Source organism: Triticum urartu, chromosome 1A, assembly GCF_056163025.1.
Source record: "Triticum urartu cultivar PI428250 chromosome 1A, HENAU_Tu73, whole genome shotgun sequence".
Classification (NCBI taxonomy): domain Eukaryota; kingdom Viridiplantae; phylum Streptophyta; class Magnoliopsida; order Poales; family Poaceae; genus Triticum; species Triticum urartu.
In genome coordinates, this window is record NC_141873.1 from 489,823,726 (window position 1) to 489,967,904 (window position 144,179).

Sequence of the window (144,179 nt, forward strand, 5' to 3'; positions counted from 1 at the left end):
TCATGATCACTTTACGAAGTTCACCTTTGGGCACAACAATACGATCCTTGAAGAAGAGAGTATCCTTGTCATCAAGGCGGTAGCACTTGTACTTGGGTTGACTCTTGGCAATCCCAGTCTTCACCTTTTTCACCATCGCATCAAGAAGCTGAGCTTGGTGAATCTGGTCTTCCAAGGTAGGAGAGACTAGAAGGTTTGCGAGGAAACCTTGAGGAACAACTTGCAGATTAAGTTTGCGGAAAGCTTCACAAAGCTCGGGTTGATAAGGCTTAAGAATCAGGCTGTTGCAATAAGCCTTCCTTCTCAATGCGTCAGCAATCACATTGGCCTTGCCTGGAGTATACTCGATACTCGGATTATACTCTTGAATCATTTCGACCCATCGAGTCTGCCTGAGGTTGAGATTAGGCTGAGTGAAGATGTACTTGAGACTCTTGTGATCAGTGAAAATGTCCACTTTTCTTCCCAATAGAAGATGTCTCCAAGTCAAAAGAGCATGCACAACTGCCGCCAACTCAAGATCATGAGTGGGGTAGTTCTTGTCATTGGGTTTCAATTGGCGAGAGGTATAAGCAACAACTTTCTTCTCTTGCATCAACACTGCGCCAAGACCTTGGAGAGAGGCATCACAAAAGACCTCGTACGGTTTGGATTCATCAGGCAGAGTCAGAACTGGAGCAGTGATCAATTTCTCTTTCAAAGTGTTGAAAGCAATATCACACTCCGGAGACCAAACGTACTTGACGTGCTTCTGGAGAAGATTAGAGAGAGGCTTCGCGATCTTAGAAAATTTTTCAACGAATCTTCGGCAATAGCTTGCGAGACCGAGGAAGCTACGGAGTTGCTTCACGTTCTGAGGAGGTTCCCAATTCACAATTGCAGACACCTTCTCAGGATTCACGGCAATGCCCTTGGTAGAGATGATATGACCAAGATAAAGAACCTCATCGAGCCAAAATTCGCACTTGGAGAACTTGGCGTAGAACTGATGTTCCCTGAGCTTATCGAGTACCAAACGCAAGTGCTTGGCATGATCTTCCTTGTTCTTCCAGAAAACCAGAATGTCGTCGAGATAGACCAAAATGAAGTCATTGGTGTAGGCGTTGAAGATGAAGTTCATCATGCGAGAGAAAGTCGGAGGAGCGTTGACGAGGCCAAAAGACATGACAGTGTATTCATATGAACCATAGCTTGTCCTGAAAGCCGTCTTGGGAATATCTTGCTCACGGATTCGAATCTGATGATAACCCATACGGAGATCAAGCTTGGAGAATACTTGGGCACCTTTGAGTTGTTCGAACAGCTCATTGATGTTGGGAAGTAGGTATTTGTTCTTGATGGTCTTTTTGTTCAATGGACGGTAATCAACACAAAGTCGGTCCGTTCCATCCTTCTTCTTCACAAAAAGAACACCACAACCCCACGGAGAAGAACTAGGCCGGATGAGACCCATTTTCTCTTGAATATCGAGTTGCTTCTTCAGCTCCTTCAACTCTTCAGGTCCGAGCTTGTAAGGACGCTTGCACACTGGTTCCGTACCGGGCTCAAGATCAATTACGAATTCAACTGGCCGGTGCGGAGGCATTCCTGGAAGCTCTTCTGGAAAGACGTCTTGATATTCGCAAACGACTGGAATTTGCGAGATAGCATCCAGCTCACCCTTCTTGTTGAGAGAAAACAGACGGATAGTGTTATCCCGAGCGTCAAAGACAATTACATCCTCAGATGAATGAGTCAATTGAATCTGCCTGGCTGCACAATCAAGCTGAGCCTTGTTCTTAGAAAGCCAATCCATCCCGAGAATAAGATCAATATCCGTGTTACCAAGAACCATTGGAGAAGCCAGAAACTTGAAATCACCCATCATGATAGAAATATCCGGAATCATCATACTAGAACTCATACGCTTAGCCGGAGAGACGACTTGCATAGCTGTAGGTAAAGCCTTAGTACTAAAATTGTTCTCCGATGCAAATGGAATGACATGAAGGAATGCGATGCACCAGAGTCAAAAAGTACTTTTGCAGGAATATCATTAACAGGAAGGTTACCCATGATGACATCTGATGAGTCCTCTGCCTGAGCTGCATTCATCAAGTTGACCTTGGCGTGCTTGGGGTTATGCTTGACCATAGCTGTACTTGCCGATCTCACAGGAGGAGGAGGAGGAAGACGCCTCTGGTTGAGACACTTGTTGGCATAGTGACCCTTCTGTTGGCACTTGTTGCACGTGACCTCTGAAAGCGGACGGTGGTACGGAGCACTTGATCTTGGAGGTTGAGACGGAGTATTGTTCTGAAAGCCAGGGTTGGGTGGGTGGGAAGAACCACTGCCACCTTTGCTCTTCTGCTGATACGGCTGACGAAACGGAGGAGGAGGAAGCCAATACTTCTGCTGCTTGGCCACTTGAGTAGAGGAAGAAGGAGTAACATCTCTGACTCGCTTCTTGGAGGCATCACACCTCAACTGAGCGGCCTCTTGCTTCAGTGCCATGTTGTAGAACTCATCGTACCTCAAGGGCTCAAAGAGGACAAGAGCGAGCTGGATTTCTTCTCTGAGACCACCCCTGAACTGGTATATCATGCTCTTCTCATCAGGGACGTCCTGCTTGGCAAAGCGGGCGAGCTTCTGGAACAACTTGTTGTAGTCATAGACAGACAAAGAGCCTTGCTTCAGGTTACGGAATTCCTCACGCTTACTTTCAACCATGCTCTGAGGGATATGATGAGCTCGGAAATCTTGATGGAATTCATCCCAAGTGATAACACGTCCACCTCTGGAATCCTTGTACTGCTGGAACCATTCTGCAGCTTGATCTTTGAGTTGGAAGGAAGCGAACTTGACGAAATCTTCAGGCCTGACGTTACTGCACTCGAAATGCTTGCATAGATCCACGAGCCAATCGTCAGCATCGGTTGCCTCAACACAATTGCTGAAAGTCTTTGGCCCGTTAGCAAGGAACTGGTTGAGTGTAGCAAAGTGATTCTGATTGTTGCCTTGGTTACCTTGGTTGCCTTGATTGCGCTCTTGGAGAATTTGCATGATCAACTGTGTGTTTGCATTGGTTGCGGCCATCACAGCTTGCCATGCCTCCGGAGGAGGTGGAGGTGGTGGCGGATCAGGATTCGGAGTCGTGCGCGTTGGAGGAGCCATCCTGAAGAGGTTGACATCCATTAGCACATTGATAGACAAATATTGAAGCTGAATCCAACGGAATGAAAATTGCAACATATAGTCTTCACATCCGAACAAAATGAACGAATGCATTCCTCTTGAAATGGTCACATATCCATAAATTGAGAAGCCACTTAGAATTAAAGTAGAGAAATAAATCAACAAGGTACGGATCAAGAACGAATAATCGGTAAGAAATCCCAATCTCAAACCAATATCCGTGGAAGAAGAAGCTAGAGCTACAAGAATTCCCACCTATGAAACTCCCGAACCTTTTCGGTTATGCAATCAGGTGTTGGGGATACAGGGGAAGCATAATATCTCACCCAAATCTAGCAAATCCTACATCCAGCTGTATCCATCCTTCAACACATAACCGAGAAAAACTTCGGAAACCATCTACCTCAACCTTCGAAAAGCATCCGTTATACAAGTTATGGCGATACTCCCGAACTCCCGCCCCAGTACTGGGTGGCGTCGAGGTTATCTCACCAACGAACTGCATAAAAGAGATTTTCGATGTCGTCGTACTAAACTCAGGTATTCCAGAATTGCAACGATAAAATTATGACGACAACACCTCAGAGCTCAACTCCCCGGGACACTTCCACTAAACCCCTGACAGGAGGCACCAAGACAATGTTCTCATCATAAAACCATCGAAACGATTCCAAGATACCCGCGTGATCCTAAAAAAAATTAGTGAAATTTGAGAAGAGAAGAGTCAAAACTCTACGTCAAGATGCCTTACCAGAGCGATGAGGAGACTGGGAAGTAAAAAGAATTCCTAAACTCTCCGATATATAATTCCTAAATGACTCAAAACATTTCTCTAGACACAACTCGGCTGCTAAAAACAATCAAGCAATGGGGCTCCTAAGGTCGGGGAAGGCTCTGATTACCAACTTGTAAAACCCTCGATGCGACTATATCTCCCACGTGTTGAGGCACGACTTAGAGGCATAATCGCATTGAAGGCATATGTTGCAAGTCAGGCAATCATCACAAACATCCCATGTAATATAGATAATAAAAGGGATAACATAGTTGGCTTACACTCGCCACGTCAATCAAGTACATAAATAACATTACATCATCCAAACACTCATGGCCCGACTACGGCGCCAAAATAAAAGACAACCCAACATGCGACACGGTCCCGATCACCCCCAACAAGGCACCACTACTGATCATCAGGAAAGGAAACATAGTAACATTGAGAGTCCTCATCGAACTCCCACTTGAGCTCGAGCGCGTCACCTGGAGCGGAATCATTAGGCCCTGCATCTGGTGTAATAGTAATCTGTGAGCCACAGGGACTCAGCAATCTCGCACCCTCGCAATCAAGACTATTTAAGCTTAATAGGAAAGGCAAGGTAAATATATATGTGGAGCTGCAGCAAGCGACTAGCATATATGGTGGCTAACTTATTCGCAAAAGAGAGCGAGAAGAGGAGGCAAAGCGCGAGCGAGAAACTAGAGGACAACCTGCGCAAACATTACTCCAACACCGTGTCCACTTCCCGGACTTCGCCGAGAAGAGGCCATCACGGCAACACACTCGGTTGATTCATTTTAATTAAGTTAAGGTTCAAGTTATCTACAACCGGACATTAACAAATTCCCATCTGCCCATAACCGCGGGCACGGATTTCGAAAGTTCAATCCCTGCAGGGGAGTCCCAACTTAGCCCATGACAAGCTCTCACGGTCAACGAAGGAATAGACCTCCTCCCGAGACGTTCCGATCAGACTCGGTATCTCGGTTCTTCAAGACACTTCGACAGGTTAAAACAAGACCGGCAACACCGCCCGAATGTGCCGACAAATCCCGATAGGAGCTGCACATATCTCGTTCTCAGGGCACACTCAGATGAGACTAGCTACGAGTAAAACCAACCCTCAAGTTGCCCCGAGGTGGCCCCGCAGGCAGCTTAGTTCGGACCAACACTCAGAGGAGCACTGGCCCGGGGGGGTTTAAAAAAGATGACCCTCGGGCTCCGGAAACCCAAGGGAAAAGAGGCTAGGTGACAAATGGTAAAACCAAGGTTGGGCATTGCTGGAAAAGCTTTAATCAAGGCGAACTATCAAGGGGTTCCCATTATAACCCAACCGCGTAAGGAACGCAAAAATCCGGGAACATAACACCGATATGACGGAAACTAGGGCGACAAGAGTGGAACAAAACACTAGGCGAGAGGCCGAGCCTTCCACCCTTTACCAAGTATATAGATGCATTAAGATAACATGGCAATATAATGATATCCCAACAAGTAAATAAATGTTCCAACAAGGAACGGCCTCCAATCTTCACCTGCAACTAGCAACGCTATAAGAGGGGCTGAGCAAAGCGGTAACATAGCCAATCAACGGTTTGCTAGGACATGGTGGGTTAGAGGTTTGACATGGCAATTTGGGAGGCTTGAAATCAAATGGTAGGCATCGTAGCATTGGCATAGCAAAAGAGCGAGCAAACTAGCATAGCAAAGATAGTAGTGATTTCGAGGGTATGATCATCTTGCCTGCAAAGCTGTCAGAGTTGACTGGATCCTCGAAAGCAAACTCAACGGGCTCCTCGTTAGCGAACTCGTCTCCCGGCTCTACCCAAACAAGACAAACAAGCAACAAGGACACAATGAACCATGTGCAAGGAACGAACAATATGGTGCAACGATGGTATGCTATGCGGGATGCGATGCGGGATGCATATGCAAGATTTGACAAGGGATGCATGAACCTGGCCTCAACTTTGGAATCCAAGTGTGCCACTGGAAAGATGAGATGAAATCGCTTGAAAACGATATAAAGAACGCCGGAATCGGAGTTACGGTTTGAAAATGGCAAGCGATTCAAATATGACCCTGATCTGCGATTTACAGCAAGTAGCCATCTAAATGCAATGAGATGAACATGCTACAGCACCCAAACATGGCATCAAAATACATGGCAGGGATGCATTCAAGATGCTTAACAAAATTCTAGCACTGAGCTACGGCCAATTCATCCATTAACAGGTTCAAACAAGCATGGCAAAAATGCATATGGAAAACAGATCTCAGACTTAGTGAAATTAACACTTGTCTGGAATTTCAGATCAGGTAGCACTCTTTGGAGCAACAAAACTACATGCTACAGGATCTGAACAAGGCAAAGTAAAACATGGCATGGAGCTACTCAAAAAGCTTAACAAAAGTCCCTTAGTGACCTTGAGCCAAAAGGGATCAGAAAACACATTTGCAAGCATGTGAACATAGCAAAAGCATCATCAGTTTTCAGACTTTGTGAAAACTGGCACATGCTGAAACATAACTCAAGTAGGCATGTTTACGAGCTCGATGCACTCACTACGGATAAAGTCATGAAAAGCTAAGCATACATCTATCAAGAACACACAAAACGCAAGCTAGACATGGCAAGAACAATAGCATAGCATGCACGGATCAACTACAACATCATCGGCAAAATTGCAAACAAGTTGACAATCTGCCCAGATTCACAAAGTAGCAAAAGTAGAGCTCGATTGACTCGAGCTAGGGTGCTCCATAATTGCAAACAAAAACATGGATGGATAGAGCACGACAAGATTAATAAAACATCCTTACTGATCATCCTCAAAAGAGGCACGGATCACTCGGAAACAACATGAACATATGGCAACATGAGATAAACAGCTCAAGGACTTAGTGGAAATGCTAAGTCCCTGAAAACAGAATTACCAAGTGCCTCACTTGGCAAGCTTGTGCTAGTCACCACACACATCACAAAAATACATGGGTTGCACCTCTGGAAAGATGACAAAACCCTTAACAAAACATATGTAGAGCATCAGGGCATATCATGCACACAATAATCATGGCAAAAATGACAAATGTCTAAATGGAGTAGCAGATCTGACAATTATCTCAAGTAGCCCTCTTCTAACAGCATTTCGGGCTTCAAAATGAACTCAAATGAAAATGATGCAATGGAACGAAATGATGTACTCTCTGAGACGAACAATTTGATATGCTATATGCCCAAATCGGAGCTACGGATGAGGAGATACGATGCTATGAACATGAGCACATGGATCTGCGATTCCGAGGACTTAGAAGAAAAAAACCACCTAGGGTTTACTGTTCATCCGCGACGGATCCAGATCGGTGCACGGATCGAGGTTGGCCGGGGCACTGTAGACGCCGGAGTCGAAGGTGGCCGGAGCTGCTCCGGGGACTTGCCGCGGAGGAGGGGATGAGGCCGGCCGGAGGAGGTCGCCGGACGGAGGCGGGGCGGCGAGCACCGGGCGGCGGGGCGGCGCGAGCTCGGCGAGCGGCCGGAGACGAAGCCGGCCGGCGAGGTGCCATGTCAATGTCCGAACTGATGGCAAACCCTGCCCATTCCACAATCGTAGGCATTTGATATTTTGGAATGGGACAACCTTGTCAAATTTTGCTCATTGATTTTAGCAAGACATGCGTTTGATATTTTCGAATGGGACGCCCTTGCTGTCAGCAGCGTCGATCAATTTTTTCTTTATTCTTTAGTTGTGAAGTAAATATTGCCTCTGACATGTGAGTCGCTGAGATGCATAATCATCGATTGTTTTGAATGTTCTCTATGAATTGCCAGGCCTGTGTGTTTGATTGCAATGTACAGAAACGCTAAAAACCTGCTCAAACTCTTTGTACTCCTTCTGTTCCTTTTTACTTCGCACATTGTGAAAGTGCATAATTTTTTGTATAAGATTGGTCAAAGTAGAGATACTTTGACTGCAGACAAAACTTGTATGTAGACTAGAAAGGACCAGAGGGAGTACATGTGAAACTGCTGCAAACAAGGTGATCACCCTGGGAATAATGCTAGTACATATTGTTTTGCATGTTCATCCAATGCTAGTGATACAGGAATTCGAACTAATCGAAATAAATTCATTCATACACGGTCGGATTTCATATAAACATGCCAGATTTCATTACATTTCATACATTCTTCAACTAAAAAGGGGTGCGTTGGAGGTATAATTAATTAACCAAAGCTACCCACCTGTGTCCCGCTGAGCCGAACAGAAGATTCAGTGACTTAACTACAGGTGCAGTTGCATAACTCACATGTGGCCTGTTGGGCCCACGTGTCAGTCAGCCAACTGCACCAGCAATTAAGTAGAAGCAGCGTTATTCTCCAGCAGAACTCCCCGACTCCACGTCGCCGCCAAGAAGCTAACCGGTCGTCAATGGTCAACCCGCCTAGCTTGGCTTTAACAGGAGGGTAGCATCGGTGGCCTTACTTGGACCCGAGCGGCGGCGACCTACCGTGTTCTACTCTTCCTCGTTTTTCGTGTGGCACGGCCTCGTTGGCAGTGGGGCGGGGCCTCGGCGGAGCCGGCGATGTCCTCTGTCTCGTTGCCGGCGGGCGGTGCCTTAGCGGAGCGGTGGAAATCCTCCCCCGCGTTGCCGGTAGGCTGGGGCCTCGGCTGAGCCGGCGATGTCCTCTGCCTCGTTGTTGGCGGGGCGGGGCCTCGGCGGAGCCGACGGTGTCCTCTGCCTCATTGTTGGCGCCGCGGGGCCTCGGCGGAGCAGGGCCTCGTCGACGCCAGCGGAGCAGGGACTCGTCAGAGCCAGCATTGTCCTCTGCCTCATCCTCGGTCTCGCCAAACAGCGCCTCGCCCACTTCATCGCCCTCTTTGCTAGCCTCTTTGTAGGCGGCCGCAGCCTCCGCCACCCGCATGCGGTCCCGCCAGCGCTCGAGGCGGCCCTTGCGGGCAGAGCGGTACGAGTCGAGCAGCGCCTCTTGCTCCGCCCACTCTGCGGCGATCTGCTCCTCCGCCTGCAGGTGCTCCTGGAGGAGATGGTGGTTGTAGGCGGCGTCGGCCTGCGCCTCCCGGAACTGCTCCTAACGCATCTGCCTCATACTGTCCATATATTGGGCACGGGCCTCGCCGATGGTCATGGTGTAATGCACCGGCGAGGATGGCGCGGAGGCGAGGGTTGGCGCCGGATCATCGACTACCATGTTCTCCATTGGGACGTCGTCGTCCTCCGGCTGCCTGCCGGCCAGCCGGTCGGCAGCAATGGTTGCCATCTCCTTGTGGTCCATCGCCCGCCCGTCCCAAAGAGCGCTGGAGCACGAGGAAGCCATGGTGGGCAGTAGTGGTGTGGATAGGATAAAGGAAACGGATGCGGATGACTGCGGCTATGGCCGGCGCAGCAGTTTATATAGCAATGGTGGGCGGGCGGAGGGACGGACGTGTGGCGCCGGAGTAGCCGTCTCGGCAACCGCGTATCATTAATGTGGGCGGCAGATGGACGGACGGACGGCACTTGTGTCGTTTGAAGGCGGGGCAACCGCCTGCACCGGGAAGCAGGGCGGGCAGCGCTGACTGTTTCGGGCGGAAAGCGCGTGCGGGCGAGGAGATGACTTTACTTGGAGAGGATGACAATGGGGACCCACCAGGTCCATAGCCTCACGTACGCAAGTGCCTCCTTATATATATATATATATATATATATATATATACTCCCTCCGTCTAGGTCAATAAGTCGTATTAGAAGGTGCATCACGACCTAGGTGCAAGCAGATTGGTGGAAAAGAAGAATATTTCTCTCTTCTAAACACAACATTTAATCACAGCAGTTAAGAGGATGCCTTATTAGCTACCCATGCAGGCCATCGTAATTCATAGCATGCAAAGCGCTTTTATTTCTTGCCTAATAACCGCATGGACGTGCTGCATGCATTGGTCCTTGCCCGAGCAAAAAAAGGGAGGAAAGGGGTTTCCACGGGAGACAATGAGGCAGAGGTGGAAGCGCTCGCTGGAGTTATTTATTTTGCTTCCCCCTAGTTTCCTGACATCACGGTCCCACACCATTGTCAACCTATGTAGTACTAGTCAATAAATGAGAGAATTGCACAAGAAGCGGCCGACAGCTGGGACCAAGCAGCTCGAGCAGTATTTGTGTGTTTGAGGTGTGAGCACTGCAGAGTTTTTCGATGTTTAGCCCAGATATTATTTTTTCTCCTCTAAACAACAACGAAAACATCACTGCAGGTATTAACTGGGCGGGCTGTGGCCCGTCTAGCCCAGGCCAGATATCCAGCCCAGATATTAATTTTTTTCAAGCTGAAAATGGCTAGCCCAGCTATACTTGTTTTTTAGGAATACCCAGGCAAGGTCAAGTTGTTATTCTCCGCCCCGCTGGGCTGCAAATCTTTCCTAGGAGGGATGCATTAGTCTTAACAAGAAAATGGGCTTTAAGAAATAATAAATGGGATGTAATTATAAAAACTGGGCAGTAACTATAAAAAAATGCACCAAACACGTGATTACTTTATAAAATATTATTTTTGGATATTGAAAATTTTAATTTCTTAATTGTTGTGAGCGCAATGTTTCGTCGGATTTTTACGTAATATAAATTTATATTGAAATTGTATTTAATCTGACTAGAAATTTCGAGATAAAAATATTTCGGATCCCATCAAAATGTGGGAAATTTTATTGAATTCTGTTTTGAACGGTTGGTTGAAATGGGCTGTACTTTTAACAAACTGTAAATGGTTTGTAGTAAATTCCATTAGAATTCAAAAATGGGCTACACATTCTTACAAATCTCAAATGGGCTATAAGTTCTCTGCCACACACTTCTGGCCTTACTAAGTTGACGCGTCCCCTAAAAAAACAGAGTTGACGCGTATGCAAGGCTTTGTCAACTTATAGTCAACACACGGTTCTAGCAGCAGTGGCCGTTTGATGTCCATCCAACGGATGTTGTGCTTCTTCTTCAATCTCGGATATTCTAGCTTCACCCGCCCAAAAAATGATTCCTCCCCCTGACATCTGGGGCGGACTGTTTCGGAAGCTGACCTGTGGGCCTACTAAGTTGACGTACCAAGGGCTTTGTCAACTTAGTCAATATAAATGATTCTAGCTGCAGTGACCGTACGATGTCCATCCAACGGCCGTAGTGCTTCTTCAACCTCTAGTCTTCTTGCTCTAGCCGCCCAAAGCAGTGCCGGTCGTGCCGCCTGCTCCTGCCTCCCGTGGCCGGCTGTGCTGCCGTGGAGGCCTCACCGCCCCCTACTATTCCCACCGCTGGCCAGGCCCTGCGGCGATGGCAGCCTCACACCGCAGCCGAACGAGTGAACCCTCATACTCCTCTCCGCGTGGGCATCCACTGCCGCGTCTTCATCGGCTCCGCGTCGTCCCCTTCCTAGGCCTCGCTGTCGTCCACCGCCCTGGTGTTCTTGGCGCAGCGTGGTCAACGTGGAAGGAACGACTTCCATCGGACGTGGACTGTACGTGGAGAGGCTGACAGCTGGGTCCACGGCGGCAGCAAGGAAGTGCCTCCTTATTATGCGGAAAATAATAATTCCTCCACCTGACAGCAGGGACCCACCGGACGGGCCACCAGTATTTTGCGAAAAAAAACGTTTCCCCCTGACTGCTGGGACCCACCGGACGGGCCACCGTATTTCGCAAAAAAACGTTCCCCCCGCTGTCACCTCGGACCCACCGGAAGTGCCTCCTTATTACGCACAAAAAATGAATACTCCCCCGGCTAGCTGGGACCCACCTTACTGGGAGGCTGACTTGTGGGCCTACTAAGTTGACGGGGACGAAGGGCTTTGTCAACTTAGTCAATATGAACGATTCTAGCTCCAGTGACCGTACGATGTCCATCCAACGGCCGTAGTGCTTCTTCAACCTCTGGTCTTCTTGCTCCAGCCACCCAAAGCAGCGCCGGTCGTGCCGCATGCTCCTGCCTCCTGTGGTCGGCTGTGCTGCCGGAGAGGCCTCACCGCCCCCTACTATTCCCACCGCTGGCCAAGCCCTGCGGCGACGGCAGCCTCACACCGCAGCCGAACCAGTGAACCATCGTAGTCCTCTCCGCGCGGGCTTCCACTGCCGCGTCGTCCCCTTCCTAGGCCTCATCGTCGTCCACCGCCGTGGTGCTCTCCGCGCGGCGTGGTCAACGTGGTCAAGGAACGACTTCCATCGGAAGAGTACTGTACGTGGAGAGGCTGACAGCTAGGTCCACGGCCACAGCCCAGTTTTTTTGTGATTTGCCAAGTAAGTCGCTTTGTCAGGCCTATTGGGCTGCAAATCTTTCAAGACGAGGAGAGCTTTCATTCGGCTGGCCGAGAAAATGACCCATCAGTAATGAGAAATGGGTTGTACATTTTTAAAACACATCAAACCGACAATTAGTTTCAAATATATTTTTTTTATTTCAAGATTTTAAATTACATTAATTTTTATGCGTGGAGAATTTGTTGGATTTTATATTGATATACATTTATTTTTAAAATCAGTTTGAATGTGAGTCGAAATTTCGGGATTAAAAATAGTTCGGACCGCACCGAAATATGCAAAATTTCGTATATTTTTTTAACTGTGGCCACAATATGGGCTGTAATGCTAACAAAAAGAATATGGGCTCAAAAAAACCTTAAGAATTAGTAAATGGGCTGTAAATTATTAGAAATAATGGCAGATGGGTTGTATGATGTTCTCCAGAGATTTGAGGCTTTCCTAAAAAAAGGTTGATGCACAAGCACTGACTGTTGGATGTCCATCCAACGGCCATCGTGCTTATTCAATCTCTGCTCTTCCTGCTCCAGCCGCTCAAACAAGCGCCGGCGGGACTGCCTGCTCCCTCCTCCTCGCGGCCGGCTGTGCTGCCACGCAGGCCTCACCGCCCGACCATACTCCCATCGTTGGCCTAGCCATCCCTCTACTCACCCACACCTGTTGTTATTCTCCGGCGATAACAGACGAACCAGTAAACCCTCGTACAGTCATACTCCCCTCCGCGTGGGAAACAACTGCCGAGTCTTCCCTGCCTCCTTGTCGTCCCCTTCCTAGGCCTCGCCGTCGTCCACCGCCCTAGTGCTCTCAGCGCGGCGTGGTCAACGTGGTCAAGGAACAACTTCCATTGGACGTGGACTGTATCTGAAGAGGCTGACAGCTGGGTCCACGGTCGCAGCAAGGAAGTGCCTCCTTATTACGCGGAAAATAATGATTCCTCCACCTGACAGCTGGGACCCACCGGACGGGCCACTGTATTTCACGAAAAAAAACGTTTCCCCCTGACTGCTGGGACCCACCAGCTACATCTTCGCACGCAAGGAAGTGCGTCCGGGCAAAAAAGATTCGCCCCCTGACTGCTAGGACCCACCAGCTACATCTTCGTGGGCGAGGAAGTGCCTGACAGTCGGGACCCACCTGGTCGATGCGTACGTACCGTTGTCATTCTGGTCGCGAACGTGTACGTACATACTGGTCGATGTAGAGGCGCGCATGTAGCATGTACACGTACGTACAGCGGCCAGGGTGCAAGAAAGAAAATACGGCCACGTATGTGTACATACGGGTGGGGTCTCGAACGCCTACTCGCGCATACGTACGGCCAGGGCTCGTGTACATGGCTGGGTCGGAACGGAGAAACATCATCGTTGTCGTGTTCATGGGAGGCAACGGAATGCGTCGTGTTCATGGGGAGGCAACGGAATGCGTCGTGTTCATGGGGAGGCAACGGAACGCATGGGAGCCAACCAGCTGGGTCGGAACAGAATGCGTGGTCGTGTTCATTGGGAGGGCTTGGACGGAACAGGCGATGGAAACGAGGCCTGGCGTATCGCACAACGGAGGAAACGGACCTCCTACGTTCGGAACGGGGTCCTGTTGATCGGGAGGGGTCTGGCGTACCGCAAAATGGAGGAAACGGACCTCCTACGGTCAAAACAGGGGTCCTGTTCATCGGGAGGGGTGTGGCATACCGCAAAATGGACATAACGGACTTGTGTTGGAGCGCTACGGTCGAAACGGGGGTCCTGTTCATCAAGAGGGGTGTAGCGTACCGCAAAACGGGACTCCACGGGATACTGTTCATCTCCACCGTCGACCCCCTCCAGCCTCCACGAGCTACTGTTCATCCACCGTTGACCTCCTCCAGCCTCCACCTGCGACTGTTCATCCACGGGCTCCTGTTCATCCAGCCTCCACCGCGCGCTACTCCACCGGCTACTGTTCAACCAGCCCTCTCCACGGGCTCCTGTTCAACCACCCCTCCACAGGCTACTGTTCATCCTGCCCTCCACCTTCTACTATTCATCCCGCCCTCCACGGGGTGGTCCTGTTCATCCAGCCCTCCACGGGGTCCTGTTCATCCAGCCCCAACTGGCTCGATCGATCAGGGTCCTGTTCATCCAGAGGCAACACCACGGGGTCCTGTTCATCCACCCCCATCGGGAACTGTTCATCAACCCCCCCCCCCCCCCCGCAATGCTCACTGTTCATCCAGAGGCAGCATCGATCGGCTTCAGTTAGCAGCAGTAGCAAAGGAATCGCCCGATCAGGTTCAGTTAACAGCCATCGATCGATCGCTCGGGTTCAGTAACGCGTAGCCTGCAGTGCAATCGCTCGGCTTCAGTTAGAGCCCAACGCCTCACTCGGGTTCAGTTAGAGCCAACGCCTCGCACACATGCGCGTATGTGTACGAGAGAAACGCGCATCGCTCGGCCCCCGACCTCCCACCGTAACCGGGAACTCCCCGAAATTTTCCTCGCCCTCGCTTCTACCACGGTTTTTTCCGTCATGGACGGCCCAAAGAATGTCATGCAGCTGCGTCTCCGGCCCGCCCAGGACGAAAAACCCATTTTCTGTCATGATTTTTTTGTCATAGAAGTAGGAGCCCACCACATCTATGATGATACCGGGTTTTGTCACAATTATCATCATAGAAGTGTCATATGTATGACAGAAAAAAAATTGTTCGGCCCAAAATCTCACGGATGTGTCTTTTTTTTTGTAGTGAGGTGTCAAGCCGGTGAAAATGGAGGTCATGATGGTGCTTTGGAGATGGAGATCAAAGGCACAAGATGATGATGGCCATATCATGTCACATATTTTGATTGCATGTGATGTTTATCTTTTATGCATCTTATTTTCCTTAGTATGACGGTAGCATTATAAAATGATCCCTCACTAAAATTTCAAGGTATAAGTGTTCTCCCTGAGTATGCACCGTTGCGACAGTTCGTCGTGCCGAGACACCAGGTGATGATCGGGTGTGATAAGCTCTACATTCACATACAACGGGTGCAAGACAATTTTGCATGTGCGGAATACTCGGGTTAAACTTGACGAGCCTAGAATGTACTAACATGGCCTCAGAACCCTGGATACCGAAAGGTCGAACGTGAATCATATAGTAGATATGATCAACTTAGAGATGTTCACCATTGAAAATTACTCCATCTCATGTGATGATCGGACATGGTTTAGTTGATATGGATCACGTGATCATTTAGATGACTCGAGGGATGTCTATTTAAGTGGGAGTTCTTAAGAAATATGATTAATTGAACTTAATTTATCATGAACTTAGTCCTGATAGTATTTGCATATCTATGTTGTAGATCAATAGCTCGCGTTGTAGCTCCCCTATGTTTTTGATATGTTCCTAGAGAAAACTAAGTTGAAAGATGATAGTAGCAATGATGTGGACTGGGTCCATTATCTGAGGATTAACCTCGTTGCTGCACAGAAGAATTGTGTCCTTGATGCACCGCTACGTGATAGACCTATTGCAGGAGCAGATGCGGACGTTATGAACGTTTGACAAGCTTGGTATGATGACTACTTGATAGTTTAGTGGACCATGCTTTACGACTTAGAACCGGGACTTCAAAAACGTTTTTAACACCATGCTTAGAACCGGGACTTCAAAAACGTTTTGAACACCATGCTACGTGACAGACCTATTGCAGGAGCAGATGCGGATGTTATGAACGTTTGACAAGCTCGGTATGATGACTACTTGATAGTTTAGTGCACCATGCTTTATGGCTTAGAATCGGGACTTCAAAAACGTTTGGAACACCAGGGAACATATAAGATGTTCCAAGAGTTGAAATTGGTATTTCAGACTCATTCCCATGTCGAGAGGTATGAGACCTCTGACAAGTACTTTGCCTACAAGATGGAGAAGAATTGCACAACCAGTGAGCATGTGCTCAGAATGTCTGAGTACTACAATTGCTTGAATCAAGTGGGAGTTAACCTTATAGATAAGATAGTGATTGACAGAGTTCTCTAGTCACTATCACCAAGTTACTGAAACTTCATGATGAACTATAATATGCAAGGGATGACGAAAATGATTCCCGAGCTCTTCGTGGTGCTAAAATCGGCGAAGGTAGAAATCAAGAAAGAGCATCAAGTGTTGATGGTTAACAAGACCACTAGTTTCAAGAAAAAGGGCAAGGGAAAGAAAGGGAACTTCAAGAAGAATGGCAAGCAAGTTGCCACTCCCGTGAAGAAGCCCAAAGCTAGACCTAAGCCTGAAACTGAGTGTTTCTACTTCAAAGGAAATGGTCACTGGAAGCGGAACTACCCCAAATACTTGGCGGATAAGAAGGATGGCTAAGTGAACAAAGTTATATTTGATATACATGTTATTGATGTGTACTTTACTAGTATTCATAGCAACCCCGGGGTATTTGATACCGGTTCAGTTGCTAAGATTAGTAACTCGAAACAAGAGTTGCAAAATGAACAAAGACTAGTTAAGGGCAATGTGACGATGTGTGTTGGAAGTGATTCCAAGGTTGATAAGATCACCATTGCACACTCCCTCTACCTTAGGGATTAGTGTTGAACCTAAATAAATGTTATTTGGTGTTTGCGTTGAGAATGAATATGATTGTATTATGTTTATTGCAATACAATTATTCATTTAAGTCAGAGAATAATTGTTGTTCTGTTTACATGAATAAAACCTTCTATGGTCATACACCCAATGTAAATGGTTTATTGAATCTCGGTCATAGTGATACACATATTCATAATGCAAAATTGATAATGATAGTGCAACATACTTGTGGCACTACTGTTTAGGTCATATTGGTGTAAAGCGCATGAAGAAACTCCATGCAGATGGACTTTTGGAGTCACCTGATTATGAATCATTTGATACTTGCGAACCATGCCTCATGGGCAAGATGACTAGAACTCCGTTCTCCGGAACAATGGAGCGAGCCAATGACTTATTGGAAATAATACATACCGATGTATGCGGTTTGATGAGTGTTGAGGCACGCGGCAGGTATCATTATTTTCTAACCTTCATAGATGATTTGAGCAGATATGGGTATATCTACTTAATGAAACACAAGTCTGAAACATTTGAAAAATTTAAAGAATTTCAGAGTGAAGTGGAGAATCATCGTAACAACAAAATAAAGTTTCTACGATCTGATCACGGAGGCGAATATTTGAGTTACAAATTTGGCCTTCATTTAAAACAATGTGGAATAGTTTCACAACTCACGCCACTTGGAACACCACAACGTAATGGTGTGTCCGAACATCGTAATCGTACTTTATTAGATATGGTGCGATCTATGATGTCTCTTACCGATTTACCACTATCATTTCGGGGTTATGCATTAGAGACAGCTACATTCACATTAAATAGGGCACCGTCTAAATCCATTGAGATGACACCATATGAACTGTGGTTTGGCAAGAAACCTAAGCTGTCATTTCTTAAAGTTTGGGGTTGCGATGCTTATGTGAAAAAGCTTCAACCTGATAAGCTCGAACCCAAATCGGAGAAGTGCGTCTTCATAGATAGCCAAAAGAAACTTTTGGGTACACCTTCTATCACAGTTCCGAAGGCAAGATTTTTGTTGCTAAGAATGGATCCTTTCTAGAGAAGGAGTTTCTCTCAAAAGAAGTGAGTGGGAGGAAAGTAGAACTTGATGAGGTAATTGTACCTTCTCTCGAATTGGAAAGTAGCCCATCAGTGAAATCCGTTCCCGTGATGCCTACACCAACTAGAGAGGAAGCTAATGATGATGATCTTGAAACTTCTGATCAAGTTACCACTGGACCCCGTAGGTCAAACAGAACACGTTCCGCACTAGAGTGGTACGGTAATCCTATTCTGGAAGTCATGTTACTAGACCATGACGAACCTACAAACTACGAGGAAGCGATGATGAGCCCAGATTCCAACGGATGGCTTGAGGCCATGAAATCTGAGATAGGATCCATGTATGAGAAACAAAGTATGGACTTTGGTGGTCCTGCCAATGATTGATAAGCCATTGAGAGTAAATGGATCTTCAAGAGAAATACGGACACTGATAGTACTGTTACTATCTACAAAGCTCGACTTGTCGCGAAAGGTTTTCGACAAGTTCAAAGAGTTGACTACGATGAGACTTTCTCACTCCTATCGATGCTTAAGTCTATCCGAATCATGTTAGCAATTGCCGCATTTTATGAAATCTGGCAAATGGATGTCAAAACTTCATTCCTTAATGGATTTTTTTAAAGAGTTGTATATGATGCAATCGAAAGGTTTTGTCAATCCTAAAGGTGCTAACAAATTGTGCAAGCTCCAGTGATCCATTTATGGACTGGTGCAAGCATCTCGGAGTTGGAATATATGCTTTGATGAGGTGATCAAAGCATATGGTTTTATACAGACTTTTGGAGAAGCCTGTATTTACAAGAAAGTGAGTGGGAGCTCTGTAGCATTTCTGATAGTATATGCGAATGACATGTTATTGATCGGAAATGATATAGAATTTCTACATAGCATAAAAGGATACTTGAATAAGAATTTTTCAATGAAATACCTCAGTGAAGCTACTTAAATATTAGGCATCAAGATCTATAGGGATAGATCGAGATGCTTAAAAGACTTTCACAAAGCGCATACCTTGATGAAAGTTTTGAAGAAGTTGAAAATGGATCAGTTAAAGAAAGGGTTCTTGCCTATATTACAAGGTGTGAAGTTGAGTTAGACTCAAGACCCGACCACGACAGAATATATAGAGAGAATGAAAGTTATTCCCTATGATTCGATCATAGGTTCTATAAAGTATGCCATGCTATTATCAAACTTATTGTGTGCCTTGCCATGGTTTTGGCAAGGGGTACAATAGTGATCCAGGAGTAGATCATTGGACAGCGGTCAAAATTATCCGTAGGTACCTAAAGAGGACTAAGGAAATGTTTCTAGGCTATGGAGGTGATAAAGAGTTCGTCGTAAAGAGTTAAGTCGATGCAAGCTTTGACACCGATCTGGATGACTCTGAGTCTTGATCTGGATACATATTGAAAGTGGGACCTATTAGCTAGAGTAGCTCCATGTATAGCATTGTAGACATAGAAATTTGCAAAATACATACAAATCTGAATGTGTCAGACCCGTTGACTAAACCTCTCTCGCAAGCAAGACATGATCACACCTTAGTACTCTTTGCATGTTAATCACATGGCGATGTGAACTAGATTACTGACTCTGGTAAACCCTTTGGGTATTGGTCACATGGCGATGTGAACTATGGGTGTTAATCACATGGTGATGTGAACTATTCGTGTTAATCACATGGCGATGTGAACTAGATTATTGACTCTAGTGCAAGTGGGAGACTGAAGGAAATACGCCCTAGAGGCAATAATAAAAGTTTTTATTTTATATTTCCTTATATCATGATAAATGTTTATTATTCATGCTAGAATTGTATTAACCGAAAACTTGGTACATGTGTGAATACATAAAAAACAAAGTGTCCCTAATATGCCTCTACTTGACTAGCTCGTTAATCAAAGATGGTCAAGTTTCCTGACCACAGACATGTGTTGTCATTTGATGAACGAGATCATATCATTAGGAGAATGATGTGATGGACAAGACCCATCCGTTAGCTTAGCATAATGATCGTTAAGTTTTATTGCTATTGCTTTCTTCATGACTTATACATATTCCTTTGACTATGAGATTATGCAACTCCCGAATACCAGAGGAACACCTTGTGTGCTATCAAACGTCACAACATAACTGGGTGATTATAAACATGCTCTACAGGTGTCTGCGAAGGTGTTTGTTGGGTTGGCATAGATCGAGATTAGGATTTGTCACTCCGAGTATCGAAGAGGTATCTCTGGGCCCTCTCGGTAATGCACATCACTATAAGCCTTGCAAGCAATGTGACTAATGAGTTAGTTACGGGATGATGCATTACATAATGAGTAAAGGGACTTGCCGGTAACAAGATTGAACTAGGTATGATGATACCGACGATCAACTCTCGGGCAAGTAACGTACCGATGACAAAGGGAATAACATATGTTGTCATTACGGTTTGACCGATAAAGATCTGCATATAATTTGTAGGAACCAATATGAGCATCCAGGTTCTGCTATTGGTTATTGACCGGAGATGTGTCGCGGTCATGTTTACATAGTTCTCGAACCCGTAGGGTCCGCACGCTTAACGTTGGATGACGATTTGTATTATGAGTTATGTGTTTTGGTGACCGAAGATTGTTCGGAGTCCCGGATTAGATCACGGGCATGAAGAGGAATCTCAAAATTATCGAGAGGTAAAGATTGATATATTGGAAGATGGTATTCAGACAACGGAATGATTTCAAGTGGTTCAGGTATTTTTCTAGAGTACCGAGGGGTTACCGGAGACCCCTCCAGGGGAAGTCATGGGCCTCGTGGGCCATGGGAGAGAGAGGGGACATCCCACAAGGGGTGGCCGCCCTGCCATGGGAGTCCGAATTGGACTAGGGGAAGGGGCAGCGCCCCCTTTCCCTCTCCTACTCCCTCTCCCTTTTCCCCCTTTCCCACTCCGAAGAAGGAAAGGGGGATCCTACTAGGACTAGGAGTCCTAGTAGGACTCCCCCCATGGTGCGCCCCTCTAGGCCGGCCGCCTCCCCCCTCCTCCTTTATATACGGGGGTAGGGGGCACCCCAAAACAATAACAGTTGTTCTCTTAGCCGTGTGCGGTGCCCTCCTCCATAGTTTACTCTTCCAGGCATAGCGTCGTAGTGCTTAGGCGAAGGCCTACGGGGATCACATCACCATCACCGTCACCATGTGTCATGCTGACGAAGCTCTCCCTCGACCCTATGCTGGATCAAGAGTTCGAGGGACGTCATCGAGCTGAACGTGTGCTGAACTCGGAGGTGTCGTACATTCGGTACTTGATCGGTTGGATCGCGAAGACGTGTGACTACATCAACTGCGTTAACCTAACGCTTCCGCTTTCGGTCTACGAGGGTACGTGGACACACTCTCCCCCTCTCGTTGCTATGCATCTCCTAGATAGATCTTTCATGATTGTAGGAAAATTTTGAAATTGCATGCTACGTTCCCCAACAGTCTTCACATAGTTACATAATTATTCAACTACTCGTTGATCTTCACTTATATCTTTTGGAGTAGTTTGTCATTTGCTCTAGTGCTTCACTTATATCTTTTTATAGCATGACGATGGTTTTATTTTGAAGAAATTGATGAACTCTCATGCTTCACTTATATTATTTTGAGAGTCTTTAAACAACATGGTAATTTGCTTTGGTTTTGAATTTTGTCCTAATATGTTGGGCATCCAAGAGGGATCTAATAAAAAACTTTCATATAAAGTGTTGGGGAACGTAGTAATTTCAAAATTTTCCTACGCACACGCAAGATCATGGTGATGCATAGCAACGAGAGGGGAGAGTGTTGTCTACGTACCAACGCAGACCGACTGTGGAAGCGACCACACAACGTAGAGGAAGTAGTCGTACGTCTTCTTCCCGATCCGACCGATCCAAGCACCGTTACTCCGGCACCTCCGAGTTCTTAGCACACGTACAGCTCGATGACGATCCCCGGGCTCCGATCTAGCAAAGCTTTGGGGAGGAGTTCCGTCAGCACGACGGCGTGGTGACGATCTTGATGTTCTACCGACGCAGGGCTTCGCCTAAGCACTACAACGATATGATCGAGGTAGAATATGGTGGCAGGGGGCACCGCACACGGCTAAGGAACGATCTCAAGGATCAACTTGTGTGTCTATGGGGTGCCCCCTGCCCCTGTATATAAAGGATGGAGGAGGAGGAGGCCGGCCAAGGCTAGGCGCGGCCAGGATGTGGAGTCCTACTAGGACTCCAAGTCCTAGTAGGAGTCCACCAAGAGGGGAGGAAGGGAGAAGGAAGTGGAGGAGTAGGAAAGGTGGTCGGCCCCCTTTTCCCTAGTCCAATTCGGACTAGAGGAGAGGGGGGGCGCAGCAGGCCTTTTCTCCTCTTCCCACTAAAGCCCATCAAGGCCCAATACTTCTCCCAGCGAATTCCCGTAACTCTCCGGTACTCTGAAAAATACCCGAATCACTCGGAACCTTTCCGAAGTCCGAATATAGTCGTCCAATATATCGATCTTTACGTCTCGACCATTTCGAGACTCCTCGTCATGTCCCCGATCTCATCTGGGACTCCGAACTCCTTCGGTACATCAAAACTCATAAACTCATAATATAACTGTCATCGAAACCTTAAGCGTGCGGACCCTACAGTTCGAGAACAATGTAGACATGACCGAGACACGTCTCCGGTCAATAACCAATAGCGGGACCTGGATGCCCATATTGGCTCCTACATATTCTATGAAGATCTTTATCGGTCAGACCGCATAACAACATACGTTGTTCCCTTTGTCATCGGTATGTTACTTGCCCGAGATTCGATCGTCGGTATCCAATACCTAGTTCAATCTCGTTACTGGCAAGTCTCTTTACTCGTTCCGTAATACATCATCCCGCAACTAACTCATTAGTTGCAATGCTTGCAAGGCTTATGTGATGTGCATTACCGAGAGGGCCCAGAGATACCTCTCCGACAATCGGAGTGACAAATCCTAATCTCGAAATACGCCAACCCAACATCTACCTTTGGAGACACCTGTAATGCTCCTTTATAATCACCCAGTTACGTTGTGACGTTTGGTAGCACCCAAAGTGTTCCTCCGGCAAACAGGAGTTGCATAATCTCATAGTCATAGGAACATGTATAAGTCATGAAGAAAGCAATAGCAACATACTAAACGATCGGGTGCTAAGCTAATGGAATGGGTCATGTCAATCAGATCATTCAACTAATGATGTGACCTCGTTAATCAAATAACAACACTTTGTTCATGGTTAGGAAACATAACCATCTTTGATTAACGAGCTAGTCAAGTAGAGGCATACTAGTGACACTCTGTTTGTCTATGTATTCACACATGTATTATGTTTCCAATTAATACAATTCTAGCATGAATAATAAACATTTATCATGAAATAAGGAAATAAATAATAACTTCATTATTGCCTCTAGGGCATATTTCCTTCATAAAGTGCATTGAATACTATGAGAAGTTTGATTAATTATGAATGTTTTGAGATATAAAGACGGTGATAGTAGAGTCATGCTAGTGAGTAATTGTGAATTTGAGAAATACTTGTGTTAAAGTTTGTGATTCCCGTAGCATGCACGTATGGTGAACCGTTATGTGACGAAGTCGGAGCATGATTTATTTTTTGATTGTCTTCCTTATGAGTGGCGGTCGGGGACGAGCGATGGTCTTTTCCTATCAATATATCCCCCTAGGAGCATGCGCGTAGTACTTTGTTTCGATGACTAATAGATTTTTGCAGTGAGTATGTGATTTCTTTATGAATAATGTCGAGTCCATGGATTATACGCACTCTCACCCTTCCACCATTACTAGCCTCTCTTATGTCGCGCAACTTTCGCCGGTATCATAAACCTACCATATACCTTCCTCAAAACAGCCACCATACCTACCTATTATGGAATTTCCATAGCCATTCCGAGATATATTGCCATGCAACTTCCACCGTTTCGTTATTATGACGCACATCGTCATTGTCATATTGCTTTGCATGATCATGTAGTTGACATCGTATTTGTGGCAAAGCCACCATTCATAAGTCTTTCATACATGTCACTCTTGATTCATTGCACATCCCGGTACACCGTCGGAGGCATTCATATAGAGTCATATTTTGTTCTAAGTATCGAGTTGTAATTCTTGAGTTGTAAGTAAATAGATGTGTGATGATCTTCATTATTAGAGCATTGTCCCATGTGAGGAAAAAAAGAGAAGGCCCAAAAAAACAACCAAAAAAACAAAAAAAGAGAAAAAGAGAGAAGGGGCAATGCTACTATCCTTTTACCACACTTGTGCTTCAAAGTAGCACCATGATCTTCATGATAGAGAGTCTCCTAGGTTGTCACTTTCATATACTAGTGGGAATTTTTCATTATAGAACTTGGCTTGTATATTCCAACGATGGGCTTCCTCAAAATGCCCTATGTCTTCATGAGCAAGCAAGTTGGATGCACACCCACTTAATTTTCTTTTTGAGGTTTCATACACTTATAGCTCTAGTGCATCCATTGCATGGAAATCCATACTCACTCACATTGATATCTATTGATGGGCATCTCCGTAACCCGTTGATACGCCTAGTTGATGTAAGACTATCTCCCTCTTTTTGTCTTCTCCACAACCACCTTCTATTCCACCTATAGTGCTATGTCTATGGCTCACGCTCATGTATTGCATAAAAGTTGAAAAGGTTTGAGAACGTCAAAAGTATGAAACAATTGCTTGGCTTGTCATTGGGGTTGTGCATGATTTGAGTATTTTGTGTGATGAAGATGGAGCATAGCCAGACTATATGATTTTATAGGGATAAGCTTTCTTTGGCCATGTTATTTTGAGAAGACATAATTGCCTTGTTAGTATACTTGAAATATTATTGTTTTTATGTCAATATTAAACTTTTGTTTCGAATCTTATGGATCTGAATATTCTTGCCATAATAAAGAAGATTACATTGATAAATATGTTATGTAGCATTCCACATAAAAAATTCTGTTTTTATCATTTACCCACTCAAGGACGAGCAGGAATTAAGCTTGGGGATGCTTGATACGTCTCCAACGTATCTATAATTTTTTATTGTTCCATGCTATTATATTATCAATCTTGGATGTTTTATATGCATTTATATGCTATTTTATATGATTTTTGGGACTAACCTATTAACCTGGAGCCCAGTGCCAGTTTCTGTTTTTTCCTTGTTTTTGAGTTTCACAGAAAAGGAATATCAAACGGAGTCCAAACTAGCTAAAAATTTACGATGATTTTTTATGGACCAGAAGAAGCCCCTGAAGCAAAAGAGTTGGGCCAAAAGAGCCACGAGGCCTCCACAAGGGTGGAGGGCACGCCCTCCGTCCTTATGGTTGACTCGTGTACCCCCCTGACTTGTTCTCGACACCAAAAATTCTTATAAATATAGAAACCCCCAGAAATAAACCTAGATCGGGAGTTTCACCGCAACAAGCCTCTGTAGCCACCAAAAACCAATCGGGACCCTGTTCTGGCACCTTACCGGAGGGGGAAATCATCACCGAGGCCATCTTCATCCTCCCGACGCTCTCCATGACGAGGAGGGAGTAGTTCACCCTCGGGGCTGAGGGTATGTACCAGTACCTATGTGTTTGATCTCTCTCTCTCTCTCTCTCTCGTGTTATTGATTTGGCACGATCTTGATGTACCGCGAGCTTTGCTATTATAGTTGGATCTTATGATCTTTCTCCCCCTCTACCTTCTTGTAATGGATTGGGTTTTCCCTTTGAAGTTATCTTATCGGATTGAGTCTTTAAGGATTTGAGAACACCTGATGTATGTCTTGCATGTGCTTATCTGTGGTGACAATGGGATATTCACGTGATCTACTTGATGTATGTTTTGATGATCAACTTGCGGGTTCTGTGACCATGTGAACTTATGTATAGGGGTTGGCACACGTTTTTGTCTTGACTCTCCGGTAGAAACTTTAGGGCGCTCTTTGAAGTTCTTTGTGTTGGTTTGAATAAATGAATCTGAGATTGTGTGATGCATATCGTATAATCAAACCCGCAGATACTTGTGGTGACATTGGAGTATCTAGGTGACATTAGGGATTTGGTTGATGTGTGTCTTAAGGTGTTATTCTAGTATGAACTCTAGGGATGTTTGTGACACTTATAGGAATACCCAATAGATCGATCAAAAAGAATAACTTTTAGGTGGTTTCGTACCCTACAATAATCTCTTCGTTTGTTCTCCACTATTAGTGACTTTTGAGTGACTCTTTGTTGCACGTTAAGGGATTGTTATATAATCTAATTATGTTATCATTATTGAAAGAACTTGCACTGGTGAAAGTATGAACCCTAGGCCTTGTTTCGAATCATTGCAATATCGTTTTTGCTCACTTTTGTTACCATTACCTTGCTGTTTTTATATTTTCAGATTACAAAAACCTATATCTACTATCCATATTGCACTTGTATCACCATCTCTTCACCGAACTAGTGCACCTATAAAATTTACCATTGTATTGGGTGTGTTGCGGATACAAGAGACTCTTTGTTATTTGGTTGCAGGGTTGTTTGAGAGAGATCATCTTCATCCTACGCCTCCCACGGATTGATAAACCTTAGTGAAGGAAATATGCCCTAGAGGCAATAATAAAGTTATTATTTATTTCCTTATTTCATGATAAATGTTTATTATTCATGCTAGAATTGTATTAACCGGAAACATAATACATGTGTGAATACATAGACAAACAGAGTGTCACTAGTATGCCTCTACTTGACTAGCTCGCTGATCAAAGATGGTTATGTTTCCTAGCCATAGACATGAGTTGTCATTTGATTAACGGGATCACATCATTAGGAGAATGATGTGATTGACTTGACCCATTCCGTTAGCATAGCACTTGATCATTTAGTTTGTTGCTATTGCTTTCTTCATGACTTATACATGTTCCTATGACTATGAGATTATGCAACTCCCGTTTACCGGAGGAACACTTTGTGTTCTACCAAACGTCACAATGTAACTGGGTGATTATAAAGGTGCTCTACAGGTGTCTTCGAAGGTACTTGTTGGGTTGGCGTATTTCGAGATTAGGATTTGTCACTCCGATTGTCGGAGAAGTATCTCTGGGCCCTCTCGGTAATGCACATCACTTAAGCCTTGCAAGCATTGCAACTAATGAGTGAGTTGCGAGATGATGTATTACAGAACGAGTAAAGAGACTTGCCGGTAACGAGATTGAACTAGGTATTGAGATACCGACGATCGAATCTCAGGCAAGTAACATACCGATGACAAAGGGAACACCGTATGTTGTTATGCGGTCTGACTGATAAAGATCTTCGTAGAATATGTGGGAGCCAATATGAGCATCCAGGTTCCGCTATTGGTTATTGACCGGAGACGTGTCTCGGTCATGTCTACATTGTTATCGAACCCGTAGGGTCCGCACGCTTAAGGTTTCGATGACAGTTATATTATGAGTTTTGATGTACCAAAGGAGTTCGGAGTCCCGGATGAGATCGGGGACATGACGAGGAGTCTCGAAATGGTCAAGACGTCAAGATCGATATATTGGACGACTATATTCGGACATCGAAAAGGTTCCGAGTGATTCGGGTATTTTCGGAGGTACCGGAGAGTTACGGGAATACGAGGAAGAAGCAATGGGCCTTAATGGGCCTTCGTGGGAAGGAGAGGCAGCAGCTAGGAGGTGGCACGCGCCCCTCCCAAGCCCAGTCCGAATTGGACAAGGGGTTTGGGGCGCGGCCCCTCTCCCCCTTCCTTCCCCTCTTCCCCCCTTTCCCCCCTTCTCCTAGTTGGATTAGGAAAGGAGGAAACCTACTCCAACTAGGAGTAGGAATCCTACCTCCTTGGTGCGCCCCAAGGGCCGGCCGGCCTATCCCCTTTGCTCCTTTATATATAGGGGCAGGGGGCACCTCTAGACACAAGAATTGATCCTTGAGATCTCTTAGCCGTGTGCGGTGCCCCCCTCCACCATAATCCTCGATAATATTGTAGCAGTGCTTAGGCGAAGCCCTGCGACGGTGGAACATCAAGATCGTCACCACGCCGTCATGCTGACGGAACTCATCCCCGACACTTTGCTGCATCGGAGTCCGGGGATCGTCATCGAGCTGAACGTGTGCAAGAACTCGGAGGTGCCGTAGTTTCGGTGCTTGATCGGTCGGGCCGTGAAGACGTACGACTACATCAACCGCGTTGTTATAATGCTTTCTCTTTCAGTCTACGAGGGTACGTGGACAACACTCTCCCCTCTCGTTGCTATGCATCACCATGATCTTGCATGTGCGTAGGAAATTTTGAAATTACTATGTTCCCCAACACTTAGGTCATCCACTTGAGGGAAATTTGCTACTATCCTACAAAACTCTGCACTTGGAGGCCCAACAACATCTGCCATGATAAAGTTGCGTAGTAGACATCAATGCGTTATATACTTGCACCTTCAAGCCCAACCTAGAGAGCCGAAGGACGAGCGGGCCGTTGGGAACGATCTTGTGATGCCGGCGAAGTAGTCCCAACCCCTCCCGAGCGCATAGGGAGAAAGAGGAAACTAGCTCTTTCCCCCTCACGACATGTGTTTTGATGTGATTTTCAGTGCCCGGACGTCTGAAACCTGATGCACACCTTTTTTCTAAATATTTATTTTTTTACTAAAAAATCGGTACACCTTAAAGACCAGGCAAGGCACATTCCTGGTTTTTTCAGTCAGACCACCGATCCGGTCCATTTTTAAAAACTATGGCTGAGAGAAGGGAAAATTGGTCATTTGCCTCGCGATCCCTATGTTTTGATGTGATTTTCAGTGCCAATACCTCCGACACTTGATGCGGCGCCGCGAGAGACTTGGGATAGCAGGGCGCATCCCTAGCGCCGGATGTCCCACTAGCAGCTTGGGCGTCCGACACCTAATATGTTTGTGCAAAAAAGTTTGACTAGAAACTTTGGTCATAGCTCTAGCGGGCGGACGTCTGGCTTGCTACCCAGACGTCCGGCGCCTAAAATAGTTTGCTAGAATTTTGGCCCTTTCCCTCCTTATGACCAACACTGGAGCATCCCATATTTGCTTGCCGGAGTTGATGTTCCCTTTCTTATCATCACTGAGTGTGTAAGAGTTGAGTTGTTTGTTGCAAGCCCCCGTTGGAGTGAGATAATTGGTTTTGACGGGGTTGGATCCTAAGGATGCATGGACGTCGCCAGCTCCGCGTCGGCCGTGCCGCCACCGCCACCGCGGTTCACGCCCCAACGACATGATCATGAGGCCCTCACATCCACGTCCAGGAAGGCCACTACTACCCCCCCCCCCCCCCTCCGACAGCTTCATTTTTCGGGACTCGCGGCCGTCTGGTGAGCTCGTCGGACATGGGGAAGACATGTCCTCGGAAAATAGGTGCTGCCGCAGCCGACGATCATTTAGACTAGGTTAAAAACTCTAGTCCGCTATAGTTAAGTTGTGTTGAAAATGTAACAATTTTGGCCTTTAGATGAAAATCATCCAGTTTACATGAAATTCGTTCGGTTTGTTTCGAATCCGGTTGGATGGCCGGCTCCCGGATCACTGTCCGACGTGTCCACGAACAAATACCGTTTCTGTTTTAGGGTTTTGCATCGGAGTTGCCCTTAGACTTACCAAACAAAATTGGTGGGTACTACGCGTCCCATCCGCTCCACCTCACAAATTTCATCATTTTTTCTCTCGATCTAAAGATTCACATGAAATAATTTTTTCAATGCCAATTTTTGCTTTTCATTTTCTTCAAATTTTCTTTCGTCCCTAGAACTAGGTTGCCTAGTCACGAAAACTTTATGGAATTACCTTGCTCAGAAAAACAATGTTTTTAATTTCAAAAAAAGAAACAATGTTTTCTCCACCAAAAGAGAAACAATAGTTCGCGCCATTGCGTACACCAGTGCGAAAACATCGCGCCCCGCCCACAGCCCAAAACTTTGGCGCCGGCGGCCACTCCTCTGATCCAGCCCGCCACTCCAGCAACCGGCGCCTCCCGCCAGGTCAGCGATCCGCGGCGTCTCTCCCCCGGATCGCAATCTCAACCGTGCATTCCATCTGCATCGAACGGCAGCCACACGCCTCCTCCCACCTCTCGCCCACCATAAAAATCCCCTCCCCACCTCCGGCAAATCACAACACAATTCACAACCGCTCCTCGACCTCCTCCATCCGCCCGCAGCTCGAGCCAAGAAGAGATCGTCAGCCATGTCCGGCCGCGGCAAGGGAGGCAAGGGGCTCGGCAAGGGCGGCGCTAAGCGCCACAGGAAGGTGCTGCGCGACAACATCCAGGGCATCACCAAGCCCGCCATCCGCCGCCTGGCTCGGAGGGGCGGCGTGAAGCGCATCTCGGGGCTCATCTACGAGGAGACCCGTGGCGTGCTCAAGATCTTCCTTGAGAACGTCATCCGCGACGCCGTCACCTACACCGAGCACGCCCGCCGCAAGACCGTCACCGCCATGGACGTCGTCTACGCGCTCAAGCGCCAGGGCCGCACCCTCTACGGCTTCGGCGGCTAGGCTCTTCCTCGCCCCCCCTGCAGATCCCAAAAGTTGGATGACACCGCGACTTGTGTAGTTCTCTGTTTGCTCTGTAGTTCGAACTGTATCGTGGAACAAAGTGGTTCGCATGTGTTGCTGGAAATCAAACTTGTCCCAGTGAAATACCGTGTCTCTGATTTTGTCCTGCTGCATCTCTGTTTATGTGAAACTGTTATTTCTTCTGTGATGCGAAATTGTGTGTGCTTGCAAGTTGGATTGTTTTGCCATTCTTTTTCCAGGAGACCATGCCAGATCGTTCTTGCTTGCTGAAAAATTTGTGTATGGCTGAATCAGGAACATCATTTGCTCGCACTGAGATCCAGTCTAACGGACAGCAGTGACCCGAAGCAAAAGAGGCCTGGGCATCCATCCAACACAGCTAAACAAAGAAAATGCTTCAGCCTTGGTCGTTCAGTCACTAGATAATACAATCAACAGTTTTCATTCAGCTAACAATATGAATGTAACATTACTAACAGCTTATACATGTACTGAATAAAAGAATATGGCAGAAATAAGATAACAGTTTTTTTTTCAGAGATAAGCTACAGTTCCTTTTTGCAGAGAATGAATCAGAAAGTTGGTAGAGATAAGCTACAGTTTTTGTAGAAATAAACTACAGTTTTTTTCAAAGAATGAATCTACTTAGAAGAGAGAATATGTTAATACAGAAATAAGAAGAGATAAGCTACAGCTTTCACCTTGTGTACTTCTCACTCCCACACAGTACAGAAATTAGCAAAGATAACCTACAGTTTTTCTTTCACCTAGTGTACTTCTCACTCCCACATAGTACAGAAATTAACGAAGCTTAGCAGAGATAAACAATATGTGACTACTGTCCAGAAATTAGCATAGATAAGCTACATTTTTTGCAGAAAATTGAAGAGCAATAGTAAGCAATATTGCCATCCTTCCATACAACACACCTTTCTTCAAATGTCTTAACAGACAACAAGCCACTTGTCATTGAAATTCATAAGATCTTGTACAATTTCGGAACCAAGTGGTACCACTGAAACAATGATCCAAGGGTAGAAATTGGCCATTTCACTTGTACAATTAGGCCACAAAATACTATGGTTAGCCCTAAAATAATATAGTTAACCATGTCCAAAATAGGATCTAACAAACTTGCATGCTAGAACATATCAGCATCATCACAAGGTGTAGCCGACAAGACCTGCTGGGTGAAACTGATGATGCCATTCCATTCTTGAAGCTCCAAATCTGTTCCTTTGTTGTTTTCATACCTCTTCACTTGTACTTGAGGCTGCACACCATCCTTTTTATTTGGAGCTTCTCCTTCCTTTTTCTTTTGTTGGACACCATCCTTTTTCTTTTGTTGCTGCCAATGAAAAGTATACTAATTAGTTTACAAATGAACAACACAACATAGCATGTACCGTTGGCAACATACCTTTGCTCCTTTTGTTGTTGGTGCAGTAGCTTTACTTGATTTGCGCTTCCTCTTGAGTAACTTATCGAGCCAAGTTTGTTTTCTCCTTAAGTTTGATGATTGAACCTCTTTTTTCTTCAGCCGTGCAGAACTAAGTATTTCCTGCACTTTTGGGTCAACATTTTCTTTGTCTTTATATGGTTCACTCATAGCACTAGTGGCTGCATTGAGTAAATACTCTATGTGTGGAGCAACACCATCAAGTGCACTTTCCAGTAGCACACAACATTCCGGAGAGTTGGCTGATTTATGTGCCATATTGTGAAACTTATAAGACAGGTCCTTGTATCGAAGTTGAGCTTCCAATTTTGGATTTTCTATCACGTTCCTTCCTTGCCTATCTTGTATACTTCCATTGCGCGCTTCTCTAGTCCATCTCTTTAGAATATAATGCTTTGGCAACGTCTTTATATTCATCAAGTCAAGAACTTTTAGACCATGTCCACACAATATCCCTGTCCTATTGAACATTGCACAACTACAAGAAACCGTTTGAGTCAAAGGATCACCTACAACTATGCGCTCCTCCTCAAACTCTAAATCATCGTGCAAACTCCCAATGGCAACAGCAAATTTGTTATTTCCATCCAATACTCTACAACATGCAGCCATGGATCTTTCATACTCACCTTGGAAAGCTTCAAAAATAATTGGAGTGTACACTTTGCTTGCTTGCACCAACATAGGGGTGCACATCTTAATTCTTGGCAACTTCTTCCTCGCCTCAAATTCCGAATCCAATTCCTTTGTTCTTTTGACTTCCACCTGAAGGAAATATGCCCTAGAGGCAATAATAAAGTTATTATTTATTTCCTTATATCATGATAAATGTTTATTATTCATACTAGAATTGTATTAACCGGAAACATAATATATGTGTGAATACATAGACAAACAGAGTGTCACTAGTATGCCTCTACTTGACTAGCTCGTTAATCAAAGATGGTTATGTTTCCTAACCATGGACAAAGAGTTGTTATTTGATTAACGGGATCACATCATTAGTTGAATGATCTGATTGACATGACCCATTCCATTAGCTTAGCACCCGATCGTTTAGTATGTTGCTATTGCTTTCTTCATGACTTATACATGTTCCTATGACTATGAGATTATGCAACTCCCGTTTGCCGGAGGAACACTTTGTGTGCTACCAAACGTCACAACGTAACTGGGTGATTATAAAGGAGCTCTACATGTGTCTCCAAAGGTACATGTTGGGTTGGCGTATTTCGAGATTAGGATTTGTCACTCCGAATGTCGGAGAGGTATCTCTGGGCCCTCTCGGTAATGCACATCACTTAAGCTTTGCAAGCATTGCAACTAATGAGTTAGTTGCGGGATGATGTATTATGGAATGAGTAAAGAGACTTGCCGGTAACGAGATTGAACTAGGTATTGGATACCGACAATCAAATCTCAGGCAAGTAACATACCGATGACAAAGGGAACAACGTATGTTGTTATGCGGTCTGACCGATAAAGATCTTCGTAGAATATGTACGAGCCAATATGGGCATCCAGGTCCCGCTATTGGTTATTGACCGGAGACGTGTCTCGGTCATGTCTACATTGTTCTCGAACCGTAGGGTCCGCACGCTAAAGGTTTCGATGATAGTTATATTATGAGTTTATGAGTTTTGATGTACCGAAGGAGTTCGGAGTCCCGGATGAGATCGGGGACATGACGAGGAGTCTCGAAATGATCGAGACGTAAAGATCGATATATTGGACGACTATATTCGGACATCGGAAAGGTTCCGAGTGATTCGGGTATTTTTCGGAGTACCGGGGAGTTACGGGAATACGGGGGGTTGGGCCTTATTGGGCCATACGGGAAAGAGAGAGGGGCTGCCTAGGGCAGGCCGCGCGCCCCCCAAGGCCTAGTCCGAATTGGACTAGGGGGAGGGGCTGCGCCCCCTCCTTCCTTCCCTTCTCCCTTCCCTTTCCTTGTCTCCTACTCCTAATACTTGGAAGGACTCCTAGTTGGACTAGGAAAAGGGGGAATCCTACTTCCGGTGGGAGTAGGACTCCCCTAGGGCGCGCCATAGAGAGGGCCGGCCCTCCCCTCCTCCACTCCTTTATATACGGGGGCAGGGGGCACCCCATAGACACACAAGTTGATCTTCGTGATCGTTCCTTAGCCGTGTGCGGTGCCCCCCTCCACCATATTCCACCTTGGTCATATTGTTGCAGTGCTTAGGCGAAGCCTTGCGACGGTAGAACATCAAGATCGTCACCACGCTGTCGTGCTGACGGAACTCCTCCCCGACGCTTTGCTGGATCGGAGCCCGGGGATCGTCATCGAGCTGAACGTGTGCCAAGAACTCGGAGGTGCCGGAGTAACGGTGCTTGGATCGGTCGGATCGGGAAGACGTACGACTACTTCCTCTACGTTGCGTCAACGCTTCTGCTTCGGTCTACGAGGGTACATAGACAACACTCTCCCCTCTCATTGCTATGCATCACCATGATCTTGCGTGTGCGTAGGAATTTTTTTTGAAATTACTACGTTCCCCAACAGTGGCATCCGAGCCTAGGTTTTATGTGTTGATGTTATATGCACGAGTAGAACACAAGTGAGTTGTGGGCGATATAAGTTATACTGCTTACCAGCATGTCATACTTTGGTTCGGCGGTATTGTTGGATGAAGCGGCCCGGACCGACATTACGCGTACGCTTACGCGAGACTAGTTCTACCGACGTGCTTTGCACATATGTGGCTGGCGGGTGTCAGTTTCTCCAACTTTAGTTGAACCGAGTGTGGCTACGCCCGGTCCTTGCGAAGGTTAAAACAACACCAACTTGACAAACTATTGTTGTGGTTTTGATGCGTAGGTAAGAACGGTTCTTGCTAAGCCCAGTAGCAGCCACGTAAAACTTGCAACAACAAAGTAGAGGGCGTCTAACTTGTTTTTGCAGGGCATGTTATGATGTGATATGGTCAAGACGTGATGAGATATAAGTTGTTGTATGAGATGATCATGTTTTGTTGAAGTTATCGGCAACTGGCAAAAGCCTTATGGTTGTCTGTCTATTGCATAAGATGCAAGCGCCAAATAATTGCTTTACTTTATCGCTATGCGATAGCAATAGTTGCAAGAGCAATTGTTGATGAGACGACCATGTGACGACACATTGATATAGATCAAGATGATGGAGATCATGGTGTCATGCCGGTGATGATGGAGATCATGACGATGCTTTGGAGATGGAGATCAAAGGCACGAGATGATGATGGCCATATCATGTCACATATTTTGATTGCATGTGATGTTTATCTTTTATGCATCTTATCTTGCTTTGATTGACGGTAGCATTATAAGATGATTCCTCACTAAATTTCAAGATAAAAGTGTTCTCCCTGAGTATGCACCGTTGCCAAAGTTCGTCGTGCCCAGACACCACGTGATGATCGGGTGTGATAAGCTCTACGTCCATCTACAACGGGTGCAAGCCATTTTTGCACACGCAGAATACTCAGGTTAAACTTGACGAGCCTAGCATATGCAGATATGGCCTTAGAACACTGAGACCGAAAGGTCGAGCGTGAATCATATAGTAGATATGATCAACATAGTGATGTTCACCATTGAAAGCTACTCCATTTCACGTGATGATCGGTTATGGTTTAGTTGATTTGGATCACGTGATCACTTAGAGGATTAGAGGGATGTCTATCTAAGTGGGAATTCTTAAGTAATATGATTAATTGAACTTTAATTTATCATGAACTTAGTCCTGGTAGTATTAGCATATCTATGTTGTAGATCAATAGCTCGCGTTGTTGCTTTCATATGATTATTTTGATATGTTCCTAGAGAAAAAATATGTTGAAAGATGTTAGTAGCAATGATGCAGATTGGATCCGTGATCTGAGGTTTATCCTCATTGCTGCACAGAAGAATTATGTCCTTGATGCACCGCTAGGTGACAGACCTATTGCAGGAGCAGATGCAGACGTTATGAACGTTTGGCTAGCTCAATATGATGACTACTTGATAGTTTAGCGCACCATGCTTAACGGCTTAGAATCGGGACTTCAAAGACGTTTTGAACGTCATGGACCATATGAGATGTTCCAGGAGTTGAAGTTAATATTTCAAGCAAATACCCGAGTTGAGAAATATGAAGTCTCCAACAAGTTCTATAGCTAAAAGATGAAGGAGAATAGCTCAAGCAGTGAGCATGTGCTCAGATTGTCTGGGTACTACAATCACTTGAATCAAGTGGGAGTTAATCTTCCAGATAAAATAGTGATTGACAGAATTCTCTAGTCACCATCACCAAGTTAGTAGAACTTCGTGATGAACTATAATATGCAAGGGATAACGGAAACAATTTCCAAGCTCTTCGTGATGCTGAAATTGACGAAGGTAGAAATCAAGAAAAACATCAAGTGTTGATGGTTAACAAGACCACTAGTTTCAAGAAAAGGGCAAAGGGAAGAAGGGAAACTTCAAGAAGAACAGCAAGCAAGTTGCTGCTCAAGTGAAGAAGCCCAAGTCTGGTCCTAAGCCTGAGACTAAGTGCTTCTACTGCAAAGGGACTGGTCACTGGAAGCGGAACTACCCCAAGTTATTGGCGGATAAGAAGGATGGCAAAGTGAACATAAGTATATTTGATATACATGTTATTGATGTGTACTTTACTAGTGTTTATAGCAAACCCTCAGTATTTGATACTAGTTCAGTTGCTAAGATTAGTAACTCGAAACGGGAGTTGCAGAATAAACAGAGACTAGTTAAGGGTGAAGTGACGATGTGTGTTGGAAGTGGTTCCAAGATTGATATGATCATCACCGCACACTCCCTATAATTTCGGGATTAGTGTTGAACCTAAATAAGTGTTATTTGGTGTTTGCGTTGACTAGTTAAGGGTGAAGTGACGATGTGTGTTGGAAGTGGTTCCAAAATTGATATGATCATCACCGCACACTCCCTATAATTTCGGGATTAGTGTTGAACCTAAATAAGTGTTATTTGGTGTTTGCGTTGAGCATGAATATGATTTGATCATGTTTATTGTAATACGGTTATTCATTTAAGTAAGAGAATAAATTGTTGTTCTGTTTACATGAATAAAACCTTATATGGTTACACACCCAATGAAAATGGTTCGTTGGATCTCGATCGTAGTGATACACATAATCATAATATTGAAACCAAAAGATGCAAAGTTAATAATGATAGTGCAACTTATTTGTAGCACTGCCGTTTAGGTCATATTGGTGTAAAGCGCATGAAGAAACTCCATGCTGATGGGCTTTTGGAATCACTTGATTATGAATCAGTTGATGCTTGCGAACCATGCCTCATGGGCAAGATGACTAAGACTCTGTTCTTCGGAACAATGGAGCGAGCAACAGATTTGTTGGAAATCATACATACTGATGTATGTGGTCCGATGAATATTGAGGCTCGCGACAGGTATCATTATTTTCTGATCTTCATAGATGATTTGAGCAGATATGAGTATATCTACTTGATGAAACATAAGTCTGAAACATTTGAAAAGTTCAAAGAATTTCAGAGTGAAGTGAAAAATCATCGTAACAAGAAAATAAAGTTTCTACGATCTGATCGTAGAGAAGAGTATTTGAGTTACGAGTTTGGCCTTCAGTTAAAAACAATGTGAAATAGTTTCACTACTCATGCCACTTGGAACACCACAATGTAATGGTGTGTCCGAACGTCATAACCGTACTTTATTAGATATGGTGCGATCTATGATGTCTCTTACCGATCTACCACTATCGTTTTGGGGTTATGCATTAGAGACAGCTACATTCACGTTAAATAGGGCACCATCTAAATCCGTTGAGACGACACCGTATGAACTATGGTTTGGCAAGAAACCGAAAGCTGTCGTTTCTTAAAGTTTGAGGTTGCAATGCTTATGTGAAAAAGTTTCAACCTGATAAGCTCAAACCCAAATCGGAGAAGTGCGTATTCATAGGATACCCAAAAGAAAATGTTGGGTACACCTTCTATCACAGATCCAAAGGCAAGACATTCGTTGCTAAGAATGGATCCTTTCTAGAGAAGGAGTTTCTCTCGAAAGAAGTGAGTGGGAGGAAAGTAGAAAACTTGATAAGGTAATTGTACCTTCTCCCTTATTGGAAAATAGTTCATCACAGAAATCTGTTCCTGTGACTACTACACCAATTAGTGAGGAAGCTAATGATGATGATCATGTAACTTCAGATCAAGTTACTACCGAATCTCGTAGGTAAACCAGAGTGAGATCCGCACCAGAGTGGTACGGTAATCGTATTCTGGAGGTCATGTTACTTGACCATGACGAACCTACGAACTATGAGGAAGCGATGATGAGCCCAAATTCCGATAAATGGCTTGAGGCCATGAAATCTGAGATAGGATCCATGTATGAGAACAAAGTGTGGACTTTGGTGGACTTGCCCGAGGATCGGCAAGCCATTGATAATAAATGGATCTTCAAGAGGAAGACGGACACGGATAATAGTGTTACTATCTACAAAGCTAGAATTGTCGCAGAAGGTTTTCGACAAGTTCAAGGTGTTGACTACGATGAGAGTTTCTCACTCGTATCTATGCTTAAGTCTGTCCGAATCATGTTAGCAATTGCCGCATTTTATGAAATCTGGCAAATGGATAAACAAAACTGCATTCCTTAATGGATTTATTAAAGAAGAGTTGTATGTGATGCAACAAGATGGTTTTGTCAATCCTAAAGGTGCTAACAAAATATGCAAGCTCCAGCGATCCATTTATGGACTGGTGCAAGCATCTCGGAGTTGGAATATACGCTTTGATAAGTTGATCAAAGCATATAGTTTTATACAGACTTGCGGTGAAGCCTGTATTTACAAGAAAGTGAGTGGGAGCACTACAACATTTCTGATAAGTATATGTGAATGACATATTGTTGATCGGAAATAATGTAGAATTATTCTGCAAAGCATAAAGGAGTGTTTGAAAGGAGTTTTTCAAAGAAAGACCTCGGTGAAGCTGCTTACATATTGAGTATCAAGATCTATAGAGATAGATCAAGACGCTTGATAAGTTTTTTCAATGAGTACATACCTTGACAAGATTTTGAAGTAGTTCAAAATGGAACAGTCAAAGAAAAAGTTTCTTGCCTGTGTTACAAGGTGTGAAGTTGAGTAAGACTCAAAGCCCGACCACGGCAGAAGATAGAAAGAGAATGAAAGTCATTCCCTATGCCTCAGTCATAGGTTCTATAAAGTATGCCATGCTGTGTACCAGATCTATTGTATACCATACACTGTGTTAAGAGAGGGAGTACAATAGTGATCTAGGAGTAGATCAATGGACAGCGGTCAAAATTATCCTTACTGGAATAAGGATATGTTTCTCGATTACGGAGGTGACAAAAGGTTCGTCGTAAAGAGTTACATCGATGCAAGTTTTGACACTGATCCAGATGACTCTAAGTCTCAATCTGGATACATATTGAAAGTGGGAGCAATTAGCTAGAGTAGCTCCATGCAGAGCATTGTTGACATAGAAATTTGCAAAATACATGCGGATCTGAATGTGGCAGACCCGTTGACTAAACTTCTCTCACAAGCAAAACATGATCACTTTTTGGGTCTTAATCACATAGCGATGTGAACTAGATTATTGAATCTAGTAAACCCTTTGGGTGTTAGTCACATGGAGATGTGAACCAATCACATAAAGATGTGAACTATTGATGTTAAATCACATGGCGATGTGATCTAGATTATTGACTCTAGTGCAAGTGGGAGACTGAAGGAAATATGCCCTAGAGGCAATAATAAAGTTATTATTTATTTCCTCATATCATGATAAATGTTTATTATTCATGCTAGAATTGTATTAACCGGAAACATAATACATGTGTGAATACATAGACAAACAGAGTGTCACTAGTATGCCTCTACTTGACTAGCTCGTTAATCAAAGATGGTTATGTTTCCTAACCATGGACAAAGAGTTGTTATTTGATTAACGGGATCACATCATTAGTTGAATGATCTGATTGACATGACCCATTCCATTAGCTTAGCACCCGATCGTTTAGTATGTTGCTATTGCTTTCTTCATGACTTATACATGTTCCTATGACTATGAGATTATGCAACTCCCGTTTGCCGGAGGAACACTTTGTGTGCAACCAAACGTCACAACGTAACTGGGTGATTATAAAGGAGCTCTACAGGTGTCTCCAAAGGTACAGGTTGGGTTGGCGTATTTCGAGATTAGGATTTGTCACTCCGAATGTCGGAGAGGTATCTCTGGGCCCTCTCGGTAATGCACATCACTTAAGCTTTGCAAGCATTGCAACTCATGAGTTAGTTGCGGGATGATGTATTACTGGAACGAGTAAAGAGACTTGCCGGTAACGAGATTGAACTAGGTATTGGATACCGACGATCGAATCTCAGGCAAGTAACATACCGATGACAAAGGGAAAAACGTATGTTGTTATGCGGTCTGGCCGATAAAGATCTTCGTAGAATATGTACGAGCCAATATGGGCATCCAGGTCCCGCTATTGGTTATTGACCGGAGACGTGTCTCGGTCATGTCTACATTGTTCTCGAACCGTAGGGTCCGCACGCTTAAGGTTTCGATGACAGTTATATTATGAGTTTATGAGTTTTGATGTACCGAAGGAGTTCGGTGTCCCGGATGAGATCGGGGACATGATGAGGAGTCTCGAAATGGTCGAGACGTAAAGATCGATATATTGGACGACTATATTCGGACATCGGAAAGGTTCCGAATGATTCGGGTATTTTTCGGAGTACCGGGGAGTTACGGGAATACGGGGGGAGAAGTATTGGGCCTTATTGGGCCATACGGTAAAGAGAGAGGGGCTGCCTAGGGCAGGCCGCGCCCCCCCCAAGGCCTAGTCCGAATTGGACTAGGGGGAGGGGCTGCGCCCCCTCCTTCCTTCCCTTCTCCCTTCCCTTTCCTTGTCTCCTACTCCTAATACTTGGAAGGACTCCTAGTTGGACTAGGAAAAGGGGGAATCCTACTCCCGGTGGGAGTAGGACTCCACTAGGGCGCGCCATAGAGAGGGCTGGCCCTCCCCTCCTCCACTCCTTTATATACGGGGGCAGGGGGCACCCCATAGACACACAAGTTGATCTTCGTGATCGTTCTTAGCCGTGTGCGGTGCCCCCCTCCACCATATTCCACCTCGGTCATATTGTTGCAGTGCTTAGGCGAAGCTCTGCGACGGTAGAACATCAAGATCGTCACCACGCCGTCGTGCTGACGGAACTCCTCCCCGACGCTTTGCTGGATCGGAGCCCGGGGATCGTCATCGAGCTGAACGTGTGCCAAGAACTCGGAGGTGCCGGAGTAACGGTGCTTGGATCGGTCGGATCGGGAAGACGTACGACTACTTCCTCTATGTTGCGTCAATGCTTCCGCTTCGGTCTACGAGGGTACATAGACAACACTCTCCCCTCTCGTTGCTATGCATCACCATGATCTTGCGTGTGCGTAGGAATTTTTTTTGAAATTACTACGTTCCCCAACACCACCGTCCTCTCAAAATGCATCAAGAATCGAACAATATGAAAATCTGATTTCAAATGATTCTTCAACGCATTGTTGAAGCTCTCACTTAATTGTGTACTTCTCACTCCCAAACTAAATACATCTCTCATATAACATTCAGCCCATTTTTCTTTCACCTTGTAGATACTATTCAACCAAGTTTGCTTATGCACTTTTAGCCTCATATTGTCAAACGCTTCTTGAAACGCTGCCTTGTCCTCATAGCCATACATACAAGCACTAAAATCAGTGAGAATATGAGACTCTTCTTCTTCTTCTTCTTCCACTTCATCTCTCTCTTCAACTTCATCTTCCTCTTCACCCTTCACTGGAGATAAATGTTTGCAAGCATTTTGCATTATGTGGAAGGTGCACAATCCATGATATGATTCCGTGAAGACTCTCTCTATGGCTTTCCCCATTGCTATATCTTGATCTGTATAAATAGTCTTAGGTTGCCTTCAATTGTGCGCGGCTAGAAATGTCTCGAAGAGCCATATAAATGAGTCACGTGTTTCATCAAACATCAATGCAGCACCAAAAATGGTTGTTTCTCTAAACTGGTTGAGCCCAAGAAAAATACCAAATGGCCTATACTCTTTGTTTGTGCCAAATGTGGTGTCAAATGTGACAACATCACCAAAGTGTGCATAGTCAAGTAGCATTTTAGCATCAACCATAATATGTTGGTTATATTCTCCTCACAATCCAACTGCAAAGCATATTGGAATGATGGATTCTCGGCTATTTTGTCATGGAAAAACTTCAACATACTACCGGCTTGCCCATAAGCCAACTCTCTCTGCCGCTTGCTTCGCAAATGATTCTTTTGGTCACGGCAAGTGTAACCAAGGTTCAGCGGCCCACCAACTTTACGACAAGCAAACTCATGTGAAGCTTTTGGCATAATTCCAGAATCATCAGCTGTTTCTATCTCGAAGGCTTGTTGTTCTGAAATCTTCCTTTGTGATGCCAACAAGTGGCGGGTTTGTGGCAATTGAAGGTAGTGGTTGTGTTCCAGCTCTACGTCGGTAACTTCATAATTTTCTGCAGCTCGATCCAATCTAATAACCATCTGAACTCTACAGTTAGTTCTTGTTTCAGCTCTGAAACGTTTTGGCTCACGATCAGTTTGCCCTTTCCGTCTAATGCCCTCATTGGAACAAACAAATCTGCATGAAGTCGCCTTTCCATCAAATTTGCTTTTGTTGGTGCATCTTTTCCTCACATCAAAACCTATGTGACCCCCATATTCTAGCCAAAACACCCAAGCCTCATGTGAATCTCTGAATCTCATACCAACTTGAGGTGTCCTTTTGCTAATTTCTGTCATTGCACAAACCAAATTCTGCCAAAATCCAAGAATACATGTACAATTAGTGGCGGACAGATCTGGTGACTAAACAATGCAGAAGACAACCACATATGCAAAAAAATGGTTGTTATTCACAGTACATATACAGGATTTGGTTGTTATGCACAGTACATGTCAATTTCCATCAGAGAAATTTAAAAGCTACTTCACATTGCTACTTGTAAATTTCCATCAATACATAATTTAGATTTGGTACTTGCCAATGTCAATTTCCATGCTTTCACGGTACTTGTCATTGAAATTCAAAACAATACACAGTACATGTCAATTTCCATCAGTATAATTCAAAAACTACTTGTCATTGCAGAGAAGCATAAAACAATATTCACATGCTTTCACTGTACAGTTTTCTTCAGATCTTATATTAAGAGATAACAAGCACAGTACTGAATTTCAATGAAAAAAATTCTTAGTACAGTTCAATTTAAGGGAATCTACTCAAATCCACTATCTGCACAATCGGTGGCGCTCCAGAAGAACCACGCCGTCGGGGAATTGCTGGTGGGAGGAGATGGGGTTGGGGTAGGGTCGCCTCACTCACCTGGTAGCTAGAGGGCCGGCGTCGGGGAGGGGCGGGCGGGTCCGAGCGACGTGAGCATGTCTTCTGGAGCGCCACCGATTGTGCAGATAGTGGATTTGAGTAGATTCCCTTAAATTGAACTGTACTAAGAATTTTTTTCATTGAAATTCAGTACTGTGCTTGTTATCTCTTAATATAAGATCTGAAAAAAACTGTACAGTGAAAGCATGTGAATATTGTTTGATGCTTCTCTGCAATGACAAGTTGTTTTTGAATTATACTGATGGAAATTGACATGTACTGTGTATTGTTTTGAATTTCAATGACAAGTACCGTGAAAGCATGGAAATTGACATTGGCAAGTACCAAATCTAAATTATGTATTGATGGAAATTTACAAGTAGCAATGTGAAGTAGCTTTTAAATTTCTCTGATGGAAATTGACATGTACTGTGCATAACAACCAAATCCTGTATATGTACTGTGAATAACAACCATTTTTTTGCATATGTGGTTGTCTTCTGCATTGTTTAGTCACCAGATCGGTCCGCCACTAATTGTACATGTATTCTTGAATTTTGGCAGAATTTGGTTTGTGCAATGACAGAAATTAGCAAAAGGACACCTCAAGTTGGTATGAGATTCAGAGATTCACATGAGGCTTGGGTGTTTTGGCTAGAATATGGGGGTCACATAGGTTTTGATGTGAGGAAAAGATGCACCAACAAAAGCAAATTTGATGGAAAGGCGACTTCATGCAGATTTGTTTGTTCCAATGAGGGCATTAGACGGAAAGGGCAAACTGATCGTGAGCCAAAACGTTTCAGAGCTGAAACGAGAACTAACTGTAGAGTTCAGATGGTTATTAGATTGGATCGAGCTGCAGAAAATTATGAAGTTACCGACGTAGAGCTGGAACACAACCACTACCTTCAATTGCCACAAACCCGCCACTTGTTGGCATCACAAAGGAAGATTTCAGAACAACAAGCCTTCGAGATAGAAACAGCTGATGATTCTGGAATTATGCCAAAAGCTTCACATGAGTTTGCTTGTCGTAAAGTTGGTGGGCCGCTGAACCTTGGTTACACTTGCCGTGACCAAAAGAATCATTTGCGAAGCAAGCGGCAGAGAGAGTTGGCTTATGGGAAAGCCGGTAGTATGTTGAAGTTTTTCCATGACAAAATAGCCGAGAATCCATCATTCCAATATGCTTTGCAGTTGGATTGTGAGGAGAATATAGCCAACATATTCTGGGTTGATGCTAAAATGCTACTTGACTATGCACACTTTGGTGATGTTGTCACATTTGACACCACATTTGGCACAAACAAAGAGTATAGGCCATTTGGTATTTTTCTTGGGCTCAACCAGTTTAGAGAAACAACCATTTTTGGTGCTGCATTGATGTTTGATGAAACACGTGACTCATTTATATGGCTCTTCGAGACATTTCTAGCCGCGCACAATGGAAGGCAACCTAAGACTATTTATACAGATCAAGATATAGCAATGGGGAAAGCCATAGAGAGAGTCTTCACGGAATCAAATCATGGATTGTGCACCTTCCACATAACGCAAAATGCTTGCAAACATTTATCTCCAGTGAAGGGCGAAGAGGAAGATGAAGTTGAAGAGAGAGATGAAGTGGAAGAAGAAGAAGAAGAAGAAGAGTCTCATATTCTCACTGATTTTAGTGCTTGTATGTATGGCTATGAGGACAAGGCAGCGTTTCAAGAAGCGTTTGACAATATGAGGCTAAAAGTGCATAAGCAAACTTGGTTGGATAGTATCTACAAGGTGAAAGAAAATTGGGCTGAATGTTATATGAGAGATGTATTTAGTTTGGGAGTGAGAAGTACACAATTAAGTGAGAGCTTCAACAATGCGTTGAAGAATCATTTGAAATCAGATTTTCATATTGTTCGATTCTTGATGCATTTTGAGAGGACGGTGGAAGTCAAAAGAACAAAGGAATTGGATTCGGAATTTGAGGCGAGGAAGAAGTTGCCAAGAATTAAGATGTGCACCCCTATGTTGGTGCAAGCAAGCAAAGTGTACACTCCAATTATTTTTGAAGCTTTCCAAGGTGAGTATGAAAGATCCATGGCTGCATGTTGTAGAGTATTGGATGGAAATAACAAATTTGCTGTTGCCATTGGGAGTTTGCACGGTGATTTAGAGTTTGAGGAGGAGCGCATAGTTGTAGGTGATCCTTTGACTCAAACGGTTTCTTGTAGTTGTGCAATGTTCAATAGGACAGGGATATTGTGTGGACATGGTCTAAAAGTTCTTGACTTGATGAATATAAAGACGTTGCCAAAGCATTATATTCTAAAGAGATGGACTAGAGAAGCGCGCAATGGAAGTATACAAGATAGGCAAGGAAGGAACGTGATAGAAAATCCAAAATTGGAAGCTCAACTTCAATACAAGGACCTGTCTTATAAGTTTCACAATATGGCACATAAATCAGCCAACTCTCCGGAATGTTGTGTGCTACTGGAAAGTGCACTTGATGGTGTTGCTCCACACATAGAGGATTTACTCAATGCAGCCACTAGTGCTATGAGTGAACCATATAAAGACAAAGAAAATGTTGACCCAAAAGTGCAGGAAATACTTAGTTCTGCACGGCTGAAGAAAAAAGAGGTTCAATCATCAAACTTAAGGAGAAAACAAACTTGGCTCGATAAGTTACTCAAGAGGAAGCGCAAATCAAGTAAAGCTACTGCACCAACAACAAAAGGAGCAAAGGTATGTTGCCAACGGTACATGCTATGTTGTGTTGTTCATTTGTAAACTAATTAGTATACTTTTCATTGGCAGCAACAAAAGAAAAAGGATGGTGTCCAACAAAAGAAAAAGGAAGGAGAAGCTCCAAATAAAAAGGATGGTGTGCAGCCTCAAGTACAAGTGAAGAGGTATGAAAACAACAAAGGAACAGATTTGGAGCTTCAAGAATGGAATGGCATCATCAGTTTCACCCAGCAGGTCTTGTCGGCTACACCTTGTGATGATGCTGATATGTTCTAGCATGCAAGTTCGTTAGATCGTATTTTGGACATGGTTAACTATATTATTTTAGGGCTAACCATAGTATTTTGTGGCCTAATTGTACAAGTGAAATGGCCAATTTCTACCCTTGGATCATTGTTTCAGTGGTACCACTTGGTTCCGAAATTGTACAAGATCTTATGAATTTCAATGACAAGTGGCTTGTTTGTCTGTTAAGACATTTGAAGAAAGGTGTGTTGTATGGAAGGATGACAATATTGCTTACTATTGCTCTTCAATTTTCTGCAAAAAATGTAGCTTATCTATGCTAATTTCTGGACAGTAGTCACATATTGTTTATCTCTGCTAAGCTTCGTTAATTTCTGTACTATGTGGGAGTGAGAAGTACACTAGGTGAAAGAAAAACTGTAGGTTATCTTTGCTAATTTCTGTACTGTGTGGGAGTGAGAAGTACACAAGGTGAAAGCTGTAGCTTATCTCTTCTTATTTTTGTATTAACATATTCTCTCTTCTAAGTAGATTCATTCTTTGAAAAAAATTGTAGTTTATTTCTACAAAAACTGTAGCTTATCTCTACTAACTTTCTGATTCATTCTCTGCAAAAAAGGAACTGTAGCTTATCTCTGAAAAAAAACTGTTATCTTATCTCTGCCATATTCTTTTATTCAGTACATATATAAGCTGTTAGTACTGTTACATTCGTATTGTTAGCTGAATGAAAACTGTTGATTGTATTATCTAGTGACTGAACGACCAAGGCTGAAGCATTTTCTTTGTTTAGCTGTGTTGGATGGATGCCCAGGCCTCTTTTGCTTCGGGTCACTACTGTCCGTTAGATGTTGTTTGGAGGGCTGATGAGAGGGAGCCAGTTACAACGTGACTTGCTAGAGGCAAGTCACTGGATCTCAGTCCATCTCAGTCCCATTTGCTCCGTTTCTGCTATTTAATCTGACGCATTAGTACCGGGCACCATTTATGATCCTTCTATGTGCAACAATGTGTATTGAGATTGGGATTAGCCTGCATTTCATACATCGATTTCTAGATTAATTTGCCATGCCACTTGCTCTGTGCAAATCATCATGTGATTCTTGTTAATCAGAAGTGTCATTTGCTCTATTTCTGCTGTTTTTTTATGTTACCGCAGTAATACTCCGGTCCTTTTTAGTTTGCATATAAGTTTTCTCCGAAGTCAAACTATCTCTACTTGACCAAACTTATAGGAAAAAGTATCAACATTCACAATGCCAAATCAATATTGTTAGATTCATTATGAAATGCAGTTTCATAGTGCATATAGTTGGTATTGTAGATGTTGGTATTTTTGAACATAAATTTGGTCAAATTTTGCAAAGTTTGACTTGACACAAATCTAATACGCAGAGTAAAAAGGACCGGAGGGAGTACTTCATCTGTTGCATGGCAGCAACAACTTAATCCTTCAGTTTATATTAACTAGCTTATCAACATAATTCTCCATCTTCATTTTCCTAATATCATATGATGCCCTAGATTAGGGGAGTTTAGTGACAGAATAATTTATCTTAAAACCTGGGAAGATCAGTTCTTACTTGATGTGTTTACTGTATTAGCAGGAATGAAAAACAGTCAGAGAGCAGTGACACGTGAATGCTAAAATCCTACAGAAGTAAACGCCCGAGCAATGAAAAATGAGAATAGTAGTGGTGCATTGCATTGGGTCAAGTTTCTTATAGATTATCTTCATTTCTCAAAAACAGTTCAGATGAAGGAATGATATTCTGTCCTTGGAAGACATTTTACAGCAATGCAGCAAGTTTTTTCTATCTTGAAGGAGCAAGTTTATCCAAGTTGAGATTGATATCCACAGTGAATTAGTAGTGACTGAGGATGTATGTTCCTTGCAGAATAACCGAAGACAACCATTGTCATTTTCATAGACAAAAATTCCACCCACACATTACAGTATCTCAATACACTCTTCCTTTGATACCTACAGGCGTGGACAACCTCCCACATGAACAATTTCAGGAACACCTATTACGAAACTGAATACTTGATACACACAAGTTAGAAGTACACAACAAAAGGACCCTCTAATTCTGTAACACATATATACTGGCAGAGAAAAGAAAAGAAAAAACACTATCATGTGTGGGCAATAAACATGACTGAAATTTCACAGGTGCAGAAAATGGAAGTATCAAGTCCTTGGTGTTGTATTTACTCGATTCAGAGAACCACAATCTGGTAACAAGTAGCACAACCATACTTTTCAAGGTGTACACGTCACAGCAGTTCAGAACTTTAGATTGCTGTCATACAGCAAAAGGAATACACTTGCTTGCAGCCAGCGTCCTTTCTATGTGATCTATGAGATGTCTGATCCCGCGCTGAATAGAATGCGTCCGGCCCATGTGCTTAGCTGAGGAAAAAAATATTTATAGGATTCTTTCCTTTTCATGGATAAAATTGTTAATTTCACAAATACAATTAAATAAAATATTTGAAAAATATATCACGAAAATAATTCGCATATTCAAAAAACAATGTTTTTTCTAATAATTGTCGCTCAAAATTTAAAATATATTGCATATTTCAAAAAATACTCATGGTTTTTTAAAGACATGTTTAGAATATTTAAAATGTGTACAAGTTTTAGAAATACCCTCACATTTCTTAAAATTTCCTGGAATTAAAAAACCATAGTATATTTTTGAAATTGTGAATTTAAAATGTGCTCACAATGTTTTTTAAAAATGCTGAACAATTCTCATAAAATTTCACGGACTTTAATAATATTCATGAAATTTGAAAAATATAATAAAAATATAAATAGGGACGCTCACAAAAACAAATGATACACGAAAAATGGTGAAGCAAAAGCAAAAAAGGAAACAGAGGAAAAAATATCTGAAGAAGTAAATGATGGAGACTAAAAAAACGATTTAAGATGGCACTGTCCACGGAGAAACCACCCCAAAGCCATGTCATTGGTATCAGCCGCACCCGAATTGGGCCGTCTGAATAGTGTCGCGAAGGCTGCGTGTTTGCTTCGATCGACTTACACACGCAATGTGTATGATTTTTTTTTCAAAAATATGTATGATGTGTATGAAAAAAGTAGACATCAAAACATGTATTTGAGTTTTTAAAATATGTATGAAAGTGTTAAATGTGTATAGAAAAATGTTTTGATGTATACAAATAATGTACAACATGTATGAAAAAAGTACAAATCAAAACATAGTATATGAAAAGAAACGTAGAAAGGAGGCGCAAAGTATCTTACTGTATGCCACAGAGCTGGGCACATGAGATCGCCCTAGCCAGCCGCCGCCTACTCAAAAAGTTAGGGTTTCTCTGCCTCCTGCCGGCGCTGTTGCCGGTCCGCCCCGTCTCCTGTGTCCTTAGTGCCATGGGGGTGGAGTGGATCCCGACCCTTAGCTGGTGGGAGGGCTCCGTTTTTAGATCTTTTTTTGAGATTTGTTAGGGTTTGTGCCCTATTCAGAAAGACGAGATGACGGTGGCTCCCTGAAGATGGAATAAAGGTCTCCTCTCCTAGCCCATGTTTCGGTGATGCGTCTAGCATCGTCGGTGGGTGTGTGGAGGTGTGTCTCCGGTGGATCTGTCTTTGGTGGATTTGCTCGGGTCGGTTCGTCGTTCGTCTCTGTTCGTGCGTCTTCAGGTTGGATCCTTCTTATCTCCAATGTTCATCGGCGACGGTTGCTGTTCTGGTGCGTTGGTTCTATAGGGCCTTAGCACGACGACTTCCGACTGTCTACTACAACAATGTTTGCCCGGCTCTGACGAGGGAGGGGCGATGACAGCGATGCGCCTTCGGCTCGCTTCAGTGCTTGTAGTCGTCGCTAGGTGGTCTACAGATCTAGATGTAATTTCTAGTGTTCGTTGTATTAGCATGATTGAAGATGAATTGATTGGAAGTTTATCCCACAAAAAAAAACATAGTATATGAAAAAAATGTTAAGCATCTATTTAATTTTTAAAAAACATGTGTACAAAAATGTACCTGATGTATACGAAAAATGTACAATGTGTATGATAAACTAGACATCAAAAACATATATTTTATCAAAATTTTAATCATGTATTTGGAAAATCTTAACCTTGTGTAAAAATAATGTTCCAAATGTGAACAGAAAATGTACGATGTCTACAACAAGTAGGCATAAAAACATATATATGATAAAATGTTAAACATATATTTTAGAAATTGTTGAACATGTGTAAAAAATGTTAGTTATGTATATGGAAAATTTACCATTTATATAAAAAAGTAAATATTGAACCCATATATTTGACGAAAAAACTAATGCAATATTTTAGAAATTCAACATGTACAAATATATGTTTTAGATGTATAGAAAAACTATTCATGTATTTGAAATATATTAATCACATATTAAGAAAATGTTCAACGTGTACAAAAAAAATTCCCCATTCTATATGAAAAGAGAAAGCAAAAAACTGATGAAAACCGTCACATAAACAAAGAGAACTCGTAAACCAAAAAAATTATAATAAAAGAAAACCCCCATAGAAAACCATTGCAAAAGAGTGGAAACAGTGAAACCAACATGGAAAATAATAACAATGAAAATTAAAAAGAAACAGATAAACCAAAGAAAAAAAGAAAAAGGAAAAACCAAAGAAAACCGATGCAAATGAATGAAAACAGTGAAAAATCAATGAAAACAAAGAAAGAAACAACGAAAAAACATAGAAAGAAAGAGAGAAAAGAAACAACCTTTGGAACTAGAAAAAGTAGTAGAGAAAATCAGGGAAAAAAATAAAGAAATAAAATCCAATAAAAACCAAACTATTCCAACCAATAAACTGACACAAGAAAGAAAAAAAACCGACAGAACTTACGTCGAGCGAGCGTCATCCCCCCAAGCATGCAAGGGAAAAAAAAAGTCCAGGCCACCCCAGTATCTACGCTTGAAATAAAAAATATTCAGGCGAGAGCTACCTAATCTCCCTAGAAGCGAGATATAGCTCTCACACAATATGATTCACCGTGATTTATCTACTCAGAGTCCCTATATAGGGGCAACTCTAAACAACTTTTAGAAACAGTGAGTCCAACAAAGGGTGTTTTGTTTGGGTCACAACTCCTTTTTTTGAGGTTTGGGAGGGGGGGGGGGGGGGGGGGGGGCAGCACACGCGCCGTTCTCCAAACCCCAACAACATGCATGAATGGCATTATCTGTACCCCCCAATAACGACAATGCCGCCCCTAGTGCGCCATTGCCGCCCACCATTACTCTTCCATCACGCAAGATATGTGATTAGAAACCCCACACATCCCCTAGGTTAATATCGCAATAAAAGATGGTGAGTATCCATGCCACAATCCTCGTCCAGTTCCCATCGTGGAGATGCCACCTTGCAGTGTTCGAACGTCGGGATCATGGATCTGCCGTTCCCGAGCTCGTCCTCCGCCTACCCTAACGCAGAGGAGTCAGTGGTGGGGAGGATGCTCGCGAATGGCGCATAAGCAGAGCTTGAGCCGCACGAGCTCGTCGAGATGGAGATCGAGTAGGAGAAGACCAAGCTCGATGAGGAGGTGCATGAGCTCACCCTATCACACTTCGTTCAGATGGCTTGCGATGAGGAGTTGTAATCCCCAAGGGCAAATAATTGCCATAGCACTTTTCAATGCGGAGATGGTAGTGTGGAGTAGTGATGATAGGTGTCGCGGAACTGTCCCTGGCAATTGGCTACAATACTAGACCAATTTTTCAGTTGTATATGTGGGAGATGCCTATGCCAACCTCCAATTCCCATTTGTCTTGAACGTCCCGTCGCTTCGACCCCGGCTTCGGATCGTTTTCGTCCAAGGCCTCGCCATTGTCCCCCTGCCTCGCGGCCCTCATCATGGCGAGGTTGTCTTTCGCCTTGGCGCTAAAATAAAAATCGACTTACCCTTCCGAATTTTTCAGGGATGTGAGAATTAGCAAATGTAAACAGAAGATAGTGGATAACATTGCTAAATGAAATGAGGGCCAAATCCAAGACGCATGGAGCCATCACATTCCCGCTTTCCCAGAGGGGTGGAGATTACAATACGGGATGATGCCATCGGACATAATTTAAGGATCACAAATGTCTCCAAACGCGACCGGTTCATAGTAGTGGAGGGACACAGCTTCAGTGACTTTATGAAGCTAAGTCTCAACGTAACTTAGCCCCCTCTGCCAGCCATCCATTCAAGATCCGACGGACCAGATTGATCCATATTTTGAATAATTTTTTTAAAAGTGTTCAGAAAAATTTGAAAAATTCCAATAAATCATAAATGTTTCGTTTAGTATTTTGTGAAAGTCTCAACCCATCTGGATGTATGGTTTGTGCTTAAATAACTTTTTGAGCTCAAATAAATAAAAAATGTGTATTCGCAAACTATACATCCAAATGGATTGAAATTTTCACAGAATACTAAACGAAATATTTATGATCTATTGGATTTTTTTCAAATTTTTCTGAACATTTAAAAAAATTATTCCGATTATGGAACAATCTGGTTAGTCGAATGTTGAATGGATGATTGGTAGAGGGGGTTAAGTTACTATGAGACTTAGCTTCACGAAGTCACTGAAACTGTGTCCGGAGTGGACGGAGTGGGGGTTTGGTGCTACGGATAGCTACCTTTGGACCGGAGGTGCCTTTTGGCAGGAGAGCAAGCGCAGTTTCGCTCGACACCAATCAGATCCCGGCCCGATATCACAAGAGATGGTCGGTGGCCGGATCGATGCAGCCGCCCGTCCTCGCACACGCACCCACGGTCTTCGAATCCTCCGGCGGAATAACGCCGTATGCGTACCAAGTCTTCAACCTGCGCAAGAACTTTTCAGAGCTCTAGAGAAGCGGCATATATTTGTCCGTGCCTGCACAGCAACGATCGATTAATTCGATCCAGTAGAACCTCTCGATCGGTCCGCGATGAAGTCTGGAAGGCATGGCAAGAAGAGGCAGCAGCAGCAGTCGGGGAGGGCCGTGCTCGTGACCTTCTACGTGGCGAGGCCGAGGAGGAAAGACGGCGGCGCCGCGTCGGCGGGCTCGTCGCGGCACGTTCATCACCACCACCACCACGATGTTCACCATCACCACCACCACCATCTTCACCGCGGAAGCGACGAGGCGCGACGGCGGGGATCGGAGAACCGCAGGTCGTACGACCGCCGGGCCGAGCTGCTGGAGTACTCGCGCCAGATGAGGGCCTCGGCTGCCGCGGCGACAGCGAGGCCGGCGCGCCCAGAGGAGCCCCTCCCCCCACGTCGCGACGCCGAAGCGGTGAGTGCGTGCGTGCGTCCGGTACCGTGTCCATCTTTGTCAGCTCACGCATACTGCACGGCGCGCGCCTGACCTGTTTAGAATCCCTCGTCGCAGGCCGGCGCAGGGCGTTACCCGGCCCACCCGCCGCCGGCGTCCGATCCCCGTTTTATCTACATAGCCGGACTGATCGAGTCCCTGTCGGGCGCTGCGGTGCGTCTTGCCGGCCACCCGCCCGCGGCGGGCGACGACCGTAGGCAGGCGGAACGGCTGGAGCGCGCGGAGAACCCGCAGCAGGTGAGGGAGCGGGTGGCCGACGACCGTAGGCTGGTGGAACGACGGCGGCTGGAGCGTGCGGAGAGCCAGCGGCAGGTGAGGCAGAGATGCCTGGGGATGGGAGGCGACTGGAGCTGGAAGAGGGTGCTCCGGCTCGTGCTGCCCTGCCAGAGCAGCACCGGCCGGCCGTCTACGAGGTCAAGGACAAGAGGCGGAGACGAGGACGATGGCAAGGCGTCCAGGGCGTGGCCGGCTGCAGTACAGCTGGTCAGCAAGTTGAAGGTACTACCTACGTAGCCTGTTCCCTGTTGTTATTCGTGAACTGCGCTGCATGGATGTTTTTCTCGAATACTGCACTGCATGGATGTTTTCAGTCAGCAAGATGCATTGCTGTCTATTGTCGGAGGCAAGCAGAGTCTGATAGATTTTGGTGCTGCAGGTTAATCGTACGAGTAGGAGGACCGGCGACGGCGGCGACGAGGGGTTGCTGAAGAAGCTCGTTTCGACGTTCCAACGGCAACGGTCGCGGCCGGGTCGCTGACACCATCAGTAGTGAGAGTACATGCAGAGTCAGGAACCGGATGTGCCTGCTGAAGAACCAAATCGATCTTGGCCTCATCTCGTGCTGTAGTGACATAAGGATTTCTGTATTTCGAGGTAGTAGCAGGGGCCTGTAGAATTTTGCCAAGGTTTTGATATTGATCCAATGCAAGCTCATCCGCGGAGGCAGGATAGAACGAGTTCAAAAATCTTGATCCTTGAATCAACTACTCTAGTTTGGCTATCTGGTTCGTGTTCAGTCCCACTGAGAAGCAAAAAGATTTGCACCAGCCGAGAATCAAACCCAGGTCTGTACCGTAGCAGGGTACTATTCTACCACTAGACCACTGGTGCTTCATGATAGAAATGGTATTTCATGATAGAAATGGTATTTACTTCATGTTAGAAATGGTATTTACCTCATTGTAGCCGGATATGCAAAGTATTGTAGCTGAATATGCATTATTGACAATGTTTTATTTTATAGCCTTTTTGTGCGTGTAGTGTGTTCAAGTTGATGAAGAAAAATTTCACTTCAAAAAAAAAGAGAAGTTGATGAAGAAAATTCACCATCATGCATTGTTGGTTGAAGTTGAATGAACCCAAATAAAAAATTATACATTGCTATCATCGCCCAAGACAGCGAGGAAGAAACCAATGACCGAACCGATCCAACAAATCAATCGCTCAAGAAGGTTAGAAGAGGAATCCGAAAAAAGGAAATGGAAGAGAAAGTGAAACAAGAAGGTACAGCTAAGATGACGAAGGAGAAGGAATACCTCTCAAGGACTTTGACATCAAAGAGGGGAAAAATTAAAGGAGACGAGGTTTGACTTGTTGATAAAAAAAGCTCAAGCTCGAAGATAAGAGGGTCATGATCGAGGAGAAGAAGACGATGCTCGAATGATGCCACTTCGAAGGACGCAAAGAGGCTTAAGGGCGGAGTTGGATGATGCTTAAGGGCGGAGTTGGATGATGACGCAAGAATGATTGTGCAAACTGTCCATTTCAAGATGCTGAAGTAGTGAAGTAGCAGAAGGATGAGCTAAGAGCAACTCTAGCAGATCCCGTATCCGGCGCAAACCCGCATAATTCCGGCGATTATACGTGCTCGGTCCATTTTTCTGGCCAGACCAGAGCCCGTATCGGTGTTCGGCCCGTAAATATTATTTTTTGCCGCAGCCCGCAAACGCGACCCCCGAGCCACTATAACTGGGGGTTTTCGGAGCAGATGCGGGTCGAAACCCTATCCCCCCGCAGCCGCGTTTCCCTCCAATTCCCCACCGCGCCGCTCGATTTCTCGCTGTCGGCGAGCCTTGAACCACCATGGCCGACTTGGGGGATAAGGCGGAGCGCCGCCGCCGCGCCAGATCTGACGCCACGCGCAAGCGGGGGGCGCGTCGGTGGCTCAACCACAATGCCCGGCCGTCGCCGGCATTCAACCGCCGTGCCTCCTTCGGCAACTGATCCGCGGGAAGCTTATCCGGCCATGGTTGCGCGGGATGCTCATCCACGGGCGCATCGAGCTCGCGGCTCGTTCCGGTGAAGAGGGAGCCGGAGGAGGCCGTGCCCGATGCGCCGCCGCGTCGAGGCATCATCGGACCCGAGGACTACCTCCCACCAGGGCAGGAGGAGCTCCTCGAGCACGTCGTCCTCGAGCGGTCGGCGAGGGATCAACAGGAAACGGAAGAGCGCATCCGACGCGAGCTCGAGGACGAGCGGCTCTTCCTCGAGACGGGCCTCACGGCATCGCATGCGCACGCATAGAAGGAGACTGACCTACGCGTGATGAAGGCGGAGCAGACGAAGCTCATCCGCGGGCGCATCGAGATGCGCCGCCGCGTCGAGGCATCATCGGACCCGAGGACTACCTCCCACCAGGGCAGGAGGAGCTCCTCGAGCACGTCGTCCTCGAGCGGTCGGCGAGGGATCAACAGGAAACGGAAGAGCGCATCCGACGCGAGCTCGAGGACGAGCGGCTCTTCCTCGAGACGGGCCTCACGGCATCGCATGCGCACGCATAGAAGGAGACTGACCTACGCGTGATGAAGGCGGAGCAGACGAAGCTCATCCGCGGGCGCATCGAGCTCGCGGCTCGTTCCGGTGAAGAGGGAACCGGAGGAGGCCGTGCCCGATGCGCCGCCGCGTCGAGGCATCATCGGACCCGAGGACTACCTCCCACCAGGGCAGGAGGAGCTCCTCGAGCACGTCGTCCTCGAGCGGTCGGCGAGGGATCAACAGGAAACGGAAGAGCGCATCCGACGCGAGCTCGAGGACGAGCGGCTCTTCCTTGAGACGGGCCTCACGGCATCGCATGTGCACGCATCGAAGGAGACTGACCTGCGCGTGATGAAGGCGGAGCAGACGAAGCTCTACATCGAGGTCGACTCCGACTGATCGTCGTCGGTGGGCAGCTACCGCAGAAGCTCCGTTGAGCTCAATTTTGTTGTAGTGGTGCAGTAGCGTAGGTCCTGTCTAGCATATCTAACATTTATACATGTATGTGGCATGTACAAACTTATTATGCGAAGAAGAATCATCTATGTGAGCGAGCTGCTGCTTAAATTACAAAACAACATTTTTTAAAAATTAGAAGTTTGTTTGCGGTTTTTAGTCTGCCATTGCAAATTTCGACCTGCATAACCACCCCATGCGACAAACACGGTTTACATGTCGGCAAAATACGGGATCTAGACAAACACGATTTACATGTCGGCAAAATACAGGGTCTACTAGAATTACTCTAAAAAGGGCAGAGCAAGAGACGGCGAGTGTCGGATTGCACAAACAGCTGGACTGATAGACATGTTTCAGCGTTGGAGATGCCAAAACCAATTAGCAAAAATTTATTTGCACCAGCCGGGAATCGAACCCGGGTCTGTACCGTGGCAGGGTACTATTCTACCACTAGACCACTGGTGCTCGACGTAACAAATGGTATTTGCCAGATTCCATTCCATTTCATTCCTTTCCACAGCAGTGAAAATGGATTGCACTCACAAAGTTCTGTCGTGCAACAACAGTACCCAGCTGAGAGCATCTCCAACAGGTGCTGCAAAAGACGCGCCCGCGTGGTAAAATTTGGGTTTAGCGCGCGCCGGCTGGTTCCCCGCACTCCAACGGTGGGGGGAAGTTACCGCGCGGGAGAAAGCGGCACGCGGCGCGGTAGATTTGGCGCGCCGCTTCGCGCGCCTATAAAATGCCGTGCTCGCCACGCGCACAAACACAGCCACGCGCCCTCCCCTCACAACCTCGCTGCTTCGCCGCGCCACCATGCCGCCGCGCCGCCGGGGTTCGTCGGGCTACCGTGGCATCCGCGAGCGCCCCAACGGCTGGTACTCCGCCGAGATCCGGTCCGGCGACGTCCGGCTCGGCCTCGGGTCGTTCCGGAGCGCGTACGACGCGGCGGCGTGGCGGTTGGATAGGCCCCGGACGTAGATGAACTTCCGGAACGTCTTCACGCGCGAGCAGGTGCAGCGCGTCGCCCCTCCGCCGCGTCTCATCACCGACATGGACCGTGCCGACCACGCTCGGCGCTGCCGCCGCCTCCTCATCGCCGAGGAGGACGAGCGAGCCATGGCGGAGTGGCGCCGTCGCCACCCGAAGGACGTCGTCGACGAGCGTGCCTACTGGGCGGAGAGGACGGCAAGGCGCCGCGCGGAGCGGGCGGACCGGCGTCGGCGGAAGGCATTGGCGAATGCGCAGTGCGACATTCAGCAGGTGGGAGGTCGATCTTCACGTCAGACGATGAACGTTGGGACGACATTTGGCTCAATACCTCGGACAACACCGACGAGGATGATGATGGTGATGATGGTGGTAGCGATTTGGAGTAGTTTCTATCTAGTATGCCGTAGTAGTTTCTATCTAGTTGCACCGTAGTTCTATCTATCTATGTTTTCGAAATATCTATCGTTGCACCGATGTAAAATACCTTTGTATCGTTTTTTTATCTATGCAATTTATTTTTATTTTTTATCTATGCAATTTATCTTTATTTTTATGCTTCTGAAAATGTTTACGCGCGCGCTGCATTTTAGCGCGCTGCTGGAGCGGTGCACGCGTGCTGCATTTTAGCGCGGCTGCTGGAGCTAGCGCTGCGCGCCGTGCCAAATCAGACGATGCGCGCGCAGCAAATCTGTTTTTTACGCGCGGCGCGTCCGGCGCATGTTGGAAATGCTCTGATAAGAAGTCACTTCATTTATTGGATCAAAATTACAAAGGCTGCTCGTTGCCATGCGTATACAGGCACGCTACAGAACAGACCACACACGATTGGCAAAAAGAAGTAACAAGCAGGTCAGACACACACACGCAGAGCCAGGCGTCAAAATCCACCGTACTCCTTAGAAGACGGCCGTGATCTCGGCCTCCCCGAGCACGTGCCCCTCGATGGCCTCCATGACCTTAAGAGGCAGCAGCAGCAGTCGGGGAGGGCCGTGCTCGTGACCTTCTACGTGGCGAGGCCAAGGAGGAAAGACGGCGGCGGGCTCGTCGCGGCATGTTCACCACCACCACCACCACGATGTTCACCATCACCACCACCACCACCTTCATCACGGAAGCGACGAGGCGCGACGGCGGGGTTCGGAGAACCGCAGGTCCTACGACCGCCGGGCCGAGCTGCTGGAGTACTCGCGGCAGATGAGGGCCTCGGCTGCCGCGGCGACGGCGAGGCCGGTGCGCCCGGAGGAGCCCCTCCCCCCACGTCGCGACGTCGAAGCGGTGAGTGCGTGCGTCCGGTACGGCGTCCATCTTTGTCGGCTCACACATGCTGCACGGCGCGCCCCTGACCTGTCATCTCTAGTCGCAGGCCGGCGCGGGGCGTTACCCGGCCCACCCGCCGCCGTCGGCCGATCCCCGTTTTATTTACATAGCCGGACTGATCGAGTCCCTGTCGGGCGGTGCGGTGTGTCTTGCCGGCCACCCGCCCGCGGCGGGCGACGACCGTACGCTGGTGGAACGACGACGGCTGGAGCGCGCGGAGAGCGAGCAGCAGGTGAGGGGGCGGGTAGCCGATGACCGCAGGCTGGTGGAACGACGGCGGCTGGAGCACGCGGAGAGCCAGCAGCAGGTGAGGCAGAGGTGCCTGGGGATGGGAGGCGACTGGAGCTGGAAGAGGGTGCTCCGGCTCGTGCTGCCCTGCCAGAGCAGCACCGGCCGGCCGTCTACGAGGTCAAGGACAAGAGGCGGAGATGACGACGACGGCAAGGAGGATGGCAAGGCGGCCCGGGCGTGTCCGGCTGCAGTACAGCTGGTCAGCAAGTTGAAGGTATATACCTACGTAGCCTGTTGTTCTTCGTGAACTGCACTGCATGTGTGTTTTCAGTCAGCAAGATGCATTGCTGTCTACTGTCGGAGGGCGGAGGCGGCGACGAGGGGGTTGCTGAAGGATTTTTTTTCAAAATTGTGATGTTTTTTATAGCAAATTCGGAATCTATACATTCTCACATATTAAAATCAAAACTAGCACCCCGTCGGCCTCCAGTTGGCCGAAGAGGGGCTCTTCGGCTTACGGTTGATCGAAGTGGGCTCTTCAGCCTCCCGTTGGCCGAAAAATGCCCCAACTGTGCCGAAAAAGACTCTTTGGTCTGTCATAGGCCGAAGAGCACTCTTTGGTTAACCGTAGGCCGAAGAGTCCTTTGGCCCTCTTCGGCCCTGATTTTTTGTGTTAACGGGAGGCCGGAACTGCATGGCTACGCTCTTCTGCCTATGCTAGGCCTTGGGCCCCAAAGAATACTCTTTGGCCTACGGTTAATCAAAGAGTACTCTTCAGTCTACGGCAAACCAAAAAGTCTTTTTCGGCACAGTTGGGGCATTTTTCGGCCAACGGGAGGCTAAAGAACCCAATTCGGTCAACCGCGGGCCGAATAGCCCCTCTTCGGCTAACTAGAGGCCGACGGAGTGCTAGTTTTGATTTTCTTGCGTAAGGACATATAGATTCCGAATTTGCTATAAAAATCATCACAATTTTAAAAAAAAATCTTGCTGAAGAAGCTCTTCTCGACGTTCCAACGGCAACTGTCGCGGCGGGGCCGCTGAAACCATCAGGAGTGGAGCACATGCAGAGTCAGAAACCGGTGGCCTGCTGAAGAACCAAATGGCCTCATCGTGTTGTGGTGACAGAAAACGATTTCTGTATTCGAGGTGGTAGCAGGTCAGGGCCTGTAGAATTTTGCCGAGGTTTGATTTTGATCCAACGCAAGCTCATCTGCGGAGGCAAGGACGCAACGAGTTCAAAAGATCTTGATTCTTGCTTTTGGACTAAACCACGTCTAGTTTTGGCATTCAACAAAGCAAAAAAAAGATTTGCACCTCTTCGGCTAACTAGAGGCCGACGGAGTGCTAGTTTTGATTTTCTTGCGTAAGGACATATAGATTCCGAATTTGCTATAAAAATCATCACAATTTTAAAAAAAATCTTGCTGAAGAAGCTCTTCTCGACGTTCCAACGGCAACTGTCGCGGCGGGGCCGCTGAAACCATCAGGAGTGGAGCACATGCAGAGTCAGAAACCGGTGGCCTGCTGAAGAACCAAATGGCCTCATCGTGTTGTGGTGACAGAAAACGATTTCTGTATTCGAGGTGGTAGCAGGTCAGGGCCTGTAGAATTTTGCCGAGGTTTGATTTTGATCCAACGCAAGCTCATCTGCGGAGGCAAGGACGCAACGAGTTCAAAAGATCTTGATTCTTGCTTTTGGACTAAACCACGTCTAGTTTTGGCATTCAACAAAGCAAAAAAAAGATTTGCACCTCTTCGGCTAACTAGAGGCCGACGGAGTGCTAGTATTGATTTTCTTGCGTAAGGACATATAGATTCCGAATTTGCTATAAAAATCATCACAATTTTAAAAAAAATCTTGCTGAAGAAGCTCTTCTCGACGTTCCAACGGCAACTGTCGCGGCGGGGCCGCTGAAACCATCAGGAGTGGAGCACATGCAGAGTCAGAAACCGGTGGCCTGCTGAAGAACCAAATGGCCTCATCGTGTTGTGGTGACAGAAAACGATTTCTGTATTCGAGGTGGTAGCAGGTCAGGGCCTGTAGAATTTTGCCGAGGTTTGATTTTGATCCAACGCAAGCTCATCTGCGGAGGCAAGGACGCAACGAGTTCAAAAGATCTTGATTCTTGCTTTTGGACTAAACCACGTCTAGTTTTGGCATTCAACAAAGCAAAAAAAAGATTTGCACCTCTTCGGCTAACTAGAGGCCGACGGAGTGCTAGTTTTGATTTTCTTGCGTAAGGACATATAGATTCCGAATTTGCTATAAAAATCATCACAATTTTAAAAAAAATCTTGCTGAAGAAGCTCTTCTCGACGTTCCAACGGCAACTGTCGCGGCGGGGCCGCTGAAACCATCAGGAGTGGAGCACATGCAGAGTCAGAAACCGGTGGCCTGCTGAAGAACCAAATGGCCTCATCGTGTTGTGGTGACAGAAAACGATTTCTGTATTCGAGGTGGTAGCAGGTCAGGGCCTGTAGAATTTTGCCGAGGTTTGATTTTGATCCAACGCAAGCTCATCTGCGGAGGCAAGGACGCAACGAGTTCAAAAGATCTTGATTCTTGCTTTTGGACTAAACCACGTCTAGTTTTGGCATTCAACAAAGCAAAAAAAAGATTTGCACCTCTTCGGCTAACTAGAGGCCGACGGAGTGCTAGTTTTGATTTTCTTGCGTAAGGACATATAGATTCCGAATTTGCTATAAAAATCATCACAATTTTAAAAAAAATCTTGCTGAAGAAGCTCTTCTCGACGTTCCAACGGCAACTGTCGCGGCGGGGCCGCTGAAACCATCAGGAGTGGAGCACATGCAGAGTCAGAAACCGGTGGCCTGCTGAAGAACCAAATGGCCTCATCGTGTTGTGATGACAGAAAACGATTTCTGTATTCGAGGTGATAGCAGGTCAGGGCCTGTAGAATTTTGCCGATCCAACGCAAGCTCATCTGCGGAGGCAAGGACGCAACGAGTTCAAAAGATCTTGATTCTTGCTTTTGGACTAAACCACGTCTAGTTTTGGCATTCAACAAAGCAAAAAAAAGATTTGCACCTCTTCGGCTAACTAGAGGCCGACGGAGCTAGTATTGATTTTCTTGCGTAAGGACATATAGATTCCGAATTTGCTATAAAAATCATCACAATTTTAAAAAAAATCTTGCTGAAGAAGCTCTTCTCGACGTTCCAACGGCAACTGTCGCGGCGGGGCCGCTGAAACCATCAGGAGTGGAGCACATGCAGAGTCAGAAACCGGTGGCCTGCTGAAGAACCAAATGGCCTCATCGTGTTGTGGTGACAGAAAACGATTTCTGTATTCGAGGTGGTAGCAGGTCAGGGCCTGTAGGCAAGGATGCAACGAGTTCAAAAGATCTTGATTCTTGCTTTTGGACTAAACCACGTCTAGTTTTGGCATTCAACAAAGCAAAAAAAAGATTTGCACCTCTTCGGCTAACTAGAGGCCGACGGAGTGCTAGTATTGATTTTCTTGCGTAAGGACATATAGATTCCGAATTTGCTATAAAAATCATCACAATTTTAAAAAAAATCTTGCTGAAGAAGCTCTTCTCGACGTTCCAACGGCAACTGTCGCGGCGGGGCCGCTGAAACCATCAGGAGTGGAGCACATGCAGAGTCAGAAACCGGTGGCCTGCTGAAGAACCAAATGGCCTCATCGTGTTGTGGTGACAGAAAACGATTTCTGTATTCGAGGTGGTAGCAGGTCAGGGCCTGTAGGCAAGGACGCAACGAGTTCAAAAGATCTTGATTCTTGCTTTTGGACTAAACCACGTCTAGTTTTGGCATTCAACAAAGCAAAAAAAAGATTTGCACCTCTTCGGCTAACTAGAGGCCGACGGAGTGCTAGTTTTGATTTTCTTGCGTAAGGACATATAGATTCCGAATTTGCTATAAAAATCATCACAATTTTAAAAAAAATCTTGCTGAAGAAGCTCTTCTCGACGTTCCAACGGCAACTGTCGCGGCGGGGCCGCTGAAACCATCAGGAGTGGAGCACATGCAGAGTCAGAAACCGGTGGCCTGCTGAAGAACCAAATGGCCTCATCGTGTTGTGGTGACAGAAAACGATTTCTGTATTCGAGGTGGTAGCAGGTCAGGGCCTGTAGAATTTTGCCGAGGTTTGATTTTGATCCAACGCAAGCTCATCTGCGGAGGCAAGGACGCAACGAGTTCAAAAGATCTTGATTCTTGCTTTTGGACTAAACCACGTCTAGTTTTGGCATTCAACAAAGCAAAAAAAAGATTTGCACCTCTTCGGCTAACTAGAGGCCGACGGAGTGCTAGTTTTGATTTTCTTGCGTAAGGACATATAGATTCCGAATTTGCTATAAAAATCATCACAATTTTAAAAAAAATCTTGCTGAAGAAGCTCTTCTCGACGTTCCAACGGCAACTGTCGCGGCGGGGCCGCTGAAACCATCAGGAGTGGAGCACATGCAGAGTCAGAAACCGGTGGCCTGCTGAAGAACCAAATGGCCTCATCGTGTTGTGGTGACAGAAAACGATTTCTGTATTCGAGGTGGTAGCAGGTCAGGGCCTGTAGAATTTTGCCGAGGTTTGATTTTGATCCAACGCAAGCTCATCTGCGGAGGCAAGGACGCAACGAGTTCAAAAGATCTTGATTCTTGCTTTTGAACTAAACCACGTCTAGTTTTGGCATTCAACAAAGCAAAAAAAAGATTTGCACCTCTTCGGCTAACTAGAGGCCGACGGAGTGCTAGTTTTGATTTTCTTGCGTAAGGACATATAGATTCCGAATTTGCTATAAAAATCATCACAATTTTAAAAAAAATCTTGCTGAAGAAGCTCTTCTCGACGTTCCAACGGCAACTGTCGCGGCGGGGCCGCTGAAACCATCAGGAGTGGAGCACATGCAGAGTCAGAAACCGGTGGCCTGCTGAAGAACCAAATGGCCTCATCGTGTTGTGATGACAGAAAACGATTTCTGTATTCGAGGTGATAGCAGGTCAGGGCCTGTAGAATTTTGCCGATCCAACGCAAGCTCATCTGCGGAGGCAAGGACGCAACGAGTTCAAAAGATCTTGATTCTTGCTTTTGGACTAAACCACGTCTAGTTTTGGCATTCAACAAAGCAAAAAAAAGATTTGCACCTCTTCGGCTAACTAGAGGCCGACGGAGTGCTAGTATTGATTTTCTTGCGTAAGGACATATAGATTCCGAATTTGCTATAAAAATCATCACAATTTTAAAAAAAATCTTGCTGAAGAAGCTCTTCTCGACGTTCCAACGGCAACTGTCGCGACGGGGCCGCTGAAACCATCAGGAGTGGAGCACATGCAGAGTCAGAAACCGGTGGCCTGCTGAAGAACCAAATGGCCTCATCGTGTTGTGGTGACAGAAAACGATTTCTGTATTCGAGGTGGTAGCAGGTCAGGGCCTGTAGGCAAGGACGCAACGAGTTCAAAAGATCTTGATTCTTGCTTTTGGACTAAACCACGTCTAGTTTTGGCATTCAACAAAGCAAAAAAAAGATTTGCACCTCTTCGGCTAACTAGAGGCCGACGGAGTGCTAGTTTTGATTTTCTTGCGTAAGGACATATAGATTCCGAATTTGCTATAAAAATCATCACAATTTTAAAAAAAATCTTGCTGAAGAAGCTCTTCTCGACGTTCCAACGGCAACTGTCGCGGCGGGGCCGCTGAAACCATCAGGAGTGGAGCACATGCAGAGTCAGAAACCGGTGGCCTGCTGAAGAACCAAATGGCCTCATCGTGTTGTGGTGACAGAAAACGATTTCTGTATTCGAGGTGGTAGCAGGTCAGGGCCTGTAGAATTTTGCCGAGGTTTGATTTTGATCCAACGCAAGCTCATCTGCGGAGGCAAGGACGCAACGAGTTCAAAAGATCTTGATTCTTGCTTTTGGACTAAACCACGTCTAGTTTTGGCATTCAACAAAGCAAAAAAAAGATTTGCACCTCTTCGGCTAACTAGAGGCCGACGGAGTGCTAGTATTGATTTTCTTGCGTAAGGACATATAGATTCCGAATTTGCTATAAAAATCATCACAATTTTAAAAAAAATCTTGCTGAAGAAGCTCTTCTCGACGTTCCAACGGCAACTGTCGCGGCGGGGCCGCTGAAACCATCAGGAGTGGAGCACATGCAGAGTCAGAAACCGGTGGCCTGCTGAAGAACCAAATGGCCTCATCGTGTTGTGGTGACAGAAAACGATTTCTGTATTCGAGGTGGTAGCAGGTCAGGGCCTGTAGAATTTTGCCGAGGTTTGATTTTGATCCAACGCAAGCTCATCTGCGGAGGCAAGGACGCAACGAGTTCAAAAGATCTTGATTCTTGCTTTTGAACTAAACCACGTCTAGTTTTGGCATTCAACAAAGCAAAAAAAAGATTTGCACCTCTTCGGCTAACTAGAGGCCGACGGAGTGCTAGTTTTGATTTTCTTGCGTAAGGACATATAGATTCCGAATTTGCTATAAAAATCATCACAATTTTAAAAAAAATCTTGCTGAAGAAGCTCTTCTCGACGTTCCAACGGCAACTGTCGCGGCGGGGCCGCTGAAACCATCAGGAGTGGAGCACATGCAGAGTCAGAAACCGGTGGCCTGCTGAAGAACCAAATGGCCTCATCGTGTTGTGATGACAGAAAACGATTTCTGTATTCGAGGTGATAGCAGGTCAGGGCCTGTAGAATTTTGCCGATCCAACGCAAGCTCATCTGCGGAGGCAAGGACGCAACGAGTTCAAAAGATCTTGATTCTTGCTTTTGGACTAAACCACGTCTAGTTTTGGCATTCAACAAAGCAAAAAAAAGATTTGCACCTCTTCGGCTAACTAGAGGCCGACGGAGTGCTAGTATTGATTTTCTTGCGTAAGGACATATAGATTCCGAATTTGCTATAAAAATCATCACAATTTTAAAAAAAATCTTGCTGAAGAAGCTTTTCTCGACGTTCCAACGGCAACTGTCGCGGCGGGGCCGCTGAAACCATCAGGAGTGGAGCACATGCAGAGTCAGAAACCGGTGGCCTGCTGAAGAACCAAATGGCCTCATCGTGTTGTGGTGACAGAAAACGATTTCTGTATTCGAGGTGGTAGCAGGTCAGGGCCTGTAGGCAAGGACGCAACGAGTTCAAAAGATCTTGATTCTTGCTTTTGGACTAAACCACGTCTAGTTTTGGCATTCAACAAAGCAAAAAAAAGATTTGCACCAGCCGGGAATCGAACCCGGGTCTGTACCGTGGCAGGGTACTATTCTACCACTAGACCACTGGTGCTTCATGTCACTAATGGTATTTGGCAGTTTCCATTCCTTCCCACCGCAGTTATTAAAACGGATTGCAATCACAAAGATCTTTAGTGCAACAGTACCCAGCTCATAAGAGGTTACTTCACTTATTGGATCAAAATTACAAAGGCTGGTCGTTGCCATGCGTATACAGGCACGCTACAGAACAGACCACACACGATTGGCAAGGAGAAGTAACAAGGTCAGACACACAGAGCCGAGTGCCAAAATCCACAGAGCTCCTTAGAACACAGCCGTGATCTCGGCCTCCCCCAGCACGTGCCCCTCGATGGCCTCCATGACCTTGTCCACTGTCACCTGCAAAATCCAGCACCACGAATCAGTACTCGCTCACACGTTAAAAAGCTCAGAGCAGAGTCTCTACGACTGAAGTTTGTAGGTGCACTTGCCTTGTTGCCGAGGCTGAGCAGGTCGTCGAGCGCGTAGAGACGGAACTGGATGCGGTGGCCGTGGGAGTCGGGGACGGGGCCGCGCCACCCGGGCTGCTTCCAGTCGTTGACCCCCTCCTGGACGCCGCCGTCGCCCCCGCCGGCGTTGGCGTTGCCCCCGGCGCCGGAGAAGCCCTCGGGCAGGCCCTTCTCCTCGGGCGAGATGTTGACGACCACCCAGTGCGTCCAGGGCACCCGCTCGTCCGCGTCCACGTCCTGCACCACCACCGCCAGCGACCGCGTGCCGTCGGGCACCCCGTACCACTCCAGCGGCGGCGAGATGTCCTTCTTCGCGCCCTGCCCCTCCAGCGTGTACTGCCGCGGCAGCCGCCCCTCGTGCGCCGACACCGGCGGGCACACCAGCCTCAGGCTCTCCTGCGCCATCTCGCTTCTCGCCGGCCGGCCGCTCTGCCCGCCTCTCTCTTCTCCTCCCCCGCGGCTGCTGCTGATGCTCGTGCGATGAGTTTGCTGGATTGTTCTGGTTGCTGTGAGGCTGTGTGTGAGTGAGTGACCATGCGCTTGACGTGGTCGGGTTTATAACGGGGAGGGTGGCACGCGGCGGGGGGATTCCGCGGGACGCGTGGCCGGCGGTGCGGGGTACGTGTAGGTGTAGTCGGCTGGAGGCGTGGCGTGGGTTCCTGGAGGGTCGGCGTCGTCGGGGACCCCGCGATGAGAAGAAAATCTGGGAGACTGCAGATTTGCGATAGTGTTTTTGAAACGAGGATCAGATTTGCGATAGTTAATCCGTCGTGCTCGCTTCCTGCTTTGGCCAGGTGTCCCGTGCCGTGCCTGTCTCTTTTGGGCACGAGGAAGGCCATGAAAGATTTGCTTTCGCTTACTAGTGGTACTCTTTTTGTTTTTCCTTTTTGATTGAAATGGTCATTTCTTTTCCAGTCTGCTATTCGTGGATTAAGAGGGTGTTGGAATGGGTGTGTTTTTACTTGTGAATTAACTAAGATTTGTTCCTATTTCTTTTCCCTAGCTGTTATGGCCTGTCCGGACAAAGATAAGGACTGAGAATCGTACAAGTGTCCATCCCAATGGCATTACATCAGGAAAATCATTATGGCCCTCAATTGTGCATATATAATTCAAATCAGACGACGAAGGTTCTAGATAGCTCACAATGTTGCATAGTTGTCTTTTTTTTTCTTGAGACAATGTTGCATAGCTGTCATTTGTCAACATAAATGAAAGGAAATGGATGAGCTATTGAATTGCATAGTTGCCAAGTGATCTACGTGCGTGGTTTGCATGGATTCGGAGAGGAGGAACGAGGGACGTGGGCGGGCAAATGAGGCTCAGTCAACTGTTGTCCATGGACAAATGGAGGGTGGGGGGCACACATTTGATGTTTATGGTTGGAAATGCTCTAACTGGCTGTGCATGCTTGCAGTGCACGTGTACCATTAGAATCATGTTTACTTTGATCATGAACAATGTTCTCATATAGACTTAGCCTAACATTTTCATTTGATACTAGAGTTTTTCCTCATAATTTCTTTCAAACAATTTGCATTAATTATTCCTTCATGCTTTCTATTTGGAAATCTTGCTAGTTTCAGTTTGTATCTCTTTGTGATAGTATTGGGCGAGAGTCTCCCCTAATTTGTGAAGGCTTTGTCAGCCAATAGATGATTCGTCGTCGACATAACTCTCTGAAATAGTTAGACTCGACACCGTACAATGTATTGTTCATCAAATGCAAATAATAACAATGAAGTCCCTTTTGAAAGATTTTTTATTATACGACTAGCCTTGAGGTATTCCCTAATTTTTTCAGACGGTACAACAATGAGCACAGTGTCATAAGTCACAATAGCTACAGAAACTACCTACTCGGCAACAATGCCAAACTGTGTAGACGCTGCAGCATTGGCAAGCATATGCATTCACAGCACAAATCCAACATTCCTTCACTGTACATGCTAATGTCGACACAAAAAATTGCTATTAATTATTACGCTGTTATATATGGCCACATGCCTTGAAATAAGGAGATATTTTGGTTCTCTAGAAAACAAGCATCACAAGTCCTTCTTTTCTCCAAATACATAATTTGTGATTCCACATTGGCAGCTTGTATTCCCTGGAGATAAGCTTGGGAAAAGAATTCTACGAGACCAGGTCTCACGCGAGATCCATCCTGATGGATGACACGTGGCATTCACAAATCACAAAGCATCCTCCACTTAAAATCAGAGGGGGGGGGGGGGGGGAGATTAGATGCTTTGTGATTTGTGAATGCCACGTGTCATCCATCAGGACGGGTCTCACCTGCTAACCGTGAGACCTGGTCTCATATGATTTTTTTTCATAAGCTTGTCACATATCACATATGACTGCGCCACTGCGGCTATATCAGCTTACAAGTGTTCTCTGAAGCGCTAGAACTTCACCATACATCGACCGCCTTTTGCACTTTGAGGGCCTATGGCATCCCTCATTTTGTTCTTTCAGAAACCATGTGGGGCTGAATACAACCACCGGATTCGTTGTCCGGTGACAGGACGCAACGCAAACTGATCTTTGCAAATTTGCGGCATTTTACGATGGTTGCCGCTGATTTGATACCCACCCACAATTATGATTGCAGAACCTTGATTCTGTTCCAAGTCCTTCTAGCTGAATATGATAACATTCCCAGGGATATGCAACATAACTCTCATTGTCACTTGATTGTCTTGGCCAACTTGTTGGGACAACCTCGCAGGGGTGGCTACTTGCAGGCTTGCTGGATACTGAAGCAACGGCGTGTGGCACATTGCTGACTCAAGTCCTCAGTTTTGATTTCTCAGCTCGAATTTCATATCAACAAAACTTGCTATGATTTGCCGGCTGGAGACTCTTCTCTGATTGGGGCTTCCTACGAAGTTTTTACAAGGTCAGAAGAAAAGAAAACAGTATGTTGAGGCCAATCAGGGCTACACAAATTTTGCTTTGCAGAAACTTGTATCGACATCACAATGACATGGCAGAATGGCACTATCCTCTTTTATTTTTGATGAAATTTCCGTTTATTTTCCTTTCACGAGGCATGAATTTGTTCTTGGTGAATCAACAGGAGTGTGGGAATAAAATGGGGTTTTACTCTTGTGATGATGAAAAACCGACATTTTTTATTAAAGACATACTACTAGGAAAGAAAAATGAAAGGCACAATAATTGTTAGATTAACACGTTACAAAAAATTCCATTTGCAACTTCCAACGGAGGTGATCATTGATATCCCAGGATTTGTCGTAGAAAACTAACATACCAAAGTTTATCATCCGGTTTGTTTATGCATTTTAACAATATTTATATGTTGCAATTCTATACTTAAAAATACAAATTTATGTAAAAATAAAATAATATACGCAGCAAAGTGCATGCTTTACACTATTTATACAGTATTGTCCCTACGGGTTGTTGTTGTTGTTGTTGTTTGTGACGATGATGTCTCATTGTTGTTTGTGTCTATTTTTTGCAAATGGAGTCAGATCATGGTTTCTTGAGCATAACCAACTCATAGTTGAATGGGTAGTTATAACATATTACTAAAATATAGGAGAGAGAATGTAGATAATATGTATATTGACTATCTGCTGAAAAATTGTGAGATTTTGAGAGGGGATCTTTTTAGACCGATAAAGATGCTCTGAGAATTCCTCGGGAAGAGAACCCTATTATCCTTCCTTTTTTCTTAAAAAAGGTGGGGTTCTTGTTGGTGACCTTATCATGGGAGAAGAGGAATGTTGCCGTTGGGTAAGGCGTTGACTCCACATATAACTGAAGCCCGTCCTTGTTGTTGGTACCGAGGCTTACACCCGGAATGTCGAACGCTTGGGCCACCATGCAATTTCGGAGTCAAACACAAATTACTGAGTAGAAGGTGGGTCTAGTTGATTTTTTTTCGTTTCATATGTAAATTTGCAGAGTATATGAAAAAGTTTCTCACACACGGAGGGGGAGGAGGAGGGGTGGGGGGGGGGCATGTGTTGGGGATATGACTACTGGAGGTAAACCGGCTAGGAATGGCCGGGTTAACTCCATGAATATAGAAGCCCATGAAGACGTGAGGATGGTGGCGCTTTACAAAGGCCCAAGGCCCAAAGGCGAGTTAAATCCTGTAGATGTAAACCGACTCTTTCATGTAACTTGTATTGTAAGTTAGAAAGAATAGAGACTGAGCCGGCCACGTTTATGATCCGGCCTTGGGACTCTCTAAACCGGCGGACGTCAACCTATGTATATAAAGGGACGACCCGACGGCGGTTTAGGGACAACAGACAACAACTCGAAAGCCAGGCAAAGCGGATTCGCTCCCTGGTCATCGAAACCCCAGCAATACCAATCACAACTAGGCGTAGGCTTTTACCTTCATCGAAGGGGCCAAACTAGTATAAAATCCCTCGTGTCCCTTGTCCGGTTTAACCCCTTCAAGCTAACCTATAGCGATGGCTCCACGAATAAGTCCTTTCACGAGGACATCTGCCGTGACAAACCCACGACAGTTGGCGCCCACAGTGGGGCTATCGCACGATGGTTTCGAGTTCTTGATGGGCAACTTCGAAGGACTCAAGGGATACACTGTGGGCCGGATGACAAAGAGTCGTCGCGGCAAGCTCTACATCGACGATGCAGGATGGGGTCTCGAGGCCGGTTCAATCGAATATGGGTACCGGGTCCCCTTTGGTGGGTTTCACGTCTTCATCGGCAAGATCGGCGAACCGGGCCCTGAGCCAGACACCTGCACCGACGTCATCGAGACGGCTCAGCGTGCGAGCCCTACCCCGGTTTAGCCCGCAGCAAGGCATGTTTTCATAGGTGTCATCCATGGAGCGGAGTATGAGGATGGATCGGCATCTGGTGGAGAAACCGTTGTTTGTTCTGATGACGAGTCTTCGACTGGAGAGACCGAGTCGCTGTATCAGCTGCAGGACGGCCGGATTAGTGGAGGTTCCGATGGCAATAGTATTCTGGACCCCCTCGATCTGCCAAACCGGGTCGCTGTCTTCATGGCCGGAACACAACCAGCGCAACACTCTTCTACCGCCACAGCGATGTTCTCCGATGCAGCAACAACAACGCCAGCAGGAGTAGGGGGCTCTGCGCCGCCTCCTGCTCAGGTTTTGTCTGATTTGTTCGACGCTTTGGCAACATTGATGGCCACGGAGGTGGATGCGGCAGCCCGAGATCAGCACAACACGGAGATTGCAAAGGTGAAAGATCAGATAACTCAGGCTAAAGTGGATCTGGCAGCAAAGAACGCCAGGATGGCTACAGAACAGGCCGAGTTGGAAGCTCAGGCCTACCGCCTTAGGTTGGACCAGAATGCCTAAGATGAGGTCATGAGAAGAAGATACCGGTCGCACCTCCCGTCGGGTTATGAGCCAAGAAATCTCTTCAACACGCCAGGAGCCGGAACCAGTAACCAGCCAGTGGTAAACCGGACGGAGGCGCCAGGAACAGGAGCGTCGGTTCAGCCGCGCACAATGGACCCGCCTCGTTAGAACAACGTTGTACCGCAGTATGTTCCAACGCCCCCGGGGCATTACTCCAACCCATTAGACAACATTGTGGCCGCCGCTTCACGATTAGCAGCACTCCCAGCTGACAGCGAGTCATCAGTGGCGATTGAGACACGACGTGCCAGAGAGCTCCTTCAAACAGCTTTAAACCAGCAACAGGCTTATTCGCATAGTCGCGAGAGGATTCATTCCACCCCCCGTCCGATTCGGAGCTACAGCAGGCACGTTGAGGATGAACCGGCTGTATCAAGTAGTGCACGTCACCGTAACTCGCCGCGAGGGCACAACCCGGTAGGTGGAAGTGTTAATGTGCAGGATGTGGTTGATCATGGTCGTGCACGTCGAGAAGTCGAGTTAGCAGCTCTGCATGCAGCTCGTCAACCTACTCCGGTTCGCCCTAACGCTTCAGTGGAGCCAGGCATGGTCTTCAGTTCTTTAGAGGTGCCGTGTCTTACCCCTGCTTTGCGTAATGTGCGACTGCCCAAGGATTTTAAGGGACCTCATAAGGTGCCCAATTACACCGCCGATTTGCAACCGGAGTCATGGGTGGAGAGTTATGAGATGGCGATGGAGATGCTGGACGTGGATGAAGCAGTGTGTGCTAAATACTTCACCATGATGTTGGAGGGGACAGCTCGAACCTGGTTAAAGAGCTTACCAGCTAACTCTGTCGGGTCATGGGCTGAGCTAAAGCACCGGTTTATCCAGAATTTCAAAGATACATGTAAGCAGCCTATGTCAATTGTGGACCTAGCCGCTTGTGTTCAAGAGGAGGGGGAGTCTACTACGCATTGGGTGAAGTGAGTCTTAGCTATTTTGCATTCATCAGACCGCATTAATCCAGATACAACAGTTTTGACGTTGGAGGGCAACTGCCGGTTTATGCCATTAAAGTTGAAGCTAGGGAGGCTCAACCATCACTGCAATGACATGTCAACCCTTATGGACGCTTTGGTGAAATACGCCGATTTAGATAGTACCAAGGACCCTGAGTCAGAGGAGGACAAACCGGGAAAAGGGAAGAAGAACGGCAACACCAAGGGACAACAGCATAACTCGGCAGGTCATGGGAACAATGGTAAGCACAAAGCAGACAATAGTTTGGACTTTGTGGCTAACACCAATACTCAGGATAACGGTCAGCGTCGTAAAGGCAAACAACCCCAGAGAGGCGGAGGGTCAGGCCCCAATCTGGAGCGCCTGTTAACTCAGCCTTGTCCAAAGCATGGATCAAAGGAGAGGCCAGCTTCACATCTTTGGAAGGATTGTTACATCATGCGAGAGTTCAGGAACTCCAATATGTTTCAATACAACAATGGCCTGCCTGGCGGTTCAGGAGGTGGCTTTCATGGGCCGGGTTATGGAGGCAGCAGCTCCGGTTCAGGATTTCAAGGCAATCAAACCGGACATAGCAATCAAGGGAACCAGGGCAACCGGGGAGGTTATAACCATCAAGGGAATCAGCAGCAGCAACAGTCGGGTTATCAGAGCAATCCAAAATAGTTGAATAGTGGGCAGTATCATGTCTTCACCACTAGCTTGTGCAAGCGTGATCAGAAGCTTCACAAGAGGGCTGTGAACTCTGTTGAACCGACAGTGCCTCGGTATTTGCGCTGGTCTGAGCAACCCATTTTATGGAGTAGAGAGGATCACCCACCTCGGGTTGATAATCCGGGTCATCTGGCCCTAGTGGTGGCACCTTAGGTTGGGGGGGTATAAGTTCACCAAGGTGCTTATGGATGGGAGAAGCAGTATCAATATTCTTTACTATGATACCTTCCACCGCATGGGGTTGACGGATAAGAATCTTAAACCGCCGAACACCGTTTTTCATGGCGTGGTGCCCGGTAAGTCTGCGTATCCAATGGGCAAGATAGCCCTAGAGGTGGCCTTTGGAGATGATCATGATTCGAGGTCAGAAACATTGACTTTTGAGGTGGTGAAAATCAAGAGTCCGTATCACGCCCTGTTTGGACGACCGGCTTATGCCAAGTTCATGGCAAGGCCGTGTTATGTTTACCTGCAGCTTAAGATGGCAGGTCATAAGGGGACCATCACAGTGCACGGGAGTAGGAAGATCGCTTTGGAATGTGAGGAAGGCGATGCAGCTTACGCTGAGTCGGTTTATGCCATAGAAGAGCTGAAGTTTTATAAAGACAAGGTTGATCCGACAGACATGACTTCTTTGAAAAAGCCAACTACGGAGAACGATCCGGCGTTGAAGTTTAAATCGGCCACAGACACTAAGATGGTTGATTTTGTTCCTGGCGATTCGTCCAAACAGTTCAGCATCAGCGCCAACCTGGATCCCAAATAAAAAGCACGCTCATCGAGTTCATCCGTGAGAACCGGGACATCTTTGCATGGAAGCCTTCTGACATGCCAGGTGTACCGAGGGAACTCTGTAACACCCCGGTAGTTAAGCTACAGTAACCACACACTAATGGTGCCATGTCATTGCGATTAAATTTCTAAACCTCACTTGGATCCAAACCGAATTCAAATTCAAATTAAAAAGAGTCAAATTTTTATTTCTTCAAACGGTAAAACAAAAATGTCTGCTGGGTTGCCAAAATTCACTAACAATTTTCCTGAAAGAAACCAACATTTTATGAGAAATTAAAATGCCCTTAAACTAATTAAAATTGGACCAACAACTTTTAATTGATCCTTTTCAATTTCAATAAGTATTTGCACATTTCGAAATAACTTGCAACTTGCCGTGCTAGCTCATAGCATTACATAGTATTTATGTGTCAAGTACCTTGTTGAACCAAAAATCCTTTGCCTTTAATAGAAATAGCAAAACAATAGCTAAAAATAAAACAAAATTAAAAGAAAAGGAAACAAAGCCCCCTGCTGGGCCGTGGCCCAGCTGTCCACCAGGCCACAACCGGCCGGCCCAGTCGCGCCCCACCCCACTCTCCATAACCCCCTAGGAAACCCTAGCCCGACCCCACGATCCCCACTCCCCCCCTTATCCGCCGCCGCCCACAGGGGCGCTCACGCGTACGCATGAGTCCTCGAGGGAGAGGAGCTCCCTCGTGCTCGACGACCGCGCCCCGACGCCGACTCCCCACCTCGTCGCCGCCTCGCCGTCCTCCTCGCCGGAGCCACCCCGCCGGCCTACTCCTCTCCGTCACACCGTCCCCGTCTCCCTCCCCGAGCCCCGCTGCCTTGACCCCACGACCGCCGGTGAGGCCCCCGACCACTTCTCTCCTCCCCCCGCGCACACGTTGACCGCGCCCGCCTGCCGCCGCCCATGGTCGTCAGCGCCCGCTCCCTCCTGTCTGCGCACGTGCACCCACCCGCTCGCCCATCTCGGCTTGTTGCCGCTGCTGCTTCTACCTGCTGCCGCTGTGCTACCCGCTAGCGCGGCTGCTCACCTCGCCGTGGCTCCGCTCCCCTGCATGGCTGCGTCGACGCGCCCGCCGTGATGCCCTGTCTTGTCCCAGGGGCCACGCTCGTCGCCCCCTGCTGCCTTGCCCTGTCCGCGCCGGCCAACGCTCACCCCCTCGCCGCTGCTCCCGCACGCCTGCTCCCCGCTACCCCAACCGCGTGCCTAGCCCCGCATCGCCGCCAGCGCCCTGACACCCTCCGTCGGCAGCCTCACCCGCCTCCGTCGGCAGCCTCGCCGACGCCAGTGGTCGGGCGCCCGTAGTGCCCATTCGAGCGGCGCCCGTGCCCTGCGCCCGCTTCCCGTTCCGCCCGCCCTGGTTGGGCTGGGACCTTGACCGGTGGGGCCAGCCCCAGTTTAGAACGAAAAAAGAGATTTAAAAGAATTAAACATAAAATAAAATATTAATTAATTAATTAATTAACAGATTAATTAACTTAATTAATCTTAGTTAGGTTGACCTAATTACTAATGAAACTAATTAACCTGTTTAATTAGTTTTAGTCAATGACAGTGCGACCCACCCCTAATTAGTCCTGATTAGGTAATTAATATGTTTAATTAATATGTGTCACTGACCAGTGGGACCCATTGGTCAGGTTGACCAGTCAACCCCTGTTGATTGTTGACATCAGCATGACACCATGCTGATGTCATAAACCCAATTTCGAATTAAATTAAAGAATTAATTAAATTCCAAAAATTAATAAATTCTTTTCAAAATCATATCTTTCAATTCGTAACTCAGATGGAAAAACTTTGTATATGAAAGTTGCTCAGAACGACGAGATGAGTCCAGATACGCAGCCCGTTCGTCCGCCACGCGTCCCTAGCATAGTGAACACGCAACTTTCCCCCTCCGGTTCATCTGCTCGAAAACGCGAAACACTGGGAATACTTTCTCGGATGTTTTCCCCCCTTCGCCGGTATCGCCTATCCCTATGTTAGGTCACCCCCAGCACAACGTATTGCCGCTTCTTGCTTTGTGTTACATTTGATTGCTTTGTTATTTATTGTGTTCCCCCTTCGTTACTCCTTTCCGGTAGACTCAGACCGATGTCCGTGTGTTCGACTACATCAGAGATGACCCCTCCTTCTTGCCAGAGCAACCAGGCAAGCCCCCCCTTGATCACCAGATATCGCCTACTCTTCTCTCTACTGCTTGCATTAGAGTAGTGTAGCATGTTACTGCTTTCCGTTAAACCTATTCTGATGCATAGCCTGTCATTGTTGCTACAACTGTTGATACCTTACCTGCAATCCTAAATGCTTAGGATGCTAGATTATCATCAGTGGCCCTACATTCTTGTCCGTCTGCCATGCTATACTATCGGGCCGTGATCACTCGGGAGGTGATCACGGGTATATACTTATACATATATACATGCTATACAGGTGGTGACTAAAGTCGGGTCGACTCGTTGAGTACCCGCAAGTGATTCTGATGTGGGGGCTGAAGGGGCAGGTGGCTCCATCCAGGTAGTGGTGGGCCTGAGTTCCCGACGGCCCCCGACTGTTACTTTGAGGCGGAGCGACAGGGCAGGTTGAGACCACCTAGGAGAGAGGTGGGCCTGGCCCTGGTCGGCGTTCGCGGTTATTTCAAGATAACACGTTTAACGAGATCTTGGTATTTGATCTGAGTCTAGCCACTGGCCTATACGCACTAACCATGACAGTTATGGGCACTCGACGTCATGGTATCAGCCGAAGCCTTTGTGACGTCAGCGACTAAGCGGCGCACGCCAGATTGGACCGTAAGCCTGCTCTTGTATTAAGGGGGCTAGTTCTGCTTCTGGCCGCGTTCACAACATGCAGGTGTGCAAAGGGCGATGGGCCCAGACCCCTGCGCCATAGGATTTAGACCGGCGTGCTGGCCTCTCTATTGTGCCTAGGTAGGGTTGCGACGTGTTGATCTTTCCGAGGCCAGGCATGACCCAGAAAAGTGTGTCCGGACAAAGGGGATCGAGCGTGTTGGGAAATGTGGTGCACCCCTGCAGGGAAGTTAATCTATTTGAATAGCCGTGATCTTCGGTAACAGGACGACTTGGAGTTGTACCTTGACCTTATGACAACTAGAACCGAATACTTAATAAAACACACCCTTCCAAGTGCCAGATACAACCCGGTGATCGCTCTCTAACAGGGCGACGAGGAGAGGATCGCCGGGTAGGATTATGCTACACGATGCTACTTGGTGAACTTACTATCAACTCTCTTCTTCTGCTGCAAGATGGAGGTTACCAGAAGCGTAGTCTTTGAAAGTACTAGCTATCCCCCTCTTATTCCGGCATTCTGCAGTTCAGTCCACATATGATACCCCCTTTTCCATTTAATACCAATGCATACATATGTAGTGTAGCTCCTTGCTTGCGAGTACTTTGGATGAGTACTCACGGTTGATTTGCTTCCTCTTTCCTCCCTTTCTATATCCGATTGATGCGACCAGACGATGGAGTCCAGGAGTCAGACGCCACTGTCGATGACGACTACTACTACTCGGGAGGTGCCTACTACTACGTGCAGCCCGCTGACGACGACCAGGAGTAGTTTAGGAGGATCCCAGGCAGGAGGCCTGCGTCTCTTTCGATCTGTATCCCAGTTTGTGCTAGCCTTCTTAAGGCAAACTTGTTTAACTTATGTCTGTACTCAGATATTGTTGCTTCCGCTGACTCGTCTATGATCGAGCTCTTGTAATCGAGCCCTCGATGCCCCTAGCTTGTAATATGATGCTTGTATGACTTATTTTATTTGTAGAGTTGTGTTATGATATCTTCTCGTGAGTCCCTGATCTTGATCGTACACGTTTGCGTGTATGATTAGTGTACGATCAAATTGGGGGTGTCACAAGTTGGTATCAGAGCCGACTGCCTGTAGGAATCCCCCTTCCACACTCCTTGGCCGAAGTTGAGTCTAGACATTGCAAAAACTTTTACTAACATGGCTGTGTGCCTTACGGGCCCACGTCGCCATTGGGTGGTATTAGGATCTTTTACTCCTTGTCTATACTCTGGGACTCTGATCTCTCTTCTATTCGGGTTAAATGAATTTTGCTAAATCTAACATTAGGATCTCGTTATCACTTTCACCCGGAGAGCCCCTTATTACTGATGATCGTTTGCTGCACATGAAGACCCTGAAGATACTCTCCGCTGTTAACCTGAGAACTTGTGTTCACCGCATTTGCAATTCCCCTTCCACCGTCAACCCTTATGGATAACTACTTGCAGTTGTTATTCTTACATTCATCCCCAGTTGGTCTTGTTATTACAAGATACCCCGAAATATTCGTCGTTGTTTCGATAATCCTTTGAGCTTACTGCCTTGTTGTTCTTTGTCACCTGAATACCCCTATGGATAATTCTCGCACTTATCGAGTATCCGCTCATCCCCCAGTTGTTCATGTGTTTCACAATGGTCTTCGAAATACTATTCGATCCTCCAAAAATCCTTAGTAGCTTATTGCTCTGCAATACTTGTCTGCTTGCATTATGGATGCTTTCCATATGTCTGGCAATATTCGTTAGTATCCTTAGACACCGTCATTTTGATCCTATTGATTCAACATGAGTGCGAATGCACGCAATCATCAGTTGATCCTTTTAAATTATCTTTCTGGCTCAGACATCATTTTTGAACATGAGCTTGTTCTCGACCAATCTGTTTGCCGTCAATTGTACCCTTAGGTCTAATTAAACTTATCCACCCTTGATCAGAGCGTCTGCTTCTGATCCTTCTATTTGGAAATCATAATTGCTTTGATATCTAAGCATCGAATCATTTAGGTGTTCTATAATCTGATGCCCTTGCATCCTTTCTTCAACTGATTGTGTGCCGATACTCACATCAGCTCCGCTATGGACCGTCAGATCCTTTATTGGATTATTATTCGACAGTGTCCTCCTTGTTCAATAACCTTGTGAGCCTTTCCTTGGATACATAATGCTTTTGGTAAATTGTATCCTCTGTTTTCTCAACCATGCTTTGTTTTCGAGCTGGTGGTATTTACGATTGAAGCTTGTGGTATATGTTTCCATGATACCCTGATGGGTTGAACCTATGCCTTTCTTAATCTGTGTGAACCCGAAAGTTTTCACGGGTGATACTCCTCTTGTAATTCACCAGGTAGGTTTTGACACTTAAATCATTTTTATCTAGAGCAGTGAATGAAAGGTTATACATTGAAGAAGTGGGAGTCGACCTTGAACTTTGTGTTCATGCCCATGGACACGATGTAGATCTTATCATTAAAGCTTCTCTTAAATTAAAATTTTCCCTTGGTATAAGTTCTTATATCTGGGATCCGGCCTTTTGCAATCATGGTTCCGACCATATGTTCTTCTTTGACCCCATTTCACAGGCAAGTTTAAGCACTTGTCTTCTGTGGATCAATACACCAGTCCAACCTTTACTTTGATCTTCCATCGAGTATTACACCATGGTACCTCGATAATATCAAGTACTACATAACCTCTTATGAGTTCTTCATCAAGTACTACATTCTCACTGATTCCAATTTTTCACGGGCCCTGAGTTATTAAACACTCAAAGACCGATAATTGAACCGAGTCCACACTACGGTTCAACAACTATTATAAATCTTCTTTGGTTACGAGTTTGTACCTGATCACATCCTTCCTACCCTATTTGGCTATAACATTACTGTGATGATTTTAACTTTGCTACCTGGTCCTGTTTCCCGGAGCACAACTTTTGACGATGAGCTAAGCTTACGTCGATCTTCCTCATCATACCATTTTGCCTTAAACAACGAGCTTGGTTTCGAGTTTGTGTCATACCCTTGGGTTCAATAACCTTTCGCTTCATCATTCCTTTGGCTTGATGTCATCGCCAATCGATTACATCTTCATGAAATCTCTCGACAAATGTGTCGTGATCATCATCAACATTATGAGCTCTTCCAGCATAACAATTGAATTCATGATGAGAAATACCATCCTTTCCCTCGATGATTTGTGTTATCATTGACCACTTTACTTCCTTCCCTCAAACACAAACTTGTTCGTGTTCTGGGTTATACCATGAGTTCCTTTCTATCCAACATTTGTTCTTCTTTATCTTGGAGTATTACCATCTTTTATGACAAGAATGTCGTGAGGATTACTCCACCTCTTAAAAATTCTTGGTATAGTGATACTTCTCACAAACACCATTTTTCTTGGTCCCCGTGTTGATTCTAACCGGGATACCAACAAGTGAACGATGCTGCTTGGATTCTATACTTCTAGCTAACCTATTGCTTGGAAGTTAGTGGTCGACATTTCATTCTCAGACCATTCATTATCGAATCACCATTTTAACATTGATCGTGCTACCTAGGCCCATATCTCGGGTGCACCTTTCAACCAATTATCAGTTGTGTATGCTTTCCTCGAGCATACATCATTATATTACTTGATCTGACAAATGTTATCTCCTTGTTCACCTAATTGTGGAGATCCATCTTTTGGAAATCTCAATGAATTGTCGCTAAGTTCATCAGCCACCTCCTCCTCCTCTCCTTGGCTTAATGACGAACTCTTGTTTCAGAACTCACTTCCATAGTTCATTTCCTGAGAATCTTACAATGCCATCTCGTCAATTTAAGTTGCACCTTTTCTTCTAAGGCATCCTGAGTCTGGGGTATCCTGACACCAATCGAACCTGAATCTCGGCTAGATACGATGGTTGGAACATATTCCCAAGAATTATAACATTCGTCTTTAACCCAATAAGGTGTTGTCATCCTAACACACCTGCCCGGAGGGCCTATTATTATAGTTTTCTTTTTAGCAAGGTTAGCCATTCTTCCATGAGGAAATTGTAAGACTTATTAATAGGTTTATCCTGATGGATCCTTCGTGTATCTGAAGTCTGACCTTTGCTTGAAGACCATGTCAATGCTATCTCGAAGCATGTCTGTGGTACTCCGATTTTCAAGAAGAACATTTGAAGCCCATTGCTAAATGTTTCTTGCTCAATTATCCAGACACCGTTGTATGGGTAATGTCATGAAATTTCTCTCCCCTTACCTAAAGAGTTTTCTACATTATTTCCTGTCATGGATATCATGCTCTGCTTGTCCTTCCAAAGGATATACCCTTGAAATATGTGTTTAAACACATTTTCCTTTCCATTGTTCTGTTTAATCTGATAATCATATTTTCCTTTCCATTTGTTGGGTTAACGTTTCTAGTGATCTATATGAGCTAAGCAGTAACAACTCACTGCTTATGGAAACACCTCGGTGTACAACTCTGTCAGTGAGACCTTGTTTCTACCGTTGATGACTTTCCGGTAACCGCCGATGGACGAGAACTTTGCCTATTGGCCTGCCTCGTTCAACGAGCAGGAAAATGGTTCTCTTCGTCCCTCGCCCTTGGTATCGACGTTGTTGCCGACATAATCAACAGGCTACCCTCTGACATGCTATGCTCTGACATGCCTTGCTTACAATATCATGCAAGACGTCGTCGCCCTTCCTACTTTTAATCCACATGGTGGGCCCATAACCCACAGTTCCACAGGATCGAAACCTGACTCTCATGTACACCCCCTGTTTCCAAGGTTCCTCACGCGTGGCCTCGTATGTAATTCACGAGCCACCTTCAGGTCTGATATCGGACACAATACTTATTCCCGTTGCTTTGACCCTTTCATGCCCTATAATAGGCATCGAACGACTGCCTGCCCACTCGAAACTTCCCAGGTTACCTCCTTACTTTGCTCTTGATATTTTCTTAAGTTTCGATTCGAGAGTTACTTTCCGCCACCTTCCTCGATGTTGTCGACCCGATAGTCAACCTTGTCGAGGTCCGTTCTCCCAGAATGCCCACCCTTTATTCTTTCGTAAGTACGATGGCATTCCCGAAGAAAGGATGCCGACTTCATCATGATGACCTGAAGCAGAGAAATGAAGATATCCATGTAATGGATCAACCTCTTCGAGAAGAGCAACTAATACCGAGAACACTCATTAGAACTTCGTAACCAGAACTTTCCCTTACTCCCCCTCTTAAATCTCGGGACGAGATTTCTTGTAGTGGAGGAGATTTGTAAAACCCCGGTAGTTAAGCTACAGTAACCACACACTAATGGTGCCATGTCATCGCAATTAAATTTCTAAACCTCACTTGGATCCAAACCGAATTCAAATTCAAATTGAAAAGAGTTAAATTTTTATTTCTTCAAATGGTAAAACAAAACTGTCCGCCGGGTTGCCAAAATTCACTAACAATTTTCTTGAAAGAAACCAACATTTTATGAGAAATTAAAATGCCCTTAAACTAATTAAAATTGGACCAACAACTTTTAATTGATCCTTTTCAATTTCAATAAGTATTTGCACATTTCAAAATAACTTGGAACTTGCCGTGCTAGCTCATAGCATTACATAGTATTTATGTGTCAAGTACCTTGTTGAACCAAAAATCCTTTGCCTTTAATAGAAATAGCAAAACAATAGCTAAAAATAAAACAAAATTAAAAGAAAAGGAAACAAAGCCCCCCTGCTGGGCCGTGGCCCAGCTGGCCACCAGGCCACAACCGGCCAGCCCAGTCGCGCCCCACCCCACTCTCCATAACCCCCTGGGAAACCCTAGCCCGACCCCACGATCCCCACTCCCCCCTTATCCGCCGCCACCCACAGGGGCGCTCGCGCATACGCATGAGTCCTCGAGGGAGAGGTGCTCCCTCGTGCCCGACGACCGCGCCCCGACGCCGGCTCCCCACCTCGTCACCGCCTCGCCGTCACTACAAAAAAATACACTTCCGTGATGATACGTGTTTGTCACAGTAGGTCGCTTTTTTTGTCATGCATGTACATCCATGACAAATTTATGACAGAATCAAGATAGTCATACCTGTGCTGTCGTAGATGTGTTCCATGACATTACCAAAATTATCATCACGGAAGTGTCCACTTCCATGACGATAAATCGCGCGTCGCAGAAGTGCTTTTGTCAAGGGTGACCGACACGTGGCATCCACCGTAACGGAACGCCGTTAAGCTATCTGGTCAGGTTTTGGATCCGATAACCTGTTAACAGCCCCGACCAATGGGGATTTTCCACGTGTAAAATCATCATTGGCTGGAGGAAACACGTGTCAGCTCATCATTGGGACAGATGTCAACAACTCATTGGGCGGAAGGCGCCTATGATACGTCGACACGTGGCACGACCCAACAGAGGCCCATTCCTGTGAAAAGGCCGGCCCGTTTGACTTGGTCAAAAGCTGGCGGGCCGACCCATGGAAAGCTTGTTAACGGCCTGTTCGAATATAGCCCATTTACAGACCGCTAACCCAAGGCCCGTTACACCCTATCCGAATTAGGCCTAGTAGAGTCATCTGGGCCATCCAATATGATTCCAGCCCGTTTTCACTTCTGGCCCATGTATGGCCCATGACGTCTTTCGGCCCATATGAGGCCCTATGTAACTCTTGGCCTACTAACGGCCCGTGGTGAAACAGGGCCGTAATGAATAGTGTATCACTTTACACCCATTAATGGCCCGTGGTGAAACTGGCCCGTAATGAACAGTGTATCACTTTATACCCATTAACGGCCCGTTATTCCGTTGGGCAGTTTCCAGCCCATGTTATCTTTTGGCCTTCTCAAAGCTCATTTATTCTTGGGCTCATTTCCAGCATTTGTTTACTTACGACCCGTTACTGTCATTTTCTGCTTGTGGGCCAAATTCATCCCGTGGTTATAGTCGGCCCGTTTGTGGTCCGTTAATACGTTGGGCCGATTTCATAGCATCATCAAATACAGCCTATTAACGATGGCCCATTATGGTCGGCTCATGAACGGACGATTCCAACTCTAGCCCGTTTACGACCATAATGCGGTCTGTTTGGCCCATGTTTGGCCAATCGATTATACGGCCCGTATAAGGCCCATTGATAATACGGCCCGCAGAAGGCCCATTGTTTCTATGGCCCGTAGAAGGCCCATTATTTCTATGGCCCGTAGAAGGCCCACTGTTTCTACGGCCAGTAGGAGGCCCAGTGTCACTACAGTAAATATCAGCCCATGGTTATTGTGGCATAGTTTTAAAAAATAGGTTATTGCAACCACTAGCTAACCGCGGAAAAAGAACTGCAATGACTACAAGCAAACAAATAAACAAGACAACAAGGAAATAAATAAGCAAGCAACTAACGCTAGGCTATCACGGCTATTACACATATTACATCCACTGGGCATCAAAGTTCGCCACCAGTGCAAATATAGGGAACAAAGCAGCATATCATATACACTGGTTGTCAAAGTTGGCGACCAGCGCAAATAAACGCCGCAGCAAAACAAATCCAGAACTGAAACCACTTCAGAAGATCTCAAGAAACAATATCCTGGGTACCCATAATGCTGGCAATATGCCTAGCAAGCTTATTAACTTTCTCTTGTTTGGCGCTTAAATCCTCCAGCGATTCCTGTTGCACCAGAAAATATGCATCTGAATTCTGTAGGGACTTCCTTAGTCCTTCAGCTTCCTGTCGCAGCACATCTGATCGATGTCTTTCAACTTGAAGTTGAGACTCAAGAAGACGAACTGATTCAGGCAGCGAGTTCGAAGAGCTTGTGCCAGCAGTAGTGGCCAGTAACTCGAACACTACATCAAGACAGGACTTTTCGGTTCCCTCACTGTCGTCAAGATAGTTTTTATCAGTTTTCTTGGAGATCAACAGGGATGTCTCACTATCTTGAACCTTATCTGCATTACTTCCTTTACCATTGGATAACGCGGTACTGTTCTCCAATGTTTTGTCCGCATTCTAAAAGAGAAACAAGCAGACACATCACATGTTTACCATGTTGTATATGAAACTCATTTTGGTAAATGAGTTCAGTAGTAAAGTGGACAGGATAACAACATGAAACTGAAGGAAATATGCCCTAGAGGCAATAATAAAGTTATTATTTATTTCCTTATATCATGATAAATGTTTATTATTCATGCTAGAATTGTATTAACCGAAAACATAATACATGTGTGAATACATAGACAAACAGAGTGTCACTAGTATGCCTCTACTTGACTAGCTCGTTGATCAAAGATGATTATGTTTCCTAACCATAGACATGAGTTGTCATTTGATTAACGGGATCACATCATTAGGAGAATGATGTGATTGACTTGACCCATTCCGTTAGCATAGCACTTGATCGTTTAGTTTGTTGCTATTGCTTTCTTCATGACTTATACATGTTCCTATGACTATGAGATTATGCAACTCCCATTTACCGGAGGAACACTTTGTGTGCCACCAAACGTCACAACATAACTGGGTGATTATAAAGGTGCTCTACAGGTGTCTCCGAAGGTACTTGTTGGGTTGGCGTATTTCGAGATTAGGATTTGTCAGTCCGATTGTCGGAGAGGTATCTCTGGGCCCTCTCGGTAATGCACATCACTTAAGCCTTGCAAGCATTGCAACTAATGATTTAGTTGCAGGATGATGTATTACAGAACGAGTAAAGAGACTTGCCAGTAACGAGATTGAACTAGGTATTGAGATACCGACGATCGAATCTCGGGCAAGTAACATACCGATGACAAAGGGAACAACGTATGTTGTTATGCGGTCTGACCGATAAAGATCTTCATAGAATATGTAGGAGCCAATATGAGCATCCAGGTTCCGCTATTGGTTATTGACCGGAGACGTGTCTCGGTCATGTCTACATTGTTCTCGAACCCGTAGGGTCCGCACGCTTAACGTTACGATGACAGTTTCATTATGAGTTTATATATTTTGATGTATCAAAGGTTGTTCAGAGTCCCGGATGTGATCACGGACTTGATGAGGAGTCTCGAAATGGTCGAGACATAAAGATTGATATATTGGACGACTATATTTGGACACCGGGAAGGTTCCGGGTGATATTGGGACAATACCGGATCACCGGGAGGTTTTCGGAACCCCCCGGGAGGTATATGGGCCTTATTGGGCCTTAGTGGAAAGGAGGGGAAAGGAGCAAGGGAGGGGGCGCCCCCCCAAGCCCAATCCGAATTGGGAGGGGGGCCGGCCCCCCTTTCCTTCCTCCCTCCTTCCTCTTCCTTCCCTCTCCTACTCCTAATAGGAAAAAGGGGAGTCCTACTCCTAGTGGGAGTTGGACTCCCCCCCTTGGGCGCGCCACCCTCCTTGGCCGGCCCCCTCCTCCACTCCTTTATATACGGGGGCAGGGGGGCACCCCATAGAGACAACAATTGATCCTTTGGATCTCTTAGCCGTGTGCGGTGCCCCCTTCCACCATAATCCTCGATAATATTGTAGCGGTGCTTAGGCGAAGCCCTGCGACGGTAGAACATCAAGATCGTCACCACGCCGTCGTGCTGATAGAACTCTTCCCAACATTCTGCTGGATCGGAGTCCGGGATCGTCATCGAGCTGAACATGTGCTAGAACTCGGAGGTGCCGTAGTTTCGGTGCTTGATCGGTCGGGCCGTGAAGACGTACGACTACATCAACCGCATTGTGCTAACGCTTCCGCTTCCGGTCTACGAGGGTACGTAGACAACACTCTCCCCTCTCATTGCTATGCATCACCATGATCTTGCGTGTGCGTAGGAATTTTTTTGAAATTACTACGTTCCCCAACAGTGGCATCCGAGCCTAGGTTTTATGCATTGATGTTGTGCACGAGTGGAACACAAGTGAGTTGTGGGCGATATAAGTCATACTGCTTAGCAGCATGTCATACTTTGGTTCGGCGGTATTGTTGGATGAAGCGGCCCGGACCGACATTACGCGTACGCTTACGCGAGACTGGTTCTACCGACGTGCTTTGCACACAGGTGGCTGGCGGGTGTCAGTTTCTCCAACTTTAGTTGAACCAAGTGTGGCTACGCCCGATCCTTGCGAAGGTTAAAACAACACCAACTTGACAAACTATCGTTGTGGTTTTGATGCGTAGGTAATAATGGTTCTTGCTAAAACCCGTAGCAGCCACATAAAACTTGCAACAACAAAGTAGAGGACGTCTAACTTGTTTTTGCAGGGTATGTTGTGATGTGATATGGTCAAGACATGATGCTAAATTTTATTGTATGTGATGATCATGTTTTGTAACCGAGTTATCGGCAACTGGCAGGAGCCATATGGTTGTCGCTTTATTGTATGCAATGCAATTGCGCTGTAATGCTTTACTTTATCACTAAGCGGTAGCGATAGTCGTAGAAGCATAAGATTGGCGAGACGACAACGATGCTACGATGGTGATCAAGGTGTCACACCGGTGATGATGGTGATCATGACGGTGCTTCGGAGATGGAGATCATAAGCACAAGATGATGATGGCCATATCATATCACTTATATTGATTGCATGTGATGTTTATCTTTTATGCATCTTATCTTGCTTTGATTGACGGTAGCATTATAAGATGATCTCTCACTAAATTTAAAGATAAAAGTGTTCTCCCTGAGTATGCACCGTTGCCAAAGTTCGTCGTGCCCAGACACCACGTGATGATCGGGTGTGATAAGCTCTACGTCCATCTACAACGGGTGCAAGCCAGTTTTGCACATGCAGAATACTCAGGTTAAACTTGACGAGCCTAGCATATGCAGATATGGCCTCGGAACACTGAGACTGAAAGGTCGAGCGTGAATCATATAGTAGATATGATCAACATATTGATGTTCACCATTGAAAGCTACTCCATTTCACGTGATGATCGGTTATGGTTTAGTTGATTTGGATCACGTGATCACTTAGAAGATCATAGGGATGTCTTTCTAAGTGGGAGTTCTTAAGTAATATGATTACTTGAACTTTAATTTATCATGAACTTAGTCCTGGTAGTATTAGCATATCTATGTTGTAGATCAATAGCTCGCGTTTAGCTCCCCTGTTTTATTTTTGATATGTTCCTAGAGAAAACTAAGTTGAAACATGTTAGTAGCAATGATGCGGATTGGATCCGTGATCTGAGGTTTATCCTCATTGCTGCACAGAAGAATTATGTCTTTGATGCACCGCTAGGTGACAAACCTATTGCAGGAGCTGATGCAGATGTTATGAACATTTAGCTAGCTCAATATGATGACTACTTGATAGTTTAGTGCACCATGCTTAAACGGCTTAGAATCGGGACTTCAAAGACGTTTTGAACATCATGGACCATATGAGATGTTCCAGGAGTTGAAGTTAATATTTCAAGCAAATACCCGAGTTGAGAGATATGAAGTCTCCAACAAGTTCCATAGCTAAAATATGGAGGAGAATAGCTCAAGCAGTGAGCATGTGCTCAGATTGTCTGGGTACTACAATCGCTTGAATCAAGTGGGAGTTAATCTTCCAGATAAAATAGTGATTGACAGAATTCTCTAGTCACCATCACCAAGTTAGTAGAACTTCGTGATGAACTATGATATGCATGGGATGATGAAAACGATTCCCGAGCTTTTCATGATGATGAAATCGATGAAGGTAGAAATCAAGAAAGAGCATCAACACATCAAGTGTTGATGATTAACAAGACCACTAGTTTCAAGAAAAGGACAAAGGGAAAGAAAGGGAACTTCAAGAAGAACGGCAAGCAAGGTGCTGCTCAAGTGAAGAAGCCCAAGTCTAGTCCTAAGCCTGAGACTAAGTGCTTCTACTACAAAGGGACTGGTCACTGGAAGCGCAACTGCCCCAAATATTTGGCAGATAAGAAGGATGGCAAAGTGAACAAAGGTATATTTGATATACAGATTATTGATGTGTATTTTACTAGTGTTCATAGCAACCCCTCGGTATTTGATACTGGTTCAGTTGCTAAGAGTAGTTACTCGAAACGGGAGTTGCAGAATGAACAAAGACTAGTTAAGGGTGAAGTGACGATGTGTGTTGGAAGTGGTTCCAAGATTGATATGATCATCATCGCACACTCCCTATACTTTTGGGATTAGTGTTGAACCTAAATAAGTGTTATTTGGTGTTTGCGTTGAGCATGAATATGATTTGATCATGTTTATTGCAATACGGTTATTCATTTAAGTAAGAGAATAAATTGTTGTTCTGTTTACATGAATAAAACCTTCTATGGTCATACACCCAATGAAAATGGTTTGTTGGATCTCGATCGTGGTGATACACATTCTCATAATATTGAAGCCAAAAGATGCAAAGTTAATAATGATAGTGCAACTTATTTGTGGCACTGCCGTTTAGGTCATATTGGTGTAAAGCGCATGAAGAAAATCCATGCTGATGGGCTTTTGGAATCACTTCATTATGAATCAGTTGATGCTTGCGAACCATGCCTCATGGGCAAGATGACTAAGACTCCGTTCTCCGGAACAATGCAGCAAGCAACAAATTTGTTGGAAATCATGCATACTGATGTATGTGGTCTGATGAATATTGAAGCTCGCGGCAGGTATCATTATTTTCTGATCTTCACAGATGATTTGAGCAGATATGAGTATATCTACTTGATGAAACACAAGTCTGAAACATTTGAAAAGTTCAAAGAATTTCAGAGTGAAGTGGAGAATCATCGTAACAAAATAAAAGTTTCTACGATATGATCGCAGAAGTAAAATATTTGAGTTACGAGTTTGGCCTTCAGTTAAAACAATGTGAAATAGTTCCACTACTCACGCCACCTGGAACACCACAGCATAATGGTGTGTCTGAACGTCATAACCGTACTATTATTGGAGATAGTGCAATCTATGATGTTTCTTACCGATTAACCACTATAGTTTTGAGGTTATGCATTAGAGACAGCTACATTCACGTTAAATAGGGCACCATCTAAACCCGTTGAGACGACACCATATGAACTATGGTTTGGCAAGAAACCTAAGCTGTTGTTTCTTAAAGTTTGAGGTTGCAATGCTTATGTGAAAAAGTTTCAACCTGATAAGCTCAAACCCAAATCAGAGAAGTGTGTCTTCATAGGATACCCAAAAGAAAATGTTGGGTACACCTTCTATCACAGATCCAAAGGCAAGATATTCATTGCTGAGAATGGATCCTTTCTAGAGAAGGAGTTTCTCTCGAAAGAAGTGAGTGGGAGGAAAGTAGAACTTGATGAGGTAACTGTACCTGCTCCCTTATTGGAAAGTAGTTCATCACAGAAATCTGTTCCTGTGACTACTACACCAATTAGTGAGGAACCTAATGATGATGATCATGTAACTTCAGATCAAATTACTACCGAACCTCGTTGGTAAAGCAGAGTGAGATCCGCACCAGAGTGGTACGGTAATCCTGTTCTGGAGGTCATGTTACTTGACCATGACGAGCCTATGAACGATGAGGAAGCGATGATGAGCCCAGATTCCGAGAAATGGCTTGAGGCCATGAAATCTGAGATGAGATCCATGTATGAGAACAAAGTATGGACTTTGATTGACTTGCCCATTGATCAACGAGCCCTTGAGATTAAATGGATCTTCAAGAGGAAGACGGATGCTGATAGTAGTGTTACTATCTACAAATCTAGAATTGTCGCAAAAAGGTTTTCGACAAGTTCAAGGTGTTGACTACGATGAGAGTTTCTCACTCGTATCTATGCTTAAGTCTATCTGAATCATGTTAGCAATTGCCGCATTTTATGAAATCTAGCAAATGGATAAACAAAACTGCATTCTTTAATGGATTTATTAAAGAAGAATTGTATATGATGCAACCAGAAGGTTTTGTCAATCCTAAAGGTACTAACAAAATATGCAAGCTCTAGCGATCCATCTATGGACTGGTGCAAGCATCTCGGAGTTAGAATATACGCTTTGATAAGTTGATCAAAGCATATAGTTTTATACAAACTTGCGGTGAAGCCTGTATTTACAAGAAAGTGAGTGGGAGCACTACAACATTTCTGATAAGTATATGTATGACATATTGTTGATTGGAGATGATGTAGAATTATTCTGCAAAGCATAAAGGAATGTTTGAAAGGAGTTTTTTCAAAGAAAGACCTCGGTGAAGCTGCTTACATATTGAGCATCAAGATCTATAGAGATAGATCAAGACGCTTGATAAGTTTTTCAATGAGTACATACCTTGACAAGATTTTGAAGTAATTCAAAATGGAACAGTCAAAGAAGGAGTTCTTGCCTGTGTTATAAGGTGTGAAGTTGAGTAAGACTCAAAACCCGACCACGGCAGAAGATAGAGAGAGAATGAAAGTCATTCCTGCCTCAGCCATAGGTTCTATAAAGTATGCCATGCTGTGTACCAGACCTATTGTATACCCTGCCCTGAGTTTGGCAAGGGAGTACAATAGTGATCTAGGAGTAGATCACTGGACATTGGTCAAAATTATCCTTAGTGGAATAAGGATATGTTTCTTGATTATGGAGGTAACAAAAGGTTCGTCGTAAAAGGTTACGTCGATGCCAGTTTTGACACTGATCCAGATGACTCTAAGTCTCAATCTGGATACATATTGAAAGTGGGAGCAATTAGCTAGAGTAGCTCCATGCAGGGCATTGTTGACATAGAAATTTGCAAAATACTTACGGATCTGAATGTGGCAGACCCGTTGACTAAACTTCTCTCACAAGCAAAACATGATCACACCTCAGTACTCTTTGGGTGTTAATCACATAGCGATGTGAACTATATTATTGACTCTAGTAAACCCTTTGGGTGTTGGTCACATGTCGATGTGAACTATGGGTGTTAATCACATGGTGATGTAAACTATTGATGTTAAATCACATGGCGATGTGAACTAGATTATTGACTCTAGTGCAAGTGGGAGACTGAAGGAAATATGCCCTAGAGGCAATAATAAAGTTATTATTTATTTCCTTATATCATGATAAATGTTTATTATTCATGCTAGAATTGTATTAACCAGAAACATAATACATGTGTGAATACATAGACAAATAGAGTGTCACTAGTATGCCTCTACTTGACTAGCTCATTGATCAAAGATGGTTATGTTTCCTAACCATAGACATGAGTTGTCATTTGATTAACGGGATCACATCATTAGGAGAATGATGTGATTGACTTGACCCATTCCGTTAGCATAGCACTTGATCGTTTAGTTTGTTGCTATTGCTTTCTTCATGACTTATACATCTTCCTATGACTATGCGATTATGCAACTCCCGTTTACCGGAGGAACACTTCGTGTGCCACCAAACGTCACAACGTAACTGGGTGATTATAAAGGTGCTCTATAGGTGTCTCCGAAGGTACTTGTTGGGTTGGCGTATTTCGAGATTAGGATTTGTCACTCCGATTGTCAGAGAGGTATCTCTGGGCCCTCTCGGTAATGCACATCACTTAAGCCTTGCAAGCATTGCAACTAATGAGTTAGTTGCAGGATGATGTATTACAGAACGAGTAAAGAGACTTGCCAGTAACAAGATTGAACTAGGTATTGAGATACCGACGATCGAATCTCGGGCAAGTAACATACCGATGACAAAGGGAACAACGTATATTGTTATGTGGTCTGACCGATAAAGATCTTCGTAGAATATGTAGGAGCCAATATGAGCATCTAGGTTCCGCTATTGGTTATTGACCGGAGACGTGTCTCGGTCATGTCTACATTGTTCTCGAACCCGTAGGGTCCGCACGCTTAACGTTACGATGACAGTTTCATTATGAGTTTATATATTTTGATGTACCAAAGGTTGTTCGGAGTCCTGGATGTGATCACGGACTTGACGAGGAGTCTCGAAATGGTCGAGACATAAAGATCGATATATTGGACGACTATATTTGGACACCGAAAAGGTTCTGGGTGAGATTGGGACAATACTGGATCACCGGGAGGTTTTCAGAACCCCTCGGGAGGTATATGGGCCTTATTGGGCCTTAGTGGAAAGGAGGGGAAAGGAACAAGGGAGGGGGCGCGCCCCCCCAAGCCCAATCCGAATTGGGAGGGGGGCCGGCCCCCCTTTCCTTCCTCCCTCCTTCCTCTTCCTTCCCTCTCCTACTCCTAATAGGAAAAAGGGGAGTCCTACTCCCGGTGGGAGTTGGACTCCCCCCCTTGGGCGCGCCACCCTCCTTGGCCGGCCCCCTCCTCCACTCCTTTATATACGGGGGCAGGGGGCACCCCATAGAGACAACAATTGATCCTTTGGATCTCTTAGCCGTGTGCGGTGCCCCCTTCCACCATAATCCTCGATAATATTGTAGCGGTGCTTAGGCGAAGCCCTGCGACGGTAGAACATCAAGATCGTCAACACGCCGTCGTGCTGACAGAACTCTTCCCCGACATTCTGCTAGATCGGAGTCCGGGGATCATCATCGAGCTGAACATGTGCTAGAACTCGGAGGTGCCGTAGTTTCGGTGCTTGATCGGTCGGGCCGTGAAGACGTACGACTACATCAACCGCGTTGTGCTAACGCTTCCGCTTCCGGTCTACGAGGGTACGTAGACAACACTCTCCCCTCTCGTTGCTATGCATCACCATGATCTTGCGTGTGCGTAGGAATTTTTTTGAAATTACTACGTTCCCCAACAGAAACAAACATATATCTATGTACCATGGTCACTTTATGGTCTATACTGTTGGGTTTCGTAGTAATTTCAAAATTTTCCTACGCACACGCAAGATCATGTGATGCATAGAAACGAGGGGGAGAGTGTTGTCTACGTACCCACACAGACCGACTGCGGAAGCGATGACACAACGTAGAGGAAGTAGTCGTACGTCTTCACGATCCAACCGATCAAGCACCGAAACTACGGCACCTCCGAGTTCGAGCACACGTTCAGCTCGATGACGATCCCTGGACTCCGATCCAGCAAAGTGTCGGGGAAGAGTTCCGTCAGCACGACGACGTGGTGACGATCTTGATGCACTACAGCAGCAGGGCTTCGCCTAAACTCCGCTACAGTTTATCGAGGACTATGGTGGCAGGGGGCACCGCACACGGCTAAGGAATAGATCACCTGGATCAAATTGTGTGTTCTAGGGTGCCTCTGCCTCAGTATATAAAGGACTAGAGGGGGGGAGGCTGGCCGGCCAAGGTGTGGCGCGCCAGGGGAGTCCTACTCCCTTTGGGAGTAGGATTCCCCCCCAATCCTAGTTGGAATAGGATTCCTTGAGGGGGGAAAGAGAGAGAGGGGGGTGGCCACCTCTCCTAGTCCTAATAGGACTAGGGGAAGGGGGGAGGCGCACGGCCACCTTGGCCTGCCCCTTTCTCCTTTCCACTAAGGCCCATCAAGGCCCATATGGTTCCCGGGGGGTTCCGGTAACCTCCCGGTACTCTGGTAAAATCCCGATTTCACTCGGAACACTTCCGATATCCAAACATAGGCTTCCAATATATCAATCTTTATGTCTCGACCATTTCGAGACTCCTCGTCATGTCCGTGATCACATCCGGGACTCCGAACAACCTTCGGTATATCAAAATGCATAAACTCATAATATAACTGTCATCGTAACCTTAAGCGTGCGGACCCTACGGGTTCGAGAACAATGTAGACATGACCGAGACACATCTCCGGTCAATAACCAATAGCGGGACCTGGATGCCCATATTGGCTCCTACATATTCTACGAAGATCTTTATCGGTCAGACCGCATAACAACATACGTTGTTCCCTTTGTCATCGGTATGTTACTTGCCCGAGATTCGATCGTCGGTATACCAATACCTAGTTCAATCTCGTTACCGGCAAGTCTCTTTACTCGTTCTGTAATACATCATCCCGCAACTAACTCATTTAGTTGCAATGCTTGCAAGGCTTTAATTGATGTGCATTACCGAGAGGGCCCAAAGATACCTCTCCGACAATCAGAGTGACAAATCCTAATCTCGAAATACGCCAACCCAACATCTACCTTTGGAGACACCTGTAATGCTCCTTTATAATCACCCAGTTACGTTGTGACGTTTGGTAGCACCTAAAGTGTTCCTCCGGCAAACGGGAGTTGCATAATCTCATAGTCATAGGAACATGTATAAGTCATGAAGAAAGCAATAGCAACATACTAAACGATCGGGTGCTAAGCTAATGGAATGGGTCATGTCAATCAGATCATTCTCTTAATGATGTGATCCCGGTAATCAAATAACAACTCATTGTTCATGGTTAGGAAACATAACCATCTTTGATTAACGAGCTAGTCAAGTAGAGGCATACTAGTGACACTTTGTTTGTCTATGTATTCACACATGTATTATGTTTCCGGTTAATACAATTCTAGCATGAATAATAAACATTTATCATGATTATAAGGAAATAAATAATAAATTTATTATTGCCTCTAGGGCATATTTCCTTCAGTCTCCCACTTGCACTAGAGTCAATAATCTAGATTACATTGTAATGATTCTAACACCCATGGAGCCTTGGTGCTGATCATGTTTTGCTCGTGGAAGAGGCTTAGTCAATGGGTCTGCAACATTCAGATCCGTATGTATCTTGCAAATCTCTATGTCTCCCACCTGGAGTAGATCCTGGATGGAATTGAAGCGTCTCTTGATGTGCTTGGTTCTCTTGTGAAATCTGGATTCCTTTGCCAAGGCAATTGCACCAGTATTGTCACAAAAGGTTTTCATTGGACCCGATGCACTAGGTATGACACCTAGATCGGATATGAACTCCTTCATCCAGACTCCTTCGTTTGCTGCTTCTGAAGCAGCTATGTACTCCGCTTCACATGTAGATCCTGCTACGACGCTTTGTTTAGAACTGCACCAACTGACAGCTCCACCGTTTAATGTAAACACGTATCCGGTTTGCGATTTAGAATCGTCCGGATCAGTGTCAAAGCTTGCATCAACTTAACCTTTTACGACGAGCTCTTTGTCACCTCCATATACGAGAAGCATATCCTTAGTCCTTTTCAGGTATTTCAGGATGTTCTTGACCGCTGTCCAGTGATCCACTCCTGGATTACTTTGGTACCTCCCTGCTAGACTTATAGCAAGGCACACATCAGGTCTGGTACGTAGCATTGCATACATGATAGATCCTATCGCTGATGCATAGGGAACATCTTTCATATTCTCTCTATCTTCTGCAGTGGTCGGGCATTGAGTCTTACTCAATTTCACACCTTGTAACACAGACAAGAATCCTTTCTTTGCTTGATCCATTTTGAACTTCTTCAAAATTTTGTCAAGGTATGTTGTTTGTGAAAGTCCAATTAAGCGTCTTGATCTATCTCTATAGATCTTAATGCCTAATATGTAAGCAGCTTCACCGAGGTCTTTCATTGAAAAACTCTTATTCAAGTATCCTTTTATGCTATCCAGAAATTCTATATCATTTCCAATCAACAATATGTCATCCACATATAATATCAGAAATGCTACAGAGCTCCCACTCACTTTCTTGTAAATACAGGCTTCTCCAAAAGTCTGTATAAAACCAAATGCTTTGATCACACTATCAAAACGTTTATTCCAACTCCGAGAGGCTTGCACCAGTCCATAAATGGATCGCTGGAGCTTGCACACTTTGTTAGCTCCCTTTGGATCGACAAAACCTTCTGGTTGCATCATATACAACTCTTCTTCCAGAAATCCATTCAGGAATGCAGTTTTGACATCCATTTGCCAAATTTCATAATCATAAATTGCGGCAATTGCTAACATGATCTGGACAGACTTAAGCATCGCTACGGGTGAGAAGGTCTCATCGTAGTCAATCCCTTGAACTTGCCGAAAACCTTTTGCGACAAGTCGAGCTTTGTAGACAATATTACCATCAGCGTCAGTCTTCTTCTTGAAGATCCATTTATTCTCAATTGCTTGCCGATCATCGGGCAAGTCAACCAAAGTCCACACTTTGTTCTCATACATGGATCCCATCTCAGATTTCATGGCTTCAAGCCACTTTGCGGAATCTGGGCTCACCATCGCTTCTTCATAGTTCGTAGGTTCATCATGATCTAATAACATGACTTCCAGAACAGGATTACCGTACCACTCTGGTGCGGATCTTACTCTGGTTGATCTACGAGGTTCAGTAGTATCTTGTTCTGAAGTTTCATGATCATCATCATTAGCTTCCTCACTGACTGGTGTAGGTGTCGCAGAAACAGTTTTCTGTGATGTACTACTTTCCAATAAGGGAGTAGGTACAGTTACCTCGTCAATTTCTACTTTCCTCCCACCCACTTCTTTCGAGAGAAACTCCTTCTCCAGAAAGTTTCCGAATTTAGCAACAAAAGTCTTGCCTTCGGATCTGTGATAGAAGGTGTATCCAATAGTTTCCTTTGGATATCCTATGAAGACACATTTCTCCGATTTGGGTTCGAGCTTATCAGGTTGAAGCTTTTTCACATAAGCATCGCAGCCCCAAACTTTTAGAAACAACAACTTTGGTTTCTTGCCAAACCACAGTTCATAAGGCGTCGTCTCAACGGATTTTGATGGTGCCCTATTTAACGTGAATGCGGCCGTCTCTAGAGCGTATCCCCAAAACGATAGCGGTAAATCAGTAAGAGACATCATAGATCGCACCATATCTAGTAAAGTACGATTACGACATTCGGACACACCATTACACTGAGGTGTTCCGGGTGGCGTGAGTTGCGAAACTATTCCACAAATTTTCAAATGTACACCAAACTCGTAACTCAAATATTCTCCTCCACGATCAGATCGTAGAAACTTTATTTTCTTGTTACGATGATTTTCAACTTCACTCTGAAATTCTTTGAACTTTTCAAATGTTCGAGACTTATGTTTCATTAAGTAGATATACCCATATCTGCTTAAATCATCTGTGAAGGTGAGAAAATAACGATATCCGCCACGAGCCTCAATATTCATCGGACCACATACATCTGTATGTATGATTTCCAACAAATCTGTTGCTCTCTCCATAGTACCGGAGAACGGCGTTTTGGTCATCTTGCCTATGAGGCACGGTTCGCAAGTACCAAGTGATTCATAATCAAGTGGTTCCAAAAGTCCATCAGAATGGAGTTTCTTCATGCGCTTTACACCGATATGACCTAAACGGCAGTGCCACAAATAAGTCGCACTATCATTATCAACTCTGCATCTTTTGGCTTCAACATTATGAATATGTGTGTTACTACTATCGAGATCCAACAAGAATAGACCACTCTTCAAGGGTGCATGACCATAAAAGATATTACTCATATAAATAGAACAACCATTATTCTCTGATTTGAATAACCGTCTCGCATCAAACAAGATCCAGATATAATGTTCATGCTTAACGCTGGCACCAAATAACAATTATTTAGGTCTAATACAAATCCCGAAGGTAGATGTAGAGGTAGCGTGCCGACTGCGATCACATCGACTTTGGAACCGTTTCCCACGCGCATCGTCACCTCGTCCTTAACCAATCTTCGCTTGATCCGTAGTCCCTGTTTCGAGTTGCAAACATTAGCAACAGAACCAGTATCAAATACCCAGGTGCTACTGCGAGCATTAGTAAGGTACACATCAATAACATGTATATCACATATACCTTTGTTCACCTTGCCATCCTTCTTATCCGCCAAATACTTGGGGCAGTTCCGCTTCCAGTGACCAGTCTGCTTGCAATAGAAGCACTCAGTTTCAGGCTTAGGTCCAGGTTTGGGTTTCTTCTCTTGAGTAGCAACTTGCTTGCCGCTCTTTTTGAAGTTCCCCATCTTCTTCCCTTTGCCCTTTTTCTTGAAACTAGTGGTCTTGTTGACCATCAACACTTGATGCTCCTTCTTGATTTCTACCTCCGCAGCTTTCAGCATCGCGAAGAGCTCGGGAATTGTCTTGTTCATCCCTTGCATATTATAGTTCATCACGAAGCTCTTGTAGCTTGGTGGCAGTGATTGAAGAATTCTGTCAATGACGCTATCATCTGGAAGATTAACTCCCAATTGAATCAAGTGATTATTATACCCAGACATTTTGAGTATATGCTCACTGACAGAACTGTTCTCCTCCATCTTGCAGCTATAGAACTTATTGGAGACTTCATATCTCTCAATCTGGTCATTTGCTTGAAATATTAACTTCAACTCCTGAAACATCTCATATGCTCCATGACGTTCAAAACGTCATTGAAGTCCCGATTCTAAGCCGTAAAGCATGGCACACTGAACTATCGAGTAGTCATCAGCTTTGCTCTGCCAGACGTTCATAACATCCGGCGTTGCTCCTGCAGCAGGCCTGGCACCCAGCGGTGCTTCCAGGACGTAATTCTTCTGTGCAGCAATGAGGATAATCCTCAAGTTACGGACCCAGTCCGTGTAATTGCTACCATCATCTTTCAACTTTGCTTTCTCAAGGAACGCATTAAAATTCAACGGAACAACATCACGAGCCATCTATCTACAATCAAACATAAACAAGCAAGATACTAATCAGGTACTAAGTTTCATGATAAATTTAAGTTTAGTTAATCAAGTTAATTAAAGAACTCCCACTTAGATAGACATCACTCTAATCCTCTAAGTGATTACGTGATCCAAATCAACTAAACCATAACCGATCATCACGTGAGATGGAGTAGTTTTCAATGGTGAACATCGTTATGTTGATCATATCTACTATATGATTCACGCTCGACCTTTCGGTCTCCGTGTTCCGAGGCCATATCTGTATATGCTTGGCTCGTCAAGTATAACCTGAGTATTCCGTGTGTGCAACTGTTTTGCACCCGTTGTATTTGAACGTAGAACCTATCACACCCGATCATCACGTGGTGTCTCAGCACGAAGAACTTTCGCAATGGTGCATACTCAGGGAGAACACTTCTTGATAATTTAGTGAGAGATCATCTTATAATGCTACCGTCAATCAAAGCAAGATAAGATGCATAAAAAGGATAAACATCACATGCAATCAATATAAGTGATATGATATGGCCATCATCATCTTGTGCTTGTGATCTCCATCTCCGAAGCACCGTCGTGATCACCATCGTCACCGGCATGACACCTTGATCTCCATCGTAGCATCATTGTCGTCTCGCCAAGCTTATGCTTCCACGACTATCACTACCGTTTAGTAATAAAGTAAAGCATTACATCGTGATTTCATTGCATACAATAAAGCGACAACCATATGGCTCCTGCCAGTTGCCGATAACTCGGTTACAAAACATGATCATCTCATACAATAAAATTCAGCATCATGTCTTGACCATATCACATCACAACATGCCCTGCAAAAACAAGTTAGACGTCCTCTACTTTGTTGTTGCAAGTTTTACGTGGCTGCTACGGGCTTAAGCAAGAACCAATCTCACCTACGCATCAAAACCACAACGATAGTTTGTCAAATAGACTCCGTTTTAACCTTCGCAAGGACCGGGCGTAGCGATACTCAGTTCAACTAAAGTTGGAGAGACAGTCGCCCGCAAGCCACCTATGTGCAAAGCACGTCGGGGGAACCGGTCTCGCGTAAGCGTACGCGTAAGGTTGGTCCGGGTCGTCTCGTCCAACAATGCCGCCGAACCAAAGTATGACATGCTGGTAGGCAGTATGACTTATATCGCCCACAACTCACTTGTGTTCTACTCGTGCATATAACATCAACATAAATAACCTAGGCTCGGATGCCACTGTTGGGTTTCGTAGTAATTTCAAAATTTTCCTACGCACACGCAAGATCATGTGATGCATAGCAACGAGGGGGAGAGTGTTGTCTACGTACCCACGCAGACCGACTGCGGAAGCGATGACACAACGTAGAGGAAGTAGTCGTACGTCTTCACGATCCAACCGATCAAGCACCGAAACTACGGCACCTCCGAGTTCGAGCACACGTTCAGCTCGATGACGATCCCCGGACTCCGATCCGGCAAAGTGTCGGGGAAGAGTTCTGTCAGCACGACGGCGTGGTGACGATCTTGATGCACTACAGCAGCAGGGCTTCGCCTAAACTCCGCTACAGTATTATCGAGGACTATGGTGGCAGGGGGCACCGCACACGGCTAAGGAATAGATCACCTGGATCAACTTGTGTGTTCTAGGGTGCCTCTGCCTCAGTATATAAAGGACTAGAGGGGGGAGGCTGGCCGGCCAAGGTGTGGCGCGCCAGGGGAGTCCTACTCCCTCTGGGAGTAGGATTCCCCCCCCCCCCCAATCCTAGTTGGAATAGGATTCCTTGAGGGGGGAAAGAGAGAGAGGGGACCGGCCACCTTTCCTAGTCCTAATAGGACTAGGGGAAGGGGGGAGGCGCGCGGCCACCTTGGGCTGCCCCTTTCTCCTTTCCACTAAGGCCCATCAAGGCCCATATGGTTCCCGGGGGTTCCGATAACCCCCCGGTACTCCGGTAAAATCCCGATTTCACCCGGAACACTTCCGATATCCAAACATAGGCTTCCAATATATCAATCTTTATGTCTCGACCATTTCGAGACTCCTCGTCATGTCCGTGATCACATCCAGGACTCCGAACAACCTTCGGTATATCAAAATGCATAAACTCATAATATAACTGTCATCGTAACCTTAAGCGTGCGGACCCTACGGGTTCGAGAACAATGTAGACATGACCGAGACACGTCTCCGGTCAATAACCAATAGCGGGACCTGGATGCCCATATTGGCTCCTACATATTCTACGAAGATCTTTATCGGTCAGACCGCATAACAACATACGTTGTTCCCTTTGTCATCGGTATGTTACTTGCCCGAGATTCGATCGTCGGTATACCAATACCTAGTTCAATCTCGTTACCGGCAAGTCTCTTTACTCGTTCTGTAATACATCATCCCGCAACTAACTCATTTAGTTGCAATGCTTGCAAGGCTTTAATTGATGTGCATTACCGAGAGGGCCCAGAGATACCTCTCCGACAATCAGAGTGACAAATCCTAATCTCGAAATACGCCAACCCAACATCTACCTTTGGAGACACCGGTAATGCTCCTTTATAATCACCCAGTTACGTTGTGACGTTTGGTAGCACCCAAAGTGTTCCTCCGGCAAACGGGAGTTGCATAATCTCATAGCCATAGGAACATGTATAAGTCATGAAGAAAGCAATAGCAACATACTAAACGATCGGGTGCTAAGCTAATGGAATGGGTCATGTCAATCAGATCATTCTCTTAATGATGTGATCCCGTTAATCAAATAACAACTCATTGTTCATGGTTAGGAAACATAACCATCTTTGATTAACGAGCTAGTCAAGTAGAGGCATACTAGTGACACTTTGTTTGTCTATGTATTCAGACATGTATTATGTTTCCGGTTAATACAATTCTAGCATGAATAATAAACATTTATCATGATTATAAGGAAATAAATAATAACTTTATTATTGCCTCTAGGGCATATTTCCTTCATATACCATTCTAGTTTTTGTTGCCAAATCAAGATAGAGACACAGTTCAAATAATATTTGTTCAAGACAAGGCAGAATAGACAGAATATAAGTGTGGGTAACTATAGAGCAATAACAACACTAGTAATGTGCATGACATGAGAACATAACTGTTTATTCAATTGAAACTGAAATCAACATAGAGCAGGTTACGCTAGCAAACCAGTTAAAGAAACAGGTTTAAAACATACCTGTTGTGCCATTGGAGTTTCAATTCCATCCTTCAAATTTGAAAATAGTTGGTATGAGTAAATACAGTCATGCAAGAGCAAAGGAGTATGAACCATAGCTACAGAACCTGACTTGGGAACAAATCTTCTTCTCCTTTAAGCGTTGAGTTGGGATTCGGAGTGGTGGTCCTCGTGCTTTGGGCACTGCAGTTCCCTTACTAACTGCTCGTGTTTGGGTGCTCTATGGTGGAGACTGTGCTGTGTCAACTGGAACTGGGTTACTATCTGCTGGGGTTGGGGTTAGAAGGGGTGTAGCTGGTTCTCTGTCCAACTGGGTAGGGGTACAATCTCTGAGAGTCTGGGTTATGTGTGGTGGATCTGGTCCTTGGGCAAGTACAACCGTGGTTCTATCTGCATCAACTGGTAGCACTATCTTTTCTGAAGACCGTGTTGTTACTCCCTTAGATACTGCCATCACACTCTCCAATTCAAATGGCTGATAAAACAAGAAAAGTAATTGAAAGTATAGACATTGTATGATAGACAGGTGCAATGGATAGTGGGGAATAAAAGAGGGCATGAAATAATTCATATTTATGTTGTCTAACCAAACAAGATAGCATGACACAATTTCACATATATGATGGCTAACTAAACAGGATAGCATGACATAATTTCACATTATGATGGCTAACTAAAAAATATGGAAAGACATAGTTCAAAATATGAGACTATGTAAACAGGATGACATGACATAACTATATAATGTGTTTATTAAATAGGTTGGCATGCCATAATTCACATACATTCATGGATAGAATGCCATAATTCAAAATATGATGACTGTAAACACTAAACATGATGAGATGATATAACTATATGATGTCTTTATTAAATGGGTTGCCATGCCATAATTCAGATAGATGATGTGTATGTACTATGTAAACATGATGGCATGATATAATTCAAATATATGATTTATATAGTAAGAAAGTAAGCAGATGGCAATCCATATATGATGTAAAAACTAAGCAATGCAAGACAACATGCATGACATGGGTAATATAACCCTGCCAAGTTTGAGCATAGACCTCAGGGGGAAAATAGGACTGGTCATCAGTCTCTGAATCCTCCTCCGAGGAGCTCTCTGTAACCAGCAAGATGTCTGCTTTAGCAGGTAGCATTGTCTGCTCTGAATACCTTGTTTTCATTCCAGATACTTCCATCACTGCTTCAAATGGCTGATGCACAGGAAGAGTAGTTGAATATACAAATGTTGTCGCCAAATGGAACACGTAATACAAAAAAATGATAGCATGATATAATTCACATACATGATGATTGGCTAAACAACATGGCATTGCATAATTCACATATATAATGTCTTGCAACAAGATGGCAATGTATAATTCACATATATAATGTCTTGCAACAAGATGGCAATGCATAATTCACATATATGGTAATTAGACACTGAACACGTGGCATTCACACAAAGCATGTCTAAACTAATCAAATGACATAGCAATGCGAGACACCATACGCACGATATGAGCAACATAACCCTGCCAAGTTAGAGCATACACCTCGGGGGGGGGATAGGACTGGTCATCTATCTCTGAATCCTCCTCTGAGGAGCTATCCGTAACCAGCGAGATATGCGCTTCGTCAGATAGCATAGTCTGCTCTGAAGACCTTGTTTTCACTCCAGAATTTGCCATCACCGTGTCAAATGGTTGATGCACACGAAGAGCAGTTGAATGTAATAACATTGTTGACAAATGTAATATGTAACAAAAAAAGGATGGCCTGATATAATTTACATATAAGATGACTGGCTAAGCAGGATGGCATTGCAAAATTCACATATATGATGCCTGGCTAAACAAGATGGCGTTGCATAATTCACATAAACGATGAATACACTAAACAGATGGCATTCGCACAAAGGATGTCTAAACTAAGCAGATGACATAATTGATGTATAAAGTAAGCAATGCAAGACACCATATGCATAATATAACCAACATCAGCATGCCAAGTTAGAGCGAAGACCTCAGGGGGTAAATAGGAGTTGTCTTCTCCTTCTGAATCCCCCTCAGAACAGATATCTTCCTCTCGATTACAATCCGAAATGCGTGGAGGGGGGCTGCCTTTGCGCCTACCATGGAGCGACGTCTGCATGAAATTTTATTGCCACACAAGGCTCGTCTCTTTTGCTCTACATGTTCAGTTCCATTGTTTACAATAACTGTCATGCATAGGAATAAAACATAGTGAGATTATGTAAGGAGTGCATGCAGAAATCCAGAGTGATGGTAGCAACCTGTGGATAGACCCAAAACCAATAATAGTAGGCAGATAATGGCTTCAGTTAAAAATACAGATAATGGCTTCTTTACTGTTTGTTTCCCACCCAACATGAAACTCATAGTAGACACCAGAGATTAACCATATAGTAGATAGATACTATTGATAGCGGCCCCGATATGTACCCCACAACCATTTAAAAACTCAACTTTGACCATTAGTTTGGAGCTGACTCAGAGTCTAATCGGTGAACAGGACGATAAAGTAGCATGTAATATTAAGCGATGCATAACGTAAGCAGACATGAAAGATTGCGACCTCTCTTGCGGACCCTTGTAGTCCTCAAGGTCATCTGCTCGGTTGATGATGGTAGTGCAGTTTTCATGGCTGCCAGCGGCGGGGAAGAAGATCTGAGGCGGCAAAAGACAGTCTGGAGGCCGGATCCCTGCTGTGCTGGACCCTTCTGTCGTTGGAGCAGCTGAGCTGGGGTGGACGACGGCGCAGCAGGAGCGGGACAAACCACGCAAGGTTTTCTTTGACAACTATCTGTAAGAGAAGTAATTCTGTAAGGGCTCATTTGAATTGGAGGATTTCAACAATGTAGGGATAGGAAATAGACAGGAATAGGATAGGAATGCACGTGCAAAACAGAGAATTTAAAAACACAGGATTTCTGCCAATCTGGGTGTTTGATTCACAACATTTGGAAGATCACAGGATGCAAAGAAGCATGGTGAGATTAAGTCAAACCACAAGAAAATGTACGGTTATAATGCTATTATGCTACTATATCTTAGTCTTGTGCTTCATGAATAGGAATTTGAAAAGGAGGAAAGTGAAAATTAAAATTCCTACATTTTTTCTTTCAAGGAGACACTAAAGGAACAAATCCGTGTGCTCAGTGGACAATATATATAACATGTAGAGTAAAAAAGAGATGCAACAAGTCTACAACCTCTTTGGCGAAGCCATGTTGATCTCAGCGTGATTGGGTTGGCCGGTGAGGATGCTCCGACTGACTTGGCTGTCGGAGGAGGGGAAGAAGATCTCAGGCGTCTGGAGATGGAGCCCGAGGTACTGCTCCGCTGTGATGGAGGGTTTCGTCGTTGGAGCAGCTCCGATGAGTTGTACGATGCCGAGGCTAAAGCAGGACAAGAGAGACAACGAACCACGTTAACCTGAGTGGAATTCTAATAGCATCTCCAATACATGACGTAAAATACATAACCACAAAGTGCTAGATGTAAAATACATCAGCCGCTCATTTCTGAACTTAACTGTCGAAACTGAATTTAACTGTCGAAACTGAACTTAACTGTCGAAACTAAACTTAACTGTCGAAACTAAATTTTGCTGTCGAAACTGGACGCACTAGCAAGGTGAGGCTACACGTCGGTCGACTGACTTTTTCATCTCTGGTCAGTCGATTTTGCAGCTGTTGGATACGAAATCAAGGGCCTGCAGTTCATCTTCAACCTCCACCCCCCTGAGCAGGCCAAACAGCAGCGCCCCGCCGCCCGCAGTGCGCCGCCCTGCCCGCCCCGAAAACACTCCCCACCGCCGGTCCGCCGCCGCCCCGGCCATTCCTTTAGGCCCCTCCCGTGCCGAGCTTTTTCTCCGGCGATCCCCACGCCACCGCCCCGCCACCGCCCCGCCACTGCCGGCGACCACCGCCCCCATCCTGAACCCTAAGATAGATAGTGGGGTACCTCTCCGCGAGTCCCCCTCCCCGCTGCGGCTGGTTCTTCCTTCACCCCGGCAACATCGGAGTGAAGTGTAGCTAAATCGGAGCAGCATCGCAAGCAAGAGGAAGAGCGAGAGCAGCAGTGCGAGCAAGAGCAGACCAGGCAGGGGACCGATAGCAAGAGCAGAGCAGCAGCGCGAGCGATAGCTAAAGCAGCAGCATGTCCTACTGATGTGGACGTCGCCACCGAGGGAGCGATGCCGTGGAGGAAGTGGCCGGCGACGCCGCCGTGGATGGAGCCGCGCCGTGTCGGCTTGGGACCGAGCGCCGGCAGCACCGTGAGATCGAATCAAGAAGAAAATGCGGCGATTAGTGTACAACCTCTTTGGTGGCGCCGATTAGGCCGCAAATTCATCCGAGGAAACGGTGATGATGATGCTCTTCCGGTGGTGCAGGTGAAGATGGCGGTGTGGGAATGGAGGTGGCGCGAAAGAAGAGGGGGACGTTGGGGCAGCTCCTTGGAGGTGGAGCACGGGGTGGCAGAACCGGCAGGACGATGAGATCGACGACGGATCCTCATCCGGTACGATGGATGAGGGACGTCGAGGTGTTGTTGTGGACGACGTCATCGGGGAAGAGGCTCCGGCTGGGTGGCGGACGGAGCAGGGTGTGGGGTTTCGTCACGGGTTTTCGCGGCCTTTGTGTACGAATGGGTGGGCGGATGGGATGGCAGTGGGGAACCATGGCTTAGAGACGCGCTTGTTCGAAATGTGGGGTAAGTTACGAAAGTACCCCCACCGATTTGAGGCGGTTCTTTCGGTTCAGGGGTACCACGGGCATTTCGCATGTCGGGATTTCACAGGAGGTGGGAGTTTTTGCGCGCGTTGTAATTTCGTAATATCAAGGCGCGGGTTGAGATGGAGGGAGTTGTCGGAGCACAACGAGACAAAGATATATCTGAAATATTTCGGGCTAACAAGGCACGGGTTGAAATTTCCGGACAAGCCTAACGTGTACTGTACCAAATCAATGCGCCCTACAAATGTCATTCAAATCTCTGAATTCATGTTATGTTCAATTAAAATATTTCGCTACGTGTATAATGCATGCAACCTACTACTCAAATGAACGTTTTAGTGCATTCCAAACGTATATACTACCGCTTCAATATGAACTAAATTTGAATTCATTTCTCTATTTAAATAAGATCTATAGTAATGATTGTTGTGAAGTCAAAGCATTTGAATTCGTTTCTCTGTTTTAATAAGATCTGCAATCATCATTATTGTCAAGTTAAACCATCGTTTGTGTATTATCTTCACAGCACACCACATGATTAGTCTCGAGTTACATATGAACTATGTGTACTATATGAACTCGAACTAGATTTTTTGAATCCACTTTATTTTGATTTCAAATCACATTACATTTCTAGCTCTAGCTAGATCTTCATAATCTAAACCATGTCTCATAAGTATAATGTGTTTATCACATTATGTATGGTGCCCTGCCCCATACGCCTACAAGTATTTAGATGTGAGTTGCAAACACCACACATTACCACAAATTCAAATAAAATGTGAGAATGTTCGATATATAGTATTGTTTAGATTGTTCGATATTTAGTTGTAAGCTGCAAACGCCACACATTATCACAAATTCAAATAAAATGTGAGATTGTTTAATGTATAGTATGGTTTAGATTGTTCAGAATTTAGCTGTGAGTTGCAAACACCATGCATTATCACATTATGGTATAACATGTGCACAACACGTGTATCACCGCTATATTCATGCATGCAATGTTTAAAACACTATGATCTCCTATTCAAATATATGAATCCGCTTTCATATCAAATTATGATCTTTGTTAGTCTCTTACACCCACACAATCCTCTAACATTTGTAGCTACCACTAACTTTCTCTCGTGCATGCACACGCCCTCCTCGCCCTCCCCCTCCCTCGGCATTCTATCCACCGGGCACATTCATTTTTTTCTTTAGGTCGTTCTCCCAGAGTCTCCACAACTCCTTTCCGACAGACACCGATCGATAAACCTCTCCAGCGATGCCTGCCTACAACATACACACACACCTTCAATCTCCTCCTTTATGTGTCCTTGCCTCGTGTCTCTCATACAGTCAGACACACGTGTAAACTCTCGCCCCTCTTTTCATCGCTCTCTCACAACCGCACACTCCTCCCCCTATTTAGCTAGTAGTTGGGCCTCTCGCACCACCTCCTAGCTCCATTCTCTCTATCTATCCGTCTCGCTGGGCCTTATTAGCCTCTAACAAATGGATGTACACCGACCGATCTCTCGCTATACATATAGCTAGCTAGGTCCTTATAACTCGTTTTTACCCACACGTCAATCGATCTACCTCATTAGTTGTGTCTCTCCCTTCCTTCGACAAACAACAATTGATCTACCGATCTAGTTAGGTTTGCTTACCAAACACATGGTTCCCCTTCATCATCCATGGATGCGTCCCGACAGATCTATCACGCACAGGCACACACAAAAACACATCCCCACTCTTATTGATAACATTGCAGTTCCACCCTCATTTTGTCTAGCAGGCCTCTCCCACCATCTTCGAGAAGCAACTCCATCACCCATACAACACTCTACCCCTCTCCCTCCCTCTCCCTCCCTCTCTCTCTCCTCTATCTCTCTCCCATCATATTTCCCGTCCTTCAGTTATGTATGGATGTCGACCGATCTCCCTCAACACATAGCTGGGTCTCTCCTTCTCAACACATATACGAGTCATTCTACCTCTATAGTTAGGCCTCTGCCTACCCCTCCCCCCCACCTCCCCCCCACACACTGATACATCGAGCGCTCTAGTCATGTCTCCCTGCCACACACAAACTTGACATGTGCCCTCTAACATTCCGGTAGGCCAGTCGCCCTATATCTTTGGCTTGCACACACACACACACACACAATTTCGATGGCTCTCTTCATCGATCTCGCACCCACCCACTTGATCCTCTCTTCGACTCTATCGATAGCTATGACCCCTCCCTCTCTTCTCGTGGATTGCCCGACCCTCTATGTATGATATGGATAGGCCTCCATTTCACACACATTGCATGCAAAATTTTGTTTGAGATGTCATCAACACATATTCCCACAAATAATTCACGAAATCAACCCCCACCCCACCCCCATCCCAAAAAAAAACACCCACGAACGCGATTTTTATCTCTCACACACACCCATGTAGGTGGGGAACATGCACGAAGAGAAGAGGTGCATGCACGACGCACGTACTCCCGTCTCTTTCCCAACCACACCCGCACGGGTACACGGTGGAGCCCATTTCTGTATGAAAAAGGCAGCCCAGGTGGTAATTTGGCACGTGTACTGGTTGTCCACTTGGTGGAGGGAGGATCGTCTACCATGGGTGAACAAACAAATTGCGACTTGACGTGTTATGTTAAAAAAAGAGGCAAACCATGTGGGGCCTGCCTTAGAGGCAAGGCTCTATACACCGGAGTACTTTTGATGTGTCCTGTCAACTCGCAGAACGAGGAGAAGCTTGCTTAGTACGCCGTCTCCCCCGCCCACGGGCGCGGTGGCTCGCAGGATGAGGTGAAGCTTTCTTACTACGCCTTACGCCCGCTCCCTCGCCCATGCGCGCGGTGGCTCGCAGGACGAGGAGAAAAATTTACTACTCCCTCCGTTTACTCCTCATCCCTACTACCTTGGTTATAGAGATTATATCATATTTTTTGGAATATATATGTCCTTTAGTAGATTTCAATATGAACTACTAGTACATACTCCAAACACTGATGTATATAGACATATTTTAGAGTGTAGATTCACTCATTTTGCTCCGTATGTAGCACTCTCCCTCGCCCCTCGACCCTCGCCCACGTGGTGGACGTGCAGCAATCCATTCGGTCTCATATAGCCAGAACGATATATACTGCACTACCATTATCGCTCGACTTCCCGAAGAGGCGAAGAGCCAATCACAAGGTCAATATTTTGGAGATGCCAAGCGCAAGGTTACAGGAGAACGAGTAGTAGGTGCCGCGTCATTTATAAATAAAGTTTTTTTTTCTTCAGTGGCACGTACGCAATATGATAGGTTCATATGGAGAGAATAGGAGTACATAGTCAAGAGGGACCAGCCTACGCGGTTGCTTGCTGGGGTTGCTCTCTTCACACTCTCTCACACAAAACGACTGTGGCCACATCTCTAACATCCCGGCGGATCACATCCGCTTGGGGAAGGGGTGGATGCTTAGTGTAGATGCGGTGGCCGTCGCCGACGGCGAAAACCCACTGTCGGCACGTCCCGATCAGGGGTCCCCGCCGTTCTCTCTCACAAAGCCGGTGAGGTTGCCTTCGTCCCTTGCTCACTGCCGCGACGTGGGAAGTTGCCGCCTCCCGCCGCCCTCCTCAAGGTTGAGCTACGTCCCTCAGGTACAACTCCCTTTACAGCCGGCTTGCACCACTGCTCCAGCTGCCCACATCACTCCCTGTGGATATTTCTCTACTTCTTTGCCCCGCACATACCTCTACTGGCTTCTACGTACTGTATTTGTGATGATTTTATGTCTCATCAACTAGTCCCAGTAATCTTATTCTAATCATGCTTGTTCAATTTCTTTGCCACAGGGATGCTCATCTCGATTTTGGTGAAACTGCACAAAATGATTCGATGGTCAAAAGGTTGCAAACTTCATTTATTAGGAAGCTCGAACGTTGCTAGCAAATTGAAGCCTGGTCAGGGTTCACGGTTCAATGGCTAGGGACTGCATGGATCGTTTTTTCTTTAGCTGCCTTTGTTCCAAAATAAGTGTCAACTTTAGTAGTAGTACAACTTTGTACTAAAGTTTGCACAAAGTTGAGAAACTTATTTTGGAACGGAGGGAGTACATATTTGCTATGATATGTCAATCATTGATATGCAATAGCATGCATGTTAGTCTCCTTTGTATTTGATGAAATGTTGCAACGGGCAACCTTGGACGCAAGATACATGTAACAGAAGCTGGAAGCTTCATAGCATTGTACAAATTTATCTCGCTGATAAATTATAGTACGTACTATACTAGTACTTCCTCCGTTCCTAAATATAAGTCTTTGTAGAGATTTCACCATGAACCACATGCGGATGTATATAGATGCATTTTAAGGGTAGATTCATTCATTTTGTTCCGTATGTAGTGGAATCTCTACAAAGACTTATATCTACTAGTAATAGCTAGCCCCCACTACTAGGAATACTCTATCCTCTCCTTGAGCCACGTCATCAAAATTGATGTAGCCGTTAGATGAAGTAAATCAGTCCATAATAGCCGTCTGATCTTGACGTTGAGAGGCTCCGCACTAAGCCACATGCAAGCATGCAGAAATACCGTGCCACATGCATGTGAGTGGGTTTTAAATCACATCAACATGTCTGCATGCAAGCATGCACCGGTAGCATGCATGTAAGTGAGCTTTTAAGTCCCATTAACATGTCAAAAAGAAAAATATAATCCCATTATGCAGTAGGAGTTCAGGAGTTGGCTGATCTTTTTTCCTTACGTGGGATAATCTAAATGATGATGGGAGTTTATTTAGTTTGGCTACCACATTTGTCATGCGGTTATAGAGTTTTTTTTGTTCTATGAAATCGATAATTTTACGCAGAGAGATATACCGCTGTTCCGCGCCAACGCACGGGGACTCATCTAGTAATATTTAGGAACGGAGGGAGTATTATGTAAAGAGTTAGGTGTCGCACGGTGATAGTAGTGTGAGGTGGACCATGTAATCACTGAGCCTGCGTGTTTTCACTGCTCTTGCACGCCTTTGCTGTAAGAATGGAGAAAATTGTAATCTAGTAGTAGTAGTATACCTCCTTTCGTCGAAAGCGTGGGACATCCAGCAGTCCTACCACCTCAGTAATAAAGACCAATGAGCCGTCAAATCACATAGACCCAGCAGTAAGTTGGACGGACGAAGCAACCATCACTCTTGCGCCAGTGAGAGGTCGTGTCCGCTCTGCCCGGGCATGAATGCGGCACCGATTCTTTGGAGCGGCGCTAACCGTTTTGGGTGGGAAGCGCGCGCGGGCGATGGAGGGGCTTTTGGTGGGCCAGGCTGGTCAGGAGCAGGCGTGGCAGCTGTCCGCATGTCCCTACCGGACACGCCCGGAAACGAGAGGATGCACCGACTCTTGCGGCTAAAATCGTACACTACACAACATCTCTCTGTAGGAGTAGGTCAATCTGTCGCTCTCTCTAACACACACATGGTGTTAAACACACACACACACACACGCACACGCACGCACCTTGGTCCCATTGCACCTTCTAACGTGACTTATTACACCTAGACGGAGGGAGTAGTAAGTATACGAGATACAGCGGCACACTAACTTAAGTCGAATACAAGTGGCCAAAATTTGTGTGCATGTTATAATACGGATTCACTTAAAATAGTACGTGAGCGAACAGAGGGATCAATTGGACAGTGTTCCCGAGTAGTAGCGAGATGTGTGAGGTAAGATACACCGCTGGCGCTTTTAATTTTTCTTATTAATTTGTTTGTTTCACCCTCTGACTGGTGGGACCAAACGTACTACGTGGAGAGAGGTAAGGTGACTAAGGCTGCATTATTTTTGCATCACTGTGGATAGTCTTACCACCAAAGCCACATGACACGATTATGATTGAAATCCCAATGACTCCCACACACAAAAAAAACACGGCATGCTTGTCACACGAATGCAGGAATGTATAAAAGGTTATTTCCCTCTCGTTGAACATACGGGAGGGTTGTGTAGCTGGTTAGCCTGTTCGCTCACTCTCTCGCCCTCTCCCGCTGGAGCCTCAGCGCTTGTAGTTGCTCTCTTCACACTCTCTCGCCCTCTCCAGATCTAAACAAGACTTCATTGGCCTCTCTCTTCCCTCATTCCTGCTCAAAGAGCCGGCAGGATCCGTCCGCCGGGAAGGGAAGGAGGCTTAACGTTGTTGCCATCGGCGAGGGACTACCGGCGCAGCTATTCACTTTCCACCCAGCGGCGGCGCGGGAGGGCCTCCAACCCCTTCTTCTTCGCCGCCGTCCCGTCGCCCACCGAACCACACCCCAAGAACCTTAAGGTATAATTTACTTACTCCACATGCATTGCTCTAGCTGCATGTATACCATGAATCTAGGACATGGTTCAAAGAGGAAAGTAGTGGGGGAAAGTAGTGGGAAAAGTTATATATAGCATGAATCTAGGACGTAGTTCAAAGAGGAAATGAAGGGGGGAAGTTGTATAGCATTAATCTAGGACGTGGTTCAAAGAGGAAAGGAATGGGGGAAAGTAGTGGGGAAAGTTGTATCGCACAAATCTAGGACGTGGTTCAAAGAGGAAAGGAAGGGGTGAAAGTACTAGTTCAAAAAGGAAAGGAAGGGACAAGGCTGTAGAGTTTGAGCAGGACTAGATTTGCTGCACTCACATAGGGAAAGGCGTCTGATAACAAAAGTGGGACCAACACAAATATGCTCCTTGGTTTCTTGTTCTTTATTGCAACAGACTGTGCATGACCACAGTACATCGGTAGATGCACATGGTGCTGGTGCGTCCACTATCCCATGCAACTCATTAGCTGTTGTTAATCTAAGGCCCTGTTTGGTTAAAAACTCCCTAGTCCCTACCTGCTGGGTTCCAGGGACTAAACATGGACTAGAGGTTATTAAATGACATTCTAAAAGACCATGTTACCCCTAGAATGAACTAATAGAGACAAGGTGCGATGCATGGTAGGGGCAACTGTTGGAAAAAGTCCCAAAAAGACTCCCTCGGGGTCTTCTTTCTTTAGTCCCAAATGCCCACTTTTAGTCCCTAAAAGTCCCTCCTCTTTGGTTTAGATGGGACTGACACGGAGTTTTTTTAGTCCCTACACCAAAATGTCCCTGTAAACAAACACTCTCTAATAATGTCGCTGGAAAATTGATGCAATGCCACAGTTAAAAGCAAATTACATGTTTAACGAATTTTATTGTTAATATAATCTCTATGTTAATATTAATCAATGCCACCATTTGAGAAATGCTACTGTCTTTCTTTCTTTCCCATTTAGATAAGGTAGATGCTTCTTTTTGTTGGCTTCTGTGTCATCCACCGTTATTGACCACTAATTGTTTCCTTTGCACCTCTGTGTAAACAGGGTTATCTGCTTCACCTCGTTGCCATTTTGACCTTTTGTTGCACTACACAAAACACTTTTGTTTTAAGAGTGTTTTGTGCAGTTCAACCAAAATTTCACACCGACAATGTTGCTTGATTGCTTGATCTTAGTGGAACTGCACAAGAGGAGATCTTACTTCCTATCCGTTAAGGCGAATTTGGTTCAGATCTTCTTCTTGTGAGTTGTTTGAATTCCGCATCATGAGAGGTCAGTACTAGCCTTCTTTCACATGATTCTGCAGTGTGCATTCATATGTTGTGCTACTTGTATGATAATGTTGCTTGATTTTAGTGAACTGCACAAATGGAGACAAGACTTCCGATTTGTATGTGCACCGTAATATCCCATTGAGGTAAGATAAGGATATTTCACAACTGCTGGCCTGTATTTTGCCACTTTCATCAGAAAATTAAGTTTAGTACTATACTTGTGCTCCCTAATTGACATGCCAAATCTTACATTGAAGGTGAAGCTTGTTTGTTATTGAACCAAGTGATGAAGGGGAAGAACAAGGGGAAGAAAAACAAAAATCAACTCCCGGTGTTGTCATGAAAAAGTGTATTGTCCTTGAGAAGTGCTTCATCTGTGTTGTTTTAAATATTTCCTTTCCTTTTTTTCGAGCAAACAGTGATGCTAGCATTTAGTAGTCCTCTTGTCTTTGCACAACAGGATCATCTTCCTCTGAAGAAGAATATGGAGTACGTGAAGTGACTAGTTTCGATTATGCCAGGATGAAGAAGCCCTGTCTATCTTATCATCAGAAGGAGCAGTTGAAGGATGGTTACATTACTCCCCACAAGACCAAACTAACTTCAGCTCAGAAGGACTGACAAAATCTCCATTTTTGCTGTGATGCGCGAGTACAATGTTGTTATAGGATTCTTTCTGGTGAGTTCCATTTTTCTAAAAGTGTGCTCTACATGGACCATGTATGTGCCTGTTGAAACTGTCAATTCATAGTACAGTTTGCTCTATACTAATCACTTTTTTGTATTTGTGCAAACAGGGGTGCTCAGCTTGATTTCAATGGGAACTGCACAAAATGTTCATGAATACATCGAATCATTCATTTCCACCACAAGAAAGGAGGTGCCGATAAGTTCAAGGCGTTGCAACATATAAGGGCGAAATCATACAAGCCACGCGCGAATTTGGTTGATTTTGGTGGAACTGCACAAAAAGAACAGCTGGTTTATTTAGCACGAGGTGCCATGTCAATGTCCGAACTGATGGCAAACCCTGCCCATTCCACAATCGTAGGCATTTGATATTTTGGAATGGGACAACCTTGTCAAATTTTGCTCATTGATTTTAGCAAGACATGCGTTTGATATTTTCGAATGGGACGCCCTTGCTGTCAGCAGCGTCGATCAATTTTTTTCTTTATTCTTTAGTTGTAAAGTAAATATTGCCTCTGACATGTGAGTCGCTGAGATGCATAATCATCGATTGTTTTGAATGTTCTCTATGAATTGCCAGGCCTGTGTGTTTGATTGCAATGTACAGAAACGCTAAAAACCTGCTCAAACTCTTTGTACTCCTTCTGTTCCTTTTTACTTTGCACATTGTGAAAGTGCATACTTTTTTGTATAAGATTGGTCAAAGTAGAGATACTTTGACTGCACACAAAACTTGTATGCAGACTAGAAAGGATCGGAGGGAGTACATGTGAAACTGCTGCAAACGAGGTGATCACCCTGGGAATAATGCTAGTACATATTGTTTTGCATGTTCATCCAATGCCAGTGATACAGGAATTCGAACTAATCGAAATAAATTCATTCATACACGGTCGGATTTCATATAAACATGCCAGATTTCATTACATTTCGTACATTCTTCAACTAAGAAGGGGTGCGCTGGAGGTATAATTAATTAACCAAAGCTACCCACCTGTGTCCCGCTGAGCCGAACAGAAGCTTCAGTGACTTAACTGCAGGTGCAGTTGCGTAACTGACATGTGGCCTATTGGGCCCATGTGTCAGTCAGCCAACTGCACCAGCAGTTAAGTAGAAGCAGCGTTATTCTCTAGCAGAGCTCCCTGACTCCACGTCGCCGCCAAGAAGCTAACCGGCCGTCAATGGTCAACCCACCTAGCTTGGCTTCAACAGGAGGGTAGCAGCGGTGGCCTTACTTGGACCCAAGCGGCGGCGACCTACCGTGTTCTAGTCTTCCTCGTTTTCTGTGTGGCGCGGCGTCGTTGGCAGCGGGGCGGGGCCTCGGCAGAGTTGGCGATGTCCTCTATCTTGTTGCCGGAGGGCGGCGCCTCAGCGGAGCAGTGGAAATCCTCCCCCGCGTTGCTAGCAGGGTGGGGCCTCGACTGAGCCGGCGATGTCCTCTACCTCGTTGTTGGCGGGGCGGGGCCTCGGCGGAGCCGGCGGTGTCCTCTGCCTCGTTGTTGGCGTCGCGGGGCCTCGGCGGAGCAGGGCCTCGTCGATGCCAGCGGAGCGGGGACTCGTCGGAGCCGGCATTGTCCTCTGCCTCGTCCTCGGTCTCGCCAAACAGCGCCTCGCCCGCTTCATCGCCCTCTTTGCTAGCCTCTTTGTAGGCGGCCGCAGCCTCCGCCACCCGCATGGGCTCCCGCCAGTGCTCGAGGCGGCCCTTGCGGGTGGAGCGGTACGAGTCGAGCATCGCCTCCTGCTCCGCCCGCTCCGCGGCGATCTGCTCCTCCGCCTGCAGATGCTCCTAGAGGAGATGGTGGTTGTAGGAGGCATCGGCCTGCGCCTCCCGAAACTGCTCCTGACGCATCTGCCTCACACTGTCCATATATTGGGCACGGGCCTCGCCGATGGTCATGGTGCAATGCACCGGCAAGGATGGCACGGAGGAGGGGGTTGGCGCCGGATCGTCGACTACCATGTTCTCCATTGGGACGTCATCGTCCTCCGGCTGCCTGCCGGCCAGCCGGTCGGCAGCAATGGCTGCCACCTCCTTGTGGTCTGTCGTCCGCCCGTCCCGAAGAGCACTGGAGCGCGAGGAAGCCATGGTGGGCAGTAGTGGTGTGGACAGGAGAAAGGGATCAGATGCGGATGACTACGGCTATGACCGGCGCAGCAGTTTATATAGCAATGGAGGGCGGGCGGAGGGACAGACGTGTGGCGCCGGAGTAGCCGCCTCGGCAACCATGTATCATTAATGTGGGCGGCATATGGACGGACGGACGGCACTTGTGTCGTTTGAAGGCGGAGCAATCGCCTGCACCAGGAAGCGGGGCGGGCGGCGCTGACTGTTTTGGCGGAAAGCGCGCGCGGGCGAGGAGATGACTTTACTTGGAGAGGATGACAATGGGGACCCACCAGGTCCACAGCCTCACGTACGTAAGTGCCTCCTTATTATATATATGTATAAAACTATACTCCCTCCATCTAGGTGAGTAAGTCGTATTAGAAGGTGCATCACGACCTAGGTGCAAGCAGATTGGTAGAAAAGAAGAATATTTCTCTCTTCTAAACACAACATTTAATCACAACAGTTAAGAGGATGCCTTATTAGCTACCCATGTAGGCCATCGTAATTCATAGCATGCAAAGCGCTTTTATTTCTTGCCTAATAACCGCATGGACGTGCTGCATGCATTGGTCCTTGCCCGAGCAAAAAAAGGGAGGAAAGGGGTTTCCACGAGAGACAACGAGGCAGAGGTGGAAGCGCTCGCTGGAGTTATTTATTTTGCTTCCCCTAGTTTCCTGACATCATGGTCCCACACCATTGTCAACCTATGTAGTACTAGTCAATAAACGAGAGAATTGCACAAGAAGCGGCCGACAGCTGGGACCAAGCAGCTCGAGAAGTATTTGTGTTTTTGAGGTGTGAGCACTTCCAGAGTTTTCGATGTTTAGCCCAGATATTAATTTTTCTCCTCTGAACAACAACGAAAACATCACTGCAGGTATTAACTGGGCGGGCTGTGACAGGCCAGATATCCAGCCCAGATATTAAATTTTTTCAAGCTGAAAATGGCTAGCCCAGCTAACTTCTTTTTGGGAATACCCAGGCAAGGTCAAGTTGTTATTCTCCGCCCCGCTGGGCTGCAAATCTTTCCTAGGAAGGATGCATTAGGCTTAACAAGGAAATGGGCTTTAAGAAATAATAAATGGGATGTAATTATAAAAACTGGGCAGTAACTATAAAAATGCACCAAACACGTGATTACTTTATAAAATATTATTCTTGGATATTGAAAATTTTAATTTCATTAATTGTTGCGAGCGCAATGTTTCGTTGGATTTTTATGTAATATAAATTTATATTGAAATTGTATTTAATCTGACTAGAAATTTTGGGATAAAAATATTTCGGATCCCATCAAAATGTGGGAAATTTTATTGAATTTTGTTTTGAACGGTTGGTTGAAATGGGCTGTACTTTTAACAAACTGTAAATGGGCTGTAGTAAATTCCATTAGAATTAAAAAATGGGCTACACATTCTTACAAATCTCAAATGGGCTATAAGTTCTCTGCCACACACTTCTGGCCTTACTAAGTTGACGCGTCCCCTAAAAAAACAGAGTTGACGCGTATGCAAGGCTTTGTCAACTTATAGTCAACACACGGTTCTAGCAGCTGTGGTCGTTGGATGTCCATCCAACGGATTCCGTGCTTCTTCTTCAATCTCGCATATTCTAGCTTCACCTGCCCAAAAAATGATTCCTCCCCTTGACATCTGGGGCGCACCGTTTCGGAAGCTGACCTGTGGGCCTACTAAGTTACGTACCAAGGGCTTTGTCAACTTAGTCAATATAAACGATTCTAGCTGCAGTGACCGTACGATGTCCATCCAACGGCCGTAGTGCTTCTTCAACATCTGGTCTTCTTGCTCCAGCCGCCCAAAGCAGCGCCGGTCGTGCCGCCTGCTCCTGCCTCCCGTGGCCGGTTGTGCTGTCGTGGAGGCCTCACCGCCCCCTACTATTCCCACCGCTGGCCAGGCCCTGCGGCAGCAACATCGTCACACCACAGCCGAACGAGTGAACCCTCATACTCCTCTCCGCGTGGGCATCCACTGCCGCGTCTTCACCGGCTCCGCGTCGTCAACTTCCTAGGCCTCGCCGTCGTCCACCGCCCTGGTGCTCTCGGCGCGGCGTGGTCAACGTGGAAGGAACGACTTCCATCGGACATGGACTCTACGTGGAGAGGCTGACAGCTGGGTCCACGGAGGCAGCAAGGAAGTGCCTCCTTATTAGGTAGAAAATAATGATTCCTCCACCTGACAGCAGGGACCCACCGGACGGGCCACCCGTATTTTGTGAAAAAATCGTTTCCCCCTGACAGCTGGGACCCACCGGACGGCCACCGTATTTCGCGAAAAAAACGTCCCCCCCCCCCCGCTGTCAGCTCGGACCCACCGGAAGTGCCTCCTTATTACGCACAAAAAAATGAATACTCCCCCGGCTAGCTGGGACCCACCTTGCTGGGAGGCTGACTTGTGGGCCTACTAAGTTGACGGGGACGAAGGGCTTTGTCAACTTAGTCAATATGAACGATTCTAGCTCCAGTGACCGTACGATGTCCATCCAACGGCCGTAGTGCTTCTTCAACCTCTGGTCTTCTTGCTCCAGCCGCCCAAAGCAGCACCGGCCGTGCCGCATGCTCCTGCCTCCCGTGGCCGACTGTGCTGCCGCAGAGGCCTCACCGCCCCTACTATTCCCACCGCTGGCCAGGCCCTACGGCGACGGCAGCCTCACACCGCAGCCGAACCAGTGAACCCTCGTAGTCCTCTCCGCGCGGGCTTCCACTGCCGCGTCGTCCCCTTCCTAGGCCTCGCCGTCGTCCACCGCCGTGGTGCTATCCGCACGGCATGGTCAACGTGGTCAAGGAACGACTTCCATCGGAAGAGTACTGTACGTGGAGAGGCTGACAGCTGGGTCCACGACCACAACACAGTTTTTTTGTGATTTGCCAAGTAAGTCGCTTTGTCAGGCCTGTTGGGCTGCAAATCTTTCAAGACGAGGAGAGCTTTCATTTGGCTAGCCGAGAAATGGCCCATCAGTAATGAGAAATGGGATGTACATTTTTAGAACATATCAAACCGGCAATTAGTTTCAAATATCTTTTTTTTTTCATTTCAAGATTTTAAATTACATTAATTTTTATGCGTGGAGAATTTGTTGGATTTTATATTGATATACATTTATTTTTAAAATCAGTTTGAATGTGTTTCAAAATTTCGGGATTAAAAACAGTTCGGACCGCACCGAAATATGCAAAATTTCGTATAATTTTTTAACTGTTGCCACAATATGGGCCGTAATGCTAACAAAAATAATATGGGCTCCAAAAAAACCTTAAGAATTAGCAAATAGGCTGTAAATTATTAGAAATAATGGCAGATGGGCTGTATGCTGTTTTCCACAGATTTGAGGCTTTCCTAAAAAAAGTTGACGCACAAGCACTGACTATTGGATGTCCATCCAACGGCCATCGTGCTTCTTCAATCTCTGCTCTTCCTGCTCCAGCCGCTCAAACAAGCGCCGGCGGGACTGCCTGCTCCCTCCTCCTCGCGGTCGGCTGTGCTGCCACGCAGGCCTCACCGCCCGACCGTACTCCCATCGCTGGCCTAGCCATCCCTCTACTCACCCACACCTGCTGTTATTCACCGGCGACGGCAGACGTACCAGTAAACCGTCGTACAATCGTACTCCCCTCCGCGTGGGAAACAACTGCCGAGTCTTCCCTGCCTCCATGTCGTCCCCTTCCTAGGCCTCGGCGTCGTCCACCGCCCTGGTGCTCTCGGCGCGGCGTGGTCAACGTGGTCAAGGAACAACTTTGATCGGGCGTGGACTGTACGTGGACAGGCTGACAGCTGGGTCCACGGCCGCAGCAAGGAAGTGCCTCCTTATTACGCGAAAAATAATGATTCCTCCACCTGACAGCTGGGACCCACCGGACGGGCCACTATATTTCGTGAAAAAAACGTTTCCCCCTGACTGCTGGGACCCACCAGCTACATCTTCGCACGCAAGGAAGTGCGTCCGGGCCAAAAAACAATTTCCCCCCTGACTGCTGGGACCCACCAGCTACATCTTCGCAGGCAAGGAAGTGCCTCACAGTCAGGACCCACCTGGTTGAAGCATACGTAGCGTTGTCATTCTGGTCACGAACGTGTACGTACAAATATACTAGTCGATGTAGAGGCGCGCACGTGTCGTAGTAGAGGCGCGCACGTAGCATGTACACGTACGTACAGCGGCCAGGGTGCAAGAAAGAAAATACGGCCACGTATGTGTACATACGGGCGGGGTCTCGAACGCCTACTCACGCATAAGTACGACCAGGGATCGTGTACATGGCTGGGTCGGAATAGAGAAACAACGTCGTCGTCGTGTTCATGGGGAGGCAACGGAATGCGTCGTTTTCATGGGGAGGCAACGGAATGTGTCATGTTCATCGGGAGGGCTTGGACGGAACAGGCGATGGAAACGAGGCCTGGCGTACCGCAGAACGGAGGAAACGGCCTTGTGTTCGACCGGACACGTTCGAAACGGGATCCTGTTGATCGGGAGGGGTCTGGCGTACCGCAAAACGGAGGAAACGGACCTCCTACGGTCGAAACGAGGGTCCTGTTGATCGGAAGGGGTGTGGCGTACCGCAAAACGGACGAAACGGACTTGTGTTGGAGCGCTACGGTCAAAACGGGGGTCCTGTTCATCGGGAGGGGTGTGGCGTACCGCAAAACGGGACTCCACGGGATACTGTTCATCTCCACCGTCGACCCCCTCCAGCCTCCATGAGCTACTGTCCATCCACTGTCGACCTCCTCCAGCCTCCACCTGCGACTGTTCATCCACGGGCTCCTGTTCATCCAGCCTCCACTGTGAGCTACTCCACCGGCTACTGTTCAACCAGCCCTCTCCACGGGCTCCTGTTCAACCACCCCTCCACGGGCTACTGTTCATCCTGCCATCCACCATCTAATGTTCATCCAGCCCTCCACGGGGTGGTCCTGTTCATCCAGCCCTCCACGGGGTCCTGTTCATCCAGCCCCAACCGGCTCGATCGATCGGGGTCCTGTTCATCCAGAGGCAACACCACGGGGTCCTATTCATCCACCCCCACCGGGAACTGTTCATCCAACCCCCCCCCACAACGCTCATTGTTCATCCAGAGGCAGCATCGATCGGCTTCAGTTAGCAGCAGTAGCAAAGGAATCGCTCGATCGGGTTTAGTTAACAGCCATCGATCGATCGCTCGGGTTCAGTAACGCGTAGCCTGCAGTGTAATCGCTCGGGTTCAGTTAGAGCCCAACGCCTCGTTCGGGTTCAGTTAGAGCCAACGCCTCGCACACACGCGCGTACGTGTACAAGAGAAACGCGCATCGCTCGGCCCCCGACCTCCCACCGTAACCGGGAACTCCCCGAAATTTTCCTCCCCCTCGCTTCTACCACGGTTTTTTCCGTCATGGACGGCCCAAAGAATGTCATGCAGCTGCGTCTCCGGCCCGTCTAGGACGAAAAGCCAATTTTCTGTCATGATTTTTTGTCATAGAAGTAGGAACCCACCACATCTATGATGATACCGGGTTTTGTCACAATTATCGTCATAGAAGTGTCATATGTATGACAGAATTTTTTTTCGTTCGGCCCAAAATGTCACGGGTGTGTATTTTTTTTGTAGTGCATCCTCCTCGCCGGAGCCACCCCGCCGGCCTGCTCCTCTCCGTCACGCCTCCCCGTCTTCCTCCCCGAGCCCCGCTTCCTTGACCCCACGACCGCCGGTGAGGCCCCCGACCACTTCTCCCAACCCCCCGCGCACGCGTTGACTGCGCCCGCCTGCCGCCGCCCATGGCCGCCGCGGCCACTGCTGCTTCACCATGCCAGCGCCCGCTCCCTCCTGTCCGCGCACGTGCACCCACCCGCCCATCTCGGCTTGCTGCCGCTGCTGCTTCTACCTGCTGCCGCTGTGCTACCCGCTAGCGCGGCTGCTCACCTCGCCGTGGCTCCGTTCCCCTGCGTGGCTGCGTCGACGCGCCCGCCGTGACGCCCTGTCTCGTCCCAGGGGCCGCGCTCATCGCCCCCTGCTGCCTTGCCCTGTTCGCGCCGGCCAACGCTCACCCCCTCGCCGCTTCTCCCGCACGCCTGCTCTCCGCTACCCCAACCGTGCGCCTAGCCCCGCATCGTCGCCGGCGCCCCGACACCTCCGTCGGCAGCCTCGCCCGCCTTCGTCGGCAGCCTCGCCGACGCCAGTGGTTGGGCGCCCGCAGTGCCCATTCGGGCGACGCCCGTGCCCTGCGCCCGCTTCCCGTTCCGCCCGCCCCGGTTGGGCTGGGACCTTGACCGGTGGAGCCAGCCCCAGTTTAGAACGAAAAAAGATTTAAAAGAATTAAAAAATATATTAATTAATTAATTAATGGATTAATTAACTTAATTAATCTTAGTTAGGTTGACCTAATTACTAATGAAACTAATTAACCTATTTAATTAGTTTTAGTCAATGACAGTGGGGCCCACCCCTAATTAGTCCTGATTAGGTAATTAATATGTTTAATTAATATGTGTCACTGACCAGTGGGACCCACTGGTCAGGTTGACCAGTCAACCCCTGTTGACTGTTGACGTCAGCATGACATCATGCTGATGTCATAAACCCAATTTCGAATTAAATTAAAGAATTAATTAAATTCCAGAAATTAATAAATGCTTTTGAAAATCATATCTTTTAATCTGTAACTCGGATGGAAAAACTTTGTGTATGAAAGTTGCTCAGAACGACGAGATGAGTCCAGATACGCAGCCCGTTCGTCTGCCACGTGTCCCTAGCATAGTGAACACGCAACTTTCCCCCTCCGGTTCATTTGCTCGAAAATGTGAAACACTAGGAATACTTTCCCGGATGTTTTGCCCCTTCGCCGGTATCGCCTATCCCTACGTTAGGTCACCCCTAGCACAACGTATTGCCACGTCTTGCTTTGTGTTACATTTGATTGCTTTGTTATTTATTGTTTTCCCCCTTCGTTACCCCTTTTTGGTAGACTCAGAGACCGCTGCCGATGTCCGTGTGTTCGACTACATCGGAGATGACCCCTCCTTGCCAAAGCAACCAGGCAAGCCCCCCCCCCCTTGATCACCAGATATCGCCTACTCTTCTCTCTACTGCTTGCATTAGAGTAGTGTAGCATGTTACTGCTTTCCTTAAACCTATTCTGATGCATAGCCTGTCATTGTTGCTACAACTGTTGATACCTTACCTGCAATCCTAAATGCTTAGTATAGGATGCTAGATTATCATTAGTGGCCCTACATTCTTGTCCGTCTGCCATGCTATACTATCGGGCCATGATCACTCGGGAGGTGATCACGGGTATATACTTATACATATATACATGCTATACAGGTGGTGACTAAAGTCGGGTCGACTCGTTGAGTACCCGCAAGTGATTCTGATGTGGGGGCTGAAGGGGCAGGTGGCTCCATCCAGGTAGTGGTGGGCCTGAGTTCCCGACGGCCCCCGACTGTTACTTTGAGGCGGAGCGACAGGGCAGGTTGAGACCACCTAGGAGAGAGGTGGGCCTGGCCCTGGTCGGCGTTCACAGTTATTTCAAGATAACACGTTTAATGAGATCTTGGTATTTGATCTGAGTCTGGCCACTGGCCTATACGCACTAACCATCTATGCGGGGACAGTTATGGGCACGCGACGTTGTTGTATCAGCCGAAGCCTTCGTGACGTCAGTGACTGAGCGGCGGGCGCCGGATTGGACCTTAAGCCTGCTCTTGTATTAAGGGGGCTAGTTCTGCTTCTGGCCGCGTTCGCAACGTGCAGGTGTGCAAAGGGCGATGGGCCTAGACCCCTGCGCCATAGGATTTAGACCGGCGTGCTGGCCTCTCTGTTGTGCCTAGGTAGGGCTGCGACGTGTTGATCTTCCGAGGCCGGGCATGACTCAGAAAAGTGTGTCCGGACAAAGGGGATCAAGCGTGTTGGGAAATGTGGTGCACCCCTGCAGGGAAGTTAATCTATTCGAATAGCCGTGATCTTCGGTAACAGGACGACTTGGTGTTGTACCTTGACCTTATGACAACTAGAACCAGATACTTAATAAAACACACCCTTCCAAGTGCCAGATACAACCCGGTGATCGCTCTCTAACAGGGCGACGAGGAGAGGATCGTCGGGTAGGATTATGCTACACGATGCTACTTGGTGAAGTTACTATCTAGTCTCTTCTTCTGCTGCAAGATGGAGGTTACCAGAAGTGTAGTCTTCGAAAGTACTAGCTATCCCCCTCTTATTCCGGCATTCTGCAGTTCAGTCCACATATGATACCCCCTTTTCCATTTGATACCAATGCATACATATGTAGTGTAGCTCCTTGCTTGCGAGTACTTTGGATGAGTACTCACGGTTGCTTTGCTTCCTCTTTTCCCCCTTTCTATATCCGATTGCTGCGACCAGACGATGGAGTCCAAGAGTCAGACGCCACTGTCGATGACGACTACTACTACTCGGGAGGTGCCTACTACTACGTGCAGCCCGCTGATGACGACCATGAGTAGTTTAGGATGATCCCAGGCAGGAGGCATGCGCCTCTTTCGATCTGTATCCCAGTTTGTGCTAGCCTTCTTAAGGCAAACTTGTTTAACTTATGTCTGTACTCAGATATTGGTGCTTCCGCTGACTCGTCTATGATCGAGCTCTTGTAATCGAGCCCTCGAGGCCCCTGGCTTGTAATATGATGCTTGTATGACTTATTTTATTTGTAGAGTTGTGTTGTGATATCTTCCCGTGAGTCCCTGATCTTGATCGTACACGTTTGCGTGTATTATTAGTGTACGATCGAATCGGGGGTGTCACAAACTCGCTGGCTAAACCGGCATGTATCAATGACATTCAGCGTCTGGCGGGCCAGATTGCGGCTTTGAGCCGGTTTATCAGTCGTCTAGGGGAGAAGGCTATCCCTCTATATCAGATGCTGAAGAAAACGAATGACTTTGTCTGGAGCGACGCGGCTGATAAAGCATTTGAGGATTTGAAGAGGCAGTTAGCTGAACCGCCTGTGCTTGCGGCTCCAATTGATAAAGAGCCTATACTTCTCTATGTGGCTGCTAATGCCCGGGCTGTTAGTGTGGCTATAGTTGTGGAGCGCAAGGAGGCTGGAAAGGAGTATCCGGTTCAACGTCTGGTTTATTATATCGGTGAGGTGCTTATCGAATCAAAGCAGAGGTATCTGCATTGGCAGAAGCTGGTGTATGGGGTGTTTATGGCAAGCCGGAAGCTCAAGCATTATTTTCAGGGTCATCCTATCACAGTGGTCAGTTCAGCCCCTCTGGGAGATATCATTCAAAACAGGGAAGCAACTGGCCGGATTGCCAAGTGGGCCATTGAGCTCGGACCTCACGGGCTCAAGTAACACCTCGCACAGCGATAAAATCTCAAGCACTCGTGGACTTCATCAATGATTGGACAGAGTTGCAGGCACCAGAGGAAAAGCCAGATAACACTTATTGGACTATTCATTTCGATGGGTCCAGGCAATTGGAGGGCTCAGGGGCTGGAGTCATATTAACTTCCCCACGAGGTGACAAGTTTTGTTATGTTCTTCGCTTAATGTTCCCTTGTACTAACAATGCAGCTGAGTACGAGGCCTTACTCCACGGTCTTCGGCTGGCTAAGGAGATGAACTTAAGCCGGGTTAAGTGCTTCGGTGACTCGGACCTGGTGGCCCAACAGGTATCTGGCACTTGGGATTCTAATGACCCACTCACGGCTGCATATCGACGAGAGGTGGACATAGTGGCTAGTCATTTCAGGGTTATCAAGTTGACCATATAGACCGACAAAAGAATGAAGCGGCGGACGCTTTAAGTCGCCTAGGCTCTCAGCGTAAACCGGTGCCACCTAATGTCTTCCTCGACGTACTGCATAATCCGTCGGTCAAGATACCCACAGAGGAGGAGTTGGCTATTCCTAACCCGGAGACCCAATTGGTGGCAGCTTTGCATGTTATACCGGATTGGACAGTCCCGTACTTGGCTTACATGAACCGGGACGAGTTACCGGAGGACGAAACCTTGGCCCGGCAGATAATCCTGTGTTCCAAATCAATGACCATAATCAATGGGGAGTTACATCGTTACAGTGTCACAGGAGCAATTTAGCGTTGTGTGTCTCCTCAAGAGGGTTGTAAGATTTTGCGAGAAATCCACGAAGGAGATTGTGGTCACCACGCCGGTTCAAAATCCTTGGTGGCTAAGGCTTTTTGTCACGGTTTCTATTGGTTGACAGCTCATGCTGATGCTAAGGATTTAGTCAAACGGTGTGACGGTTGTCAAAAATTTGCACGCCACGCTCATGTTCCGGCTCAAGAGTTGAGAATGATTCCAATCACTTGGCCGTTTGCAACTTGGGGGCTCGATATGGGTGGACCCTTCAAGAGATCCAAGGACAAAAGACCCACCTGTTAGTGGCAGTTGACAAGTTTACCAAATGGGTAGAAGCAGAGGCAGTCAGTAAGTGTGATGCAGCCACGGCGGTACAATTCATCAAAAAGGTGATATTCCAGTTTCGTTTCCCACACAGTACTATAACTGATAATGGTACTGATCTGTCAAAGGGTGAAATGGAGGAATTTTGCCAACATGAGCACATCCGGCTTGATGTAGCATCAGTGGCTCACCCCCAGTCTAATGGTCAAGCAGAGAGGGCAAATCAAGAAATTTTCAGAGGTATTAAACCCTGGCTTATGGTTCCTTTAAAGCGGACACCGGGTTGTTGGGTGGAGGAGTTACTTTCTGTGTTATGGAGTATCAACACCACACCTAACAGATCTACGGGTTACACACCTTTCTTCATGGTTTACTGAGCGGAGGCGGTTCTCCCTAGTGACATCCGTCAAGATTCACCACGTGTGACGGCTTATGTTGAAGCTGAGAATGAGAAAGCATGTCAGGACTCACTGGACCTGTTAGATGAGGAGTGTGATTTAGCGGCAACACGTTCGGCGATTTATCAACAAGATCTCCGACGTTATCACAGCCGCCGGGTTAAGACCTGAACTTTTCAAGAAGGCGATCTGGTGCTCCGGCTCATCCAGGATCAGACTGATATGCACAAGTTATCCCCACCTTGGGAAGGACCTTTTGTGGCCAGCAAAAATCTACCCAACGGGTCATACTACCTCATTGATGTTCGAGAGCACAAAGACTCACGTAAATCGGAGGAGGAGACCAAGCGGCCGTGGAATATAGCCCTTCTTCGGCCTTACTATACTTGAGCCACAGGCTCTTCTTATGTACATACTTATGACAATGTATATATTATATAATAAACCGGAGCCTCGGCTAAAGCGGGGTCTCTGTTCCTTTTTTACATCATGTGTGGTTTCATAGGGGTTTCTACTGACACAGCGGAGTTTTGTTAACCCGGCCCATATGACAACGCAGATATAAAGAAAGTCACTAGGGGGCTTGGTCGTATCCAAACCATAGCTACACCTCTTGATCGGTTTAAAACCAAAAAGGTATATCACTAGGGGGCTTGGTTGTCTTCACACCATAGCTACACCTCTTGATAGGCTTCAAGCCAAAAGGAAATTATGTGGAACCAAAGAGAGTCTGTAGCATCAAGCACGACTCAAACATAGGTAACCACTGAGCATAGCTCAAATATTACCTGGGGGATCCTTGCTTCTGAAAGAACAACGAGCTTGCACCCTTGTAATAGGCTATCAAGCTAGGCTTGGAAGCCAGGTGTATTCACCTAAAACCCCGGGTTATCCTGCCTCTGTAAGTAAGCCACTCCGTCTAGGTAAACCTGGTATGACCCATCGAACGTTTGACAAGTCAATCCCATGGACCCTGAACTTGTCAAAGTTAAAACGGTGATTGGTTAAAGATTGAGGTACATCTTCAAAGGCTTTGCAAAATGGTTTAACTCAGCGGCCTGACATCCCATGAAAAGCCTCAATTTAGGGCCTGGCAGCCCATGAAAATGAAGGAAATATGCCCTAGAGGCAATAATAAAGTTATTATTTATTTCCTTATATCATGATAAATGTTTATTATTCATGCTAGAATTGTATTAACCGGAAACATAATACATGTGTGAATACATAGACAAACAAAGTGTCACTAGTATGCCTCTACTTGACTAGCTCGTTAATCAAAGATGGTTGTGTTTCCTAACCATAGACAAAGAGTTGTTATTTGATTAACGGGATCACATCATTAGTTGAATGATCTGATTGACATGACCCATTCCATTAGCTTAGCACCCGATCGTTTAGTATGTTGCTATTGCTTTCTTCATGACTTATACATGTTCCTATGACTATGAGATTATGCAACTCCCGTTTACCGGAGGAACACTTTGTGTGCTACCAAACGTCACAATGTAACTGGGTGATTATAAAGGAGCTCTACAGGTGTCTCCAAAGGTACATGTTGGGTTGGCGTATTTCGAGATTAGGATTTGTCACTCCGTCTGACGGAGAGGTATCTCTGGGCCCTCTCGGTAATACACATCACATAAGCCTTGCAAGCATTACAACTAATGTGTTAGTTGTGAGATGATGTATTACGGAACGAGTAAAGAGACTTGCCGGTAACGAGATTGAACTAGGTATTTGATACCGACGATCGAATCTCGGGCAAGTAACATACCGATGACAAAGGGAACAACGTATGTAGTTATGCGATCTGACCGATAAAGATCTTCGTAGAATATGTAGGAGCCAATATGGGCATCCAGGTCCCGCTATTGGTTATTGACCAGAGACGTGTCTCGGTCATGTCTACATTGTTCTCGAACCGTAGGGTCTGCACGCTTAAAGTTACGATGACAGTTTCATTATGAGTTTATGTATTTTGATGTACCGAACGTTGTTCGGAGTCCCGGATGTGATCACGGACATGACGAGGAGTCTCAAAAGGGTCGAGACATAAAGATTGATATATTGGAAGCCTATATTTGGACATCGGAATCATTCCGGGTGAAATTGGCATTTTACCGGAGTACCGGGGGGTTACCGGAACCCCCGGAGGGTTATTGGGCCTACATGGGCCTTGAGGGAGAAGAGATAAGGAGGCAGGAGGTGGCCGCGTGCCCCTCCCCTTCCTAGTCCGAATAGGACAAGGGAAGGGGGCAGCGCCCCCCCTTTCCTTCCCCTCTTCCACCTCTTTCCCCCTTCTCCTTCTCCAACTAGGAAAGAAGGGAGTCCTACTCCTGGTGGGAGTAGGACTCCCCCCTGGCGCGCCCCTCCTTGGCCGGCCGCCCCCTCCCCTTGGCTCCTTTATATACGGGGGCAGGGGGGCACCCTAGAACACACAAATTGATCTTCGTGATCGTTCCTTAGCCATGTGCGGTGCCCCCTCCACGATATTACACCTCGATCATATTGTAGCGGTGCTTAGGCGAAGCCCTGCGACGGTTAAACATCAAGATCGTCACCACGCCGTCATGCTGACGAAACTCCTCCCTGAAGCTTTGCTGGATCGGAGCCCGGGGTGCGTCATCGAGCTGTACGTGTGTTAAGAACTCGGAGGTGCCGGAGTAACGGTGCTTGGATCGGTTGGACCGGGAAGACGTACGACTACTTCCTCTACGTTGCGTCAACGCTTCCGCGTCGATCTACAAGGGTACATAGATCACACTCTCCCCTCTCGTTGCTATGCATCACCCTGATCTTGCGTGTGCGTAGGAATTTTTTTGAAATTACTACGTTCCCCAACAGTGGCATCCGAGCCTAGGTTTTATGGTTTGATGTTATATGCACGAGTAGAACACAAGTGAGTTGTGGGCGATATAAGTCATACTGCTTACCAGCATGTCATACTTTGGTTCAGCGGTATTGTTGGACGAAGCGGCCCGGACCGACATTACGCGTACGCTTACGCGAGACCGATTCTCCCGACGTGCTTTGCACATAGGTGGCTTGTGGGTGACAGTTTCTCCAACTTTAGTTGAACCGAGTGTGGCTACGCCCGGTCCTTGCGAAGGTTAAAACAGCACCAACTTGACAAACTATCGTTGTGGTTTTGATGCGTAGGTAAGATTGGTTCTTGCTTAAGCCCGTAGCAGCCACGTAAAACTTGCAACAAACAAAGTAGAGGACGTCTAACTTGTTTTTGCAGGGCATGTTGTGATGTGATATGGTCAAGACATGATGCTAAATTTTATTGTATGAGATGATCATGTTTTGTAACCGAGTTATCGGCAACTGGCAGGAGCCATATGGTTGTCGCTTTATTGTATGCAATGCAATCGCGCTGTAATGCTTTACTTTATCACTAAGCGGTAGCGATAGTCGTGGAAGCATAAGATTGGCGAGACGACAACGATGCTGCGATGGAGATCAAGGTGTCGCGCTGGTGACGATGGTGATCATGACGGTGCTTCGGAGATGGAGATCACAAGCACAAGATGATGATGACCATATCATATCACTTATATTGATTGCATGTGATGTTTATCTTTTATGCATCTTATCTTGCTTTGATTGACGGTAGCATTATAAGATGATCTCTCACTAAATTATCAAGAAGTGTTCTCCCTGAGTATGCACCGTTGCCAAAGTTCGTCGTGCCCAGACACCACGTGATGATCGGGTGTGATAAGCTCTATGTCCATCTACAATGGGTGCAAGCCAGTTTTTGCACACGCAGAATACTCAGGTTAAACTTGACGAGCCTAGCATATGCAGATATGGCCTCGGAACACGGAGACCGAAAGGTCGAGCGTGAGTCATATAGTAGATATGATCAACATAGCGATGTTCACCATTGAAAACTACTCCATTTCACGTGATGATCGGTTATGGTTTAGTTGATTTGGATCACGTGATCACTTAGAGGATTAGAGGGATGTCTATCTAAGTGGGAGTTCTTTAAGTAATTTGATGAATTGAACTTAAATTTATCATGAACTTAGTCCTGGTAGTATTTTGCAAATCATGTTGTAGATCAATAGCTCGCGTTGTTGCTTCCCTGTGTTTATTTTGATATGTTCCTAGAGAAAATTGTGTTGAAAGATGTTAGTAGCAAAGATGCGGATTGGATCCGTGATCTGAGGTTTATCCTCGTTGCTGCACAGAAGAATTATGTCCTTGATGCACCGCTAGGTGACGGACCTATTGCAGGAGCAGATGCAGACGCTATGAACGTTTGGCTAGCCCAATATGATGACTACTTGATAGTTTAGTGCACCATGCCTAACGGCTTAGAATCGGGACTTCAAAGACGTTTTGAACGTCATGGACCATATGAGATGTTCCAGGAGTTGAAGTTAATATTTCAAGCAAATACCCGAGTTGAGAGATATGAAGTCTCCAACAAGTTCTATAGCTAAACGATGGAGGAGAATCGCTCAACTAGTGAGCATGTGCTCAGATTGTCTGGTTACTACAATCGCTTGAATCAAGTGCGAGTTAATCTTCCAGATAAGATAGTGATTGACAGAATTCTCTAGTCACCATCACCAAGTTAGTAGAACTTCGTGATGAACTATAGTATGCAAGGGATGACGAAAACGACTCCCGAGCTTTTCATGATGAAATCGATGAAGGTAGAAATCAAGAAAAACATCAAGTGTTGATGGTTGACAAGACCACTAGTTTCAAGAAAAGGGAAAAGGGAAGAAGGGGAACTTCAAGAAGAACAGCAAGCGAGTTGCTGCTCAAGTGAAGAAGCCCAAGTCTGGACCTAAGCCTGAGACTGAGTGCTTCTACTGCAAAGGGATTGGTCACTGGAAGCGGAACTGCCCCAAGTATTTGGTGGATAAGAAAGGATGGCAAAGTAAACAAAGGTATATTTGATATACATGTTATTGATGTGTGCTTTACTAGTGTTCATAGCAACCCCTCAGTATTTGGTACTAGTTCAGTTGCTAAGATTAGTAACTCGAAACGGGAGTTGCAGAGTGAACAGAGACTAGTTAAGGGTGAAGTGACGATGTGTGTTGGAAGTGGTTCCAAGATTGATATGATCATCATCGCACACTCCCTATACTTTCGGGATTAGTGTTGAACCTAAATAAGTGTTATTTGGTGTTTGCGTTGAGCATGAATATGATTTGATCATGTTTATTGTAATACGGTTATTCATTTAAGTAAAAGAATAAATTGTTGTTCTGTTTACATGAATAAAACCTTATATGGTTACACACCCAATGAAAATAGTTCATTGGAACTCGATCGTAGTGATACACATATTCATAATATTGAAACCAAAAGATGCGAAGTTAATAATGATAGTGCAACTTATTTGTGGCACTGCTTTTAGGTCATATTGGTGTAAAGCGCATGAAGAAACTCCATGCTGATGGGTTTTTGGAATCACTTGATGCTTGCGAACCATGCCTCATGGGCAAGATGACTAAAACGCCATTCTCCAGAACAATGGAGCGAGCAACTGACTTATTGGAAATAATACATACCGATGTATGCGATCCGATGAGTGTTGAGGCTCGCGGTGGGTATCATTATTTTCTGACCTTCACAAATGATTTAAGTAAATATGGGTATATCTACTTGATGAAACATAAGTCTGAAACATTTGAACAGTTCAAAGAATTTCAGAGTGAAGTGGAAAATCATCGTGACAAGAAGATAAGGTTTCCACGATCTGATCGTGGAGACAAATATTTGAGTTATGAGTTTGGTCTTCAATTAAAACAATATGGAATAGTTTCACAAATTCACGCCACCTGGAACACCATAGCGTAATGGTGTGTCCGAACGTCATAACCGTACTTTATTGGATATAGTGCAATCTATGATGTTTCTTACCGATTTACCACTATCGTTTTGGGGTTATGCATTAAAGACAGCTGCATTCACGTTTAAAAGGGCACCATCTAAGTCCGTTGAGACGACACAATCTGAACTGTGGTTTGGCAAGAAACCAAAGTTGTCGTTCGGAGAAATATGTCTTCATAGGATACCCAAAGGAAACTGTTGGGTACACCTTCTATCATAGATCCGAAGGCAAGACATTCGTTGCTAAGAATGGATCCTTTCCAGAGAAGGAGTTTCTCTCGAAAGAAGTGAGTGGGAGGAAAGTACAAAACTTGATAAGGTAATTGTACCTTCTCCCTTATTGGAAAGTAGTTCATCACAAAAATCTGTTCTTGTGACTACTACACCAATTAGTGAGGAAGCTAATGATGATGATCATGTAACTTCAGATCAAGTTACTACCGAATCTCGTAGGTAAACCAGAGTGAGATCCGCACCAGAGCGGTATGGTAATCCTGTTCTGGAAGTCATGTTACTAGACCATGACGAACTTGCGAACTATGAGGAAGCGATGATGAGCCCAGATTCCGTGAAATGGTTTGAGGCCATGAAATCTGAGATATGATCCATGTATGAGAACAAAGTTTGGACTTTGGTTGACTTGCCCGATGATCGGCAAGCAATTGAGAATAAATGGATCTTCAAGAGGAAGACGGACGCTGATCGTAGTGTTACTATCTACAAAGCTAGAATTGTCGCAAAAGGTTTTCGACAAGTTCAAGGTGTTGACTACGATGAGAGTTTCTCACTCGTATCTATGCTTGAGTCTGTCCGAATCATGTTAGTAATTGCCGCATTTTATGAAATCTGGCAAATGGATAAACAAAACTGCATTCCATAATGGATTTATTAAAGAAGAGTTGTATATGATGCAACCAGAAGGTTTTGTCAATCCGAAAGGTGCTAAAAAAATGTGCAAGCTCCAGCGATCCATCTGTGGACTGGTACAAGCATCTCGGAGTTGGAATATATGCTTTGATGAGTTGATCAAAGCATATAGTTTTATACAGACTTGCGGTGAAGCCTGTATTTACAAGAAAGTGAGTGGGAGCACTATAGCATTTCTGATAAGTATATGTGAATGACATATTGTTGATCAGAAATAATGTAGAATTATTCTGTAAAGCATAAAGGAGTGTTTGAAAGGAGTTTTTCAAAGAAAGACTTCGGTGAAGCTGCTTACATATTGAGCTTCAAGATCTATAGAGATAGATCAAGACGCTTGATAAGTTTTTTCAATGAGTACATACCTCGACAAGATTTTGAAGTAGTTCAAAATGGAGCAGTCAAAGAAAGAGTTCTTGCCTGTATTACAAGGTGTGAAGTTGAGTAAGACTCAAAGCCCGACCACGGCAGAAGATAGAAAGAGAATGAAAGTCATTCCCTATGCCTTGGCCATAGGTTCTATAAAGTATGTCATGCTGTGTGCCAGATCTATTGTATACCCTGCACTTATTTGGCAAGGGAGTACAATAGTGATCTAGGAGTAGATCACTAGACAGCGGTCAGAATTATCCTTAGTGAAATAAGGATATGTTTCTCGATTATGGACGTGACAAAAAGGTTCGTCGTAAAGGGTTACGTCAATGCAAGTTTTTGACACTGATCCGGATGATTCTAAGTCTCGATCTAGATACATATTGAAAGTGGGAGCAATTAGCTAGGGTAGCTCCGTGCAGAGCATTGTAGACATAGAATTTTGCAAAATACATACGGATCTGAATTTGGCAGGCCCGTTGACTAAATTTCTCTCACAAGCAAAACATGATCACTCTTTGGGTGTTAATCACATAGCGATGTGAACTAGATTATTGAATCTTGTAAACCCTTTGGGTGTTAGTCACATGGAGATGTGAACCAATCACATAAAGATGTGAACTATTGGTGTTAATCACATAGCGATGTCAACTAGATTATTGACTCTAGTGCAAGTGGGAGACTTAAGGAAATATGCCCTAGAGGCAATAATAAAGTTATTATTTATTTCCTTATATCATGATAAATGTTTATTATTCATGCTAGAATTGTATTAACCAGAAACATAATACATGTGTGAATACATAGACAAACAAAGTGTCACTAGTATGCCTCTACTTGACTAGCTCGTTAATCAAAGATGGTTGTGTTTCCTAACCATAGACAAAGAGTTGTTATTTGATTAACGGGATCACTTCATTAGTTGAATGATCTGATTGACATGACCCATTCCATTAGCTTAGCACCCGATCGTTTAGTATGTTGCTATTGCTTTCTTCATGACTTATACATGTTCCTATGACTATGAGATTATGCAACTCCCGTTTACCGGAGGAACACTTTGTGTGCTACCAAACGTCACAACGTAACTGGGTGATTGTAAAGGAGCTCTACAGGTGTCTCGAAAGGTACATGTTGGGTTGGCGTATTTCGAGATTAGGATTTGTCACTCCGTCTGACGGAGAGGTATCTCTGGGCCCTCTCGGTAATACACATCACATAAGCCTTGCAAGCATTACAACTAATGTGTTAGTTGTGAGATGATGTATTACGGAACGAGTAAAGAGACTTGCCGGTAACAAGATTGAACTAGGTATTGGATACCGACGATCGAATCTCGGGCAAGTAACATATCGATGACAAAGGGAACAACGTATGTAGTTATGCGGTCTGACCGATAAAGATCTTCGTAGAATATGTAGGAGACAATATGGGCATCCAGGTCCCGCTATTGGTTATTGACCGGAGACATGTCTCGGTCATGTCTACATTGTTCTCGAACCGTAGGGTCCGCACGCTTAAAGTTACGATGACAGTTTCATTATGAGTTTATGTATTTTGATGTACCGAAGGTTGTTCGGAGTCCCGGATGTGATCACGGACATGACGAGGAGTCTCGAAATGGTCGAGACATAAAGATCGATATATTGGAAGCCTATATTTGGACATCGGAATCGTTCCGGGTGAAATCGGCATTTTACCGGAGTACCGGGGGGTTACCGGAACCCCCCGGGGGGTTATTGGGCCTACATGGGCCTTGAGGGAGAAGAGAGAAGGAGGCAGGAGGTGGCCGCGCCCCTCCCCTTCCTAGTCCGAATAGGACAAGGGAAGGGGGCGGCGCCCCCCCCTTTCCTTCCCCTCTTCCTCCTCTTTCCCCCCTTCTCCTTCTCCAACTAGGAAAGAAGGGAGTCCTACTCCCGGTGGGAGTAGGACTCCCCCCTGGCGCGCCCTCCTTGGTTGGCCGCCCCCTCCCCTTGGCACCTTTATATACGGGGGCAGGGGGCACCCTAGAACACACAAGTTGATCTTCGTGATCGTTCCTTAGCCGTGTGCGGTGCCCCCCTCCACGATATTACACCTCGATCATATTGTAGCGGTGCTTAGGTGAAGCCCTGCGACGGTTAAACATCAAGATCGTCACCATGCCGTCATGCTGACGAAACTCCTCCCCGAAGCTTTGCTGGATCGGAGCCCGGGGTGCATCATCGAGCTGTACGTGTGTTAAGAACTCGGAGGTGCCGGAGTAACGGTGCTTGGATCGGTTGGACCGAGAAGACGTACGACTACTTCCTCTACGTTGCGTCAATGCTTCCGCTCGATCTACAAGGGTACGTAGATCACACTCTTCCCTCTCGTTGCTATGCATCACCATGATCTTGCGTGTGCGTAGGAAATTTTTTGAAATTACTACGTTCCCCAACAGAAAAGCCTTGTATATTTCTTTTTTGATTTGCTGTTTTTCATATCTTTTGATAAGGGATTTACGAATATTTTCTGATAAACCAGTGTTCATTCCAACCCGGCATGATTTTCAACGCTTAGTTGTCAGTACATGATCAATTTTAAATCAGTAGTATGTTGCTCCGGTCTGGTTTTGACTAGATGTCACTAGCATTATACGAACAAATCAGCGGTTATCATAGCCCAGTATGGTTTTATATGAACCAGCAAGAGGGCAAGGAGTCATCAACACTTCGGATTGGTGTTTTTCACCTTTACCATACAAGCAGTTGGTCAACCAATGAGGTATGATACAGATATCATCTATTTTATCTGGTTAAATACAAATCTTGGTTATCCCTCCAAGTTATGTATATATTTTTGGGCATCATGACCCGTCCAGTGGTAAACCAGTAGGACACTTTCAAGTTCTTATATGCAGGACCGCAAATCATAACGGACTATGCATAAATAGATCCCAAAAGCGGAACAAGTTTTCAAGGTATCAGGCAAAACAAGCATGCTCGATCGCATGGCAGATAAAGGTGTTCCTGCTATCCTATTACAAGGCGCTTCAAACGGCCCAAATTGAATAATTGTTTTCAAGAAGTGGCAGACTGTAAACTGATAAACCGGCCGCCGGTTTAAGATTCCTCATCGGGCCGGCTTGAAGATTGAGGATCATCTTGTGCGGTCACATTCTCTTCATCCCTCCTCAGACGCTGGAAATCAACCGTCGACCAATCGATTCCGGTTAAAGCTTGAAAAATGGCCTCTTCATGGATAAGACTGGAGGGGTCAATATCAGGAGCATAAGTATGCTTACGGATTGGAGGCACAAGATCTTCAACATTATGGATCACCGCAGGCTGTCTTTTTCCTTCAGGATCATAAACCGGCTGGAAATGAGATAAATCTGTGTCCTCCGCCAATTTACTTGCTATCGTCGTTGTTGAAGTCGGAGTCGTCCTCTTTCACGCCAGGATACCCTTTGATGATATCCGTCGGTTCAAGATCCGGAATCCATGCCTTGGCCCGGATTAGCGTGGTCAGCGCTCCTGATCTTGCGACTGCTCTCTTTAGTTCATTGATCTAGGCAGGAAGCATGGCCAGCTTTTCAATAGTTTCCTTTATCAGCGATGGCGGAGGCTTGTTATACGCTGCAGTGCAAATGGCTCGCTGGGATCCCAAGAATAGCTGTTCTATCAAGGTGTAGGCCGCTTTAAGTTTCATCCGCATGTCAGAGCCCAGATGAGCAATGCGGGTCCCTATCATGGTTTAGCATCAGTAAACCGGTAATTGATAAGATCTTATGAACTGCAAGAGGAGGCACTTACCCGCTTCAAGCCGGTCAATTCGTCAACCACCGGTTTCAGGGCTGCCTCTGCGTCCTCGGCCTTCTTTGTTAAACCGGCCTTTTTCATCTCCCAGTCTGCACGCTCTTTATCAAAGGTTTCTTTCAGCTTCTCTATAGCTCCTAAGGTATTGGTCAGCTCTTCTTTGGCTTTGGCAGCCTCTGCTTGTTGAGATTTTACATTCTCTTGAAGGTCTACGGTTTGAGCATCCTTTTTATTCAGCTCAGCCTACAAAGGTGAGATATATCATAAAAACAGGTTATGAAGTACCAAGTATCAAAAACAAGTTATGCACTTTGTACTTGGGGGCTAATGCCTATTTGTTCTATCATCAACATATTTTTCACAAGCCTCAAGTACAATCCAAGCATTATCCTTAACACTTGGGGGCTAATGTACATCTGTTCAAAGCCAACGCATTGATTCAAGACCCGGTTTACCTCGCAAAGCTAAACCAGCCCTTGGAGGCTATACAGGCGTAAAACTACAAGAATATAATGATCACGTCTGATTTACTTCAAACGATTAGTTGGTATATGGAGGACAAATTTGTAAAAGTTAAGGCATTATACAGTCCCGGTTTATGTTTGTCATCATAAACCGGCCCTTGGGGCTACTTGGGTTGATGATTGTACTTTGGATTCAAGAAAGGAAAGTGATGAAAATACCTCATAGCGCTCTTTCATCAGGTTCACCAAACTGGCTTCATAATCACGGTTTGAGTACAAACAGTTTAGAAAACCGGAGTGGAGTTCTTGAGCGCCGAGATGGGCGTAGCTTGACAAGTCAGTGCTCCATTTTCCTTTTTCCATGGCAGCACGCTCTTCATTGGCACTATGTTTGGCCAAGATTACAGGATAGCCAGGAGAGGCGTGACCAATGCGAGTAATGATAACTTCGCCTTCTTAGTCTCCAACAGCTTTTTCTGGAGTTGATGGAGTTTCAGTAGCTCTCACCGGACTAGAAGACCTGTCATTAGCCCGGATTGGATCTGCCGGTTCAGCATCAGGCACAGCAATGTCAACTTCTGGTTGTTCATCGATATTGTGATCTTGAGGGGGTGGTGTCGGTGTCAAAACTGGCGCATCTCGGGTAGGGGGTCCCGAACTGTGCGTCTAAGGCGGATGGTAACAGGAGGCAGGGGACACGATGTTTACCCAGGTTCGGGCCCTCTGTATGGAGGTAATACCCTACGTCCTGCTTGATTGTTCTTGATGATATGAGTATTACAAGATTTGATCTACCACGAGATCAAAGAGGATAAACCCTAGAAGCTAGCCTATGGTATGATTGTATGTTGTCCAACAGACTAAAACCCTCCAGTTTATATAGACATCGGAGGGGGCTAGGGTTACACAAGGTCGGTTTACAAAGGAGGAGATATACATATCCGTATTGCCTACCTTGCCTTCCACGCCAAGTAGAGTCCCATCCGGACACGGAACGAAGTCTTCAATCTCGTATCTTCATAGTCCAACAGTCCGGCCAAAGGATATAGTCCGGCTGTCCGGAGACCCCCTAATCCAGGACTCCCTCAATAGCCCCTGAACCAGGCTTCAATGAGATGAGTCCGGCGCGCAGTGTTGTCTTCGGCATTGCAAGGCGGGTTCCTCCTCCGAACACACCATTGAAGAATTTGAATACAAGGATAGTGTCCGACCTTGCGAAATAAGTTCCACATACCACCGTAGAGAGAATAATATTTCCACAAATCTAATCTGTTGACACGTTTTGACGGCATGACATCATGCCATGGCCCGGTTATTATTCAAACCGCTTTTCTCAACCAGCTCCGCACATATCGCGAGGCGGTTTTCTTGACACGTCTTGTCAAAGCAGAGATCGTGTTCCCCTTATCACGGGATTCTCATCAATACGGACGTGGGTAACCCAACTGCGCCATCAATTACGGCACCTGGGGAGTAAGCGGTTTTGCCAGGCAAGTGGGGAGGCATATCGCCTCTTCCGCCCTTATAAAGGGATGAAGATTTACTTTTTTCACCCACGCCTTCTTCCTCCTCGCTTACCCATTCCCGCACACTCGAGCTCTAGAGCCCAAGCTCACGTTCTTCTTCTCAAACCACTCCAAGCATGTATGGAGCAGGAGGCAAGTGGATGGTCTCTTCCATCACGGAGGAGAAAATCAAAGAGTTACGGGAAGCTGGATACCTGGCTGCGAATATCGCGCACCGGCTGCCAAATGTGTGGGGCAGATTGTCCCAATGCCCGAACCCCATGAGAGGGTAGTTTTTCTTACCCACTTTGTCCGCGGACTAGGATTTCCTCTCTACCCGTTCGTCCGCGGGCTCATGTTCTACTATGGGCTAGATTTTCATGATCTGGCCCCCAACTTCATCCTCAACATCTCGGCGTTTATCGTCGTGTGCGAGGCCTTCCTCCGCATCAGGCCCCATTTCAGCTTATGGCTGAAAACCTTCAATGTTAAGCCGAAGGTAGTGGGTGGCCAACAAGCAGAGTGCTGAGGTGCCATGATGGGCAAGATGCCTAATGCCACCTAGCTCGAGGGCACCTATGTGGATACCATAAAGGGGTGGCAATCGGGGTGGTTCTACATCACCAAGCCGCGCGACTCCAACTAGGTGGCGGCCCCCAAATTTCGATCCGGAATCCCCACGCAGCTCACCTCCTGGAAAAAGAAGGGCCTGTCCTGGGGCTCTTCGGTAGAGTTGACCGGACTCCAGACCTGCATCCAGAACATGACGAGCAGAAAAATCAAGCTTGTCAATGTGGTCCAGGTTATGCTCTTCCGCCGAATCCTTCCGTGCCAAAGACGGGTATTCAATTTGTGGGAGTTCGACTCGGCCAAGCACCAGACGCTGCGAGAGCTCTATGACACGACGCACGAGGACGTCTGGAGGGTGCTGTTCAAGAGCGCCGAGATGCCTCCCTCCCTCACCGAGGACCGCGGACTCAGGGCAAAGCGCCGCGCCAATACGGTAGGCTTTTATGTCTCTCAGGGTATTTATTTGCCCCGGTTTAATTATGTGCTGGATCTAAGCTTCCATGTCATTAACAGGACTGGGTAGAGACATCGGAGCAGCTTGATTGTCCAGCCCCCTTGCCCGAAGATCCTGGCAGACGCTCTTCTAACGAAGATGCTGACTCCGGCACCTTACGAGGTGCCGGCAAAGAAGGCCAAGAAGAAGGCCACGGGGACCCGAAAGGATCTCCGGCGCAAGGTTGTATCGGACTCATCGTCCAATGACTCCGACGCGTACTCCTCCCACGGAAACGAGGAGGAGGAGGAGAAAAGTTCTCTCCCCCAGCCGGGGGAGACAAGAAAAGGAAGGCCGACCCATCCGGGAAGGCCAAAGGGTCCAAGAAGGGAAGGACCCTCCCTCCGGACTGTGCCACGACGACCGTCGATAGCGGCGACGAGTGGCTGCCCAGGGACAAGCCCCTGGCGAAGTCGTCAGTGTCCGGACACCATAGTACTTCATGGTATATTTTATTGTACTACCTTTCCTCATGCCGTACATGATTATGAAGTTCGTCCCAAGCTCATCTCGACGTACCCTCGTCGAGCGGCTCCTTGGACTCGTCGGATATGAACAACGGTTCTCTTCTGACCGCTTCCACCCCTCGCCCCATGGACAACGCCGAGGTGTTGTCCCAAAAGGCACCGACCCGAGGGAAGGTGATCCTGGGGGCGCCTCGCGGCGACTTCCCGGACCCTGGGTACAAAGGGAGCGAGGCTCCTAC

The 144,179-nt window shown here is 46.0% G+C and overlaps 4 protein-coding genes, 2 non-coding genes and 1 pseudogene across 8 annotated transcripts; 3 read left to right on the top strand and 4 right to left on the bottom strand.

Annotated features, from left to right (window-relative positions):
• Positions 1 to 30,051: 30,051 nt before the first annotated feature.
• On the top strand, positions 30,052 to 30,640 carry LOC147991871 (histone H4). The gene has a single exon (XM_087539286.1). It carries the CDS (start codon positions 30,120 to 30,122, stop codon positions 30,429 to 30,431), a length of 312 nt encoding a protein of 103 aa, XP_087395412.1. The 5' UTR covers positions 30,052 to 30,119; the 3' UTR covers positions 30,432 to 30,640.
• A 953-nt stretch (positions 30,641 to 31,593) lies between these two features.
• Positions 31,594 to 42,663, bottom strand: LOC147991872 (protein FAR1-RELATED SEQUENCE 5-like). The gene is made up of 3 exons (XM_087539287.1): positions 41,439 to 42,663; positions 31,873 to 32,676; positions 31,594 to 31,800 (listed from the first exon to the last, which is right to left on the bottom strand). The coding sequence occupies exons 1-3, from the start codon at positions 41,874 to 41,876 to the stop codon at positions 31,594 to 31,596; spliced, it is 1,449 nt and encodes a 482-aa protein (XP_087395413.1). The 5' UTR covers positions 41,877 to 42,663.
• A 1,286-nt stretch (positions 42,664 to 43,949) lies between these two features.
• On the top strand, positions 43,950 to 46,385 carry LOC147991873 (protein FAR1-RELATED SEQUENCE 5-like). 2 transcript variants are annotated; one of them, XM_087539290.1, is made up of 3 exons: positions 43,950 to 46,106; positions 46,179 to 46,199; positions 46,254 to 46,385. In XM_087539290.1, the coding sequence occupies exons 1-3, from the start codon at positions 43,950 to 43,952 to the stop codon at positions 46,383 to 46,385; spliced, it is 2,310 nt and encodes a 769-aa protein (XP_087395416.1). The 2 variants fall into 2 exon arrangements, with proteins under 2 accessions (XP_087395416.1, XP_087395415.1); XM_087539289.1 differs by having other exon boundaries at positions 46,179 to 46,385.
• A 10,924-nt stretch (positions 46,386 to 57,309) lies between these two features.
• Positions 57,310 to 57,380, bottom strand: TRNAG-GCC (transfer RNA glycine (anticodon GCC)). Its single transcript has one exon. It is a non-coding gene; the product is annotated as a tRNA-Gly (tRNA).
• Positions 57,381 to 57,896: 516 nt separating this feature from the next.
• Positions 57,897 to 70,156, top strand: LOC147991875 (uncharacterized; annotated as a pseudogene). Its single transcript, XR_015613955.1, has 5 exons — positions 57,897 to 58,178; positions 58,499 to 58,598; positions 58,755 to 59,183; positions 59,272 to 59,730; positions 69,898 to 70,156. The product of XR_015613955.1 is annotated as an uncharacterized LOC147991875 (transcript).
• On the bottom strand, positions 66,654 to 66,724 carry TRNAG-GCC (transfer RNA glycine (anticodon GCC)). The gene has a single exon. It is a non-coding gene; the product is annotated as a tRNA-Gly (tRNA).
• Positions 66,803 to 67,711, bottom strand: LOC147991877 (PEBP (phosphatidylethanolamine-binding protein) family protein). Its single transcript, XM_087526508.1, has 2 exons — positions 67,146 to 67,711; positions 66,803 to 67,053 (listed from the first exon to the last, which is right to left on the bottom strand). Exons 1-2 carry the CDS (start codon positions 67,566 to 67,568, stop codon positions 66,979 to 66,981), a joined length of 498 nt encoding a protein of 165 aa, XP_087382634.1. The 5' UTR covers positions 67,569 to 67,711; the 3' UTR covers positions 66,803 to 66,978.
• Positions 70,157 to 144,179: the final 74,023 nt, after the last annotated feature.

Bases quoted from the DNA above. Each gene is read 5' to 3' on its own strand.
- LOC147991873 (XM_087539289.1), top strand. From the start codon at position 43,950: ATGACAGAAATTAGCAAAAGGACACCTCAAGTTGGTATGAGATTCAGA. The intron at 46,107-46,178 runs GTATGTTGCCAA...TTTCATTGGCAG, and splicing joins CAACAACAAAAGGAGCAAAG to CAACAAAAGAAAAAGGATGG.
- LOC147991872 (XM_087539287.1), bottom strand. From the start codon at position 41,876: ATGGGGAAAGCCATAGAGAGAGTCTTCACGGAATCATATCATGGATTG. The intron at 32,677-41,438 runs GTGGTGTTGGGG...TATTTCCTTCAG, and splicing joins TGATGCATTTTGAGAGGACG to GTGGAAGTCAAAAGAACAAA. The intron at 31,801-31,872 runs GTATGTTGCCAA...TTTCATTGGCAG, and splicing joins CAACAACAAAAGGAGCAAAG to CAACAAAAGAAAAAGGATGG.
- LOC147991871 (XM_087539286.1), top strand. From the start codon at position 30,120: ATGTCCGGCCGCGGCAAGGGAGGCAAGGGGCTCGGCAAGGGCGGCGCT.
- LOC147991877 (XM_087526508.1), bottom strand. From the start codon at position 67,568: ATGGCGCAGGAGAGCCTGAGGCTGGTGTGCCCGCCGGTGTCGGCGCAC. The intron at 67,054-67,145 runs GCAAGTGCACCT...TGGATTTTGCAG, and splicing joins TGCTCAGCCTCGGCAACAAG to GTGACAGTGGACAAGGTCAT.